The sequence below is a fragment of the Podarcis bocagei genome, assembly GCF_964188305.1.
Source record: "Podarcis bocagei genome assembly, chromosome: 8".
Classification (NCBI taxonomy): Eukaryota; Metazoa; Chordata; class Lepidosauria; order Squamata; family Lacertidae; genus Podarcis; species Podarcis bocagei.
In genome coordinates this window covers 63,719,482-63,853,066 of record NC_138133.1, presented here as the reverse complement: position 1 = coordinate 63,853,066, position 133,585 = coordinate 63,719,482, and the positions used below count along the sequence as shown (strand labels likewise).

At 43.1% G+C, this 133,585-nt stretch overlaps 5 protein-coding genes across 7 annotated transcripts; 2 read left to right on the top strand and 3 right to left on the bottom strand.

Annotated features, from left to right (window-relative positions):
* Positions 1-34,183: 34,183 nt before the first annotated feature.
* On the bottom strand, positions 34,184-50,007 carry CA13 (carbonic anhydrase 13). The gene is made up of 7 exons (XM_081205172.1): positions 49,854-50,007; positions 44,576-44,773; positions 43,018-43,136; positions 40,280-40,375; positions 38,986-39,048; positions 37,252-37,407; positions 34,184-35,929 (listed from the first exon to the last, which is right to left on the bottom strand). Exons 1-7 carry the CDS (start codon positions 49,882-49,884, stop codon positions 35,816-35,818), a joined length of 777 nt encoding a protein of 258 aa, XP_081061298.1. The 5' UTR covers positions 49,885-50,007; the 3' UTR covers positions 34,184-35,815.
* A 5,552-nt stretch (positions 50,008-55,559) lies between these two features.
* RBIS (ribosomal biogenesis factor) lies at positions 55,560-63,971 on the top strand. Its single transcript, XM_081204139.1, has 5 exons — positions 55,560-55,710; positions 58,524-58,640; positions 59,810-59,926; positions 60,254-60,331; positions 62,029-63,971. The coding sequence occupies exons 2-4, from the start codon at positions 58,527-58,529 to the stop codon at positions 60,320-60,322; spliced, it is 300 nt and encodes a 99-aa protein (XP_081060265.1). The 5' UTR covers positions 55,560-55,710; positions 58,524-58,526; the 3' UTR covers positions 60,323-60,331; positions 62,029-63,971.
* Positions 60,381-75,388, bottom strand: E2F5 (E2F transcription factor 5). The gene is made up of 9 exons (XM_081204138.1): positions 74,855-75,388; positions 69,666-69,775; positions 69,033-69,194; positions 68,178-68,221; positions 67,295-67,359; positions 65,636-65,897; positions 65,135-65,323; positions 64,303-64,347; positions 60,381-61,112 (listed from the first exon to the last, which is right to left on the bottom strand). The coding sequence occupies exons 1-9, from the start codon at positions 75,044-75,046 to the stop codon at positions 61,003-61,005; spliced, it is 1,179 nt and encodes a 392-aa protein (XP_081060264.1). The 5' UTR covers positions 75,047-75,388; the 3' UTR covers positions 60,381-61,002.
* Positions 75,389-78,582: 3,194 nt separating this feature from the next.
* Positions 78,583-100,866, bottom strand: LRRCC1 (leucine rich repeat and coiled-coil centrosomal protein 1). 3 transcript variants are annotated; one of them, XM_081205711.1, is made up of 19 exons: positions 100,721-100,866; positions 99,358-99,563; positions 98,189-98,254; positions 97,506-97,673; positions 94,047-94,216; positions 93,721-93,921; positions 92,545-92,738; positions 91,652-91,847; positions 90,649-90,797; positions 88,295-88,499; positions 86,891-87,030; positions 86,006-86,207; positions 83,706-83,891; positions 83,355-83,529; positions 82,601-82,764; positions 82,106-82,314; positions 81,772-81,909; positions 80,382-80,517; positions 78,583-78,897 (listed from the first exon to the last, which is right to left on the bottom strand). In XM_081205711.1, the coding sequence occupies exons 1-19, from the start codon at positions 100,777-100,779 to the stop codon at positions 78,775-78,777; spliced, it is 3,087 nt and encodes a 1,028-aa protein (XP_081061837.1). In that variant the 5' UTR covers positions 100,780-100,866; the 3' UTR covers positions 78,583-78,774. The 3 variants fall into 3 exon arrangements, with proteins under 3 accessions (XP_081061837.1, XP_081061838.1, XP_081061839.1); XM_081205712.1 differs by having other exon boundaries at positions 86,891-86,952; XM_081205713.1 differs by having other exon boundaries at positions 99,358-99,558; positions 100,721-100,807.
* A 6,982-nt stretch (positions 100,867-107,848) lies between these two features.
* SLC7A13 (solute carrier family 7 member 13) lies at positions 107,849-117,120 on the top strand. Its single transcript, XM_081204837.1, has 5 exons — positions 107,849-107,972; positions 108,341-109,639; positions 112,814-112,945; positions 114,162-114,526; positions 115,551-117,120. The coding sequence occupies exons 2-5, from the start codon at positions 108,916-108,918 to the stop codon at positions 115,782-115,784; spliced, it is 1,455 nt and encodes a 484-aa protein (XP_081060963.1). The 5' UTR covers positions 107,849-107,972; positions 108,341-108,915; the 3' UTR covers positions 115,785-117,120.
* Positions 117,121-133,585: the final 16,465 nt, after the last annotated feature.

Sequence of the window (133,585 nt, the reverse complement as noted above, 5' to 3'; positions counted from 1 at the left end):
CAGCATGGCTCAGATGTGCATTAACCAACTGTAATTTTGGATCTCCTTTGCTAGGAGAGCAGGGCATTCATGTAAATTCATGTTTCAGTTCAAATGAGGTCATTAATGTTATTGGTATTTTTATGATTTAAGTGCTGACTTGAGTTGAGGACCCAGTTTTGTGTTTGAACATCCGGTTCCTTTGAAATGCTGTAGACATGTTTTCAATGGGGAAATGGTTTTTATGTTTAAAATATGAATAAATGAAATCTGGAGTAGTCTCACAAACTTCTGGGAAGTAGAAATAGTTAAAGAATTGCAACTAATAATAAACACTTTAGGTGTATAGTATGGGTCACGGTGATACTGACTTCCGGTGTGCAGTTTATTTTCCCATTCCTATCACACTGACCAAACCAGTTATATTATATAATTATCAAATACATGTCATTCATGTCTTCATTTTGATTACAATTACCAAACCATAAATTACCAAACCAGAATCCCTGGTGCTCAAAAGGCAAGAGGACTGCATGAAGAAGCTCACATCACCTTTGCACAAATTTCTGTTTATGAACAATGGCAACAGAAGAAGAGGAGAGGAGAATGTTGTTGGCAAGGAGATCAAAGCTTGGATCCTGCACTGTCTCTGCCCACACATATAATGGACACAGTGCCTATAGCCAAGCACTGTAATTAGAGATCTGCTTCTCACATTACTAATGATGGTTCCAAAAAGAGTTGTGTGCTCAGCAAAGAAATGGCTAGAAAGGTAATCTAAGGTTGGTCAGTTAGAATAAGAAGGTTTATTGAAATCTAGAAGTCTAATGATAATGCTAATTAAAAATTAAAAAACCAGCAGCACTTAACAGACACCAAACTTCAATACAATCATCCCTTCCTAACCTCCTTGCTCAAATTCCAGCTCTCCACAGACCTAAAAAATCAGTGCAAGGGCTCCTAGGATTGCACTTGCAAAGGCTTGTGGAATTGCTAAGCACTATTTTTGCACCTTTTTACCCTTTCTGGGCTCTTTCAGGGCTGTTTTTACCATTTTTAAAGTCACGTCTGGGTTCTGCATGATGCACACAGTCGCATGTCAGTCAGTCGCATGTAAATTGGGAGTTGCCTGTACTAGTTTTGTCATTAACTCAAAGGGGTATTATTATATGGTGCTGTCATTCATTTCCCCATTCCAATAACTGATAAACAAAGCCATTTTTTCTATAAATGTGTCTTGCTGACAACTGTTTGTTGGGATTGTTTGGTAAGCCAATATAGTCAATAAAACAATTTCCCAGGTCTTTCATGGCCACTCCCTTGATGTAGGAGTGTCTTTTTTTCTTTCCATAATTGTGGAACACAAAGTTTGACTACAGCTGATAACTTGATAATGAGTTGCCCATCTGTTTCTTGAACTTTCGATTTTAAAAAGCACAGGAGTGCCGTTTGGGGATTTATTGTGTCCTAGATGTGTCTTAAGTAAGCTATTGTAGTTGTGTCTGCTGAGGAACAACCTATGTCCCATAGATGTGTACAACAGGAATAACCAATATGGTGGCCTCCAGATGCTGCTGCACTCCTTGACCATTGACCATGTTGCTGGGACTGATGGGAGTCTGCATGTTCCAGGCTGCCCAATGACCAGACCAATTATCTGAGCGAACAAGTGCATTCTAAAGCACAAACAAGCCCCCATTCCCAGCGCTGCTTTGCACTGAAGGTGGTAAAGTTGTTTTTCAGGGAAACCTCCCCACCCTCATTGATCACCTCTTTGAAGAACTGCAAACAAGCTTGCAAGAAACCCCAGATATCCCTGGAACGACATAGTTTGAGAACCCCAGAATTACAAAACTGCTGTACAACATCTAAATGCAGCTTCCGCTGCCCATCCAAAAAGGGATTTTGCACAGCTGTCACTTCAATGAAAGATGCAAGCAGAAGAGCCAGCTCTAATTATCGCTGCATAGATGTAAAATGCTTTCTGGTGGGTCTTAAATCCAGATGGGAGGCTCCCTTGGATGAATTCAAGCAAGGAAAGAGAGAAAACAGGGCCATTCTTTAACCTCACCCAACTTTGCAGCTTATGGGGCTTTTCAAGGCACAGCAAAAATTATACAGCACAAACGGTCCTCTCTCCTTGTCCCTCCCAATCAAGAAATGGTAATGTACCGGGCCAGTCCTCCAGGGCAAATTAGAGAGGCACGTATTAATCCAGGAGGAAATAAACACCCATTTTAATGTGTGCCAGACAGATAATATAGCAGCTATGTGTCACCAGGACAAAATTCATTGCACTGCTGGAAACAAAGTGAGGCTGGATCAGTTCTCCACCATGCAGAGCCCATCTAGAAGGAAAACTCTGATCATAAACCTCCTCTGCCTTGTGGGATATATTCAGGAGAAGGAAAGGCTAAGGAATAAACCCTACACAAATCTGGAGTGGAGTCCCTAAGGCAGTTGGTTGTTGCCTTGCATGCCTCCTCCCAGCATCTCCTGCAGCCAAGCTGGTGCCAAACATACTGCTCTGCTTTTCTTTGGACCACATCAGTGAGGCCGAGAGGTGAGTTTTGTCATCTGGGCAGCCCAAGGCCTCGAGGATGTGACTGCACAGGCCACACTGCAGATTTTTCTCAAGAGCAGAAAATAATTAGCAGTTTTACAAAAGAGAAACTATTTCCTGATGCTGAAAAATGAAATGGTGGTCTGTAACAGCAATACAAAAGAACCATCCTGCAAGATGTGAAATCCTTAGCAGCAGGAGGCAGTTCTGCAAAATTTGATGGGGAGTCCAACATCTGGTGGCATTTGACATGTAACATGCCTCTCGGTACATTTGAAGGCATGTCACACTGTGTTTTGATTGAGTGGTGCCAAGGTCTTGGGGGTATGTTGCAGCCAAAGCAGCCAGACTGTCATATGCCTTTCACTTTGCTCCGATACGTGCCACGATGTGGAAAGCATGATAGGTACGGATGGAAACCCTCCCCAGAGCCAGAGCTGTGTTGGAAGAGCTGCCAAAGCGAAAATAGCAAAATGTGGAGGCAAATATTGTGATCCTTTCAACAAACAGATTTGACTGCTTCCCTGCCATTTTCTTGTTTTAAATTTAGCACAACAGACACCTTTTTGCAAAGTTGCTACAACTGAGCAAACACGAAGTACAGCAACTGGATATTGTTGCAGAACACGGCAGCTTACTGGTAAAATCCCTTCTTAGTTATGATGTACAATCACATTCCTTTAGCCATGTATTTGACTGTACAACTGGATATACAATTCGGAATATTTGAATGAAAACATGCATGTATCAAGCACAGAACCTTAGAGAGGCGAAGCAAAGGCATTTTCTGCATTGATAACCTTGCAGAAGAGACCATTTTTAAAAAGAGAGACTATCGATCTGTGGTCATGTACTTAAGCAATCAGTTAATCCATGTACGGTTTATGCAACACAAATCTTTCATCTATTTAAGGCACAGCTTCCAGATTTGATACACTGAAATGAACTAATCTTCATAAGTAGGTGACTTGTCATAGGTATGCATTTGCATGACATATGCATTGAAATCCAAATCGCAATGCAAGAATGAAAATCTGAGATGAGCTATCTGCTTTTAAACACTCTGGCAAGCCTGACTCAAAATAATCCAAGAATGAAAATCTGACCTAAGCTGTTTGCTTTTATAAACTCTAGACGTGTCTACTTTGAAATTCCAGAAGATTGGCAGCTTTTTTTGTCTCATGTTGACCTTGAACACTAGATTCTGACGGGAATATCTGGCTATCTGGAACATTTGCCACCTTGCAACCAAAGCAGTCATGTGAGGTCAGATCAAGAGGAAATGAAGTCCATTGATAAGAGTTTCAATAGGGGTCCATTGAGCGATGGGGCAGAGGCATGGAAATGCCCTGTCGCTGCAGGTTACCTGGAAAGGGTTGGAGATGGGTTAGGACAGTGAGATTAGCACCAGCCGCAGCACCATTGTAGCTCTTTAGGTGCACCTGAGCAGCCACATCCTGCTGCTTTTAAAATACTTGCTTTTAACATGTAATAAATTTCCAAAGGTCAGAATTGCTGACTGCAAACAACTGCTCAGGTTGGAAGGTATCAGCTGCTGAGCCAGTGCAATGGCACAAAACACAACATTCTTGAAGCATTGCAGGTGGGTATGGAACAAATGCACCAATGTATTTCCAAGCCCTCAGTTTAACAGATTTGTGGCTTTACCTGGGAAAACTGGCAGAACAGTGCTCTTTCAGCCAAATGAGCTGCTCTTCTAAAGGGCTTATTCACACCTTTCCTCTGCTCTTTCCAGACATGGTCCATGATTTAAAGCACCTCTTTTTTTCCCCCTCTGGAGCTTTCCCAGCGAAAAACCGCTCTTTAAAGCTCAATTGGAGCAAATGCCAATTCACAGAAAACCTGAACTGATGTTTATTCCAATTCAGCTTTAAAGAGCAGGTTTTCATGCAAAAAGCTCAGGGCAAAAATTACCCTTCAATTCTTGGACATGGATTGTTAAAGCATAGACCTGTGCCTGGAAAGAGTGGGGCAAAAGGTAAATGTGGCTAAACCTTAAGTCTTTCCTCCTCCCATTTGAAAAACATTTTATTCATCTGAAGCACATAAATCTCTCCTTGGGAAAATTATCCCATTTGATAAACACATCCTCCATTAAAAGGTTACCATATTCTGTTAGGTCCTTTCCAAGAACATTCCATTTTGAAACAGCCAGTCCTTTAGCAAGTATCATTTGCTACCATTTCCTTCTATATGGGGGTACTGTTGCTGAAATAGAAATCCCAAGTGACTGCACTTGATCAGTAATCTAGTGCTCTTATTCTGCATCAATTAGTGTTTCTGAATAGTCTTTAGTGTTGGCTATTTGCAGTTTAGTAGCGCTGCAGAGAGCTTACTGGGGAGACCATGCATTAAAAAGAGACAAAAAAATAACTTAAACAAGGTTTTAAGAACAAAAACAAAAACTCCATTTACACTAAATACATCAACAGCCATGACCCAACCACCAACCCATCCCCCAGGGTAATGGGAGAGCTAGGTGCTGCTCCTTATATACTACACCCAATTGCTGACACAGCTTAATCAATACAACTCAGCAGCACCTGCTATGTTTCACAGCTGTAAAGCTGGGTCTCGTTATTTTGCTCTGGCCCTTGCTCAGGCCCCTTAAAGACATACATTACTGGTGGAACAATGATGAACCTTTACATTTAAAGAAACCATTCAGTTTAACAGATTTGTTGCTTTACCTGGGAAAACCGGCAGAACAGTGCTCTTTCAGCCAAATGAGCTGTTCTTCTAAAGGGCTTATTCACACTTACCTTTCCTCTGCTCTTTCCAGGCATGGTCCATGATTTAAAGCACCCTTTTTTGTTGCTCTGGAGCTTTCCCAGTGAAAAACCACTCTTTAAAGCTCAATTGGAGCAAATGCCAATTCACAGAAAACCTGAGCTGATGTTTACTCCAATTCAGCTTGGGAAATCTCTCCTTGGGAAAATTATCCCGTTTGATAAACACATCCTCCATTAAAAGGTTACCATATTCTGTTAGGTCCTTTCCAAGAACATTCCATTTTGAAACAGCCAGTCCTTTAGTAAGTATCATCAGCAAAAGCTCCACAGCACCACTAGATAGGTCTAGAATTGCTGCAGCATCATGCCCCTAATTCCTATACCATTCCTATAACATTCCATTTGTCAGTCTCCTGGTATACATCATCTGTCAGGGTGACCAAAGTGGTATCAGTTCTAAACCTGGAGGAGATGTCAGTCTGAAGCAGAACTAGATAACAAATAACAATGACTATTGTATTTTAATATTTTGTTGGAACCCGCCCAGACTGGCTGGGGAAACCCAGCCAGATGAGTGGGATATAAATAATAAATTGTTGTTGTTGTTATTGTTGTTGTTGATGATGATGTTGTTAGGAATTCAGCTGCAACCACCCACTTAAGAACCTTGCTCCAAAAGGGGAACTTTGTGACCTTCAGTTCAGCGTTAAATATGCATCTCCTGGACCCAGCTTGTTGCCCCTAGTTTACATGACTTTGTTAAGTCATGAGTCAAGCATACATGTGGTCAGCCAAACCTCTCCAAGGATTCTGTCCACATCCTCCGGCTGCAACAAAGGCAATCACAGACTAGACAAACTAGCAACCAGATAAACAAAAAAAGGACTAAACAGGTTCTGGACACATTTATGCGCAAATATTAACAACACCCAGCAGTAATGTGTATCGCCCTGTTAACTACAGTCACTGCAGCATGAGATAATAAATTAGTACTTTCCCATTCTAAAGCCATTCACACAATACTTCTTCACATGCACAAATTGTTATATTTATAGCACAAGCCAATTCCTCCTAGGGTTATGACAAGAATTAAGTGTGCAATGCCTGTAAATGCATTGCAAATAATTAAGACCCTTTGCCAGTACTAAGCATAATTGTTACAATACTTATTAGAAGACATGAAGCTGTTCATTATAATGTTTACTGATTTAGTAGATCCATAAGTTCCAATAGCTCTCAAAAGTCAAAACACAGTTGGAGATAGTCAGTGCATAGCATATTACATACACAGTTTAATCCAGTGCTATCTCACATTCTGCTTGGAACACACAGCCTTTTTAGTAGTTAAATGGAGCTGTTGCACAATCTTCCTAGGAAAGCTTATCAGGTTCTCCCTGATGAATGAGTACTGATTTATTGTCCATTCATAGGTAATGAGAGAGAGAGAGAGAGAGAGAGAGAGAGAGAGAGAGAGAGACCATTAGACGTGGCAGGTGTTCTTATTATAATCAACTACACACATGTCCATAGCAGCTTGTCACAATTGGATTAGTATTAAACATGCTACAAAAATCTTTTTGTATAACTTTAAGTCAAGTTATACAAGTTGTCTTAACTTAATTCTAACCGGAAATAAATTGCTTTTGTTTTGCTGCCAGCTCCAGTTTCTGTAGTAGTGAATTTAATTATCAGTGCTTTAGCATTTTCTCACTGTACACCACTAGAGGTATTTTAATAAAAAGGTGAATAATAATAACAGCAGCAGCAGCAGCAGCAGCAGGGCAGTTATTTGATGAGAATTCTCCTTTGCATCTGAATCCAGAGGCATATAGCCATTTACCACCAACTACAAAGGCAGGCAGCGATCTGCCTCTCTTTTGATTGTTGTTTCCTTAACTTCTAACTGTACAGCAGCATCTATCAACAATTATGGTCTACTTAGCTCCCTTTTGTTCCATGTGCTGTAAGGAACAAGGTGAGTCTGCTCACATAGAATCATAGAATTGTAGAGTTGGAAGGGACCCTGAAATTCAGGAATACTCAGCTGTCCCACACGGGAACTGAACCTGCAACCTTGGTGTTATCAGCACCATGCTCTAACCCACTGAGCTATCCAGGCAGAGACTCACATGGAATAGCTATTCTGGGCCTGCCATGCCCATGTTTTACCTCTTTAGATAGACTGGGCAAGAGCATGAATTTAGCAGCTACTTACAATTCATGCTGATGGTTCCTTATTGTCTTTGTGTGTTGCCCTCTGTCCTTGCCTAGCTACTCCAGTTTTATAAAGACCTGACACTTAAACAACCCTTCATTTCCCAAACAGTATGCTAGAGCTCCCTAGGTTCTTCTTCTTCTTTAATATCTGTACAACAGAAGCTATAGCACTCCTCTAAAGATCTCAAGCATGGAAGGTATTCTCTCTGAATTTACACCCCTGTACCTTTTCCTACAGCTGCATGAACTCAGTGCTTCATTTATAGAACATACGCACATTGTTGAGCAACAAAGTCAACAACTTGCATACCTTTATCTCTGGACCAACAGCATTTGTTTGGCCATAAATTCAGAGGTGGTATAGCTGTCAATTGTCACTCACACAGCTCTACTGTACTAGAAAAATATATGTTTTGAGGATCCATTTTGGTTGAAGTGGGCTATTTTAAACATAGGGATTCAATTCCACAGAGCAAAAGCTTGCAAAATTAGAGGTCCCAGTAATAACTGGCACACTTTTGGTTCCTGGAAGAATAAAAACACAATGAAGCATTGAAAAACACAGTTCAGGCCATGTCTTTTATTCATAGAATATTTTTAGTGCCAGTAAAATGGAAGTTTTTCTAGTAAAATATGAATCGATGCTCATAAGCCTCTTTCTAAGCAACACTATGAAAAACATAGCAATCACTTGAAAACATGCAAGTGGTCTTCCTCCAAGGGTCTTCTGCTGGTTACCTCACTGCGAGAAGCAAAGTTACAGTGAACCAGGCAGAGGGCCTTCTCAGTAGTGGCACCCTCCCTGTGGAACACTCTCCCTTCAGATGCCAGGGAGATAAAGAACTACTTTTAGAAGACATCTGAAGGCAGCCCTGTATTGGGAAGTTTTTAATGCTTGGTGTTTTACAATGTTTTTATATGTGCTGTAAGCCACTTAGATTGTCTGGGGAAACCCAGTCAGATGGGTGGGGTATAAATAATAAAATTATTATTAGTAAATTAACCTTCAAATATAACTTCCTTGAATTACAATCTACAACTACTGAATAGATAGTTATTTCAAATATATGCATTCTGGGGACAAGCTGGTAAAATTCCATATTGCCCTGCATTAAGCATTGTCCCATTGGAATATAAAGATAACCTAATAATAAAGATCTTGCACATTTAAAAGTTTTAACGAACAACTGTTTTTGCTAATACTGTCATTTCATGAAATAGGTGTCCATAGAGTGACTTGATTTATAAACTTTTCATATCTTTGTTAAAAAGGGTATATAATTTTTGTATGTGTACTGATGAAACGGTTTCATGGATTGCAAGAGAAATAAAGCGCCAAATGTCATCTTAATCTTGATGAGACACATTTCCGCATATATTGAACTTTTCTTCGAATGTGCTATTTTGTAAGATGCAGTTTCTACCAAGAAGTGTTTGACATGTTGCATGGAGACAAATGCATGTTTCTCACCATGCACAACCTAATGGGGAGCCATGCCCAATGTCCTTGACTAAGTGCGGAAATGTAATGTGAGCATTCAAACGTGCATAGGATTTCAGCATGAATGTGTTTAAACTTTAAGTGTGCATAATAGACATATTTCTTATGAGCATGGTGGCTACTATAATAATCAAAACTGTCACATGCCTAGGACTTACTCCATGCTTATTCACTTGATAGGCTGGTTTTAGTCTCTGCCGGGATGCCAAAGGAATGAAGCAGAGGCACAAGTGATGAAAGGATCAGCCTATTCCTTGAGCTTTCCAAGTTCAGCCAGGATGCTAATGAGGGAAGGAATTAACTATGCACAGAACCAAGGAGACAATCTCTTTCTCAGATGCATACTGTATTTTCTTCCTCTGTGCACAGCACAGGTTGCCACCTGCTATAGAAGCAGGAAAGTGTGCTGTTTTATTGGCCGTGACCCCCGCTAATTGATTTACAAACCTCGATTAGCGGTTTATTGCTGCCCGGCACGCTTCCACTCCAGCTCTTCCGTCACGGTTCAGCAGAGCTTCGCACAGCGTTGTAAACTGTCACCTGCTGGATTCAGCTCCCGGACAAACACACAGAGTCCCGTTTGTCTCTATACAGCATTTATTTCCAACATTTCTCAGGTATTTCCAGGGCTAGTTGCAGCCATCACAGCCCTGCGTCTGTTCCCCACAGCTCACATAGTGGGACTGGCAAACTTTGCCTGAAGCTCCTCCCAAGCTTCTAAAATTGACGTCAGAATGGTGAGGCATCATGGGAACAACTTAACCAGTTAAGTTCCAACTCCCACACCCCCTCTTGCATCACATTCTGACAAGACCCTCTGAGTTCAACACCTTCCCCTTTGCCTTGTGCCCCTTCCCGGCATCTTTCCCAGGCACCTGTTGAACCCCTTCAACACTCCCAGAATCACACTGTGCGACACTTTTCCACGCACCTGTGACCTGATACCCTACTGACCCATTAGGGCCAGCAGTTGTGTCTTCTCCGTCAGACGTTTCCTCCTCTGACTTGACAATCCTTTCGTGAGCTTTCTCCATTACCGGGGATGAAGCCTCACACCTGGACACTCCTTTCACAACCCTTGGAGATGCCCAAACCTGCCCTGAACCCTGACCCTGGACCTGGTCCCCATCACCGGGATCTGAACCCTGATTCTGGACCTTGTCCCCATCACCGGGATCTGAACCCTGATTCTGGACCTTGTCCCCATCACTGGGTTCAGCCACAGCCTCCCTTCTCCCTTGAGAAGACTTTGCACCCGTCACCTGGTGACGTATTTCCTTTTCCTTGAAAAACTTCTCCAGAGCAGACCCAGTACACTGTGACCCTAGGTCGCTCTTGAACCCTTGCACCCTGGTGGAGAACCTTCGTTCCACCCCCGCAACCCAATCCTGGATCAGTTGCGCCACTTCCCCCTGTGATTTGAGAGAGAAACACCAGCCAACCTGGCTGTGGTCACCTGTCAGCGACAGCACATACCTGGCCTCATCCAGACTCTCAGACCTCTTGGGTCCTGACAGATCTGTGAGAACCAGCTCAAAGGGCTCTTTGGTTACCCTCCCAAACCCGGGAAAACCAAGCACCTTTGCACCTTTGCATGCCCTGCACCCTTGGGACCTCCCACATTGTGTGATTTTACACCTTTTTGTGCACCTGTGCAACTTTTGCACATGACTGGGAACCTTAGCACACTGCACCTGTGCTTTAGCACACTGCACCTGTGCTTTACCAGCATTCCCACAACCCTCCAGAGGTGACTCCAGAACAAAGACGTTGTTCCCCCTCTGCATGTTGATCCGTTGTCTCCCCCCTCTGAAAATGGAACAGGTGTCATTTTCAAAACGAGCATTGTATCCCTGCTTCATTAGAGCTGATACATATAAAAGACAACACTTCAGTCCCGGCACAACGTAGAACTTTTGCTCCTCCTGTGAAGTAGAGAAAAACACGTTAGCCATCACACCACAGACTGATTTTTGTGTTCCGTCTGTGAACCTAACAGTCATCCCTGTCAAAACAGCCCTGCATTTCCGCAGCTTCCCAGCAGATGTCTCTGGAATCAAGTTGCAATTAGCAGCAGAGCCAATAACAACACTCTGCTCTGGCCTTGTCCCACGAGTCTCTTGCTGGCACCTGGCACGTCCACCAGCCTCAGTCTTGCGTTCCCAGGCTGATAACTCCCAGACTGGTTGCCATGGAAACCCGACTGGTTCCCATGAGAATTCAGCAGTTTGTTGACCTTGGCAACATCCTGTCTTGTCTCTCTGCTCCGGTGGGGGCAATCTGCCACGCAGACGTTGAACTCCAGTGGAAAAACACTGCTCGAGGCTCCCAGCTGGCTTGGCCCTCCTTCTTCCGGAAAAGCACCCCTTGCCAGATCCGCCCCCCCTGAACTGCCGCTTCATCCCAGCAGGTTCAGTGGAAAACTTTTCAAACTTGCCTTTGGAACTTTCCGCCCCCCCGACATGCTCACTAGCACTCCTTGAGGCTGAAGCATCAGGGACAGGGGCTCCAGCCATCTTTAGGCTTTTGAATTCCTTCTCCAGGGCTCTGGCCTCCTGCTGAAGCTTCACAGCAAACACAGCAGGACATTTCCAAGTGCCAATAGTCCCTTTGCCCCCCCTCTGGGGCCCACAGCCTTTCCCAGCTGTGCACCGGCTCTCACATAGGTGATCAGCGCCATCTTGTCTTTCTGTTCTGAAGCAGCCATCTCCCGGCCCTTGCTTTCCGCCTCCAGCCTCACAAACACCCTGGAGCGCTGAACGGCCTCTGGCTTCCTGACACCCAGAACAGTAGACTTTAGATCAGCAGCCAGGTTGCCCAACTTCTTAAAGTGAGCCTCCCACAGTCCTCCAAGACCTGGCAGCCTGCCATCCTCTTCCGTTCTCCCAAGGGGCCCCAAGCTGTACTCACAAGATCACCAGCTCATCCAGCACCCGTCCGGAGAAACGATTCCCTGCTGCTCTCAGCTCCTTGGCTGTTCACGCAACACAGGCACTCTCTGCGTCTTGCAGCTTGCCTTCCACCTCTGCTCGACACCGCAGATCAAAGCCTCTGCTCGACACCGCAGAGTTTTTACAGCTCCCGCGACAGTTTTACCAGCGGTAATTTATGGATCCATAACCTGTGCTGTTTTATTGGCCGTGACCCCCGCTAATTGATTTACAAACCTCGATTAGCGGTTTATTGCTGCCCGGCACGCTTCCACTCCAGCTCTTCCGTCACGGTTCAGCAGAGCTTCGCACAGCGTTGTAAACTGTCACCTGCTGGATTCAGCTCCCGGACAAACACACAGAGTCCCGTTTGTCTCTATACAGCATTTATTTCCAACATTTCTCAGGTATTTCCAGGGCTAGTTGCAGCCATCACAGCCCTGCGTCTGTTCCCCACAGCTCACATAGTGGGACTGGCAAACTTTGCCTGAAGCTCCTCCCAAGCTTCTAAAATTGACGTCAGAATGGTGAGGCATCATGGGAACAACTTAACCAGTTAAGTTCCAACTCCCACAGAAAGCATTCTCTTTTTAAATTATTATTATTAAAGATATGTCTCTCTCTCTCATATTTTTCCCCATGTAACATTTTAACAAATCAGTTTCATTTGTTGAGACATTAAGAAGAAAAGGAGGAAAGAGGTGGAGGGGGGGAAAGATGGGTGGGGCTGGGATCGGGTGGCAATGGTTCTATTTTACTTACTATACGTAGGGTTTGGTGTCAGCGTTGCTTGTGCAGGTTCTTTGCTGTTCACTTGTGTTCCTTTGGTGGTGAGAGAGGTTGGGGTTGGCCTAGGGTGTGGTTATTCATTTGTGGTTGGTTGTAGTGGTCTTGGTTTTCATGTGTGAGTGGGGTGTGTGGGTGTTTTGGTTCAGGTTAGCCATATTGATTTGTATGCTGTTGGTGGATTTTTGTCATTGTCTTGTTGGGCTGTGTATGTGATAAAAGGGAGCCATACCGGGGTGGAGGCGTTTTCTTCTATTTGTCCCTGTCCCTGTGCCAGTTTCAGTTTATTGGTTAATTTTTCTAGTAGGGCTGTTTAGCAGGAAAGCATTCTGACAGAATTTTAAAAATGTTATCATATTTGGTTTTCTGGTAAAAGAGTCCAATATTGCAGGGGGTTGAACTCGATGTCCCTCCTGATCCCTTCCAATTCCTCAATTCTATGATGAGGAATGTTCCCTGTCTGAAACCCTGGAAAGTTTCCACTAATCAGAGGCAATACCAGGCTAGATGGACCAATGACCAGACTTGGTACAAGGCAACTTCCTGTGTTCCCATGTAATATCACTTACTATATTAAGTTGCAACAGTTTGTTCAATTTACCCACCTTTTCTCCAAGGACTCTCAGGCTGGCATACATGGTTTTTCTCCCTTTTATCCTCACAGCATCTCTGTGAGATAGGTTAAGGTGAAAGACGGTGACTGGCTTTTAACCCAGTCAGCATTTAAGCATCATGGCTGAGCGAGAATCAGATCAGATCTTTGAGTTGTAGTCTGTCTCTCTAGCCCAGCCTTACCCAACCGAGTTCTCTCCAGATGTTTTGGACTTCAACTCCCAGCAGCCCCAGCCAGCATGGCAAATGGCCAGGGATCATGCAAGTTGTATGCCCCCATCTCAATGTCACAGTTGCACTTATGGTTCTACAGGACCTGATTAATGAGCATTCATCTTAGTTTGTTAGAGGGAAGGTTAGACACTGCAGCAAGCAAAGGCTATCCCACACTTTCCAGTGCACTTTCCCATGATGTGCTTTATTGCAAAATCAATCAATCTATCAATCAATCTTGGATTTAAGCTTCAACTGTGCAATCTGAAGTTGCCAGTATGAGATTGAATCCAACCAGAAAACAGTCTGGAATTGCTGTGAGATTTTAAATATCAAATAATTAGCTCCCCCTTGTGGCAGAAAAAGCACCGCAAGAAATTCTAACACTCTGACATACAGTAAAAGGAGGAAAGAGAAGATGTGTCTTTGAACAGCCTTGAAGGTTTTCAACTGCATGAAATTGCCGTATGGGATCATGGCAGCCTCCATCTAGCAAAGCAGTTCTCTTTTCAGCTTTAACTCCTGGCTTGTAACCCCTGGAAGGGTTGCCCAAGAGGAAATGTCGCCTTGAAGTTGTCAACTGTTGATTGGCATCTTGAAGGCCCTTGCACATCTCACTTCTTAGGGTTCTTTACCTTTAAACCCTTCAGAGAGAGAGGGCTCCTTGAAAAAGAAATCTGTGCTTTGTATGGTAGGGCCCATAGCCATCTTATACTAGTTGCAAGAACCTAGAGACTCCTACCTGGGCTGCTCCTTCTCTTGACTATGCCATGATTCCATCCAGTATGGGAATATAGGCAATTAAATTGTGTTTCTGCCATATGTAGACCATGGCTTTGTACACATTACCAGCTTAAAACACAGCTAAGTAGCTCCTTATCTCAATTTGGGTCACATAGGGTTTTGGAGAGAAAAACACATAAGGATCTACAGGATAGATTTGGATGGCAGATGGTGTCATGCCTACACTGGATGCAGAGGAAATGGGAGCGCGGACACAGTCCATGTTTCGTGTACATTTAAATGCTGCACAAGAGAAATTGGAAATGTTATGTACTAAGCTTGGATCCTAGAACAATAGGCAAGTAGGATGCCTAGAATGCAACAACTGATTGGCTTGCAGGAAAAGACCAATCAGGCTCCAGGAGGAAGTTAATCAGCCTATTAGGCTGGTAGGATCATAGAATGCAGCAACTGATTGGCCTGCAGGAAAAGACCAATCAGGCTCCAGGAGGGAAGCAGAATCAGCCAATCAGACAGGACGCATTGTGTAAATAATGTATATAAAAGCCTGAGGTTTTGGGGGGCAATTCAATCACTGTTTTACAAGCTGCAATAAAGAACATGAAATCACTACAGGACTCCGAGTATATTTCAGGAAAGTAGGTCTAAAAGGAACCAATGTGGTGCAGTGGTTAAAGCGCTGGACTAGGACCTGGGAGACAAGGCTTCAAATCCTCTTTAAGCCACGAAACTCACTGGGTGACTTGGGGCCAGTCACTGCCTCTCAGCCTAACCTACCTCACAGGTTTCTTGTGAGGCTTAAATGAGGAGGGGAGAACCATATACCTCACCTTGAACTCCTTGGAGAAATAGTGGGATACAGTAATAATAGTAATAATAATTTATTATATATACCCTGCTCATCTGGCTGGTTTCCCCAGCCACTCTAGGCAGCTTCCAACAGAATATTAAAAACACGATAAAACATCAACATTAAAAAGTTCCCTAAACAGGGTTGCATTCAGATGTTGTTTATTTCCTTGACATCTGGTGGGAGGGCGTTCCACAGGGCGGGCGCCACTACCAAGAAGACCCTCTGCCTGGTTCCCTATATCCTCACAATGAGGGAACTGCCAGAAGGCCGTTGGAGCTGGGCCTCAGCGTCTGGGCTGAATGATGGGGGCGAGGTGCTGCTTCAGGTATACTGGGCTGAGGCTGCTTGCAATGAATAGTTGCAATAAATAAAATATAATAAAATAATAATAATATTGTGGAATTTTATATATGTTGGAACTCACCCAGAGTGACTCGAGCAACCCAGCTAGATAGACAGGGTATTATTATTATTATTATTATTATTATTATTATTATTATTATTATTATTATTATTTGCTCTAAAACAGTAAATTAAAACCACAATTCACAATCATCCTTTTGTCACAGGCACTCTTATTTGAGAAGAACACTTACCATAGCTGAAAACACCAGAAGCTATTTTTGTATTCCATGAATGCCACCACCCTAGTGTGACAAATATTATCCGGTAGGGTGTCATTGCCACCTTCACACAAAGGGTAAGGAGAACGCGAACGCATTTCAGTTAGGTGTGAGCAGGCTGGGTTTGTGTGTCTGCTGCAAATGGCAGCGGTGATTTGATATTGATGGGGGTTTCGTGAACTGCAGACAATCCAAGCAGCTATTTCTGTTTGTTGACAAACGGTGATTCCTGGATTACTGTTGCCAAGTTGCTAATTAATAGATTTTATGTGACGAAGAGGAAAAAACAAACACACTGACAACAGGCATGCTCCGATATTACCTCACTGCCACAATGGTGCATTCCTTTTGCCAAGATATATGGACTCAGAAATATTTATATTTGAGGCAGTGAATAGATACTTAAAAAATCGACAAGGAACTCTGCCCACATCTTGTTTCATGAAGAAACACATGTGCACATTTACATTTTTACATATCCACAAAACACCCATGAGGGCTGGGCTGTATATCTCTGTATAAACTCAATGGATACCTTGATTTTGATGTGGCCTAGATCAAGGGGAGAAGAGGGCAAACGGGAGCAAGTGTACCAGGTGGCAGGTTAGGGGGCAGTAAACAGCATCCTGCCCTGCCCCTGATGGCAATGTGGAAGTGCCATGGGAGACAGAGGAGAATGGCTGGAGTGATGCAGCACATCCCCAGTGACTACTGCTCCTCGCCCGAGCTGCTTCCCTCCATCCATCTATGCCCCTTGAGGTCCCATCAAGGAGTGACCCTCCTCCCAGACAGGCTGGATTTAGGTTTGATGAGGTCCTAAGCTCATAGCTGTCAACTTTTCCCTTTTCTTGCGAGGAATCCTATTCAGAATAAGGGAATTTCCCTTTTTTAAAAAGGAAAACGTTGACAGGTATGCCTAAGCTACAGAAGGTAATGGGGCCCTTTATATGTCCAGCTGTCCTTTGTCAACAACAAATTGTCGCTGTTTTTTGTGTTGAATATATGTTGTATGGTAATTTATGGACCTAATAAGTATCTAAAGCCATTTGCACTTGTTGCCATGCAACCCGCCCATGCAGAATGTAGGCACCCAAAATATATAAATGAGCAAACCAGTGATATTTTAGGGAGCAGGCTAGCAGGCACGGCCCATTACTTACATCCTAGGAGCCTCCACAACACAAAACATTTTTGCTGTATGTAGGTTTGATTTTATTTTTTATATTTTGGAAATGTACATCCAGTTTTTTCCCCTTTATTTTTTTTTTTGGGGGGGGCAATAGAGTGGGGCCCTAAGCTATAGCCATATTTCCCAACATCAGGGTCTTTTCCAGGGAGTCTTCTCTTCTCATGAGGTGCCCAAAGTATTGGAGCCTCAGCTTCACGATCTGTCCTTCCAGTGAGCGCTCAGGGCTAATTTCCTTAAGAATGGATGCGTTTGATCTTCTTGCAGTCCATGGGGCTCTCAAGAGTCTCCTCCAGCACCATAATTCAAAAGCATCAATTATTCGGTGATCAGCCTTCTTTATGGTCCAGCTCTCACTTCCATGCATTACTTCTGGGAAAACCATAGCTTTAACTATACGGACCTTTGTCGGCAAGGTGATGTCTCTGCTTTTTCAGATGCTGTAATAAGAGGGGGCACAAATGGGGGTGGATAGACCTGGGAGGAAAGAGGTGGGAGCGTTTGTGCCAGGGAGAGCAGTTATGTGCCCAGGAGTTTGGGTTGGGGTCAGGATCAGACTTTAAACAACTCACAGACTGCGGTCAAACAAACCCTACATAGTCATGCTTCTTACCATAAATCCTGCTGTGGTTACTTTAAGAACCAGCGCCTCAGCTTGATCTTTTCCTTCTCCCTCCTGAGAACTTTTTCTCCTTGCCATATCTTGGGAAGTGCTGTGTATTTATCTTTGTAAGCTGACTTGGGGCAGTTTCTGGCTGAATAACATGATAAAAAGGCTGCAAGTAAATGAACAATATAATTGTGAATGCATCCTAAATCATAGCTCCCGTTATTTAGGTGTGCAATTAAAATGCTGCCGTTTTGCAAAAGAAACATGTGTGCTATAAAATTTGAGAAGGTACTCTAGGGGAAAAAAAGTTTCAGCTCTTCAGCTGTAATGACTTCATATGTGTTTCAGGAACTTGAAAGAAAATACTGTAAATATTCCTGTTTCAGCTATATTACTCGAACAGGGCAGCAGGGGGCAGCACTTACTCCTGAAATTGCTCCAAGCAGCACCCACTGCTTGAAGTTTAAAGTCTGGTGCTGAACTTTTTCGAACTGCTGAGGAAAGCTCTGTCTTGCCATGGCTGCTGCGGGTATCGCTTGCATCCAATGCATGGCTGTCGTTCTGTGTCAAGACGCTGCATTTATGAAAAGGGTGGTTAAAAATGGCTCTTAGTAACCAAAAGAAACCTGATCATATTTAGCATAAATATATACACCACAGATTACTGCAAAATGCTTCATGTCCTTCATCACCTTGTTATAATTTTTTCAACAACCACCCTCAGGTAGATCAGTATTATTAACCACATGGTGCATATGAGGGGACAGGGACTGAGAGGGAACAGCTTGCTTAAACCTCCCTAGTAAGTAAGCAGAGGAGAGATTCAAAACAGGTTATTTCCTATACATATCTCATTCTTTCCATAGACACTGGGTGGTTACTCCAGAAAAGCTTCCCTTTGTAGGGCTGTTAGGCATTTGACACCTGAGATACATGTTGTTGTTTAGTTGTTTAGTCATGTCCGACTATGTATCTGGCTTCATATCTAAAAACACACACACACACACAGCCAGATTTACGTATAAGCTAAACAACCTATAGCTTAGGGCCCTACACAAAAAAGCAACAATTTGTTGTTGACAAAGGACAGCTGGACATATAAAGGGCCCCATTACCTTTAGTAGCTTAGGGCCTCATCAAACCTAAATCCGGCCCTGCACACAAACACACACACTCATATACCGGTATCTCCTATTTTCTGGCTGTAAATTAGAGGCTTCTGCTGACTAAGCAGCATATAAATCTCGTCAAATAAAAATAATAAATAAAATTGTTTTACATTATTTCATTATTATATTTTTACATTCCACCACCCACCTTGGGACCTGGGAAAACAAAATAATAATAGACTTGCTAAACTCTCATCCTGCCATTCCTCTTCCTAGGCCCCTCATCATGAGGCGATACTACCAAGCAAATTAGAACATCTCACTTGAATAGGACTTTTGGGAACCAAATTTTATTTGAAATGCATTTGCTTGCGAGCTACTCAGCAGGTAAAACACCTCAGATACTTGCACCAGCAGTGTCGTACCTGGAGCACTATCCTGATACGACCCTTTGACACAGATTGAACTGGAGCAGCAGTTGAAATAAAGGTAAAGGTAAAGGATCCCTGGACAGTTAAGTCCAGTCAAAGGTGATTATGAGGTTGCGGTGCTCATCTCGCTTTCAGGTCGAGGGAGCCAGCGTTTGTCCACAGACAGCTTTCCGGGTCATGTGGCCAGCATGACTAAACTGCTTCTGTCACAACAGAACACCATGACAGAAACCAGAGGGCACGGAAACGCCGTTTACCTTCTTGCCGCAGTGGTACCTATTTATCTACTTACACTGGCGTGCTTTCGAATTGCTAGGTTGGCAGGAGCTGGGACAGAGCAACAGGAGCTCACCTCATCATGGGAATTCAAACCACTGACCTTCCAATCAGCAAGCTCAAAACACTCAGTGGTTTAGACCACAGCGCCACCCACGTTCTGTAGCAGTTGAAATAAGCCACCCTTATTTAATGGGCACTTCAGCTCCACTGTGGTAACCCCTGGATAAGAATATATGGGTTTACAGTAAGGTGTGATAGCCAGAGCTTTTTCAACAGTAGGCATAATGATCAGGCAAACAGCAGTCTGGTTCGCATGTGACTATACCTTCTAGATTACCTTATTACTTTACGCTTGAAGTTGACACTATGCCAGGGACTGGCAGCACTCTGAAGAGTGTGTGGCAGAGGCGGGGGACCAGGGAGTGACCCAAGAGAGGGGACCAGTGATTTTGGGGGTATGATGCCAGCTGCAAGGCAGGAGCCAGAGAAGAAGGGAGTGTCAGGGTAGACCCAAGCAGAGGAACGATCTCACAGAGGGGCAGTTCAGGCAAGGGATAGGTCAGTAAATTCCCCACCTTCCCTTACCCCACTGTCTCCCAGAACCAGGAGGGACTTGAAAAGGGAAGGGCAATGGCGACTTCAATCCAGGAGACATCTCAGGCTGCAGGGGCGCAATATATCACAGAAGGGTATATAAGCCAGAAGAGGGGGCTCACCCCCCATTTGCTGCAACTGCTCCATAGGCTCCAGACTTGTGGACACTTCTTAGAGGCTAGAAGCAGGTGTATCTGGAGCACCGTGGAAGCTGCTTTTAAGTGTTTCTCCTGCAAAAAAGAGTTACCGTATATACTTGAGTACAAACCGTCCCAAATATAAGCCGAGGCACCTAATTTTACCACAAAAAACTGGGGAAACTTATTGACTTGAGTATATGCTGGTTCACCACATCACAAACCTCCCCCCCAGCCCCTCCCGTCCCCCTGCCTACCTAGGGTGCTGCTGAGAGGCAGAGGCTGGTGGCGGCAGTGGAGGAGGAAGAACAAGCAGCCCAAAAGGGCTGCTTTCAGGCTGCTCCTTCCTCTTCCTCCTCCTCCTCCTCCACCACTGACAGCCGCCGACAGGGACCCTCAGTCGAGTATAAGCCAAGGGGGGCTTTTTCAGCATAAAAAATGTGCTGAGAAAGTCGAATTATACTCCAGTATATATGGTAACTATCAGACGTGTGTCTTCCTTACCTGGGATGGGCACACTAGAGCTCTTCGGGCATTAGTATTAAGTGTTAAGGTAGCACAGGGGTGGGGACAGGTGTGCTTGCTTGCTTCCTCCCACCCCCATCCCTGCTCCAGTCACCCTTCAACTTGTGGAGAGTGACTGTCTGAAGAATGGCTCCCCATGCATTGAGGCTTCAAAAACATGTAGGGAACCTCCACTGATACAGGAGGTTCACTGCTTCAGACAGCTGCCCTCTATAACTTGGAGGGTGACCAAAACAGCTAGTGCCGTCATCCCCACTGCCCCCAATACACAGTAACATGTAACAAATGGTTTAAAGTGAAATCTAGATGGTTTAAAGTGAAATCTATTGTACTTGAGGTCAAGGTCAGAGTCTTTCCGGACCTGGTGACTTCCAGGTTTTTTGGACCGCAACTCCCAACAGCCCCAGCTAAAACAGCCGTGCTAGAAAATTGCAACCTGTGCTGTTAATAAAGACAGTGCAACTCGTACAGCATGTTGGCCACAAATATTCACACATTTGTTCAAAAATAATTTTACACCATTTATCAAATATGTGAGAAAGAGACAATTACTTACAAAGTGCCATGAAAACTTAAAAAGGTAAACGGACCCCTGACCATTAGGTCGAGTCGTGACCGACTCTGGGGTTGCGGCGCTCATCTCGCTTTATTGGCCGAGGGAGCCGGCATACAGCTTCCCGGTCATGTGGCCAGCATGACTAAGCCGCTTCTGGTGAACTAGAGCAGCACACGGAAATGCCGTTTACCTTCCCACCGGAACGGTACCTATTTATCTACTTGCACTTTGACATGATTTCGAACTGCTAGGTTGGCAGGAGCAGGGACCGAGCAACAGGAGCTCACCCCATCACGGGGATTCGAACCACCAACCTTCTGATCGGCAAGTCCTAGGCTCTGTGGTTTCACCCACAGTGCCACCCACATCCCTCTCCCCCATCCCTAGCTGTGAACAACTCTTGCCTGAGACCCTGGAAAGCCACTTGCAGTCAGAGGTCCCTCTGGGCTAAAATGATGAAAAGCTCGACTGAAGTGGTTTGAGGCAGCTTCCCCACATAGCTCACATTCACACAGGTGTTGCTGCTGGTGCAGAAAATCCCCCCACGTCCTGCATTGGATTGTTCTGGCTCTAATCCCGAGATTCCTCTGTTTACTGTTCACCAGTCTCTTCTTGGGGAGAAAAATGAGTAAATGCTACTTGTCCTCATCTGTCTGAAGCAGGATGCAAACAAAAATATCTCTGCATAGAAGGGATGCCTCAATGGAGAACATGAAGCAGTTGCTTTGCATCTGAGCAGATGGGCCAGCTGTCCTGTCAGTCATAACCAGTTCATGGCATTAAGGGGCTTCTAGGATTACTTAGAAGGCTGGCAGTCAAAACTGTGAAAGGTCATTTCTCCTAAAGCTGGTTACAGCCACCAAGATCTTTTTTCTGAGTTGGTGCTATGCTCTCTCTCACACACACACCCCGAATGCATATTTTTCATAGCCAGAAAATTGCCATCAATTATCTGATATTGTAAAAGATACTGTAACATGCTTCTCCAGATTACATCCCCTTTGCATCTGTCTATTAGGATAAGATTTATATTTCTCTTGGCTCTTATTCCCAAACATTTGTTTCTACTTGTTTATTAAAGAATTACAAGTGATCTCATTCAAATCTTTCTGCTCTTAATGATGTGATTTCTTAATATTTCATTGGCCTGCTTCCGATTAGAGCAAAGATCTTCCTTCAGGGACCAGGTTATCAAAACAGGTAGAACAAATAGTTTCAGGGTTTTTAAAAAATGAAAGAATCCTGGCTAGTCCATTAACCAGAGCCTACTGGGCTATCACAATTTAGGGTTATAGCTCTAAAAAAAATTTATGCCCGAGGTAGAAAACCTAAATGTTTCCTCCTCTCACTATGGGCCAATCAAGACATTAAATGTGCAGGATTTTTTTTTTTTTAATGCAAATATCTATAAATATCTATAGATGGTGGGAGATCTGATAATTATCCCCTGAAGCTGGTTATTTGCATTGGGAGCAAATCCCCTATTGATGCCAGAGGATGAATTTTTCACTGGAACCAATTAGGGAAGGAAAGGGTTAAATTGCCCCTCAGTTCCTGATGTAATCTTAGTCATTATCAGCTCCTCCTCACTGATGCAACTGTTTAACTGTGTGTGTGTGTGTTAATGCAAATATGCATTTAACAACACATCTTTGGTCTGGTTTAAAACTAATGGTCCAAATCCCATTCATTTCTATGGAATTGCATAGAAATCATACTTTAAAGGGTCAAGCCCACAACATAATGGCACCCAGATCTTATCCCCTGAGCCTATTGCAATATCTAGTCTTAGCTCCATCTTAGTCATGTCACCTGCCTTCTGCTTAAAACCGTGGTTTTGAGAACGTCGCAGAGAGTTTCAGGGCCACTGGATTGTGGTGGAACGTGACTGAAGTAAATGTTCCGCATAACATTAGGAGACCAATATACATGCTTTGCTGTATGCTGTGCAAACCTGATGACAAATTCGGTGGTGGCAATGAGGCGAGTGATATGTCCATGGCTGCCTCTATAGCTGCTGTCGTCATCCAAGGACATCTGCACAAGACTGATACCAGCACAAAGTGTACCCACCAAGAACAGCAGCATGCAGTCAATAACAAGATAGTATGTCTCCGTTTGTGTTTTTCCTCCCAATTCAAGATGGTGGAGAGATCTTAAAAGTGACACTTTTTTTTTTTTAACATGAAGGCTGCATGACTAAAGTTCTAGTAGGGGCTGCTTGCAGTCTATACCTTTAAAACCCATTGGGGGCTCTTTTTGTGTGTTTTGTATTATTCATACCAATATGAACAATTTTCAGTTAAGAATAAACCCTGCTGCGACCAACTAGATGCTTTTAGAAAATCCACAAGCAGGACTTCTAAGCTCAATGGCACTTTCTCCACTTGGGAGGTATGCAGAGACCTCTTCCCTCTGGTAGTAGAAGGAGAACAACCAGCCAGCAAAATTGTTATCTTCCACAAAATCTATCCCACAGGCCAGTCTTAGCCTTAAAGCACTATTCCACTTTAAACCACCATGGGTTTCTCGCCCAAAGAATTCTGGGATCTGTAGTTTGTCAAGGGTGCCGTTAGGAGACCTTAATTTCCCTCACAGAGCTACAATTTCCAGAGTTCCTTGTAAAAAGGGATCGGTTGTCAAACCACTCCAGAAATTGTGGCTATGTGAGGGGAATAGGGGTCCCGTAACAACTCTCAGCAACCTTAACCAACTGCAGATCCCAGTATTCTTTGGGGGAAAGCCATAACTGCTTAAAGTGGTATCATAATACCGTACTTTAAATGTATGGTGTGAATGTAGAAAGCAGATGTGATGCACTAATTACGATAGTAGAATAATAATTCTTCTAAACGTATAGCCATTCTCAGTCCTTTAAAATAAAATTAGTGGGCAACACATCACATTCGTAAAGTTCAGACTAAAAGCATAACCTGGGAAGAGATATACCAACGGCCTCGGTCCAGTATATCTGAAGGAGCGTCTCCACCCCCATCGTTCAACCCGGACACTGAGGTCCAGCACCGAGGGCCTTCTGGCAGTTTCCTCACTGCGAGAAGCCAAGTTACAGGGAACCAGGCAGAGGGCCTTCTCGGTAGTGACGCCTTCCCTGTGGAATGCCCTCCCACCAGATGTCAAAGAGACATCTGAAGGCAGCCCTGTTTAGGGAAGCTTTTAATGTTTGATGTATTATAGTATTTTAATATTTTTTTGGAAGCCGCCCAGAGTGGCTGGGGAAGCCTAGCCAGATGGGCGGGGTATAAATAAATAAATTATTATTATTATTATTATTATTATTATTATTATTATTATTATTATTAGCTATCTATCCATAGATCTGACCCTCAAAGAATACTGGGACCTATATGGGACATCCATCTGTCTTGAGAGAAAATGGAGTGTGCCTCTGGAGGTGAAGTCAAACCTCTGGAGAATTGCAACACCTGCTGTGGCTGCAGAGAAAGGTAATTCGTAACTGTTGCTTCCCATGTTGTTTTTGCTGTGTTGGCAGCACAGAAGTGACCTCTCTGAGGCACAAGCCTGGGCGGTGTGTATGGAGGTCTTGGGCTGTCTAGACAACAAGACCCCCCTCTCAGCCTGGCTGATGTGGTCCAAAAGAAAGCAGAGCAATACATTTGGCACCAGCTTGGCTGCAGGACTTGCCAGAAGGAGGTGTACTGGGCACCATCCAACCATCTGGGGGACTCCGCTCCAAATTTGGGCAGGGGTTATTCCTTAACCTTTCTTCTCCCGAAGATGTCCCATGAGGCAGCAGGTATGGATTTTTCCTTAGGGTTTACTCCTGAAGTCTTTCTCACAAATGAAGACAGCAGAGGTTTAGGATTAGAGATTTCCTTCTCCTAGATGGGCCACCTTCCCAGGCTGACGAGCCCCATCTGCTAAGGGTGTAGGTAATAGTAGCGCTGTGGCCAATGCCATCCTGGGCATAGGAGAATAACGGTGGATGTTTCATTTAAAGAGATTCGTGTATGTTCAGTTTTTTGGAATACTGTTCATCCCAGCTTATATATTTCCTAGAAGTTTAGCTGTTGGGTGTGATTTCATTTTGTGCTTCCTTACAGATTTGTAAGAGCTCCAAATATACATTTGCACTGAGGTACAGTGGAAAGCGACTCAGCTATTAACCACATACCGTAATCTAATGAAATACAGAGCTGCCTAAATTCCAATGACGAGTGCAGCTTGTTGATAATTCATGTATCTAATCTTTAGGACAAAAAACCTGCCCTTCAAGATGCACATAAAATGGAATCTCTGACATATTTTCAGCTAGCTTTCCTGCCCACCACCAAAGGAAATACCATAAAAGACCAACATGCACAACTTCAAAATGCAGCATTTAAAAGTCTTGAAATCACTAACTTTCCATGAATTTAGATTTTAAGGGATATATTTTTATACTACTCATCAGGCAAAATCAAGTTATATACCAGCACACTGTCAAGTTACTTCAGTGTCGACCACAGTGACTCATAATGCCGGTCATAATCTGCCAGGGCTCTAGAAAATAAAACATGTCTTGCTAGGAAATATAAAAGGGAAAGGCATCAACTCCTCTCTGCATAAGTTCCAATACTGTATAAAACTTTTGAACAAACTTCTTTTCTGAATGCCAGTTCTTTTGTGGGCAAAACAGCACCATCTGCTCACAAAAAGGCAGTTTCAGCAGATTCCAGGAAGCCCCAAGCTTTGTAAAAGTACAAAAAATCTTTAGGAAAAACCTTGTTATAAGAGACGCCCCCCTCAAAAACAAACAGACCAATGGCCCAGTAAGGGCCAAACATAATCAGTGGACGTGGAATGCTTACTAATCTTTGGGAAAATGGAAAGGGAAAAGAGAGGGGGGAAGGAATAGCAAATCTTGGAGAAGGGCAAGGCTGCCTGCAAGCTGAAATCTTGACCAGGAACATGGCACACAGTAATATTTTCCTGCAGGTCTCAGTTGTAAAAGCTGCAATGTTGGAATTCTGATTATGTTCTTAAGGGATGGGGAATCAATGGATATGTGGCACAATATACTTAAAGTGATCTTATGTATTAGTGAGCAACTGGTTACAATATTGCTTGCATGCTTTTGCTTTGATCTCTGCAGGCAAGAGACCTACTTTGTAAATGAACACTAATGATCTACAGAGAGATCAATCTGCATAGCTGTCAACTTTTCCCTTTTCTTGCAAGGAATCCTATTCGGAATAAGGGAATTTCCCTTTAAAAAAGGGAAACATTGACAGCTATGTCAATCTGTAAGCTCTTAGCCTGTATAGATATATGTCAGGAAACTGTGAGGTTGTAATATGCAAATAATAACACAAATGAACGCAAGCCAAAACCCAAACTATCCCACACTTCTTGCAATTCCTTGGGGCACTTTACGTTGTCACAGTCTGCAAAGCTTTGAAATGAGTACCGAATTGTGTTGCGATGACTTTGAAGTGAACTACTACAAAAAAAGGAAGCCTCTCGGGGTAAGGTGGATTGCAAAGTGTCTCCCGTCAAACATATTAAAAGGAATAGGCCCACTGAACCTGCATACTTCCCTAAATGTCAGCGCAATATAGTATGACAGAAGCCATCAGGGGCTATCCATTACAACAATAGAGCTGCCAAAAGCGGCAGGACCCCCCACCCTGCTTTCAGCTTAACATTTCAGAGGTCACACAACCACACCTGCTGCAAAAGAGCTGATCTCATGGGACTTTGGGGGATACTTTGGGCTTCAGGGGGAGCCAGAGGTCCTTGGTGCCATTCTGAAGCATGGGGGGGTGAGTGGGAAGCTCCTAAGGGTCATTGAGTGCAAATGAATGGCTCTCGCATTGCAAGCATGTCCAGACAATGCAAAACTTTGAAAGAACACAGGACGCTAATGGCATTTGGAGTTCGGCAACAGCCACACTTTCCATGCCCGTAATCTGAAACGAGCATCCCAGTGTCATAGCTAAACTATCTGCACCTGACCTCCTTTTTAGACTTATTAGATTTATTTCCTATTATGTCTGCGCAAAGCCCTGCATTTACAGGCATTAATGTTTGAATAAACTCATCTAATCAGAAGGCTGCACAGCAATTCTATCCAAGCATTTCACAACTGGGCAGATCATCCAATTACTTCCCTATATAAATAAGCCCATGTAACAGACCTGGGTTCCTGGACCTTTCAGAGCTCAGGGCAGCTGCTCATGGTTACCTTCAAGAGTAGGCTGTCCTCCCTTCTCTGCCGTACCATAAGACCAGCGAAGCCCTGATCAGCATGGCACGGTGGTGGTAGGGGAGAATAGGTACCCCAGATCCAACCATCTCCTCTCCAGCAGTTCCTTTATCCCCGAAGTGGGGAACCCTTTTCAAACAGAGAGTCACATTCCCATTGGGGCAACCTTATGGTGGTCAACATATGAGGTTGAAGATGTTGTCCTAGCATGCAGCTCATGTGAAAGACAAATTCCATGTAGAGATCATTAGTAAAGTTACTGAAAAGAAGACTGTGGTGGTGCACTACACCAGCGTGGTGTAGTGGTTAAGAGTGGTAGACTCATAATCTGGTGAACTCGGTTCGCTTCCCCGCTCCTCCACATGCAGCTGCTGGGTGACCTTGGGCTAGTCACACTTCTCTGAAGTCTCTCAGCGTCACCTCACAGAGTGTTTGTTGTGGGAGAGGAAGGAAAAGGAGATTGTTAGCCGCTTTGAGACTCCTTAAGGGGAGTGAAAGGCGGGATATCAAGTCCAAACTCTTCATCATCATCATCATCATCATAATGCCATTATACATAACTATGGGGGGGCCATAGTGTACAGTTCTGATTGCCTCATCACAAGAAGGATATTGTAGAGCTGAGAAAAGTTCCGGAAAGGGCAACCAAAATGAGGAGACATAATGGAAATGCATATAATTTCCAGGCATAGGACTACTACTTTTGAGTTAAGTATGTGCTCTGTCAGGTATTTTTTCTCTTGCATAAAAATCTATTCCCTTGCAAGGATAATAATAATAATAATAACAATAATAATAATAATAATAATAATAATAATAATAATAATAATAATAATAATAATTTATTATTTATACCCCGCACATCTGGCTGGGCTTCCCCAGCCACTCTGGGCGGCTTCCAAAAGAATATTAAAATACTATAATACATCAAACATTAAAAGCTTCCCAAAACAGGGCTGCCTTCAGATGTCTTCTAAAAGCCTGGTAGTTGTTGTTCTCTTTGACATCTGGTGGGAGGGCGTTCCACAGGGCGGGCGCCACTACCGAGAAGGCCCTCTGCCTGGTTCCCTGTAACTTGGCTTCTCGCAATGAGGGAACCGCCAGAAGGCCCTCGGTGCTGGACCTCAGTGTCCGGGTAGAACGATGGAGGTGGAGACGCTCCTTCAGATATACTGGACCAAGGCCGTTTAGGGCTTTAAAGGTCAGCACCAACACTTTGAATTGTGCTCGGAAACGTACTGGGAGCCAATGTAGGTCTTTCAAGACTGGTGTTATGTGGTCTCTGCGGCCGCTCCCAGTCACCAGTCTAGCTGCCGCGTTCTGGATTAGTTGTAGTTTCCGGGTCACCTTCAAAGGTAGCCCCACGTAGAGCGCATTGCAGTAATCCAAGCGGGAGATAACCAGAGCATGCACCACTCTGGCGAGGCGGTCCGCAGGCAGATAGGGTCTCAGCCTGCGTACCAGATGGAGCTGGTAAACAGCTGCCCTGGATACAGATTTGACCTGTGCCTCCATGGACAGCTGTGAGTCCAAAATGACTCCCAGGCTGCGCACCTGGTCCTTCAGGGGCACAGTTACCCCATTCAGGACCAGGGAATCCTCCACACCTGCCCGCCTCCTGTCCCCCAAAAACAGTACTTCTGTCTTGTCAGGATTCAACCTCAATCTGTTAGCCGCCATCCAACCTCCAACCGCCTCCAGGCACTCACACAGGACCTCCGCCTGCTGTTTGAAACCCAAAGTGGGGGCCTGCCCCATTGTGACCCCAGCAACCACCTTGGCTGCAAACCCTCAAAACTAGCACGTTAACTGCAATTCACAAATGCTGTTCAACTTTGACACACAGACCAGGGCGGAGGCTCCCCGCAGTATCAGGCTAAACACTGCTGCCCTGTGTGTTTACTGCATATGATGGATACTGTAGCAAAAAGAGGGGGTGGGAGAGGAGAGGGACTTGATGTTCTCGGCGGACTATCCACAGCTTGCTAAATCATGAATTTGCACGTACCCAGCTTGGCTGGTGTTGCTGAGATATCAGCAATATGTGACGTTACCTATCCAAAAGTCCCTCCGTGGCAAAGCTTCTGTTCCAACATTCTACTTGGTAACACTTAAACCGAATTACTTCTCCCTCGTTTCAACTTCACTTTGAACTATTGCATTCGTATTCAAGGAGGCCTTCCTTTTGTTAGCTTCTGAATGTAGCTGTGAATGTTGTACCAACATTTGAAAAATGTGCTGCACGTTGCTGCAAAGGGACTTGGCCAAACACAAGGAAAGGTTGAAGGTTGCATTCATCTTGTTAAGCATTTCAGCACAGTGCTTTTACTTGCTAGGGTCTGGGGCACAGGGCAGACACAGGAGAAGCCGTGTATTTTGCATGCATGCATTTTATTTATTATTGCATTTATATTCCACCATTCCTCCAAGGATCCCAAGGTGGTGTACATCGTTCTTCCTCTACCCATTTTATCCTCACAACAACCTTGCGAGGCAAGTTAGGCTGAGAGACAGTGACTAGCCCAAAGTCAGCCAGTGAACTTCACAGCTGAGTGGGGATTTGAACCCGGATCTCCCCAGTCCTGGTCTAGCACTCCAACCACTACACCACACTGGCATGCTTGCTGTACGCATGGATGAATAGATTTGTTGTCTTTCCCAATCCCTTCCCATTACTTTTGCCTGTGTGCAGAGAACTCCAGAGTCAAACCCAAAGCACAGTCCCATAGAGATTCAGGAGCGTCCAAGCTGAGGTATATAAACATGGGTAGTTGAGCAGACACAGCACCTCAGCTCTGCTTCCCTTTTGCAGCATCTGGGCTTGATGAGGCAGGTGACCCTCACCTGTCCTGAGCCTACTCCAGCTGATGAATCACACCGCTTTTCCCAGAGTTAGCAAGCCCCACCTGGCCAGCTAGAGAGCTGGGCTGTGGGCCTTTGCCTGCCTCAGCCTCTCCTGCTGCTCCCTAGGCCTCAGAGCCTGCCGTTTGCATGGAGACAGCAGCCCTTCTGGCTCTGATGATGGGTCCTGCTGCTCTGGTTCCTGTGTACTGACCCCCACCACATTGTTATCCTCCATCACCCTGTGAGTACTTCCTTCCCCATCCCCTTGCTGGGGTCCTCTGCCTCCTCCCCATCACCCTACCCATTCATGACATCTGTCACTGAAAATAATATACAAAAATGTATTGTGTTTGGGGTGATGGTTTTGCAAAAAAAAAAATGTGTATATTAGGCAAAATTGTATACTCTACACCAGAAGAAATTCAAACTCAAAGGGTGATGAATTGCCACAAGGACTTTCACTTTACAAATTGATGTGGAAATGTGGAGAACTGAACTTAAGACTAGGAAAATTAGAAACTAAGAGACGCCCAAATTGGCAGATTTGACCACCTTGGCCAGCAGATCTGCTCTGGGAACAGAAAAAGTGGAGAGTGAAACTCTGTGTGAAACATCTGTGGCTCTGCTAGGCAGGTTGTTAGGCAGTGCTTCCTTCTGAGGGGATATGATGATGCCACATTAAGACCATTACAGCTAGGGGTTGTTGCTAAAATATCTGGCAGTGAAACAATTAAGATGGTGGTGAAAGGACTCGGTTGTCTGTGGCCTTTCGGCCTGTCAACACATTTCATAGACCTGTTTGGTTCTTCCTTTTTTTTTATACTGCTGCTTCATTGTAAAAGGATGGTCTTTGAAAAAGCCTTGTACTTGAAAGGAATTTTGATACACACTCTATATTTGAACCATTGTTTTAGTCTGCTTCATTCTCAAGAGGCTGCTCTCCTAGCAATAAGCAAATAGTTTTAATGAAAGCTGAAAAGTTATAAGCTTCGGAGCAGGTTGTACCAGTCTCTGCTTTCGTCTCTCTTGTTCTGAGCCTTTGCTGCAGGTATTAGTACAGGTATCTGTCCCATCGTTGTTGTTCTTAAATGCTGACAATTGTGAATTGTCAAGCCACTGCTGTATGCCTTTTGGCTGTGCTGTTTTAACAAAATAGAAAAATGTTGCTACCAACTCAGCTACACCATCTACTGCATTTCTGAGTCCATTGCCATCCAAAGCTAAATCTTGTTTATTTTTACCTGTTCTTACCTTAAAAGCTATGGATATATAGTGAGTGAGCAGGTCTTGTACAAAGTTTTTTTTGGGGGGGGAATAAATCAACAGATTCCTCTTTTAAAAACTGACAATCCAAACTCTAATTATTCCATGTACAAACCACGTCAGGAAAGAGTCCATGACAAGGGGAACCCTCCACAAAGCTGCTGAAACAGAGAGACCCACACATCAGCCTTTTGTAATAATGTCCATATTATAACAAATAGCCTTATTCCACAGCACAATCCTATACATGTTTCCGGAGCTCAGTAGGGCTTAAAGGTAAAGGTACCCCTGCCCGTACGGGCCAGTCATGACCGACTCTAGGGTTGACCGCTCATCTCGCTCAAGAGGCCGGGAGCCGGCGCCGTCCGAAGACACTTCCGGGTCACGTGGCCAGCGTGATGAAGCTGCAACTGGCGAGCCAGCACCAGTGCCGCACATGGAAATGCCGTTTACCTTCCCGCTATAAAGCGGTACCTATTTATCTACTTGCACTTAGGGGTGCTTTCGAACTGCAAGGTGGGCAGGAGCTGGGACCGAACGACGGGAGCTCACCCCACCACGGGGATTCAAACAGCCGACCTTACGATCAGCAAGTCCTAGGCACTGAGGTTTTACCCACAGCGCCACCCACGTCCCTGTCAGTAGGGCTTAGTCCTAGGAAAATGTGAACAGGATTGCAGTGTGGCAATTAAGAGAATTGAAGTTGATCTGAGTTACATTTTGGATATGGGTGGCGCTGTGATCTAAACCACAGAGCCTAGTGCTTGCCGATCAGAAGGTAAGCAGTTTGAATCCCCACTCAGTCCCTGCTCCTACCAACCTAGCAGTTCGAAAGCATGTCAAAGTGCAAGTAAATAGGTACCGCTCTGGCGGGAAGGTAAACGGCGTTTCCATGTGCTGCTCTGGTTCGCCAGAAGCAGCTTAGTCATGCTGGCCACATGACCCGGAAGCTGTACGCCGGCTCCCTCGGCCAGTAAAGCGAGATGAGCGCCGCAACCCCAGAGTCGTCCGCGACTGGACCTAACGGTCAGAGGTCCCTTTACCTTTACTATCTTGTACTATACTTGTACGTCCCATGAATTCTCCAGCCTTTACATGAAAAAAGGGTTGTGATTACCTCTTCAAAGGAGTCAAGCATTTTACTTGATTTTAATTGTCCATGTATATTTCATTGCTGTTTGAATGGCTTAGCTCACTAATCATCTGAAAGCTAACTTAACGGCTTCAAGTAATGATAACCCATATAGTTATAGATCTACATGTTGAATATTACTTTGCTTGTAGTGACACCTACTGATTGGAAGGAGCTGTTTACATGCTTCAAAATCTGTTGACTTTTGTCCAATTAATTAGCGAAGTCTTTGTTGAGCCCTGTTGTATGGAAAATTAGTGCATTTGTGCTATTTTTTGTATAGTTATTTTATATAGCTATTTTTTATATAGCTGGATTAACCCATCATTTCTGCTGAACACAGAAAAAGCCACCTTCCTCATACAAGGTTCAGGGATCTGATGCTGGCTCCTTTTGACCCCAAATGTAGTCTTTGTGGTTTATATTTAAGAGGTGACTTATTCTTTTCCTGGAGTGTGCTTGTGGATGTGTAAAGGAAGAAAGAAATCAGTTTGAGATAGACAGAGAAAGTGGCAGTGAGATTTGAGCTCTGGAAGGTTAAAACAGATTGGGGTGTTTGCTGCCTCTCTGGGGATCTGGTGAGGGGCTGTGAATCTGCTGCCTGCAAGCGTGCTATGCTGTTTACCTCCACCTATTGTACGTTCAACCTATATATTTATAAATAAACCAAAATGCTGTAAGGGTCCAGTGGCCTCTCCTTCAATAGAAACCAAACCCAGTTAAGCACTGCCCCAGGATGTCTCACTACTTGGGAAAATGGAGGGATAAAAGCAGTAGGGTGTAGCCACAGATTTCTTGAACTGCACAAACACAGTATTGTTGAGCAGCAATATGCCTCAGCAGCTAAGACAACAGATGTAATTTTATATTTTGAGCTGCCCTGAGATCTACGGATGAAGGGCAGTATACAAATTTACTGATGATTATGATAACCCAACATTAAACATTTGCACCAGTGTATCTGTCGGTAACAACAGATCAATATTGCTAAAATGATCCTACTTCATGATTTGTAAATGTATTGGTTAAACTGGGCCAATCTGGTTTGTTGGCAGTGAGAACACAATCTCATGCATGCCTATGCAGAAGAAATCCCCACTGAGTTCAATCTGGCTTGATCCTAAGTCAGTTTGCACAGGGCTGTGACCTGAGTCTTAGCATCCAGCTTATTTTGAGTTACCACAGTGAAGTGTACAATGCCATGTGTACCCTCACTTGGAAGCAAGCCCCACTGAAATCAAGAGAGCTGACTTGCCATCCATAGGAGTATACTGTAAAAACTTGAGTCAACAAATTATTTCTGGTGTAGCAGAATCCCGTTGCCATCAAGTGGAACTTACATCCAGGGAAATGTGCCCTAGGACCTTAGTGTAAGTTTTCGGCAGCTGGACTCAATCCCAACTTGTTTCCATTTACTGTGCAATTTAAAAAAAATGATTCTAACAGGCAACTAAACCTAGAGCAACATGTTGATCTATTCATGTGTGCAGAGTAAAAAGAAACAAAAAAATCATGTAAACATTTGGCTCACTTGCTTTTATTTATTCCATAAATATAAAGTTGCAGAATAAACTCAATTTATTGCTAATAAATTATTAGAACACCCCACCACCACCATTTCTTCTAATATGAAAACATGCAATCAGCCAATTTAGCTTCACTGTTGTCCTGTCACAACGCAAACAACTTTAGAATCTTCCATGCAGCCATTCAGACAACATGAAAATATTAGGTACAACTCTGGACTGAATATATGTATATATGTAAATATACCATAGGCAAAGCATCATTAACATCCTGACATACAGACATGAACGTGCAATTGCACACACACACACACACACACACACACACACACACACACACGTCCTATGAACTCATGTCTTTACTAGTAAAGGTAAATTGGAAAAACGTCCCAGGTGACATTGCTATGTTAGCATTGCCTCACCTCTTCCCCTGATACGTGGCTGTGTTTCATGGAGTAGGGAAATGCTGATATGACTGTCACGTCACACTTTACCCCCAATAATTAGCGACCACGAAGATGTGGGGCAGTAGCAACCACACTTTTCCTTGTAGTATCTAATTAGGCCTCAGCTCCACATTTCGGCCACCAGAGGCTTCTGCTCCTTAAAGGAGCTTTCCTCAAAAAACCTCAATTCCTTTTTTAAGGCTTAAGGCATTGAAGCAAATGATGCAAGGCTATAAGAATTCTAAGGAATTGGCAGTTTCTGAGGTAAGTGAAGATTCCTAAGTCACTATCTAAGCCACAGCTAAGTCACACTTATTCTCTAGATATGGCCTCTGGCAAAGAAGTCAGGAAATAACGTGGCCCATTTTTTTTCCTTCCAGTTTGTAGGGGGCAGGAAAAGGGGGCCTGTGGAGAATGTTTGGAGGGATGGCAGGAATCTCAGGTTCTCTATGATCAGATCCCAGCACATCTATACTATGTATTTGAGTGGGTTTGAACCTCTGTGGTTTAACCACTGAGGTATCTGCTAAAGGACACCCAGAGTTTTCATGTGAGAATGTTAGTGGTAAACGCAGGGCAAGTTGAAACGGATCCAAATGGATCATCTGGTCTAACCCTCTGCCTTAGATAGGCCACCCCACAACCAACATTCCCAACAGATATCTGTCCAACCTAGATAAGAGAGCATCACCATACCTAGCAAAACACAAGACTGGCTCAACTGCTACAGCTCTGAAAAACTCTTATTTTGCTATAACTAACTGTATCTTAACCAACCACAATACCCAATCTTATTTACTACAACATAAATCCTATTCTTTTTATTGAGTCGCGAGTGCCTGCCTATCATAGTTATATAGCAACAAAACAGTATCTATCAATTATAATACCTTAGCGTATTTATGGATTGCATGCTAAAAATTAGGGGAACAATCCAGGAAATCTGAAGCATTTTAAGGTCTGCCTATTTCACTTGAGAAACGTAAGCATGGGCTTATACCTCTCCCTCAAAATACCTAGGACTTAAAAATGCTTTCTATTTACTGAAATCAGGACCTAATTAGAAGGTATCCTTTAAAAAAAATATCATTAAAACTTAACATAACCTATTAAAATGGGTTCCGCTTGCTAAATAGTATCAGCCATTGCTATGAATTATCCTTGCTTTTTCTCCCCTTCAGTTTCTTCTCACTTCCCGGCCCCTTAAAGGCTGTGGCGGTCTGAAGTTTCTCAGCATGCAGAAGGCAGCTTCTCCCTCACCAGTGCAGAGGAGGTTGCGGAATTTGGCTAGCTGTGGACGAAAATGGCACAAGATTCAGCAAGGAAGTGATTCAGATGCCCAAACTCAGCCCAAAGTTCAATTACATGCATCATTTAGGTTCCCCCAATCCAAAGCATTGTCCCAATCCAAAACCTTCTGCGTGAGTCAATGATTGGGAGATTACAGAGGCCCTTTGCACTTCATGTTGTTTATTACCTTCAGTAGGAAAATAGCTTTGTGTGCCCTCCAGCTGTTTTGGGATTACAACTCCCATCATCCCTAGCTAACAGGACCAGTGGTCAGGGATGATGGGAACTGTAGTCCCAAAATAGCTGGAGGGTCAAGTTTGGCCATCACTGCCTTAAATGAACTGAATAGAGAACCTACTGTAGGTGTGGCAATTCTGCCAAGAAGTTCAGACCTCATTACAGCAAGGGGACTCAGCTACATTAGTCAAGAAACAGTGTTTTGAATGTGTTATAAACATGCACCACCAGATGGCGTGTGTGAGAGAGAAAATTCTAAGCAATTTTCATAGTCTTTTATTTCTTTTGCTATAACAATTTAATTTCTGACTTATTTATAGCTTTTTTTTTCCTGTGTGCAGATCCACCCAGGAAGGCTCCACACACATGCTCCTACTGCAACACTGTATAAATGTTGAAAAGGTATATGCTGCCTAAATCCATTCACAGACACAAACTTGCGGACTTCCCACAGACATCTGGTTGGCCACTGTGGGAACAGAATTCTGAGCTAAATGGGCCTTTGGCAGGACTCTCTGTTCTGGGCACATTATGCTGCCTTGGATCCTCTGAAGAAAAGTGGGTTATAAGAAATAATAAATTCATTAAATCACTCTGAACTTGTACAAATCTCGTATACATTTTAACTAATCCTCAAAATTTCTGCCAGCCATGTGGAAAATATGAGTTGGGGTGGGATTTATTTGTAATAACTATGCTTAGGCCTGCAGCCTTGAACTTTCTGGACTTTTAAAGCTGGTGGCAGGTATATTCACCTAAGATCAAGATACAGTCGTACCTTGGAAGTCGAACAGAATCCGTTCCGGAAGTCCGTTCCAAAACCAAAGTGTGGCTTCTGATTGGTTGCAGGAAGCTCCCGCAGCCAATCTGAAGCCCCGTAGGATGTTCAGCTTCCAAAAATAGTTCGCAAACAGGAACAGTCATTTCTGGGTTTGCGGTGTGCGGGAGCCAAAATGTTCAAGAACTAAGCCATTCAAAAATCAAGGTAAACCTGTATAGCTGATTGTAAATATTCTTGTGGGTGCCATAGGCCTGGTTTTAAACTTGGAAGATGTTATTCTACAAGGCAGAGGTATTAAACCGCACCTGCTCTGAGCAAACGCTTATAGGCTCCCTGAGAATGATCCAGATGACACTTTCAAGAAGAGGAGGAGAAGTGAGGGAGCCAAGGTAAGTCCAGTAGTCCAGTGAATGGGGCAGCAGGCAGGAAGGATCAAAGTTGGTGAACCTGTGCTGTTTACCCTGAGGAGAGAAAGAAATGAGCAAAAACCGTCATGCGCCATTTCCTATCTTGCTTATTGCTTTTTGAAGACGGAGCTGCACTAGTCTGCTGCAGCACAAATAACTTGGTGTCTTGCGGCACCGTAAAGAAGAACAATTTCTGGGGAAAGGGGGGGACCTTTAGGCAATGCTTTCTAAAGGGAAGAACTATTTGTCAGCAGAACAGACTGCCTTGGGAGGTGATGGGCTCACTTTTGCTGGAGGCATTTGCAGAGAAGCTGGAGGGCCACCTGTCAGGCATTGAGCAGAGGGTTCAACTATGGACTCATTTAGTAAAAGGTAAAGGTAAAGGGACCCCTGACCATTAGGTCCAGTCATGACTGACTCTGGGGTTGCAGCGCTCATCTCGCTTTATTGGCCGACGGAGCCAGCGTACAGCTTCTGGGTCATGTGGCCAGCATGACTACACCGCTTCTGGCGAACCAAAGCAGCACACGGAAACGCCGTTTACCTTCCCGCCGGAGCAGTACCTATTTATCTACTTGCACTTTGACGTGCTTTCGAACTGCTAGGTTGGCAGGAGCAGGGACCGAGCAACGGGAGCTCACCCCGTTGCAGGGATTCGAACTGCCGACCTTCTGATCAGCAAGTCCTAGGCTCTGTGGTTTAACCCACAGCGCCACCTGCGTCCCATGGACTCATCTACACAGCTGCAAATAAAACGTTTTAAGTGTGTTTTAAGTGAAATATACAATGTGATACTAGATGGCGATGGTGAGCCTTATGGAAAATTCAATGTCTTTTTAAAAACGCTTTAAGAAAAAGCATTTTCAGAACGTTTTTTAAATGTGTGTAGATTCCACCTTAAGCGAGAGTTCCTTTCAACTTTAAAGTTCTATAATTCTATGAGATGAGTCAAGAGATTCAAGTTAAGCGTTCGTAATAACGTAACATGCAGAATATGCTTGAACAGCTAAACATAGCAGGTATTCTGCATGTGTGTCCTGTTCATTCAGCAGGGGAAGCAGCGTGGGTCTGCCTCTGGTTTCAAAGAACAAGGAATTGGATATAGCCAGCAGAGGCTCCATGAGCACCCGAGTGTTCCTATAGCTTTGTTGAATGTTGACATATGTTTTAATCTGATGGTTGGCTTCATTTTATTATTTTATGTTTCAAATAGCTGTTTTTAACTGGTAATTTTATTGTCGTCATTGTTGTCCCCCCGAAAAAAAATAAACTTCTTTGAGGTTTTATTACAATCAAGCAGTACATAAATATTGCGAAATAAATAAATAAATACATTGAAGAACGTTGTGGGCTGTGGAAAACACCGAGAGCAGTATTCAGCTGTCTTGCTCCATCAACATAAGGACTTCCTGTTGCACAATGGGACTTCCCCCTTCTCCCCGCTCTGTGCATACCCTGCAACACTCCTCTAGGGGGCTCAGGGAACCCCCCCAAAAACAGTTTTAGGGGATCATGCAGGGGAAGGAGAAGTGGGGTTTGGAAGTCCAGTCGCATAAGTGGAAATCCTTCTGCCTTCAGGGATAGTTCCTTAGTGCTGCATTGGATATAAACCCAAATTTAGAATTAACTTACCTTAATTTTGATGGCATCCAAATGGTCTGTGATTTTCTTCAGCTGCGAATTGCATTCACCCACCTGTAAATACAAAGATCAACTTATTTGCCTTTCTTAGGGAAGCTGACAGATTTGTAATTTTTCATTTTGTTGATTCTTTTAAATTTATTAACTGCTTTCTCATCAAAATGCTCAAAGCAGTGTAAAAGGTTTAAAAACTATATTAAAAAACGCCTTTTTAAAAAAGTCCAGAAACATGAACAATTAAAAATGGAAACATTTCCAAAATATTAGTTAGTCCTTCTTGGAACATGTGTCAGGTTTGTTTTTTTAATCATTGAATCATACTAAAAGTTGAAGTTCTGTGAAAAAAACAACTTTAAATAGCAGTTGCTGGTGGGTCAGGGTCAGGACTGCAGGGAGAAGCATTAATTCCTTCTTCCTGTGCCACACACGTAACATGCCCCCTCCCCCAACCAATGATGCTCTTAGTTGTGAGAAGCAAACTTCTATTGATGCAAAAAGGAACTTCACTCCATGCCAAACATCAGCTTCAAGGGAGGGGATTATTTGTTGGGGCTGAGCTGCAAGAAGAGTTATCCCTCTTCTCTACAATTCCAAACCTGGTGTCGTCGTTCCCCAATTATGTTTATTTCTGTATTTTTGAAACAAGTGGTGCATTTGGCACTGCATGTAGTCTGGCTCATAGCTTCCCTTTACATTTAACTTTAATGTTTCCGAGCACAATTCAAAGTGTTGATGCTGACCTTTAAAGTAAGGTTACCAGATTTTTTTCGGTGAATACGGGGACCCTTTTCAACTTCAGTCGGAATGGATGGATTTTGTCAGGGGGCTGATTTGTAAATCCGGGGACTGTCCCCAGGAAATGGGGACGTCTGGTAACCTTACTTTAAAGCCCTAAACAGCCTCAGTCTAGTATACCTGAAGTAGCATCTCCACACCCATCATTCTACCCAAACACTGAGGTCCAGCACCGAGGGCCTTCTGGCGGTTCCCTCACTGTGAGAAGCAAAGTCACAGGGAATCAGGCAGAGGGCCTTCTCTGTAGTGGCGCCCGTCCTGTGGAACGCCCTCCCATTAGATGTCAAAAAAATAAACAACTATCTGACTTTTAGAAGACATCTGAAGGCAGCCCTGTTTAGGGAAGTTTTTAATGTCTGATGTTTTATCATGTTTTTAATATTCTGTTGGGAGCCGCCCAGAGTGGCTGGGGAAACCCAGCCAGATGGGCAGGGCATAAATAATAAATTATTATTATATACATTTAATCCCCCTGCTCAAAACCTCTCACCTGTAAGAAAACAGCCATGACTGCTAATCCATCTGCCTGGCCAGCAGCCTCCACAAAACTGGCATATTTGTCTGCGTTCCAATGGACCACGTGGAGCTAGAAAGCAAGACATGTACTACCATCAATCATCACTTTACTGAAGCCTGACAACTTTCCATAATATCTCATGAGGAATATTTGGGACTAGTTTAAAACTTTTTTGTTTTTACAAGCCATCTTGAGGTATGAAGTCCTTTGGAAGCTCCATGCTTCTTGGTCCAAAGCTCTGAAGATCCGTTCTAGCCAGTCCTAGTCTTGGCCATTAAAAAAAAGGAATGAAACAGTCTCTGGCCTGTTCACATGCCAGCCCTGCCCACTAGGCCATGTCCCCCACCCTCATTTTCCCCTCGACAGGTATCCTCAGATATACACGCTGGATTCGAGGGTTTGCACAAGGTCCTTGGCTGCTACGGAAGTGCAAATGAGTAAAATATATGAATTCTGACTGCTCGATTCATTAAATCATTCCGTATTCTGGAACGTAAAGGTGTCTCAAAACACTCGCACTTTTAGGTTCACTTTTAAAAAGCTGGACGGCACAACTTTTTTAAAAAAAACTATGCATGTTACAAAGAGGAAACAAATGCTTTCGGTCGGAATGGCTTTTATTGTAATGGAAAACAACAAACGAGAAAGGACACAAGTAAAATCTGAAACACTGTGGGGGAGGCCCATTCCCAATGGCTTGTGACTTCTCTTTTAAAGGATGTATGTATCTTGTCTTACCACCGCTTCTGCACCACAGCTTGTTGGAGAAATCTTTTAAGGCCTGTTTCTTGTGTGAATCACCACCATCATCAACATCATTGGCACTCCTGTACGGCAGCCCGCTGGAGAAAACTGGATCCAGTGGACAGGCCATCCCAGCTAAGTGGGACCTTGAATCCATTATCCTGTTGAGTTCATCTGCCAAGGGAAGTTGTGTCGTCTTCTTTGACTGAAGAGCAGCTCTTTCTTCTTGCATGTGCCAGTTTGGCAGAGGTGCATTCTTGCATTAAAGAGCCTTTTTCTTCTTCTTCGTGGAACTAAGCACTGCAAACTGCCACCTAGCCACTGAACCTTCGGAAGACTCTCCACCTGTATAGTTCTGCCTGGTTCTGTCTCAATTCTAGGGTCCTTTCTCCAAAACCAGAAGGGTTTCTCTATTGGTTCTTGAAGATGTTTATAACCAGCAGTGGGAAACCTTTTTAGACTGACTAAAGATTCCTAGATATTGCCTCTTTCCATTTGGTTTCTCAGATGGAACTTATTTTTTTGTTTTCCAGCTATGTGTTTGTTTTGGAACATATTGTTTTCTAAGCACCTCTTATTAATTCTTTATATTCCAAATCACCTGGTTCCTGTGGAAAACATAAGTCTTTAAACACTGCAAATGTCATTTCCCACCCCCCCAAATTTATTTCCCCCACTGATTTTAGCCACTCAACATATTTCCCCACTTTTCTCTATTTCACTAAGGACATTGCTTCTCTCTGTCTTCAGCACTTGAATTATAGTACTTCCATTTCAGGTTACCATTCCATTAAAAATAAATAAATAACTGGTCTCTTAAAAGTTTGCATCTTAATGTTAGTTAAACAGAAGCCCATTTACACTTTTTTAAGGTGGGGGAATCAATATTCCAAAGTGTTAAGTTACGAATAGTGGCTTTTGCATGACAAATTCCATTTCAAACACTGAAACAACTAAATGCCAGAGGAAGCAAAAATATTGAACACCCTGGTGCAGGGAAACCTTGATGTATCAAAAGTTTCAATGTGCACCTGAAGCTCCTTCACTTGGAAGTAATTCCTTGTTTATTTCAATGAAGGCAGCAGATACAAGTGTATATTCTTTTGAATAGAGCGGCCAACGCATCTAAATTACAGTGCGTGCATCAGAGTACATGATACCTTGATACTTAGTGTTTTCTGCACACAAGTGCTATCACCACAATGGATTCAATCATGCCCATGTTGCTTTAGGGCATTTCCTGTTTATTGGAATGCTACTATTTCCTCAGCTTGTTTACAAGAATCCGACTAATGTTTTAGAACAAAATGAACTCCCACAGAAGCAATGGCAAAATGTAAACATTTGTGCTTTTCTGTTCTGTGGCCTTCAGCAATAAACATACAAGACGGCCAACTCTCTGAGGACTGCCACACTTTATACAGCGGGTACATCCTCCTTGTTTAGCACATGTACATGCAATGGATACTGCAACACTTGAAAGGGAAATGAGCATCCAGGCATACTGCAGACAATGCTAGGAAGCCAAAGCATAGTACAGCTCCTCCATGGGGGTCCGTGTGTGCTTACTGAGATGTGTCTTCCTTCAAATATTGGTGTCCACCAATATGTGGCAAACAGTGAAATTATATATGCTGTGTAACGAGTGAATCAGCCCCCATTAGTCAGCATAATTTATAGAAACTTTTCTGCGCAGTATACAAATGAAAGGCAGATTGGTAATACAGCTGGATGCCTTTTCCAGAAATGATAAGAGGCAGATTCTAGGGGAGTTGGGGGGGGGGGGGGAGAGAGAGAGAGAGAGCAGTCCTGGTGAAGCATAATGAGATTTACAACTGTAAACGAATGGTCTTTCCATTGCAGAAATCACTTTGACATGTTAAAAACAGGCCTGCTTATCAAAGAACGGCTGTAAAGATGCAGTCATTAAATCACAACTATTCATATAGTTCAGTGGAGTCCTTTACCTCTGCCGCAAATTTTGTCCCATCCACTGCATGCTCAGAGCCAATGTCATCACTGGGCCCCCAATGGAAGTGAACTTGCCGCAGCCTATAGTTTCCAATGAGTGGACCCCCACTCAGCACTATAAATATAAAAATGAAGGGTAGCATTGTTAGAATACTGGGAACCCAAGAGAAACGTGACATTTCCTTGTCACTGCCAAAGGGGCCAAAACAGGCAGGATGTGAAAGAAGTGCGACTGGATATCCCAATTTTAAAGTAGTTGCAGGGAAACTCTGATTTTGAGTCAGAGCACTGGAGAAGGGCTTTAACCCCCACCCCACCCCAATTCTCTGGATCTAAATCTCCATCTCCACAATAGAAAATGCAGGCAACATACAAAGGTTGGGAGCAATTTAGATCTGAAACATGTTGCTGGGAGAACTGGTTAGCTTGCCCTCTTCCAGCACTACTCCTCCGACCAAAACTGGGGACATAGCACAAGGCTACAGTTTCCCTGTAAATTCCCTGTTTCTCCTGGAAATTGCTCGACTACATGGATCTTTGGGTCGAATTCAGCAAGGCAGTTCTTAGAATTTCTGCACAGGTGTGTGTACATATTTTCTCCTCTAATACTAGCAGCAGAACTGTCTGTATAAATAAGTTTGCCCATCTGCTATGAAAATGTTTTTTTAATACTAAGATCTTCCACATCTGAACATAATAACATCTGAAATTAGCAGGTAATCACTTGACTTGCTGTTTCAATCCCCCTGCCCCTTAATCTTCTGATTTTGGGGGAATGAGCTTAGGGCCGGGACATAACTTGCTCGCTGACTACAGGCAAAAGCAGAAACGAGAAATCTGAACTGCTCACATGAAATCAGACCTACGATCAGAAACAAAGGCTGCAACTATGCTGCAGACTAAATGAAAGCTGTGTTTGGAAGAGGAATACTGCCAATTTAAACAGGGTTCGTGCGGGGGGGGGGGGGACGACTGTTCAGCTCACTTGCTGTGTATAAGACTGGAATATCTTCAGACAGGATGAGGCTAGGGCGTTTGAACTCTGGTAAGTTCAGATAGATGCAATTGTGTATGTTATGAGTATCCTAAGATAATCTTAAACGATAGGCCTAGCTCGCAAGTCACTTTAAACCATAGTTAAAATAAACTATGGTTTCAGGTGAAATGAGCAGTGTGCTGGTATATGAGGCTGCTTCACTAGTCTTTTGCTCCTCCTAAAGTCCTGTCCTTGATAAGTTGAAACAAATCAGTTATGTGTTATGTGATGTTGGTTTACCTCTGGTGGTTTACCAGACTTGCAAACCAGGCCTATCAATTGCAACATTTCCTCAAACAAGCAATGAGTGCTTGTTTTATGTCATGCCAAGCCAGTCTCTGGTTAGTTTCATCCCCAGAGCACAGAAGGCAGGAGCGAAATGTGGCCTTTTGCCCATTCACAGCAAATCATAGTTTAAAGTGCCATGCAAACCAGACCACGTAATGTTATTTCACCTCAGGAAATACTGAGAACCGCCCTAAAACGAAAGCAGAATGAAATCTACCACAAAAACAAACCTGATTTATTTTCAGTGTCATCGAATTCCACACTGGTTGAGTGTCCATTGTTGAGTATAACTTTAGCGGAGGAAGGGTCATAGTTGGGGTAGAGAGGACGCAGAGTGGGGTCATATTTGGTCGTCTCAGTTTGGATATCAATGGGAGATTGACGGTCTCCAGTCGCGAGAGGGAAAAGTTCCTTCCAGCGAGAAGGCCCTAGAATGTCTTGCAGGAGAAAAAGGTGTTCGTTAAAATGCATTCCAGGCAGCCAGAGAAACAAAGGAAATGTCGTGAGAAAGTAATCACAAGAACCTACCTGGATTTTCTTATTTTTTTCTTAAAAAATATTATTCAGATAATTAAAAAATGGATGGGTCTAAAGGGATGGAAAGTACACCGCCCAGTTGTCTTTGGTGAGCTATAAGGCAGCTCTCTCTACATAAATAGGTCTTAAGTCTAATATGAATTAAATACCCAAGGATGCGGGTTAGAACCCTCGGGTGGGTCATTTTCTGCCTACTTCCAGGCATTCTGGTCATTAGGAATGTAGCAGGCACCTGAAATTGACACACATGCAATAGATTCAGAGAACATTTCCCCACGAGCTGATTAATGTGCAATTGACACATCTAAAATGCTTCATTCTGGTTCCATTCCTATATGGGACAGCTGCATATTCCTCCATCGCAGGGGGATTGAACTAGATTGTCCTCACGGTCCCTTCCAACTCTACAATTCTGTGGTACCTTCTGAAGTGGTACAATCAATTCAGCTACTATCTCAGATCTCTGCCATTGTTACATAGCCACAGTGGACCAGGCCCCCAGCCGTTTGGTGGCGTTAACTCACATAATACATGCATATTTTAAATGACAGGGCTGAAAACCAATTTCCTAGGCTAGAGTTCAGTTTATTAGGAGGTGCCATCCTTTGAAAAACAGTTCAATTTATTAGAAGGTGCCAGCCTTTGAAAGAAAAAAAAGAAAAACAAGTTCTTAGAATATTGACACTTAAATTAATTTTATGCTATTTAATCTGTCACAGCGATCTTCCAAGAATCTTGGAAACTGGTGAAGGGGTTAAACCGCTCTATATTAAACAACCCTCCCCAGTTCATAAAACTGCAGTTCTCCCAATTCCTTGGGAGAAGGGAAATAATGGGTCAACCACAGATACACTATCAGATATTAGTACATTTTTAGGTGCTTTGGTGACCAGCCCTGGAGATTTGTCCAATTTTGCACGTTAATGCATAATGTAACATTCTAAAGAACAACAACAACAACATGCCAGCAGGGATGGTAGGAGAATCAGTTCTAGTTATCAGCTTCCTTTTATTCAAGGATTCTTCACAAGGGGAGGAATAGCTCCAGTGTAGCCTCATATCCTTAATACTGTCAGGAATGCTTTTTGTGAAACTTAGGGTATACACCTCCTCTGCTATCCTACCGGTGGCTTCCAGTTCCTTAGAATGTTTGTGAAGATTGTAAGCAGCCTTCTGGAGATCTGCCAGTCAGTTTCCAAGTGTGCAAATAAAAACGCCAATATTGATTCATCACAGATTTCCAGGGATCTTTGCTTTAATCCTAGCTGTAGGTCTCTAGCACCAAAGCGTTCCTCCTCTCCCAATACTGTTGGGGGGAGCACAAAAGTTAACAAAAAAATTGTTTTCACTTCATTTTAGCAGTATGAATTATAGTACTGAGTATTTCCATAGCACATTTCAGTCGTCCAGTGTCATTTATCTACATTAGCTCAGAAATCCTTACAACAGCTCTGTAAGGTAGGCAAGTATTTTTAGCCCAAGATTGGAGGCAGAGGGTTGAGGCTGGCTTACTTACTGAAGGCAACCTACTGAGTCTGACAAGATAACATCTTGACCCACTCTGGGCCTCTAATTCTTGGAAAACACCATCACACCTAATGTTATCTGGGATGCACAGTTTGTTCGACGTCAGACATGTTTCTGTCTCACCAAGATTATCTGTCCCGCAGGCTTTCAAACTGTGTTTCTTACCATACGTGGTAAGTCAAATTATAGCCTCAAAATGGGTCGGCTACACAATTACTTGAAAGATTTTTCAGCTTATAGAATTACTTTAGCATACAGCCCCAAAAGCACCATTTGCAAAGTAGCGTTTCCTACCACTGTAAATTTTCAACTGTGCAACTTGTAAGTTAATTAAGCCTGCACAAGGACTTGTAATTTGGCTTTTGTTCACGGCAAACAAGGAAGTATTAATTTCATGCCATCTGATTTAGAGTTCAATCCTGTGCATGCTTTGTTTAGAAGTTGAGTCCTACTGTGTGCATATAGCAGGAGTTCTTAAGCAGTGTGTGGATTACACTACCCAGGTCATTTGGTGACGCTGTGGTCTAAACCACTGAGCCTCTTGGGCTTGCCAAATCCCCGTGACGGGGTGAGCTCCCGTTGCTCTGTCCCAGCTCCTGCCAACCTAGCAGTTTGAAAGCACACCAGTGCAAGTAGATAAATAAGTACCGCTGCGGCAGGAAAGTAAACAGCGTTTCCATGCGCTCTGCTTTCTGTCAGGTGTTCCGTTGTGCCAGAAGCGGTTTAGTCATGCTGGCCACATGACCGGGAAAGCTGTCTGTGAACAAATGCTGGCTCCCTCGGCCCGAAAGTGAGAAGAGTGCCACAACCCCATAGTCGCCTTAACCGTCCAGGGGTCCTTTACCTTTGTAATTTAAAGAAAGTTTGAAAGCTCCTCATCTCTGTTACCGTGCAACCCTTCTCTGTAGTAATGAACATTTTATCACCTGTTAACCACAGATGTGGAGTATAATATATATATTTTTTAAAAAACTATTGAAAACTATTCTAGTTGTAAGGAAATGATCTGGTATTTCCAGTTTCAACACACAGCACAGCTTGTAGTAGTACTACATCAGCCAAGGTTCCCCAGATCTCCAGTGCGCTCACACAGATTCTTGAAACCGGGGGTTCCAATGTGCAACTAGAACATTCCACACATTTTGTATGCAAAGCCCCCAATGAAAGAGAAAACACATGGGGCATCCATTCAACATTTTGTATTCACACTAAAGCCCTGCATGTCACTAACACTGCTCATGATTTTTGCCAGTCATCTATTTAGTTTGCAAAGGAGGTACCTTGCTAAAGTATCATATATTATTAAGAAGACATACAATAAATCATTTGGTGCGCCACCATATGCAGCAGAACACAAAGCTGTGCCGTTGTATCTTCAATATGTGTCTTGCTAAACAGACCTCATCCATCCTTCTGTTGCATCAAGATTAGGCAACTGCAACCCAATACAGCATAGAGAGCTTTTAACAGTACAAACTTATACATCCAGTACAATCAGAAGCAAATCCCATTGCGTTCAGTAGGATTTACTACCAAGTAGGTGAGTACAGGATTGCAGAAGGTACATATGGACTAAGAAGTGCTGGTTCTAAAGTGGCATTATTAGTTAGATTATGTTTATTCCGTAAGGTAGAACAAGTATCAAAAGTCAGAGATCTCCCCCAGCTCATTAACTGAGCTCACCAGAAATTTAGGGAATGCAAAGATGTATTCAGCTTGGAAGGATTAAGGGATACATCACAAAACAAGGTTGTTTTGGTGCAGAAGGAAATATGTAAGCTGCACCCTAATTGTAAAGGTTGATTATTGGCTCACACCTTTCTCTAGCACGAGATGCTGTATTTTATATTGTATTTTATATGCTATATTTTATACATGATCCCTGATCCCAAAGAACCATGAGTTCAGTAGAATTCTCCAACTCCTGGTGTTCTACACTTTCCCGTCTCTAAATCCAGAGATTCCCTATAATATACTTTGAAAATCTGAATAGAGAGCTGCATTGACTGCATAGGGAACCTCTGGATTTTAGATTCTGGGAGGAGAAAGTGTGGGACATCAGTAGCTGTAGGGGAAAGCCATATGAAAGAGGGAGAATTAAAGGAGGCATGAGGGGTTTAGAAAAGCCCATAGACTGCATTTGCAAGCAGAAATGGGGAATGCACACAGAGACACCATGAAATTGAAAAGAGCTGAGTTCTGCAACTGCTCTGTTTTATTTTTCATTGTTGCTTTAATCCTTGTTCCCCATTCCTCACTTTGATCTTTAGCCATTTAATATATATATTTTTAAGTGTGCAGTATTAATTAAGTTAAAATTTAAGTTTAGAACTCCTTCACTCTAAGGCATCACAGCAAATCACTTTGGTGGTTCAACACCTCTGAATGTTTCATACAGGTTTGTGTTTAAGTTAAGTCCTACTGAATTCAACAGGGCTTATGCCCAAGTAATGGGGTTAGGACTGCTGCCTAAATCGCTCTAAAACATGAAGGTAAAATTCATACTGGCTAGAATGCATGTTTGGTTTCCCCCCTGCTTTCTGACATGAACAACATTCACACATAACACAAAGAATCGAGTTGAAATACATGTGCTTTTGAGTGCCACAGAGAAAAGGTCTCATGTGTAGACTGCCCTAGCACAGATTTCAGAAGTTTTACAGAGTTATAGTCCTTTATAGAAGCGGAATAAATGGAAAGTAATGTTAGTTCAGAAAATATTATTAATGCAATACCACAAAAAGGGAAAAAAGAAACCAATTCATGTTAAACCACCACTGCCTTGCATCTGATTTAGCAATATATATATATATATATATATATATATATATATGCCTTCCATGCCCCCCCCCAAAAAAACTACAAATCAGCTGCTGTTTTAAGTTTTGCAAGCCTTGTTATCAATTAAGAAGTTCCCCGTAATCTCCCAGAAGCAGCAATGCTTAAAAAATCCCTAGTTTAAACCCCATTTCAAAGTGTTAATTTGTTTGGCAAATTGTGATTAACAGCACCTACTAGAGATCCATCCCTCTCCCACCTCCACTTGCCTACAACCGCCTAACTTGCAAACAAATCCCACTACTAAAGCAACACGCCCCGGATCTAGATGCACGTGCGGTGGAACTGGCCGCACCGCACTTAAAAAGTTGTCCATGCCTTCTAACTCACTTATTGCACCGACTTTGCATGTCGCCAAGGCCCAAATTAAAAACAAACATCTGCCAGTGTTTCTCAACCTGTGGGTCCCCAGATGTTGTTGGACTACAACTCCCATCATTCCTAGCCAGCATGACCAGTGGTCAGGGATGATGGGAGTTGTAGTCCAACAACATCTGGGGGCCCAGAGGTTGAGAACCCCCCCTCACCTCAGCCCTCCCCCCGGGTCCCTACAGCCCCCTCCCGTCCTGCCCCAGAGAGCCAGCAGCAGCAGCTCTCCCCCCTCACCGTTGTGCTCATCGTATCCCCAGTGCATCATGGCTAGTCCCCTAACGGGATGCTCTGGCTGGTGCCGCGGCAGCAGGGGCGAAGAGAGGCGGACGCTCCACGAGGCAGGGACCAAGCGCGCCCAGGGCGGCCCCGCGGCGCCTTCTTATGCTCCGCGCGCCCTGCAGCGCCGCGCTTGGCCGCCAGGGGACCCAAGCGAGGGCGTCGCGGCGCCACCCGCGGGAGCCCTGTCACTTGAGAAGACGCGCAAGGCGCAAGTTCTGTCGCCTTGCCTGGCCCTCTCTGCTTTCATAGAGATGTATTAGAAAGCATTTCGAGGCCGATCCTCGGCAGCTTTACTCCGAGGTTAGCCCCACACAAGCCTGCTGGATCAGGACCAGCATCCTGTTCTTACGGTGACCGACTAGACGCGTGTAGGAACTAGGAAGCCTGCAAACTGGACGTGTGCACGGCCAGCAGTCGGCCCACCTGCGATTCCCAGGAACTGCTGCAGTGGCAGTAGAACCTAGCTAGCCGTGCTAGCTAGTAGCCCAACGAGTTACTTCCCTGTAAGATGCGCAATGGATTAGGAACGTCGGGAAGGATTCCTGCAGGTTTAGCTCCCAAATACATCTAGGCCAGCTTTGGCTCCCCGCCCCCGCCCCCCCCCCCAGCGGGGTAGCCCTGCAGTGCGATCTGCTCGGAAATACGCCCCACTGAGTTCTATGGGACTTGCTTCTGTGTAGACACTGCAATCCTCCTAAACAGGAATATTATGAGTAAGAAGGGACTAGAGAGGGTGCTGTTAGTAAAACATCAGATCAGTCCAAGCCACAGCTAACTCATTAGTTGCACGACTGAGATGTATACAAGCCACACGGTAGCCTTCTCGGTAGTTGCGCCAGCTTGTGGAACACCTTCCTGTCAGATGTCAAAGCGATAAATAATTATAAGACATTCCGTAGACATCTAAAGGCAGCCCTGAATTGGGACGCTTTTAATGTGTGATGTTCTGTTCTGTTGTTGTTGTTGTGCTTATTTATATTTCGTTGGAAGCTGCCAGAGTTGCTGGGGCAACCTAGTCAGACGGGCGGAGTATTATTATTATTATTATTATTATTATTATTATTATTATTATTATTATTATTATTATTAATTATTACTACTACTACTAATACTAATGTTATTATTACATAGGAAAGTGGCAGAGCCATTAGGAGCTTATCAGCAATTCAACAATGAAAGTATTAGTGCTCCTTTAGTTTTAAAAATATCCTAGGGTAGGGATTGAAGGGAAGCGTGTATTATTTTCATGTTTGCTTTATTGTATAGTTGGCATTACTAAAAACGCAAATAAATACATTTTAAAAACTGTAGCTTTTAAAAATGACATCTGTTTGGACTAATCACTTGAAACTTTCCATACATGATCTGCCTGATGAGCTCCTCTATAAATGTGCCAGATTTCAAACCAATCCAGTTAAGATTGCCACAGCTTTAGCAAGTTAGCTGCGCTAAAAATTGACTATCATTCTTATACATATATTTCTTTCCAGTTCTGTTGAATATGTTTCAGGGAACATTATCACTTCATGTACGCTGGAAGTGAGGCATAGCAGGTGGTGGCATGAAGTCATTCTCAACTGAAAATAGGGCAATTAGTCAGCCCCTAAGCATAAACAAAGGTGTCCCACAATGTCATCATCCGAAGGATAATGTATTGGGTGTTGCATCAACATGGGCAAGAATTCCAGGTCATGCCTGGTAAAGTTCCAGGTCATGCCTGGTAATCAAACACATTTTACGCAATTTGGGCAGAACTAAAACCAGGTTAGTGTGCAGTAGCTCCACTTCCATTAAAAATAAATAAATCTGACTTGCTCTTCCCTCTTACATTCCTTTCCTTACCTGTGGCAACCCCAGAGTCAGCCCAAGACCTTTGGATGTCCTTCTACCATAGAAGAAATCAACTGACCAGAGAAATGAATCTTATTTCAATACTCATTCTGGTCAGTGACCAAAATAAATCAATTCATTTGTTCATGCTTCAATACCAGGGACAGCACAGCATCCTTGACCACACCTGAAAGAAGCAAGCTAGCTTAGGGGCTGAAGCACTCATAACTCTATTGCCATCAACACTGCACCACCAGCACCTGTCCCTCAGTTTCTGCCACCCAAGGCAGCCACCAACTTCTACCTAATGGTAGGGCTGGCACTAAACAACCCAAAAACCTTCTCCCTGTGTCATCTTTCTCGACTCCTAGCTAATACTAGGGTTGTATCAAGGAAGGAACCTAGACCTCATTTATTCAGAGGTGGCTTTTTGTGTGTGGGAGATGTCACTGTGCTTAGCTGGGAGTACAGGCTGTTTATGGAGTTGAATACTTATACTGCAGTAGGAGGTTGCTGATAAAATGCAGTTTGTCCCATTTGCCTTCATTGCTATTGAGCTATTGTGTGAAATACAACTATTATGAGCATGTATTAGAAATCAATGTTAACACTGATATAATCGGACAACACTGCAGGCATATTATATTTTGTTTCCACTGCAATCGTGTATGTAAAGGCACTATTTTACACACGGATGTAAAATATGTACGTGATTTGGCTACAGTTGCTCTTTTTCTGCTATTTCTTAGGTAGCTGTTGTATTTTAATTTTTCTGAACTGAGCAAGCTTATGTGCATATTTAGTATAGTTTTCTCCCAACCTGCTGTCCTTCAGGGATTTTGGACCAGACTGACTGGGGAGGGCACCAGGTTGGGGGAAGCTGATTTCATACATGTGCTGTGGTCTAAACCACTGAGCCTTGGGCTTGCCAATCAGAAGGTTGGCGGTTCGAATCCCCGCAATGGGGTGAGCTCCTGTTGCTCGGTCCCTGCTCCTGCCAACCTAGTAGTTCAAAAGCATGTCAAAGTGCAAGCAGATAAATAGGCACCACTCCAGCGGGAAGGTAAACAGTGTTTCTGTGCACTGCTCTGGTTTCCCCAGAAGTGGCTTAGTTATGCTGGCCACATGACCCGGAAAAACAGTCTGCGGATAAACGTTGGCTCCCTTGGCCAGTAAAGCGAGATGAGCGCCGCAACCCCAGAGTTGTTCGCGACTGGACTTAACTGTCAGGGGTCCTTTACCTTTTATTGTACATGTAAGGTGATAGTCCTTACTATGTGAAATGTGCTCATTACATGCATGCCATGGCAGGTTTTCCGGATCTGGATGGAAAACATTCAGTAGAAATCACAGGAAGATCATCCAGTCCTAACCTGCTATTTGAAAGGCAAGCCCATCTATCTAGAATATCTTCCTCGCCTGTCAACCCTCTTTACAGTTAGGACGACAAAGGGACAGAGAGAAAGCAGCTGCACTACACAGCGGAATAGCTCTTGTACAGCCACTGGCATGCATTGTGTAGGCAAGAAATGAACACGAATGGCAAATTGTTCAGTGCCGCCTCTTGGTTTATCTGCTCCCAAGGCAGCAAGAGAGAGATGCTTGTTGAGAATGAGCACAAAAGGGATATGTGAGAACAAGGAGATAGTGCAAAGAACACTGGCCAGGGAGATAAGAGATTGCCCTTTCCCCAGCCCATATAATGAAAAACCTGTTGCAACTACTGCTGCACTGGTAAACTGGTGTTGAGCAAAAAGCCTTCAGAAAACCACTGAATTGCTAATGTAAGAGTGTGTGGTACCTCTGAAATAGAACACACTGATCTTCAACTATTTCAAAACTATGTGAGTTTTCCCCTCTAAGGTTTTGCCTCCATAATTATGTGCTGTCGTAAAGTGGGTCAGAATAGCACGGTGGCTAAGAAACAGAATTGTGATTCAGTTCAAACCTCACCTCTTGCCAAAAACTCATGAGCCTCTCAGCCTCAGCTTTCTCTTACCCACAGTATGTGGGTAATAATCTTTTTTGTCCTACCTTTCAGAATTGTTGTAGGAATAAAGCAACGCAAGGGCTATAAGAATGCTATGTCTTATCACAAAATGTGCTGTACTGGCAAGTCCGTTCTGTCATAACTTTAAAACCAGTATGCACTTGAAGGTAGTGCAATTCTCTGTGCACTCAGGCACTTCCTTGTTTCAGTAGTTTTGCTGTTGGAACAAATTCTTAGCTTCGATGATTGGCAAAAGAATGAAATACCTCTCGATAACCAAACTTCTGGATGAATGCATCCAGAATTCTGTTCTGAGCTATAAGAGAACTGCATAATACCCCAATCTGAAAGGGAATAGAATGGAAAAGTACGTAATTGCGGTCAACGTGTCACACAAAAAGAAGACAGAATTCTGGGCTGACCCATGTGCTGTTCAGCAGAGGTCCAGGCAAGCTGAACACACGCCATTTCTCCTCTTTTCTGTCTATGACTTCTTTAGCATTGTCTACAGCAGTTCTGGGCAAAGTGATTGCTTCTTAAAGGTGCATCCATGTGGCATTTAGAACAGCACATGAGTGTGCAGGCATGTATGTATACATCCAGTGCACACGTCATATCTCCTTATCTGAAATCCTGGACAGCCACTGCTAGTCAGTGTAGACGATTCTAAGATAGATGGACCAATGGTCTGTTCAGTATACGGCAGGTTCCTATGTTCCTTATCCTTATTCTACAGCAGGTGTGGAATAGACCTTAAACAAACTGTGTGAGCTAAAGGGAACCTCTATTTGTGCCCCTAAACACCAGTTTTTAGGGAACTGCAGTGAGGATAGAGTAGACTATAGTGGTACCTCGGGTTACAGATGCTTCAGGTTACAGACGCTTCAGGTTACAGACTCCGTTAACCCAGAACTAGTACCTCGGGTTAAGAACTTAGCTTCAGGATGAGAACAGAAATTGTGCTCTGGCAGTGTGGTAGCAGCGGGAAGCCCCATTAGCTAAAGTGGTACTTCAGATTAAGAACAGTTTCAGGTTAAGAACAGACCTCCAGAACGAATTAAGTTCTTAACCCGAGGTACCACTATATTGCCTTCATGCTTTACTTGTAGGCTTGTGATTGGCCACTGGCTGAAACAGGATGCCGGACTTGTGCACACAATACAGCTTTTAAGCCCATTCGAAGCACACTTCACTCCTCAAAGAATTCTGGCCACTGTAGTCTGTAACTCTGTGAGGTGTAAACTACAGAGTCCAGAATTCTTTGGGTGAGGTGGAAATGTGCTTCAAATGCGGTTTAATGTGATCCAGCAACTTTCATCGCGTTTTTAAATATATTAAATTTAAGAGCGCATTGCCACCTTCAGTTTGGTGCTGATATTGCAATTTGGGCTATGTTATCCAAAGTGCTTAGGCAGGTTTTCCCCAACAATGCCATTTTAAAACTGAGATTCCCAAAAATATGTGATCGTCTGCAAAATATACAGCTTTCTACCCTTATTTTCCAAGCATAATTGCCTCTACTTCCAGTTGAGTGTTGCTGCTTATGCAGTGAAAGCCACAAGAGAGAGGTGTCAGCTAGCTTGAGGGAGCCCTGAGGCTTGCGAAAATACTCAAAATACCCAGTGAATCTCCTTTTAGGAACTGCCAAAACAACCCAATGAAGACTGAATATGCTGAACGGGTAAGGAATGCTGACTGTGTGCATATGTAATGTAAAATCAGGTAGAAACAGAAGTTAGTGGCTAAGATCTAATCAAACCGCAGCGCGCACACACAACCCTGCAAGTTTCCTCCAGGCGGGCACAGGCAAAGATTGCGCCACCCAGGGGAGCTCTCCGCAGGCACACAACTTCTAGCCCGGGCATGTAGCTGGGGAACTCCCCGTCGCTTTCGGATGACGTCAGGCGCCGGCGCCGCACGTGGTGTAGTAGGCAAGGGAAGAGCCTGGAAGCCGGACGAGTTTGCAAGGCGTTGGCTGTGCGTGCAAAGAAGGTAAAGCCGTGGGAAGGGGGGGGGGCAGGGAGGGAGGCGTGGGCTCGGACTTCAGGGTGTACCCGCGTTTTACTCTCGTGTAAGCGAGATATATAAGCGGCGCAGAGTGCAACTGCGGAACTTCGCAGGAGGCAGTGACGGCCACCAAGTTTTGTTGGGCAAATATGTGAAGGGCTGTTAATGGCTCCTTACCCACGATGGCTGTGCTCTCCCTTCAAGGTCGGAAGCAGCAATGCCCCTAAATGCCAATGGCTGGGAACCGGAGGAGGGGAGAGGGGCTCTTGCGCTCACCGGGTCCTGCTCAGGGCCGGATTTAGGTTTGATGTGGCGCTGAGGGTTAAACCACGGAGCCTAGGACTTGCCGATCAGAAGGTCGGCGGTTTGAATCCCCGCAAGGGGGTGAGTTCCCGTTGCTCGGTCCCTGCTCCTGCCAACCTAGCAGTTCGACAGCACGTCAAAGTGCAAGTAGATAAATAGGTACCGCTCCAGCGGGAAGGTAAACGGCGTTTCCATGCGCTGCTCTGATTCGCCAGAAGTGGCTTGGTCATGCTGGCCACATGACCCGGAAGCTGTACGCCGGCTCCCTCGGCCAATAAAGCGAGATGAGCGCTGCAACCCCAGAGTCGGCCACAACTGGACCTAATGGTCAGGGGTCCCTTTACCTTTAAGCTTCTGAAGGTAATGGGGCCCTTTATATGTCCAGCTGTCCTTTGCCAACAACAAATTGTCGCTGTCTTTTGTGTTGAATATATGCTATGTGGTAATTTATGGACCACCTAATAGGTATCTAAAGCCATTTGCACACAACAGAATATGTATTTTATCAAAGTAATTGTTGAACTGAAATACAATTAAGAGGAAGTACATTAATAGTGAATTGGGGGGGCAAGAGAGGGGGCCCTAAGCAATAGCTTGTTTAGTTTATACGTTAATCCGGCACTGGTCCTGCTTGAGGTTTTCCTGAGGACCTCTGCGTGGCCTATAGGAGAATAATAATAATAATAATAATAATAATAATAATAATAATAATTTATTATTTGTACCCCGCCCATCTGGCTGGGTTTCCCCAGCCACTCTGGGCGGCTTCCATAGAAACCAAAAAACACTAAAATATCATACATTAAAAACTTCCCTGAACAGGGCTGCCTTCAGATGTCTTCTGAATGTCAGGTAGTTGTTTATCATTTTGACATCTGATGGGAGGGCGTTCCACAGGGAGGGTGCCACTACCGAAAAGGCCCTCTGCCTGGTTCCCTGTAGCTTTGCTTCTCACAATGAGGGAACCGCCAGAAGGCCCTCGGCGCTGGACCTCAGCGTCTGGGCAGAACGATGGGGGTGGAGACGCTCCTTCAGGTATACTGGGCCGAAGCCGTTTAGGGCTTTAAAGGTCAACTCCAGCACTTTGAATTGTGCTCGGAAACGTACTGGGAGCCAATGTAGGTCTTTCAAGTTATGTGGTCTCGGCAGCCACCCCCAATCACCAGTCTAGCTGCCGCATTCTGGATTAGCTGTAGTTTCCGAGTCACCTTCAAAGGTAGCCCCACGTAGAGCGCATTGCAGTAGTTCAAGCGGGAGATAACTAGAGCATGCACCACTCTGGCGAGACAGTCCGCGGGCAGGTAGGGTCTCAGCATGCGTACCAGGTGGAGTTGGTAGACAGCTGCCCTGGATACAGAATTGACCTGCGCCTCCATGGACAGCTGTGAGTCCAAAATGACTCCCAGGCTACGCACCTGGTCCTTCAGGGGCACGGTTACCCCATTCAGGACCAGGGAATCCCCCACACCTGCCCGCCTCCTGTCCCCCAGAAACAGTACTTCTGTCTTGTCAGGATTCAACTTCAATCCATTAGCCGCCATCCATCCTCCAACCGCCTCCAGGCACTCACACAGGACCTTCACCGCCTTCACTGGTTCTGATTTGAAAGAGAGGTAGAGCTGGGTATCATCCGCATACTGATGGACACCCAGAGAACAGTCTGCTGGACTGGATGGGCCTTTGGCCCAACCCATCAGACTCTCCTTGTCAATGTAATGTTGTAGTGTATCCTCAGGGCCTAAGAGGAATGCTTCTGTTTATAGCTGCAACCAGCCCAGAACTCTTATTGGGGAGATTTTCTTCTTCTCCCGTATGCAGCCCTACTTCCCTTAGTGTGTTGTAGTTTCTCAGATGTTGGACTACCTTTCCCAAGATCTCTGACCATTGGGCATGCTGGCTGGGGCTGATGGGAATTGTAGGTTAGGGACTCAGGGTTGGAAAAGGCTGTGCTAGAGGACTGCCAACGCAACTGGACATTTTATGGCTGTGCGTGAGAAAGGGCCCACAGTTCTGGAGAGGATATAACTCCTTTTTCTTCTAGTGCCCCTTTATCGAAAGGATGGGTGCGACCCTGGTTCTCCAGATGTTGTTAGGCTACAGTTCAGATGATGGTCGCAAGATCTGGGTTGGTTCATATGGGGAGAGGTGGTCTGTTGCTCTGCTATGAAGCTGTACTGGCTGATTCAGATTACTGGTTGCACCCTGGTGGCCCTTTAAACTTGTTGCTTACAATCTTAATACACTTGACTTAAGTGTGCACTTGAATTCTGGGCTGAATTGTGGCTATTATGTGTCGTTTCTTAGCACTTGAATAGCCAGGAATCTGGGTTTATAGCTTCATTTTATGCAAGTCTCAGTTGCTTTAATGGGACTTCTTCCCACATTAGTGTGTAAAACTGCAGCCTTATTTGCATGAAAGATTCAAGGAGCTTTTAAGTATTATTGCTTACTACAGCCAAAACACATTATTTAAACTCTTGAAATCAATATTTTAGGCAATGGGCAAGAACAAGGGAAAAAGTCAGAAGCCGATGAATGTATTCCATGTGGCCAACAAGAAAATTGCGAAGGTTAAAAGGAAAGCAAAGCCAGTGACAACAAATCTAAAAAAGGTTAGTTTTAGAAGACTCCTTCTTGCTATTGTTTTAGATTCTTCATTAGGAACATCTTAACAACCTGTGCTGTGCATGATAAATGGAAACAACCCTAGTTTATGGCATATGCCATTCTTTCTCAACCGTGGGTCCTCAGGTGTTGAACTACAACTCCCATCATCCCCTTCTCGCTAGGGATGATGGGAGTTGTAGTCCAACAACACCGGGAGACCCAAAGTTGAGAAAGGATGGCATATGCAATTGCAGAGTGATGGAAGGTACAGGACATTCTACTAGCCCCATTCTTGACTTCAAATCCAAGGTGAATGAATGCAGGGGATGGGGAGGGGATTGTGCCTGCTGACCCAACATCTCCCTAACTTCAACTGAGGTGAGTGAGGCCAGAAAATATGACCCAGTTTTCCCTCCATATGCATGTAAAGGCAACAACAATACTCATAGAATTGTAGGGCTGGAAGGGCAATCTTGTCTAGCCCCCTGCAACACAGGAATCTTTTACCCAACATGGGGCCCAAACCCACAACCCTGAGATTAAGAGTCTCATGGTGTACCGACTATGACTTTCTCTTGGCTGAATAAAGACACAGGTCACTTCTAGATTACCCATTTAATGAGCATTCACCCTGATTTATTTGCTGAGAGATTAGATGACATTGGCTGTTTAATGATTTGTTTGTGGAGAGATTAGATAACGCAAAGTAATTCCCCATTTTCCAGTCACTCCTCATCACTTGAGATGTCTGATCTTTTGGGAACATGGGTTTGTTTTAACCAGAGCTCCAAATCAGCTTTAATTGTACAGCCTGAATCGGCTGGAATGGGATTGAATTGCCCCAAGAACAGCAACAGTCTGGAAATGCCTGTAGTAATTTTCTCATGTTTAAAATCTATAAGCCTGATTCTTGGAAGTGAGTGATGCAAATCTATTTCTGTATATTTTTGAAGGACTTCACCCTGCCTCAGCCTAATGAACAAGCTGAGTCGTTATGTAAGAATGGTTCCCTTGGTGAACTTTTGAAATCTTAGTATAGTTTAGTGTCATGTATATCCTCCAAAGTTATTTTAAAACACAACACATTGAGCTTCTATAGCTTACTGCACAGAAAATGCTTTTAGGTTGATCTTGAAATACAAAAGCCTAAAATTTGTTTTCTTTCCCCCAAAAGATTAATATTGTGAATGATGAAAAGGTTAACATGGTGAATAAGGTATTTACAGAAGTACAGAAAGAAGTTAAGCAATTGTCCAAAGCCATTTCATCAGACTCTCCAAAGAGCTTTCAGGTAATTCCTTTGCCTTATACAAAAATAAAGTAAAGCCTCTTTTCACAATGTACTGGAGTTATAAGAGGAATGTAAACCCATTGTGTTACTTGGAACTTTGTGATATTAATTTATTGCATTTGATTTTGGCATGGAAATCTGTTCCTATATGTTTGGCTCTAGATATCCCTTTTTACTCTTTCATTTGGCATTGTTATTATATTTTGTTGTGTTACTATGCTGCAATTTAGGCTTCAGTTTTCAATGAGTTGGTGGTTATAAGCGTTTTCTTAAATTATACATGAACACTGGACCCAAATCACTGAGCATGTGTGTTTCCCTCATCAGATTCCAAAAGCTATGGAAGGTGAACCAGCCAATGTGGATACTGCTACTGACTTGCTGTCCCAATTGTAGCACCAAATAGTACGTATTACATCAATATTGCACCCCCTGATAAATCGGCAAAAAGCAACTCTTTGTATAGTTTTATTTTAAAAATCTTGTTAATGTACAAGCATTGGCACTCTTTTAATACAAACTACAAATAGTGCTTTCCTAAATCTAGGAATGTGGAATGTCAGAAGTAAAAAACAGGGAACAAAATAAAGTGCTAATTAAAAAGGCACTCCACAAAAGTGTTCACTGAAACAATGTAGCATAAACTAGTTAATGCCCTTCATTCTACAATTGGCAGTGGAAGTTTTAAGACATAAAAGGTCAGAATTTTGGAATGATTGTAGAGGATTTCCAGGTGTATAAAACGCAGCAGTCTGGAGTTGTACAGGAAGCAGAGTTGGGCTTATGAAACTTTGGTTCCTAAAGAACAAATTAAAAGGAACTGGGGCTTTCAAGTAACTGTATTAAGCTACTGTAACATCTCTAGGAACACCATTCCCTGCACTGCAGCAAAAGGAAGCTTCTGTTTTACTGAGTTTATAAGTTGGTCAAAATAATGAAGTACAAGGAAGAATGTACACCCAGCATTGGTGAACTACAGAAGTTTTACATTCATTATTTTAAATACTTGTGTTATGAAATTAAGTCTACAATATTATATCGTTAGAGGTAGATGAGGCAATCTGGCTGCATCAAATCTAGTAGTTCAGTATCTGCACATCAAAGAGGTCACAGACTCCTTCGTTATCATCCAGGTTGAAGTTGTAGTCATCTCCAGGAGTAGGAGACAGCCGTAAGAGGGGGAAGACTGCAGAGGGGAAAAGAAATATCAATTTAAGCACAGCTTGTGCCACACAGCTACAGTACCAGTCCTTGGCAAATTAACACATAACTATCCTGATTCCTAGTTCTGAATTAGCATTATTATTCTCCCGGCCTCCAAAACCATTATCATTGCTGCCACATTCATCCAACATCCTGGAAGGCTGCTTAGGCATAAGACTCTGCTGAGAATGAGGTTGGCAAAGATCCTGCTCCAGTACTGATCTCCACATACGACAAATAGAAATTCATGCTAGTTTTGACTACTGGGTAGAAAGGCAAAGAACTGGTAGAAGGGATACCCATTTTGTTACTTAAAGCATACAGTGCAAAATGTGAAAGTGTCTTTATGTTAATTTTTTATGTATTTCTTAAAGTCTGTTTAGCGACTCAAATCTTGATGGGTCAGCGCAGCAAAAGTGAATACTGTGCAATGGAATTTATTACCCTCTGGCGAAGTCCACTTAGCATGGGAATGTAGAACAACTGTGTACATTATCTTGTGGAATTTTATGAACAAGTGAAATCAAGTAAAGAATGACACAGAGGTAGCTCCTTGTCCACAAGCAGCCTGTATAAGGAACTCAGGCTTGCCACACACCTGGACTGCAAGATAAGCTTTGGACCACCACGCAATATACTGCCACGAGACCCTTTTTTACAGGATGCCCCACAAATCATTTCAACACCAAAGCACCATTTTTACATGATGCACTATGGCAGCTTAATTACATTCAAGTCAAATTATAGGAATAAGGAACTAGCAGTGTTGTGCTATGAAATGAGCTTTAAACACACATAATGCAAAAATGTAGATTGGATGATGTTATGTGTTCATTTGCATTACATTTACTGTACTGAAAATGTAGAAGTGTTAAATTGTATTTTCCCCACCCCCTCAGGTGTGAAGCGGAAGGGACAGCTCACAACCAGCTTATACAATTTGGAAAAAGCAGCCGGAACGCCTCTGATGGAATCAAAAAGACATGAGATGTGATGGTCTTCAGGCAACAGCAGAGATGTTGCACGAGTTATTTAAGATGAAGACTCCCATCCATTTGGTGCACGTATAGAAGGGGGCCAAGTCAATTTTCTGAACAGGTGGGCTAAAATTGTGGGCCTCTGAAACAGCAAATGCACTGAAGTGAAACAACCATTTTTAAATAAGCATATCAACCACAATTACAAAATTAAAATTTCTTTGTTAGCTTGTTAATGGAACGCAACAAGGTTACAAAAAACAGCAGTTGTTGAATTTGCTTGCTTCATTCAGAAAAAAGTTATGACTCCTTCAATCAAGATTCCGTGGAAGCAGGGTGGCATAATAGCAGGGCTATGAAGAATAGTTGGACGGCTGAGAACATTTATTTTTTATTTACAGCTGAAGTGCAAAACCATTTCACCGAAATGCTAAAGGTCAGAAACATCTTGGTTTGAGAAAACGTAATCAAAAATGAAGCTTAATTATTATAGGGGATAGTGGGACAACCTAAAGCTGATCTGGTGGTGGAAAGCCCCACATCCTCCTAATTCATGGGCAAATTCAAAAGGGGAAAACACTATATATGGCAGTTGGGAAAGCTTTGTACCAGGCATGCTGCTGGTACAGACTCCTTGTACACAATTTGGCAGAGCAAACATTTATTTTGCAATGCAGTTCATGCACCACTGGCAATTATTAGTGTTGGAACATGACGCTTTTTGGATGTGCAAAAAGAAAACTCAGGCAGAGTCTGCTCAAGCATTTCATAAGAGGCATTCTCCTGGTGAGTTTAGTTTGAGATTCATGTTCAACAATCTTCCGGTATTGGTACAGGGGCATCATGGGTCGAATCTTGACTAAGATTGTTAAATTTTAGCCTCACTAATTCCAATAGGCCCCAAATTCAACCAGTGTGCTAGTCAGGATTCAATCCCATGTGTGAAGTGCGAAACAAAATGAAACTTTGGAAAGGAGGAAACTACTAGCAAGAGGAGGAGTAAAACTGGAGGAGTGAAAGTCTATTTCAAATGTACATGTTTATAGATTGCTCATGCAACAATTTATGATGATCCAACTTCACCCTTGCAGAACAGATGACACTCTTAGAGTGTTGGAAACCAGACTTATTGGGTGATGGTTAGAAAGTCATAATTTATCTCAGGCTAAAGTGAGAAACTCAAGCATACCATCCTTTGAAGGCTGGTGGGTAAGCTGCTGAATAATTCTGCAAACAGCATGTTGCAGTAATTCACAAGTAACAATTTGCAAGTGGGAAAGGCTGTCAGCTATAGGTTCCCGCGCCATTATTATGAAAACACACTCAATTAGGTTAGTACAATGGGTGATCTGCTCATTCAGAGTCTGTAATAAAAGGATGCTGTTTCAGTTAACCCTGATGAATCCTGGGAGTCTGGAATTGGTATTTAAATCTGGAGGCAATGGGTGGTTGCCTGGTGTTTTCAGTGAGCTAAGCTCCCAGCTGTTTGCTGCTCTGATTTACTCAATGTAAATCTTAGTGCTTCCGAGTAGTGCCATTCAACTTGCTATATTACTCATCTAGAATGTGTTGTATGAACAACACAATCTAAAGCTACACACTTATGCAAACTTTTCAGAAAGTAAACCCCATTGACATCAGCAGGACATACTTCTGAGTAAACACACAGAGGATTGTGTTGATGGTTCTACATATTGAAGAAAGTGGGAACTACAGTATAAAATATACTTCGGACCCTAAAGAGGGCTGTGGTTAAAATTGTGGGCAGAAAGCATTTTAAAAGCAAACTGCAGTCTTCTACCCTTTCCTTATTTTGTTAGGAGTTCTGCACAGGCAAATGGAAATAAAAATGATAATTTATGTGACTTTGTTCACATATTTCTTGCATTCCTAACAAGTGTCCCAGCAGCGTCACCCCAGCATTGTTTATAATGAAAGATTGGGGGAGGGCATACGTACTAAAGTTAGGGAAACTCACTGCTTTGTTAACTGCAAGCAGCAGAATGCCACGGAATGCCCACCTGCTCTAAACTCAACAGGGTAAAAAAATCATGAAATCTAACTGCTTTAAGTACATGTCCACCTAAAACTCTAGCAAAGGGATGTTGAGCTGGCATTTGCAGGGAACTGTTAACTAGTGAAGCAGAGACATCACACTTTGTAAAGAAGGATGAGACAATGAGAACATAAACTTACCATCAGATGACATCAATTCATCAATGATATCGCTGTTAATTATCCCTATGAACACAAAAAGCAAATTCATGGCTATCCACATAGACCATAAGATCAAATTGGCTAAAAACAGGAGGGAGTTATGAGGCTTTCATATTTCCAGTTGGCATGTGCAGTTAGTCAAGTAAACGTGTTAGCTAGCTACAGGTATTTAAGGCTCCTGAAATTTTCCATGTGCTTTTAATATTACATGTAGTCTACTCTCTTTGGATCTCTAGTGAAATGGAAATATAGAGTGGCTTAACACCCAGCAGGATTCTCAAGTGGATTCAGAAAATTACAAAACAAAGTGCCAGGTCAGTTATGAATAGTATTTTGTAAACTACCATGCACCACCCCTGTTTAGCCTGCCCTGAAGGAGTAGCTAGGAGCGAATCAAGTACTCCTTTATAGTATTTTCATAATAAAACATGCTTGGTTTTTATGTGCAGTTCTGTTCAAAATGCTTTACATTAGCAGTAATCCTTGCCGTCATCCTTTTAATCAGCCTTCCCCAACCTGGTGCCCTCCATATATTCTGGGTTACAACTCTTATCATCCCTAACCATTTCCACCAAAACCATTTGCCCATGAACATCTGCTACAGCACCTCACAAAACAACTACAAAAGCAAAGATGCTCTCTTCGACATTTAGCCAATGTTAAGACCGTAAAAAAATTAAGACCCCACAGCTCAACATTGTCATCAAATAGCACTGGGCTGCTTTCTTTTCCTGTTTTACGCTTCAGGACACCAGCAACTGTCCTCCCCCCCCCCCTTCAAAGTTATAATCAAACGAAGTATGTAATTTACCTCCAGGCTCATCCATCTTTGCGATGTCAAACGCATTCGGCTTCAGAATACTATTTACGTCCAGCGGAAGGAAGGACTGGCAGGTATTTGAGCTAGGTGTAGTTTCTGCTATAAGGCTGTTATACAGCTCAGAATCTGGAATGCCAGCATAAAGAGTTTCAGGAGTCTGGCTCTCCTGCAAATTGATGTCTACAGGGTGGGGAAGTTCACAGTAGAAATCGACAATATTAGTTCAACGCAAATTTCTGGAACACAACATTTCTGATACAGGCACAAATTATTTGTTACCACAAGCTCACATTTTAATATTGGCATGCACTTGATTTTAGCGATGCTAATAGCAAAAATATGCCTAACTAATTCTTAATACATGGGTTTTGCTGCTAGATTTTAGAACAGTCACATGTAAGCATTGTCTTCCACCCACAAATCCTTAGCTCAACCTGCCCCCCCCCTTATATTTTTAATTTGCTGCTAATTGAGAAAAGGGGAAATCCCTACCTGCTGACATATCTGTGACTGGTGGTATCCGTGAAAGGGATTGACCCTGATGAGGAGGATCTCTAGACTCCAACTTTTGAGGATCTACATTCACTTTAGGGGAAATCAATGGAGCTGGCAACTGAGATGGAGGTTGCATGAGGTCATCTGGAGGAGGTACCGGAAAAACCACTGGCTTTGAGGAACTGGACTCTTTGTTTATAAGCAGCACATGGATAGGCCCCGAATGACTCTTCAGATTGATCTGATATTTGTTTTGTCTCTTTATAAAGGAAGCAAAGTTAACAGGTAAGGTCACCATTCTTTATGGCAGTAGGCTTAGCAATAAAGCCAAACTGGACTGAAGTGAAAAAAAATAATGCAGGTGAAAGCTGTGTACTGAACAGGTGAGAATGTGCTAGTTGAGAAGTTGAATTCATAAAGAACGATGATACAAGTACACAAGTATACCCCCTCACCTCTAATCTACACCATAACCCAACATATCTTCACATGGTCAAGCTGTTTGGAAGCTAATTGCACACTGAACACGCATCCTGTCTCAGAACTGCATCAAAATTTCAGTAAATGTTTCTGCTGCCTGTAGTGATAATGCTTTATACTAGTGAAGCAAAACCTCTGGCCCCCCGAGCCTAACCAGGCCCGCCAGAGCTTCCCATTTGGCACATGAAGTCATTTGAGCCAAGCTGCAACCACCTATCCTTCTCCTGGTGTCGTATGACATCAGGTGAGGGACAGGCAAAGTGATGGCTTCAAATAGTGCCAAATTCAAACCATTCAGAAGGTAATGTTCTGGGTTCATTGGAACTTTAGATGATAAAGGTAAAGGGACCCCTGACCATTAGGTCCAGTTGTGACCGACTCTGGGGTTGCAGCGCTCATCTCGTTTTACTGGCTGAGGGAGCCAGCGTACAGCTTCCGGGTCATGTGGCCAGCAGGACTAAGACGCTTCTGGCGAACCAGAGCAGCGCACGGAAACACCGTTTACCTTCCCGCTGGAGCGGTTCCTATTTAGCTACTTGCACTTTGACGTGCTTTTGAATTGCTAGGTTGGCAGGAGCAGGGACCGAGCAACGGGTGCTCACCCCATCGCGGGGATTTGAACTGCCGACCTTCTGATCGGCAAGTCCTAGGCTCTGTGGTTTAACCCACAGCACCACCTGCGTCCCTGGGTTCTGGGTTCATTGGAAATTTAGATGGTACCACTCACTAATTCTCTCTTGGATCAGGATGTGAACAATCATTTGGAATAGCAGTCAATTTCCTCCTTCCAACTGTGACAAAAAGCTATTTGTATGACTTGCTAGCAGCAAAGGAAACTTGAAACTGAAAATGTGGAGCAAGTATTTCCTCCTGGAAATTCTAAAAAAAAAACACCCAAACCTCTATTGTGTTTCACTCAGGCTCAGCATAAATAACTATCAGTAATAGTTGAAGTGATGAATGCTGCACGTTTCAAAGAAACATAAAAAGTTAACAGAACACAAACTAGGTATGCTTTTCTATGTTATTAATTTAGCAAATTTATTCTGTAAGCACAAGCCCCAGTTAGAACATATACACTACTTGGGTCCAAAACCTTTTTTTTAAGAAAAAAAATATTATTATTATTATTATTATTTGCTAACCACACAGATTAAAAGAGTTGTTTATACATACCACATGAGGTACAGGAACTTCTAACTGTGTGCCAGAAGGAGCCTGAATTGCTAGTAGTGTATCCCCTGATTGTGGAGTAATTGTCAAGTGTTAGCTGAATGCATGCACACACATTCCCTTCCAGGGAGGTTTTGTTTTGCTTTGTACTGCCTGAAGGACATGGCCAATGGGTCATGAAAACATGTCAGAACAAATATACAAAATAAAATTCGGCATACTTGCAAAGGGTTACATGATTAAATAAGATAGGCTATATTTCAGTGTGGGAAAAAACAGTACAGGATGGCTACACGGTGTAAAGAGAAATCATGTTTTTAATGGAAGAAAGTCTTAAGTGATCCTAAACTGGCCATTTCACTTCCCCATATTCTACCAGCTTTATTTTTCCACTCCTATTGCACACAAAAATCTGGTGCTGTCTTTGCTTTAGCACATTTACTCTGAAATCAAGGGCCGCTGTATTCACACAGGGCTTTCCTGTGTTTTAGGTTTGTAGCTGAAGTCCAGGTCTACATAAAGCAGGGGCAGAGAATATGCAGCTCTCCAGATGTTGTGAGGCTGCAACTCTCATAAACCACAGCCAGCATGGGCAGTAATTAGGGATGATGCTACTGGCCTATAAACTCACATCTGGAGAGCCACAGGTTCCTCACCCCTAGCAGAAAGTGAAAGAATTGGCCTGCTAAGGAGTTTTGAGGATTTCTTTTGGAATAAAGGTATATCCTGTCTCTGAAAATCAGTTCTGAAAAACAGAAAGCTAACTCAAACACTATTTTAAACGAATGCTATCTGATGAACTTTTAGCACTAACTGATAAGGTGAACACAACTGGGTTTTCTCCTGACACCATTTAACAAACATGTCAAACTTCTCAGCAACTTACCATTGAAGCAGTCACATATGTCTTCATGAGTGATGTATGAAAAAGTGGTCTGTGTCAAGGAAAGTTTCAAAATAACATGATACTGCTGAGCTTTTTCAAGTACGTTTTAGGAAATTTACCAGGCTAGTTAGGTAGTTCTGTTTCAATATTTTGCCTGTCATACCCTGGACTAGTAACTGAAATTGCAGAGTTAAAAACACATTCATTTTAATCATTAAACAAAATTTATATACCATTTGATTGTAAGAAAGCTGTTTAGCAAAAAACAGCCTCTGCCTATTTTATATCTCGGGTATTAAAAAGTCCCATTAGCCTGAATCCAAAGGTGCTGTTGCATGAATGGAAAAAAAATCTGTTCAGACAAGTCACCCAATTCACTGCTGCCCAAAAAAGGACTCTGAGGATGAGGGATGATCTGCACCAAGATGCAATATGGTACAGAGGGCTGCAGCAGTGGGGGAGTAAATGAAAAAGGAAGCACTGCCTTGTATGAGAATGCTTTCCATTCTTGAAACAGCACCTGTGAACACGAGACTTCTGTGTAAACACTGAATGGGATCCAACTGGTAGCTAATGATAAGCTACCAATATAATTTTGTCCTTAGTTGGCCATGTATGCCATTTTGCCTCCTGATGGGCATTTCACATCCCTTATTATTCCACTAAGGGTCTATGTTCCCACAACTCATTTTGAATAGCCAGACACAAAATTAGTATCAACTGTTGTCAAACCCCTCAAAACTCCCATTTGAGAAAATGCCCACCACTTATTCCATCTCCATTTTCTGTGTTTCACTGAGGCACAGCAGCAATAATTCCATTTGCAAGAATTACACAGCATGTTTCAAAGGATATCATTTATTTGTGGAATCATCTTTGACATTTTTTATGCTTTGCTGTAACCACAGTTTCTGCTGATCCAGCTCCTTTTCTTTTAGCTCCAATTCTTCAATTTCTGCTTCAAGGTATCTCAGTCTGTCTACGACTTCCTTCGTATTGCAACCAGCACCTACACCTCTTAAGAGAGAGCAAAAAAATTCAATGCTACTGTAAATGAGTAACAAAAAGGCAAAAGTAGAAAAGATATCATAGCAGCAAAAATTTTAATTCCATAAACAGTGTAATATCAAGTAAGTTTCAATTGCCCTTTGATTCTGTATGATGTGAATAGGGGGACTTTCAAAGGTTGCGCACAAGAGAGACAATCCATCTCTTTTTTGGGTTTTCATGTGTGGTTTTCTGCTGAACTGTGGAGCCTCTGTTGCCCGACCACCAACAAAAGGGTTTGCATTTGTGGCAGGCGAAATATACTTCCAGGTCCTGACAAACAACTGCCTGGAGACTAGTGTCTGCAGAGAATACAAAAGCTGGTATTGCTGACATATATTGTTTTCGTTACATAAATACCTAACAATGATAACATTCATCTGTGAAGGAAAACAGCATTCTGTATTTCTATGTAAGAAAATTAAAAATCAGTTCTCTTACTTCCACTGGATGCTGTTTTTTGACTTTTTTTCTATGAGATCTATCCCTTCCAAAACATTGGTGATGTCGTAGATCCGCCTTTTTTGTCTTACAGCAAGTGTGTCGGCAGCCTGGTAAGATAAAGAATAATTTATGCAGATGAAGGGCAAAAGGGGAGGCTCATTAGACAGCTTCAGTGAAGCTGTACAAGCCTCCTAGAGAATATTAATCACAAGCCTAAAAGGGTAAATCTTCAACCTGCCACAGTCACAGATGCACAATTAGATGTGTTAGACCACCCTCTCTGACTCTTGGACAGGGACAGTAACCTTCAAGCAAACTGCCGAAAAGAATGACCTCCTTAAAACATGTCCACAGAATTCCACACATGGGAATGAGTTCTTTCAGAATTAGCCATGCATGAGAACAAGGGAAATGGAAAGTGGGGCTGAAAAGACAACATGCTTTTCTTGAGCAGGATGTAAAGGAATAATCTGTCATTTCATTTCTAAATATGGGAACAAGATTTGTGGAAGGGAGTAGGATGACAATTCATTGTATCAAAGGAAGATAGGCTTCTTAATGTCATTTATGGAAGAGCAGTGTTATTATGGGGTTTGCTATCATTCCAAAATATAATGGCAATGGTTAAGATTGAACCTCAGTAACGAACACCACCAAACAAATGAAACCATGGACCTTTTGAGTAAAAGAAGTAATGAGATAAAAAGGGGGGAAATCAGGAATGCTCAAGAGGTATGCTCTAGAACACTTTACGTTGTTGAACTGTTGCTGAAAGCAATAGCATAAAGAGTAAAATTTAACATGCAAGTAACAGCCAACGTGATTAGCAGCCTAAGCTCTGAGCCTCAAATTTTTGCATTGGCATGGGTCCAAGACTCTTACCAATGTAAATTCTTTAAGGATCAAGCTGCCTGAAATTTTCACCCCCTGCTCATATTTCACCAGAGACAAATTTCACTTTAATATTTTTTTGTGAAAGACTCTTCCTTTGCTTCACCCCCTAATCCAGTTGTTCATTAACCCATATACACTTTTTGGCAACAATGAAAAACACATTTTTCAACTGTAGCTTTTTCATCCATATCTACCGGCGAAGAAGCTGTTACTTTGATCCAACCTACAACCATCAATTAAGGTGAAGGTAAAGGACTCCTGGACAGTTAAGTCCAGTCAAAGGCAACTATGGGGTGCGGCACTCATCTCGCTTTTCAGGCCGAGGGAGCCAGCGTTTGTCCACAGACAGCTTTTCGGGTCATGTGGCCAGCATGACTAAACTGCTTCTAGCACAACGGGACACTGTGATGAGTACCAGAGCGCACGGAAACGTCGTTTACCTTCCGGCCACAGCAGCACCTATTTATCGACTTGCACTGATGTGCTTTCGAACTGCTAGGTTGGCAGAAGCTGGGACAGAGCAATAGGAGCTCACCACTGTCAAACGAATTCAAACCGCCGACCTTCTGATCGGCAAGCCCAAGAGGCTCAGTGGTTTAGACCACAGTGCTACCTGCGTCCCCTAACCACCAATTAAGGGCTGTTAACAACAGCCTTCCTCTCCAAATTCATGCTTATATTTGATCATTCAACACTAAAGACACAATCCTAACCACAAAATTAACATTCCGCTTTCCATCAGTCCAGCTCCGCTGGAGGGATGTGTGCAGAGAAACCAGACTTTTGCATAGTCGGATTGAAACCTACTGTACAAAGCTAAGAGTTACATTTATTGCTCTTCCCACTTTTGCCACTGGTCCATCCACTTCTGATACAAGCCTTTTTGCAATGTCCCCCATAAGGAACTTCAGCTCTTGGGTTGAAAAACATTCCTCATTCCTGCTTTAATTGGAGGGAAGATGGAATCTTAATGTGGCAATGTGTACCTAAGACCTAGTTTGTACACTCAAATATCATTTATTTCCCCAAGGTGGAGTGGATGCACAAGACTCCCTCATCTTACACACATGTAAACCCCTACATAATATATCCCTTCCCCTATCCCCTTTTTTAAAGGGGAAGGCATGTACATTCTATTGGCTCCGATGAAGTTAGCTAAATTTAAATCCCACTGAAATCTTCAGTACATCTAACTTAAGACTAGATCCATCCCTTTAGGTAAATATGAGGAGCACTCGTGTTACATGCCCTTTATGCTGAGTAATTGATGGAAGAAGGTGAACACACATGCTATTCTGCCACGAAAAAAGAGACTTCATTTGGGCAAGTGTATGAATCTGCCCTTTGTTGGAGTATAATTATAGTTACGTTTACTTTACCCAGCTGAATATAAATGTCAGCTGAATATCTATTGAAAATACCCTTCATTATGTAGTGCAAGAGCAAAGAACCAGTCTACTTCACTAGCAAAATTATTCTGGTAGGTTGATCCTAGGCAAGTTTACCTGAACACAAGCTTAAAAGCTGGAGCTTATTTCTGGGCAAGCCTGCATAAGTTTACATATTGCTGTTTCTGTATGTGTAGAGGGGTGGGGTTATTGTTGAACCTGACGTCTGTTTTTAATTACCGTATTTTTCGCTCTATAACATGCACCCGACCATAACACGCACGTAGTTTTTAGAGGAGGAAAATCCGTAGGCATGCCACCCGTAGGCATTTCCTCCATAACACGCACAGACATTTCCCCTTACTTTCTAGGAGGAAAAAAGTGAGTGTTATGGTACAAAAAATACGGTAAGTGGATTACAGATCTTTTGTTACAGGGGACAAATAAAATAAGGAGTAGAAAGTTTACCAGAACTCTGGAGCAACTACACAATTTATTGCAACTCACCTTGGAGGAGGTTGCTAATAGTTTAATAGTAGTTTTAAATGTTTTACAATCTTTGCCTTGTATATTTGCTCAACAGTTCTGGGAAAGAGACCATTGTTATTCTCACAGAAATGGGTGGCAGTTTGCCATGGGCCATCAATAGAATGGAGAACTAAATAGGAATTTGAACCAGTGTCCAATTCCAGGCCTGGTGCCAGCTGATCACAATTCCCCTATTAGCAGTTCAATTAAAACCCCCTCAAAATCTCTCAAAAAAGCACTTCATTTTTTGCCACAATTATTGTTATTATTAATGATTAAATTTGTATACTGCAGGTCTCAGGGCGGTTCACAGGATAAAATCACAATATAAAAACACAAAATACATAATCATCTCATCAGGATGAGAGAGAAAAGATGTGGCAGATCTCAGTCTCAGCCAGGCTATGGCGTATATCCCCAACCCTGGCTCAGCTGAAGATATGCTGGGGTAACTTGCACAACGTGGCTTGGCCAATGCAAGTCCCCCAGAACCGGCTTCCTGGTGGTGGGATCGGCCAGAGGATACTTAAACTGCATCCTAACTCTGTTCAGCTCAGTCACGTGACTTGGCAACCTGGCGGAACTTACACTGGCAAAATGGGTGGTGTGAGTCAAAATCTATTTTGTTTTCCCTCTGGCAGGCTTGGGCCAGCTCAGGTGGCAGTAGCTGGGCTCTCGAACAGGGTTGGATCTGGCACAACTTTATGTTGGCCTAACTTAAGCCAGTGTAAATTACAGTGGCTTCCCATAGTTAGGACTATCCGCTTCACATAAGATTCTGCAAGTTCCCCACTTAGATTATAGAAGAAAGCAGGATTCAAGCCACACTTCTTCAAGGGATTCACTCTATAGCGCTTCTGGTTTTGATTGTTCCTCAATATGTAATACAGTGGTACCTCGGGTTAAGTACTTAATTCGTTCCAGAGGTCCGTTCTTAACCTGAAACTGTTCTTAACCTGAAGCACCACTTTAGCTAATGGGGCCTCCTGCTGCTGCGCCACCGGAGCACGATTTCTGTTCTTATCCTGAAGCAAAGTTCTTAACCCAAGGTACTATTTCTGGATTAGCAGAGTCTGTAACCTGAAGCGTATGTAACCCAAGGTACCACTGTACCAATGAACTCTACGGCTGAGCTACACCTCCGTTTCTCCTACTCACCCTAAAAAACAAGCTCAATGAATCCAACTCCTTCTAAAAAGCCCCACCAGTCATACGTCTCTCCAATCCAGATATCTTATAAGAGTTCAGAAGTTACACACTTTTCTACTTAAAACCTTCCCCAGGATATATAAAGGGGAGAGGGTGTTATATACAGAGATAATAATAATAATAATAATAATAATAATAATAATAATAATAATAATAATAATAATAAATTTATTATTTATACCCCACCCATCTGGCTGGGTTTACCCAGCCACTCTGGGGCAGCTTCCAACAAAATATTAAAATAAAATATTATATTAAACATTAAAAGCGTCTCTCCACATGTTTCAAGAATGCAGGAAGGGTCATGTCCCCAACACTTCCACCAGCTTGTCTCAACATAAGTAGGCTTCTGTGCACAATGGGATAAAGAGCACATATTGGGCAAATACAAGTTTTTAAGGGACAAGCTGTAGGATGAGCAAGTGCAGCTGTTTTCAGGACTGGACTTAGACTAGAGTTCAAATCCCAACTCAGTCACAAAAAAAACTTATTGTGCACCTTTGTCTGTGGAGGTAAGAGAGGGTGGGAGAAAAGAGCAGGGGTTACTCCTACAGCCCGCAGCTCCTTTAGAGAAGTCAGGTAGACTCTTAATCTAAGGGTGGTGGAATCGAGACCCACGTTGGCACAAAGCTTCCTGCACTGCAAGGGGTTGGACTAGATGACCCTCGTGGTCTCTTCCAACTTTATAATTCTAGGCTGGGGCAACCGAGAAGCTGGCAGCTAGGAGGAAACAGAGCATCAATTTGAAGCAACCGAGCCCTAAAACCACTAAACCCACCCAGGGGCAAAAGCAAAACCACATACGCCAAAGCCTGAAGAAAAGGGGTGGGTTATTAAAAAGGTGCCTACTCCCAACATGGAACTTTTCCCCTCACCAGATCCCAGTCCAGAGATCCTCCCGCTGGATCCCTCAGAATATCAAGGTCCATCGCACCGCACGTTGTGTGTGTCTCTCACACAGTGCCGTAGCGTGGGTTGTCAGCACCCGGGGCAAGGCAAGTAATTTGCGCCCCCTAACCCTAACCCCCAGATGTTGCGCCCGGTGCGGCCGCCCCCCCTGCACCCCCCACGCTACGCCACTGCTCTCACACGCACATGCACGCTCCTCCCTCCGCGCCCGGATCCCACCCGCAGCGCCTGGACCCAAGCCCCCCACCTCCCCCTCACCGCTTTCAGGTCCAGCACGCCGTCCTTGGCCTCCTGCAGGAGGGACACGAACTTGGTGGTGAGCAGCCCCAGGCTCTTCTCATGCCGGCTGCTGTTGCTGCTGGCGCCCCCGGTGCCCGCACCGCCTTCCAGGCTCCCCACGCCGCCGCCATGGCTACTGGAAACCGACTCGGGCAGCGCCACCGCGGCCATGCTGCATCCCCCCCACCCACCTCCTCCGGCGGCCCCACGTGGCCCTCTCCCCACCGGGCTTGCCCTTCCTCCGGCCGCGAGGGAGCCCGGCTGGTCCCCGCGCGGAGCAGCTGCCCCGCAGAGACACAAGAGCGAGCCCTCGTCCTTTTCTCGCCCACCGCCGGCTGGCCTGCAGGGAGAGGAAGTGACGCCGCCCGCGCAGTTGCCGGGAGACAAAGTTTTGTGTAGGGAAGAGCCAGAGGAAAGGGGGCAGCTGCTCCTTTCCCGAGAAGGTGGAGCCTGAGGGGAGAGAGTTGCGGGGTGGTTGCGCCCCTCTCTCGCCCCCGGGGGGAAACGAAGCAGCAAACGGGGCGGGGAGGGTGAAAAAGGGGCCTTCGAAGTGCCCGGCAGTGGTGTTTTCACTCACTCGGGGACTTTTTCCGCGCAAAGTTGCGCTGCGCGAGGCACGGAAGCGCGCGCGCGCTTGAATTCCGCGCGGCTCCCCTCCTCCCGAGCAAACTTTTCCTGGGGCGACGCTAAGCAGCCCAGACTCCAGCAAGATGATCAGCCCTCCTGTCTTTCCGCCCGGAAAGTAAAGCAACGACGACAAGCCAGGTGACGGCTTGAGTCCCAGGCAGTGGCGTAGCTTGGGGGGGTGCAGGGGGGGGGGCGGCCGCACCGGGCGCAACATCTGGGGGTTAGGGTTAGGGGGCGCAAATCCACGGGTTAGGGGGCGCAAATTACTTGCCTTGCCCCGGGTGCTGACAACCCACGCTACGCCACTGGTCCCAGCAGTCGCTTTCCTTTGGTTCCCGTTGCGAAACTCCCTGCAAGTGGTGAGCGGCGGCGGCGGCGCTTCCGCGCTCCAAGCTTGGTGGGGTTTGAACTCCCCTTTTGCTGCTGCTTAGCCAAGCGCCCAACCAGGTTGCTGTTGTGACTGTGTGAGCAGGAAAGGTTGCCCAGGGTGGTTGACCTTTATTTAGGGAGCTTGCATCACGCTTACACATTATCTCAGTACCTTGTGGCAGTAAACTCTCTCTATTCCCATAGGTTGAAACCACCACAACCAAAATACCCCACCCCCCAAAAAAAACCCCATGCCTTGCAAACAGAAAACTTGCACACCAGGGAGAAATGCTCAGATGGAGACTTTAGGTGATGCTGATTTGTTTAATCATTTGTTTAAATGATTTTAAAAGAGAGAGGCGAACATTTAGTTCCTGCTGCAGGCTTCCCATGCCTGATCCAGCAGGGTTCTTGTTTATAAACTCTGGCTTTTTCAGTTAAAAGGATCAGGTGGTAACTAATGGAAAGCTATTACCAGCCAGAATAGAGAATACAGGGCTAAATGGACAAACAGTAGTATCTGGGGGGGACTACTTTCTCCACTTTATTAATGCAATATTAAGGTGCCAACTTATTATGAAGTTAACCATTCCTGGTCCCTGGCCCAGATTCTCCAGAATAAACTGACCCCTTTGATTGCATGCTGCCACCCCTGATTTTCAGGAATGGGGGAAACCAGAGTTAGGCAAGCAAAGAGGCTTAGTAATCAGATGTCACATTTCTCTCTTACTTTAATGGAGGTTTTCTGGTTGGATCTCTCTGCATCTAGCATAAATATGAACATTACAAGTAAACACAACAGCAACTGATCCAAAGATCTCCCGTCAAAACCCAAACACTCCTTAGTAGTACATTTACAGAAATAAATAGCATCTCCCTTATCAAACTGAACGTATATACCACTGCAACCTTTTTAATGAAAACAATACAATGGTCAAGTTGCTAGTGACTTTTGGCAAAATACTTGCAAGAATGTTTCTCAACCAATAATTCATAATGTTTAATTTGATTATAACTGCATTTCTAAAGATGTTCCAAGTCACCCAGGCTGCACAGGTCAGAGAAAAAAGTACTTTCACACTTTCTGTTAATGAGAGGCTTTCTTTGTTTGCAGAAACCATCCTGTTACGTTCACAAATGGGGCAAGTTCTCATGGGTGCTAAAACTATTTTGCTTCTTGATCTTTCAGTCTTTATGAAAACAGATGTTGGGAGGAAAGCATCCTTAATTTCCTCAGCCAACATAATTTATCTCCACATGAAACAAGCCCCAGAAAACCTAAAAGTGGGAAGCAAATACACACACACACACAAACAATTGTTGCAGTTTTGATTTCCAGGCAGACCTCCTTAAGATAATAAAATTGTCCCTTTAGGAACTGGGTAATATAACTGCAATGTCTGAGCTGAGGAACAGAATAGATTAGGTAACATGGAAGCTTAGACATTTCCCTTCACTTAAAAAAATCCTTATTGCTAGCTTCAAAGGAAACCCTATAGGAAAGGTTAATTGCTACTAAAAGACCAGGGTAGACACCAGTGTGTGCACACATCTGCCGAAGGTTGCAGTATTGGCGGCCACATGTCACAAAGTCAGATATGAACATGCCCAGATCCTGTCTTCAGTTGACTGGACAATGTGCATTGCTGACACATGGAGCTGCCTTTTACTGGGTCAGGCAACTGAGCCAATGTGGTTGTACTGGTTGTTACAGTGTCAGATTAGGGCCTGGGAGACTAGAGTTCAAATCCCGACTACCACAAAGCTGCTTGGTCCAGTCGCTCACTTTTCAGCCTAACCTGCTCATGAGGTGGTTGTGGGGATTAAAGTAAGGAGGGGGTGGAATAATGTAAGCCACCTTGAGCTCCATAGAGAAAAATATGGTATAAATGCAGTCAATAAATTTAGCTCAGTATTTCCGGCACTGGCTGGCAGCAGCTCTCTAGGTTTACAGGCAGGGGTCTCACCCAGCCCTGCTTGGAGATGCCCTTGGGGATTGAACCAGGGACCTTCCGCGTGCAAAGCAGATGCTCTGTCCCTGAGCTACAGCCCTTGCTTAAAAGCAGTGGTAAGATGCTAGTCCTCATGGCTCCAAAGAAAGGGCTGAATTAAGTAGGAACACAAGAGGCTGTCATTTATCAGTCAGAACATTGGTCCATCTAGCTCAGTATTGCGATATTCTCGGCAGTAGCTCTCTCGGATTTCAGGCAAGGGTCTCTCACAGCCCTACTTGGGAACATCTGGGATCGAACCTGGAACTTTCTGCTTGCCTGGTGCCCCTGAGAGCCCGTCGCCCGGTTGCCATGCACCCCCACGCCCGCGGTTGTGTGAGCCTTCATTGCTTATCTTGGCCTCACACTTAGCAGAAATAAAAACACCCTGAGGAGAAGGGTATCTTGTGTCCCAGAGTGCTATGTTGTGCTGTGAGACAGTGGTTTTGAAGAGCATAAGTAAATTCAGACACCTGCCACTCCAGTCAAGAGTGGAAAAAGTAGGTCAGTTGCTGGATGTGATGCTGTTGCGGCCATCCCTCCTGGCTTAGTATCCCGCAAGATACAGCAGTGGTTCCACAAGACCATATTTCTCACTTCCCCATATATAGGATTCTTCCTTTCAGCACTATGGCAGAGAGCAAAGACCACTTTTTAAAACCTCTCCAAGTTTCCGAAAGTTATTCAAGCCTTTGAATCGCCTCTTTAGTAAATCAGTAATTTAAGAAAGGTAACTATTTATTTTGAAAATATTATACATAAAGTGCAGATATAAGTCATGCCAATATGCAGCATTTTTCCCCCCAGAAGACTAACTTTGAATAAACGGCTAATGTCATAGTTGGGTCTATCAAGGCTGACTATCTTACTGAATTTTGTATGCCTCTACAGGAGTGTCACATTCCCTGTACTTCAGAGCTCCTGCTGAATGTCACTCAAAGCAACTGTCAATCTTTTAATTTTCTCTTCCATGGCCTTTTTATTGCTTGCAGTCTCTTGCAAGAGTTGACGCATTTCTTCTTCAACTTGGTAAACCTGAAATAAAATTTACATCTGTTATAAATGACACCCTTGTGAACTTGTGGTCTGTTTGTGCAATGAAAGATACGTAAAATATAATAGGAACTTACAACATTATTTCTGAAAATGTTATAGAAAGGTAGGTATAAGTTTGAAATTGGCTGAAGAGGTTACATTTGTGAAAGCACCAACATACATTTCATGTAGACTACATAAAAGGTAATGCCAATCGTGCAAAAGCTATTACACTTTAAAAAGTTAAATATATACTTTAAATGTATACATTATACAATACATACCTGAAACATTAATGGGTTGCAACCAGGGAAAAGCATACATACAGCAGCTGATGGAAGCCGACTGCCTTTTCAGACACCTCCCGGCTTAGTAGGATTTCCCAACCCAGAGGTTTTCAACCTTTTTGAGTCCGCAGCTCCCTTCAACCAACTACATTCTCTCTGTGGCATCCCTGTGGGGCTCAGGAGCCCTATTAAGTCACCCCTTGCCTGCAGAGCTGGCAGCCTCTCACCCATTCTCAAACACCCTCCCCTTGTGGAGGCCTCCTCTCCTCTCCCCTCTCCTTGGGAGTCCCTGGGTCTCTGAGCTCCCCTCCATTCGCCTGCGGAGCTTATACCAGGGCTGCTGCAGTAGACAGCTGTGCAAGCCTTTGGGAGGCAGAGACACGAAAGAGCATCAGAGGAGGGAGGGAAGGAAAGAGGGACAGAGGTCAGTGTTCCCCATGGCACCCCTGAGCACCATTCAAGGCACCCCAGGGTGCCCACGGCACACTGATTGAAAACCACTGCCCCAACCCTTATTTTTTTTTGGGGGGGGATATGGGCTACTGGGGAAGAGAAGAAAGCCAGCTTCTGCCAACCCCCTTCTGTAGGCTTTTATTTAGATCCATTCCAATTTTCAGTAAAAGTTCCTCACAAAGACAGAGGACCACTACCAAGTACCTGCACCTACTAGAGAACACATTCATTCTTGAACTAATTTCACACAAACTTCCAAAAGTTTCCTAAATGGGAAAAAAGGGTCTCTAGCAGCCCTTTCATTTGATTTTTTAAGAATGAACAACCAACCACCATTACTGAGAATTATGCAGTGTGCTTTTCTAGATCTATCAGTACACTTATGACTTTCAGCAAGGCATCACTCGTCAACCTTAAGGCCACGTGAATACTATTCAGTAATAGGCAACAGCCAGCCCATAGAAGCTTTACAGGTTAAGCCCCATCATCTTGAATACAGACTGTGAGTAAATAGTAGTGGGTGACGTTGTCAAAAGCACAAATTTTATGTATTTTTTTCTGATCCAACTATATCAGAAGGTTGGATTTCCATATCCTGCATCCGCTGATCATTCTTCTGCAGTAGCTGCAGTAATCAAGGCGTTATCTACACACTGTTAGCAAACAAAAACTAGTAGATTTATTTGCTTAACATATTTTTTAAAAGTGAAGCAACATTTGGGTGCTTTTAGCATTATCTATCACCTTTTCATTTGCTGCCGCAATTTGCCGTTGTTTTTCATTTGCTAGCTGCAGCAATTCTGCTTGATGCGCTGCTTGCGTTGATTCAAGTTGTCTTCGGAAAGCATCATCCATAGAATGCAGCTTTTCCACCACTGCCCTAAACACAAAATGAACTCTTAAACCTATAAATCTATATCACTATTGGGATATGCATGTTGTGTAGACAACTATTCTCTTACAGTCAGAAAAAATATTCTTTACTAAGTACATCCCAGTAACTCGTTCACATATTGTAAGCAGCATTTTCTGACTGGATTTTTTTCTACTGTAATCTCAATTTTCTAGATATTTTGTTACAGAAACCACATTAGCAGAATAAAAAAATTCCTTCCAGTAGCACCTTAAAGACCAACTAAGTTAGTTCTTGGTATGAGCTTTCATGTGCATGCACACTTCTTCAGATACGAAGAAGTATCTGAAGAAGTGGTATCTGAAGAGGTGTGCATGCACACGAAAGCTCATACCAAGAACTAACTTAGTTGGTCTTTAAGGTGCTACTGGAAGGAATTTTTTTATTTTGACTATGGCAGACCAACACGGCTACCTATCTGTAACTGGAACCACATTAGCAGAGACAGTGTATGTATACACTAGAAATTTGGAGAAATATGTGAAGGGGGGAAAGCATGGATCTGTTGCAAGTTTAAACCATAAACCTCTGGGATGCCATCCATGCTTCCCATGAACAGAATTCCTCACTCAGGAAGCTCTGCTGAAAGGAAGAGGGTTTGGGGGGGGGGGCAAGAAGGCAAATTTCCTCACCACCCGCATTATTTTAATTCCTCTGGTGCAGCTGTTAGAAGGCAAAAGGGCCTATAGAGTAAGCAGTAATCATAAAAAAATGGCTTCCACCACATACTTCCAACCAAAACCTCTGTTGGATTGGAATTCCTCCAGTGAATGGAAAGAACCCTTTTTATTTTTCCCCACAGATAAAACAGAAATGTACTAGGTTTCCACAGGAGAACCCTCTTTTTACAAATACCAACCAATATTTATGTCACCTCCTAGAGTTCATAAAATTGGGCTAAAGAATTGCTTTCAAATTTTGTCAGGCTACAGATGGTCCTTTATGAATTTTCAATTTAATTAGGGATAAAAACAAACAGTATTGTAATGACAGTTGTGAGCACCTTTCACCAATGGAAGTTCCAATATATGTCCATACTGCAAACGAGAAGCTTCCCCCAAAGCCACAACCTCCATTCAGGAAAGAAAATTTCTTTCTCTAATTTATCTGAAAGACACCCTGTTCTGCAAGATCTTTCATGAAGAATACATACACCAAAAATATGACTGTCTTGAATGAATTCACAGTAATACAATCAGAAAGACAAATATAGCAACTTACTTTTGTGCCTGAATACTTTTATCTCTCTCCTCAATCAGCTGCTTCTCTTTCATATCAAAATTTTCTTTCATTTGTTTGACTTGTGCTTCCAATTTGCTCAACAATCCTCCTTTATCTTGCCACTTTTTATTCATTGCACTGAAATGTAATGGACATTTTCACAGAAGCTTCAGACACTTACTCGTACCTCAATGAAAACCATATCCCTACTTTTCAAGTTTTTGTAATGGGAAAATAAAAGTTACAGCTTCCCATCCTGCCTCAATATGGCCTACTGACACTTTAGCATTACTAATATTAATTTAGCAGCATTTAAGACATTACTAGTTAGTACCTATAAGCTTTCTTGATATCTTCAAGCTCTGTTTCTTTTTCCTGCAACTGCTGTTTGAGTTCCTCTTTCCTCTCATTTTGCCTTTCCAATTTTTCCATGAGATCATCCAACTGAGTCTCTCTTCCCTCTAGCTGCACCTGAAGTCTCTTCTGCATTTCAGTACTTTCTTCGCGGTGCTTTCTTATCTGCTCATCTCGGTCCTGTGAGGCCTTGAAAACAATTTTATCAATATATTTGCCCTGGACCACAGCTAAAACTTCAAGGTTCAAAATGGATCAACAGGAAAAACTCTGCTTACTCAGTCTCCTATAGTTAAAAGCAGAGGACGCTTGCCAGAAAAGAATGGCCATTATACCTCTATCACTTGATAACATTTGAAGACAACCCATGCACAATTGTTGTGCCATTTCTTTGCTTTCCTCTCATCATTACAAGAACCTTTACTGTATTCAATATCTGTTTTCAGGCAAGTTTGTTAAAAAAACCAACTCTTACTTCTTTCAACTTTCTAATCGTTTCTGTTTGATCCTCCACTATTTTAGACTTAATCTTCAATGCGTCGTTGTTGCGCTCGTTTTGTTTTCTCAGAGTCTCATTCTCACTAGTTAGTGCTTCTATTTTGGCTTCCAGTTTTCCCCGATCTTGAGCAAGAGATGCTCCTGGGGAGGGAGACACAAAACAAAGTCTACCTTTTCAGTGCTGCAGATAATGAAGTTAATTTGTCATGTTAACAGATTGCAAAGCAATCAAAACCACCCCACTCTTCTTCGTGTCTGAAAATTAACATTGGGCATCCAGGCTTTCTTAAATGCCTCTTTGTTTAGGCTACTGTAGTAACTGTTTGAAAACTGTTAACCTGCTTAGCTTAAGAATGAAAAAGCACACCCAAGTCTCATTAACAGAACAACCTGTTCTTAGTAAATAGTATTTTGGAAATTAATTTCTGGAAAATCATGATACTGCTGGAAGGACACCTAGACACTTTCAGCAGCTCTTATGTGTGTGATACAGGAGCATGCCAGATTGGGGATGAATGCCTCTACTGTGTAAAGCACTACCAAAACATAAAGCTGTGATGCATTAGGAAATAGATGCAAGCAATGCAGCTACGGAGCTTTTTGCCAGTACAGCCCATTGCAACACCATTAGAATGTAGACACTTTGCATTCTTACAGAGGCTTAACATGCAGGTTTAAGTTTCACTTTGTTCTTTATCAGCATCCTACCAAAGCAGAAGACAGGTATTTACCCTGTTGCGCCAACTCTTGTCCCCATATTTTCCTCTCCGCTTTTAATCCGTCAATTACAGATTCCTGGGCTGTTATCTGTGAAATAAGTTTTGATTTCTCCTGTTTAAGAAGCTCAAGTTGAATAGTCGCCTGCTTATCTTCCTCCACCATATTTTCAAGAGTTCGGATTTGACTCTGACAAAAAGAAAAAGGACACATGCCATTGTGAAAGAAGGCTTTCACTGTATTTGAAGCTGCAGTGCCATTCAATGTTTCATGCTGTTGATTGACAACAGTCTTCTGTGTATTAACACAAAATGCAGTGTATAGAAGACAACATACAAAAGTTAGATAAGCCTATTAATGCATACTCTCAAGTTGTGTGTCGTTTCTTGCTTCGATCTGACTAATTCTGCAATCTTCGTTTTTTGTTCTTTAACCAGGGATGTCAGCTCTTGGATTAGGGTGGCCGATTGCTTTTCTTTTTGCAGAGACTGAGCAAGAAGATGCTTATGTTCTGCCAGCTCAGCAGCAACATTGTCAAAGCCTTCTTTAACCTATTTCAGCAAGGGGAAACAAATTGCAAATTATTAGAAAGGTTATTGCTACGTGTGAGTTATTTCTTACTCAATAAAAACTGCAATGTAACTTTCGAATGGACAAGAGGTTAATTTGAAAACACATGACATTAAACACCGAATATTACCTTGCATTTTAGGAATAGAGAGGCTCAGTATATATTCCAAATTAAGAACTAAAAATGGATGCTGAATATCACCAGTTAGCAAAAAAAGAGAAAAGACTAAAAACTATATATAAAAGCTATAGTAAGTTCCTCAATTTAAAATAGAACTGAAATTAATGATAGCATGTAATATCTTAAAACTTAACTTTTAAGCACCTTTTCTTTGAGGATGCGGAAACTTTCAGGAAAAACATCACCAGTCATAATACATTTCTGAGCTGGAGGTGATCCTTTAAGCAGCATATGTTTGCTGAAGGATACTTTCAAGAGTTACTTGAATGAACTGAAGGAAGACAGTGACTAAGCATTTCAAACCAGGGTTCCTTCTATAGCTAAGTCAGCTCTTCTGCAGGCACAGAAAAAGTGTTTGGAGTTGTTTAGGGGCGAGATGTAATGTAACACAAGTGGGCATCTACAAATGCCACAGGGCTTCTTCCTCTTCTCTTCCTGCCTGCAGTCTCCAAAATCTGCTCCAGAGAATTGGAGGATACTGTGCAGCAGATTTTGGGGGCGTACAGGAGGTCTGGAGAGGCTTGCCTTGTTGTACAGTGGAACCTTGGTTTTCAAGCGTCTCGGAAGCTTAACATTTCGGAACCTGAACGCAGAAAACCCAGGAGTAATCGCTTCCGTTTTTGACCGCACCATGGAAGTAGAACTGCTTCCGAGGCGTGTTTTTCATTTTCCCCCACTGACTTTGCAGCCAGCCCGTTGATCCTCGGTTTCTGAACGTTCCGGAAGTCAAACAGTCTTCCGGAACAGATTTCCTTCAAAAACCGAGGTTCCACTGTACAAGCAGATTTCTGTTGCATAAGTGATCAGCTGTTGCACTAGAATCGGAAAAATCGGTATTTCTAAGAGTAAAATGAGTGTGGGGAGAATGAAGACTAGTTTTATAAGTTTTTTAAACTTTATGAAATTACTTCCTATAACACATTAGTTAGTTGCTAAAATATAATTATTGCGGTACGTGTGCAATGTATTTTTGCTTGACACAATTTAGCTTGGAAGTATCTGAAAATTTAAAAAATATATACAATACACTGATTTAAGCCAATAACAACACAAAGCCTTCAATTTTATGCACACTTACCTGAGAGTAAATCTCACTGGGACTTACTTTTGAGTAGATGTGTCTAGGCTTGCACTGTCAAGTTTCTTAATTTTGTAACTTGACAAGTGCAATCTTATCCACGTCTACACAGAAGCGAGCAGCATTGAGTTCAATGGGATTTGCTCCAAAATCAGTGCGTATTGCAGCCTGAGTGTATCCTCAAAGTTTGCATAAAAGCACTAATCAATTTTATAGCAGCTAATTAACAGATGTTTGTTTAGTAAAAACTGAATTTATTTAGTTATTAAATTTGTATACTGCCCTTCATCCGTAGATCTCAGGACAGTTCGCAACATAAAATTACAATATAAAAACCCCCAAAATATATGGATCTTATTGATTGTATTTATTTATTAAATTTATTTTTTATATATATAAAATATTCATTAAGGTTTTCAAAATATTACAAAATAGAAAAAATAAAAAAGAAGAAAATACAAAAGAGGAAAAAAAATGGTTAAAAACAACTCAATCTTTCCATTACTTATTTTTCATTAGCTTGTTTCCCGGACCTCCTCATGCCTCCCTTTTTTGTATTCCAGTTTGGTTTGTTGGTTCAGCAAATTTATTTATTAAATTTATATGCTGATATATCTTCCTCCCAAAGAAACCCAGGACAGCAAACACATGTGTGATAAAATAACGCAATAAAAATACAAACACAGATAAAATAAAATGGAGTTCCAGAGCACAGACTCTTTACAAATGTGGAATGAACTTATTGTTGCAAATGTACTGCTATGAAAAAAGGACAATCATTTCTGTTTTAGCAGAATTCCTAATATAGATCTCCTCATACACTTTCTATTTCTTACCTCAGTAAATCTTCTGGCCTCTATCGTTAATGCAAAACGAAACTCATCCTCTAGATCCTTATACTTTTGGTGCAGCAGAGTATTCTTCCCCTGCAGTTCTTTAATATGATGTTCGTGCCTCTGCTGCTCTCTAGTCACTTCTTTTGACAAAGCTTCTTGGAATTCTGAGCCGGTCAATGTAACTCTAGTTTCAAGTTCTTTTCTGGAATAACAAGACCTATGAGTAAGAAGCTACACAGTAAAATAAATGAGGAGTGCATGTCTGCAGATGGGAGCTCTTCCATACAGTGGTACCTCGGGTTACATACGCTTCAGGTTACATACGCTTCAGGTTACAGACTCCACTAACCCAGAAATAGTGCTTTAGGTTAAGAACTTTGCTTCAAGATGAGAACAGAAATCATGCGGCGTCAGCAAGAGGCCCCATTAGCTAAAGTGGTGCTTCAGGTTAAGAACAGTTTCAGGTTAAGAACGGACCTCCGGAACGAATTAAGTTCTTAACCCGAGGTACCACTGTACTTCTTAGTTCTTAGACACAACGTATGCGGAGATGAGGCTCAAACGGTTCTTCAGATCACAGATGTTAATTCAGATACAAGACTGCCTGGATAGCTCTTCACTTACAACCATTTCTTACCACAAGGACTTTCTCCCTTTAAAAAGGCATCTTTGTCAGTTTATAATCTTTCTAAAAACAGCAAATGGTAGTTTCGGTTTGCTGGGAAAACCTAATGAATTCTTCTTTATGAAGTACAGAATTAACTGTCTCTGCACACTCTCTCTTTTAATAAAATATTCTACTGTCTGACACAAAGCTGACCTTTTTTTTTTTTAATGCACAACTAATGTATACCCGTGCTTTCTGGATTGTCTTGAGACACATACCTGTGTTCCTGCTCTCTCAGCATAAGAAGTTCATGGACTTGTTCCACCTTCTCTTTTTGTTGCTGCAAAGAAATTCGAAGCAATTGCACTTCTCTCTCTGAAGCTGAAACTTTTAATTCTGCAGCTTGAATTTGCTTCCTCTGTGCAATGTATCAAAGGAAGATAAGGAACACACTATCATGGTTGCTGAGAGTTGGTACTACAAGCAAAACATCTTGGCGGAGCTGCCAGCTTCACCATGAGACATCATAGAAATCTTTCTGGCTAGCATGTACTCCTACCCCCTAAAAAACCCATGAAGCAATTGGGCTTGAAAACAGCCTTATGTCAGTAGAAATGCAAGAGAGTTTCAAGTCAAATTGCCATGCGGTTTTGTGTGTGTGTGTGTGTGTGTGTGTGTGTGTGTGTGAGAGAGAGAGAGAGAGAGAGAGAGAGAGAGAGAGAGAGAGAGAGAGAGAGATTGGCAGGCAGGCAGGCAGAGGCAGCAGAGATTGAAGATGGAGAATTAAGCATCAATATTTCTATCCTCAGCTGCAAACTCCATGAAGATCTGGCTTTGGCTTTGTCCTCCTTTCCTATATCTGCTTTTTGATGTAGCACAACTAGCAAGTGGCACTGGGAGTTGGGCAGAAGGTACCATGGCTCTCAGGCTGAAAGAGCTTCCCCTCCCATGGAATACACTTTTACATTACTCCCCATGCCCCCCAATCACATCTTTCATTGTTTGGCTCACACTCATATCCATAGTACCATTCAATAGCTTTATTCAACATAAAGTTGAACATATATAGCCACACATCCCTGCAATTATACAGGAAGCTTTTGAAGGTCTTTCAAATTTCAGTGATGCCCTGTGCAAGGTCAAGGATAGCCCCCCCCCCATCGCCTTCCGTTCTGCTTAATACACTATGTATGTCATAGTTGTAACATCCTGTGGTGCCCCCTAGGCTCAGTGCCCGCTGTAGCGGAACTGGTTGTGCTGCCCTATAGCCAACTCTAGCTTTTGTACGAATGGAGCTGCACAAGGTTTACTATGTGGCAGTAATTTTTCCAGCTGTAGAGATTACAGGAGCTGGATATGGTGATGCTCTCCCAATGCAAATGCAGGGTTATTTAGTTCTTTGCTCGATGTCATGTTACATCAGCAATGGGAGAATGAAAATACTGACACTCCAGTACTAGAACACACCAGATAAAACAGAATCTTAACATGCCAATGGTCTTAACCAAAATATGCTCTAGAAAATTTTGAGTTCCAAATCTATGTAGGAGACAGAATTTTGGCAGGTGCAACTCATCATGCAGAGGTGTTGAGAGATAAGATAAAATAGACCAGTCCTCCCTTACACCTGATTAACTGAACTGTAAGTACTTATTTTCTTCAGTGAGAAACAAAGGTTGTACCTCTGAAGCTTGCCGCTGTGCTCTTTGAGTCTCCACTTTGGACAGCGTTTCTTCTAAAGTCTGAAGTGCCTTTTGTTGATCCTCCACTTTATGTCGTGATTGATCTAGTTCCCTGTGAAGTCGTTCAACTTCATCTTTCAGATGCTGAATGTCCACCTGAAGTTTGGTTTTCGCATTTCTTTCTCTCAAAACCAGCTCTTTTAGCCTGAAAAACATCCCGTTCATTCAAAATCATCCCGTTCATTCAAAATCACTACTTTTTCAAAGTAAGAAGTGGCGCTGTTTAGGAATGTATGAAGAGATGCCACCATAGTATTGTATAGCTTTCGATACTCGGTGTATCACTTAAGGTCAAATCACAGTTGGCATTTCCAAAGCATATAGGCAAGCCATGCTTTAAACCTGCTCATCTGCTCCCCGACTCCCAGTACTCAGCTTCTGACATTCACTCCCATCTCCATGGAACAGCAACCTCCAGAAGCAAAGGGCCAGACATAACTATGGCTTGTCCATTCAGATATCATGCCAGAACAGTTCAGCTTCCTTAACCATGATTTGGCATGATGTCTAAGTTGAGCTGTAGTTAGACAATGGATTTATTTTTTACATATTAAAATTATTATATACCACCTTTCATTTTAAAAACAAAGGCAGATTATAGGAAAATAAAAAAGCCATTTTAAAAAGCCGTATCAGCAAACATCAGTTGCTATTAAAATAGCCAGAAATGCTAGGATCCAGTCAGGAAAAGCTTGGGTGAAAAGGTATGTTTTTAGTCACTGGCAGAAGCACCCAATAGTCGGTGCCTAAGTGATCTCCGGTCAAATTACTGTTTCCTACAATATTTGCTCCCAACCTAAGCAATGAGTTGTATTAATAGTTGATAGAACTAAGTGAGGAGGGGAAAGCTTTTCCAGAAGGGCAATGAGAAAGCACTCAAAGTTCAAGAGGCAGAACTGTAAATATTTAACTCAGGAGTTAAATCATCTGCCTAAAACTACTGGCATATACTTTGGCATCCAGCTTTGTCCAGTTTCAGCATTTCTGCATCAAGCTTGTAGAAGACCTTTTGTTGCTGTATTCCAAGTGAGATTCTATCTGGCACAGTAGTACCCATGCTAAATTGCAGGGTTTCAGGGAGGAGCATTTTTCAGTCTTACCTGGAGAAGCCAAGGATTGAGCATGGAACATTTCACATGCAAAGCATATTCCTCTACCACTGAGCTATGGCCTCCTTGTCAAATCCTCATAGCAAGGTCCAGGTATGTCCATTAGGGTTGTGAATATTCCAACATCCCCACAAGCACAGAACACACAAAACTTGACAATAGATGCTGAATTCAGCAGCTTGGCTTTCACTTTCCTTTACAGAAAAACAAGCAACTTTTCTGTTCTTATAGGCCGAAAAGGATGTGGAATTATCCAAGTGACAAACATTCACAAGAAGGTGAGTGGGAACTGCAAAGGTAGCTTAATAGCAAACACAGCCCAATATATATTTTAAGTGGACATGGTCATCATCAGGAAATAACGGCCTGATTCACACATTACACTAAGCCATGGTTTGTTTGACAAACCACAAGTTTGCTACAAGAATGAAGTTGTCCCACAGATGTTCACACAAACCACTTCAGAGGATTCTAGAAACCATGGCTTGTTTCTACAAAGTTTGTTCTGCAGCTGCTATGGCCTTTGTAGTTTGGTGATCAAACAAACCTTAGCTAAGGAAGGGTTCGTATGTAATGTCAAGTCACAGTTAAAACAAACCAAGGTGCAGAAGCCAACAGCAACAAGCTACGCCTTCACATATTGTTGGCAGTAACAAACTATAGTTAAGCCACAGGGAAAGGCTCAGATGATTTTTTTTAAAGCCCATTGGTAAATAAACCAAGAATTAGCATTTTGTGCAAACCAGACCAATATCTGAAATGCAATGTTGTAAAAGTAATATTCTTTTTTTTTGAAGGATAAACTATGCACAGAAGTTTTGCAGATAATCCTCAGAGTTATTTGCATATATTCAAATGCCAGAAGTGCTAAGAAGGATTTTTCAAACACACTTCAAAATTATTTGAAGGTGAAGTCAATTATAATATTGCTAATATTATCACCCTGATGACGAGGTTGATCAGTTTTCTGAAAAGCTGCACCTCCATCCACCTTTGACACAATGTGTTCTCCCCTTGAAGGGCAGTAGCACAGAACAGGATTGTGGAAGATTTATAGCCTAAAACACACTGAAAGTTATTGATTTGCAAATAAACCTATAGACACCTACAGAAACTTGCAAGTGGGGAAAAAAACTGGTAATAAATTAATTTTCAGAAGGTCATTTGAACATGCTGGATCCTTACCGGTCTGTAGTATACACAGCCATACTTTGAATACCCTTTTCTTCTTTTGCTTGGTCCTGCAGCTCTTTGATATTTTCTCTCAGTTTCTTTTCAGCTTGTTCAGCCTTCCACCTTTTCTCTCTCTCCTGATCCAGCTCTTGAATCAGTGCCTGAACAAGACAGAGATCCCATATACTCCAAAGGAGAAACTACAAATGCAGAAGAATTGCTTCTACTAAGAAGAAAGGTGGATGCATTTTGGGGCAGGAAGGGTGTTGGCGCAGAAGGGAGATGATAGACACCCACTTTATTCTCCCGAAAGATAATGTGCTATGTGGCCATGACTCTGACACTGCAAGCCGCTACACTATAGGAAGGGTTTAAAAACTAGGCTACTAGGCAGTTAAGGCAAAGGGATTGCTTTCGCTTAACAACTAACAAATCCCAACTTTAAAAACCAATGTTGGGCATATCAAGAAATGATCTACTGCAGCTCCAAATAAGTAGAAGAATGAAGGTCAGCAAAGGTAAAGTCTAGTAATGCTGGAAAAGAAACAATGGGTTTCATAAAAGCATGAGAATGTCCATGTGACAATGGTAGTCAGGTGCATACTGCAAAAGAAGAGCCAGTTTTGAGGTTCAAAACAGCAAGTAGAATGCTGAAGGAGGTGCTGATTCAAGGAGAAAACATGAGAAAGCAGATGTGAGAGACGTACTGCACTTCAAAGTTTAGTCGCTCTCTGTACCATAAGCTGCTTCTGAAAATATCTCTACAGATGTATTTCTGTGATCCTATAGTGATATCTATAAGCCGATTCAGCTGCAAGAGATCCTGTGCTCAGTGGACCAACAGCTAGAACACTCATGTTGCCTTACAAGTTTAGGGGTTCTCTCCACTTCGATTTAGAAAGTTACTCCTACTTCTGTTGATCAATATTTATATTAGTGCCAGTTTTTATGGCTAGTGTGAAAACCATGTTAGCCTTAAGTACCTTGACGTAATAAAAGAGTAAAATATACCTACCCTGTAAGTCGACTCTTCTTGAGTACTGGAATCTAAACGTTTTAGTTTTTTCATTTGGTTTTTCTGCACACCCAAATTCTTGGGCGATCTCCCCACTAAATCTGAGTTCGGAACTTCTGAAGTTGGACTTGAATTTTCTTCCTCTTTAACTTGAGATCCTCGAGTTTTTGACTTTACACAAGTCTGCTCTCCTGCCCTAAAACGATACATAAATTAAACTCACATATCAATACCTGGACAAAAAAACTTCCAGATGTTACCAAATGCATTTAGAATGCCTTCTAAATACTTAAAGGAGAATTTTCTGTGCTTTTACTTGATCATAAAGGAGCACACAAAACCATTTCTGTTGTATTTTTAACACCCAAACTGCTCTCCGATTGAACTATTATTATTATTTATTAAATTTGTATATTGCCCTATACCTGCAGGTCTCAGGGCGGTTCACAGGATAAAACCATGATATAAAAACACAGAATACATAAAATAAAGATAAAAACAGCCCCCCCCCAAACCCCCCACATTTTAAAAGGCCACTGAATGTCAGTCAACCAAAGGCCTGATTAAAGAGGAATGTTTTTGCCTGGCGCCTAAAGATATATAATGAAGGCACCAGGCAAAACTCCCCGGGGAAAGCATTCCACAAATGGGGAGCTATTGCAGAAATGGTCCATTCTTGTGTTGCCGCACTCTGGACTTCTTGTGGAGGAGGCACAACGGGCCTCTGAAGATGATCTCAGGGTACCAACTAGAAGTACCTAAAAGTCCACTGAAAACATTATTTTAGACATGCCTATTCAGAAATCCACCAAGTTCAATGAGGCTTACTCCCAAGTAAATGGGTAAAAGACTGCATGTGAATATGGAAGCACACATCAACAAACTGAAGATACCTGTCTGAAATTTTGCCTCTCTGAGAATGGTACTTTGTAGACGAAGTGGCTTTTCGATAACTGGGGATCTTGCTCCTTTTAGCTACCTTTCTGTTCTCTTTCCCACTTTCACCACCACTCTCTGAAGTGAGATCTGTGTCCCTTTTTGCTTTGAGAACATTAAGAGCAACGCCAGCCTTTGAAGTATTAGTCACCTAAAAATAAAAGGATTTAGAGCTCATTTTTTATCTTACTTGATCTTTAGACCTATTACTTTTAGACTGTCTTGGGTAGCTGATTAAACTGAATGCCACTTACAGCAGGATAATCTGTGAAAATGTATTAACTCCAAAAGTAAGAAGTGTCCATTATTACTTCAAGCAGCAATTAAGCGAGGTTCTTCTTCCCTTTAAGTTCCCAAAATACCCAGCCTAAGCTCCTCAACTACAAGCTTCAGCACTTTCCACTCAGACCATAAGAACAATTTTGCTCTCAAGCGCATGACTCATACTGCACTCTGAAGCTTATTCGCACTGCAGTTCTGGGACTACAGAAGCTCAAGTGGCTTGTTGATCATACTCTGTCTGAAGTCATGGACTACAGACCTTTCAATTCAGACCTTTGGTATTAAAGCAAGAAGAATGAGCGAGAAGCAACCAAATGGAAAAAAATGGGTGGGGAAGTCAATTGTTTCAGACAAGTCAGCTGGTAGCTTTGCTGCAGTCATCCCAAGCCTCTATAAATAGGTGCACAAGATATAAACTATATCTATGTCACATAGAGCAACTGTTTCAAATGTAACTCTACGGCTGGATCTACACTGATCTGTAAAAATGTTATTAAATATAGCATTATATAACTCTCAATGCAGTTTCCCATTGTTGAAGGCTCACTGCTCCACAGCGCCCTCTGTGTCTCACTTTAATAATGCATTTTAACGTTATAAACAACCAGTGTAGATCCATCTTACATTTGGGGAAGATCTGTAGCTCAGTGGTAGAACACCTGCCTTTCAGAACGACCCAAGTTTCATTCCCGGCACCTCCAGGTGAGGCTGGGAGAGATGCAAAGTCAATGTAGACAATACTGAACTAGATGGGACTATTGTCTGACCAGGTACAAGGCTGCTTCGTATGTTCCAATGCTCATCAGCAAACAGATATCTGTCAAGCCAGAGGGGGAAATGTAAACCGTTACCTTTTCCAGCAGCTGTGATATCTGATCCTCTAGTTTTTTTATTCTCATGTCACTGTCCAGTTTAATTCTTTCTGGCTCGGAAGAGGATATGGCCTCAGGGGAAGAGCTAGTGGCGGGCCAGGTTGGCGTACAGGCACGCTGGCGAAACTGAGCTAACACCTCATCAATACGGGGTGTCATCACTGGCAAATTGATACAAGTCTGTTTAAAAGAAACAAAGCATAAGTGATGAGGAGTGGGGGGCGGGACGTACCCTGCTTTGACATTTTCAAAGACAAAAAGGCCCCCCTCCACTGCCCTCCACACACATGCAGGAGTCACAGCACCTCATCTTCATCTGCAGGAGAACTGGATGAAGCCAAGCAGTCCAAAAGGCCTTCTAAGCACTTCAGATCTGTTGAATTTGCTTCTGCCAAGTTTACTGGTTCACCAAATATATTCCTTCCATCTAGGATGGTTAGCTGGGGTAAAGCCTGAAGGAGGATCTCTCTGTAGCCTAAGAAGAACAGAGAAGCTAATAATAATAATAATAATAATAATAATAATAATAATAATTTTTATTTATACCCCGCCCTCCCCAGCCAAAGCCGGGCTCAGAGCGGCTTACAAGCAATAATAAAAACAAGTTAAATGATTACAACTTAAAAACAACATTAAAAAAACATTAAAATATTGAAACATTAAAATATTAAAATGTAGCCTCATCGCAGAGGGAGAAGGAAAAGAAAAAAGAGAGGGAGGGAATCAAATTGGCTCCAATCCAAAGGCCAGGCGGAACAACTCTGTCTTACAGGCCCTGCGGAAAGAAATCAAATCCTGCAGGGCCCTGGTCTCATGAGGCAGAGTGTTCCACCAGGCCGGAGCCAGAGTTGAAAAGGCCCTGACTCTGGTTGAAGCCAATCTAACTTCCTTAGGGCCCGGGACCATAAGGGTGTTGCTATTTATGGACCTTGAGGTTCTCCGTGGGGCATACCGGGAGAGGCGGTCCCATAAGCACGAGGGTCCTAGGCCGTAAAGGGCTTTAAAGGTCAAAAGCAGCACCTTAAATCTGATCCTGTACTCCACCGGGAGCCAGTGCAGCTTGAAAAGCACTGGGTGAATATGCTCCCATGGCAGAGACCCCGTGAGGAGCCTCGCTGCAGTATTCTGCACTCGCTGGAGTTTCTGGGACAGCTTCAAGGGCAGCCCCGCGTAGAGCGAATTACAGTAGTCAAGCCTGGAGATGACCGTCGCATGGATCACTGTGGCCAGGTCGGGGCGGGAAAGGTAAGGGACCAACTGCTTGATGCGGCGAAGGTGGAAAAATGTCGCCTTGGCTGTTGCTGTAACTTGCGCCTCCATGGAAAGGGAGGCGTCAAGGATTACACCCAAACTCTTAACGGAAGGCAATGGCACTAATTGGGCCCCCGCAAGAGAAGGGAGTTGGTCCCTCATCCCCATGCCATCCCAACCCAGCCATAGGACCTCTGTCTTCAAAGGATTTAGTTTCAATCGGCTCCCACAAAACCATCCAGCCACAGCTTCCAAGCATCTGGTCAGTGTGTTCGGGGCTGAGTCGGTGTGGCCATCCATCAGCAGATAGAGCTGAGTGTCATCCGCATATTGGTGACAGCCCAGCCCAAAGCTCCGGATAATCTGGGCAAGGGGGCGCATAAAGATGTTAAAAAGCATTGGGGAGAGGATTGCGCCCTGCGGCACTCCACACACCAAGGAGTGGCGCGACAACATTTCCCTCCCTAGTGCCACCCTCTGTCCCCGACCAGAGATAAAAGAGCACAGCCAGTTACGGGCTATGCCCTGTATCGCCACGTCTGCGAGGTGGTGGTCCAGAAGATCATGATCAACCATGTCAAAGGCTGCTGACAAATCTAAAAGGATCAACAGTCCTGACCCGCCTCGATCCAGCTGTCTACGGAGATCGTCTGTTAGGGCAACCAGAGCCGTCTCGGTCCCAAAACCAGGACGGAAACCGGACTGAAATGGATCTAAAGCCGATGTTTCCTCCAGAAACCTACCAAGCTGTTCAGCAACCGCTCTCTCAATTACCTTACCCAGATATGGAAGATTTGAAACTGGGCGGTAATTGGATAGGTCTAAGGGATCTAATGAAGTTTTCTTTAAGAGTGGACATACCACTGCTTCCTTCAGTTCCCCTGGGAATGTCCCCGTGTCAAGGGACAAATTGATAATTTCAACCAGGGGGGTCCGCGCAACATCTGGACACTCCCTAATCAGCCAAGACGGGCACGGATCAAGGAGGCAGGTGGTGGGCCTACTAACTTTGGAGGAATCTATCCACATCAGCAGGGAGTATTCAATCGAAATGGTCCAACACTGGACCTGAAGTCAGTTGAGGGGCCTCCAGTTCAGTCACTGTATCTAAATTGGCAGGGAGGTAACGGCGGAGCAACAGGACTTTCTCCGCAAAAAAGCTTGCGAATGCCTCACAGCTGTGGGTCAAATTTGTGCTTAAATTTGGTTGTCCTCCTAAGGACGTTATTGATCTAATTATTCTAAAAAGTTGTGCCGGGCGAGAGCTAGCGGATGCAATGGAAGCCACAAAGTAAGACTTCTTAGCAGCTTTCATAGCCATCTCATAGGCTTTCATAAGCGTCCTATAAGATGTTCTTGAGGCTCCGTCACGAGCTCCGTCACGAGCTCCATGCTTTAGTCTAAACATCACCAACAGTGAGGCAAATTCATTTCAGTATAGCATATCTGACTATCCCAATACCAGATGGATGGGGAACCAGTTTCCCTAGCAGATGCTTTGGGCTACAACTCCCCATCATCCCAAACAATTGGCTGTGCTGGCTGAGGCTGATGGGAGTTGGAATCAAGTACAGTGGTACCTCGGGTTACATACGCTTCAGGTTACATACGCTTCAGGTTACAGACTCCGCTAACCCAGAAATAGTACCTCAGGTTAAGAACTTTGCTTCAGGATGAGAACAGAATTCGTCTTCCGTGGCACAGCAGCAGCAGGAGACCCCATTAGCTAAAGAGGTGCTTCAGGTTAAGAACAGTTTCAGATTAAGAACGGACCTCCGGAACAAATTAAGTACATAACCCGAGATACCACTGTATCTGGAGGGTCACAGGTTCCCTATCCTTGTATTATCTGAAACACCATTCACTGAAGAACTAAATTATAGGCTCCAATCCATTCCCGAGATGTTCTTCTGGCAGCCGAAAGCCTCAACCGCTCGCAGAAGGGCTATTTCTGAATGGAGCAAAAGAGCACCGCATGAGAAGATTTCAAAGCAGTTCTGCTGTTTGCGCAAGCTCTTTCTCAAGACTTTTTCATTGTTCACTGAACTTTATATGGTACAGTCTGCGTCTTTCTTCTCAGCATGTTTTTTTATATTGCAATGCACCCTTATGAATATTTTGCTTATTAAAATACTTATAACCCGCCCTATAATGGATCTCAGGGCGGAATACAAAAACAGCAAATTGCAAACCTGCTATAGCCATTAATTTTAAAATCAAGCAAACATCAATACTAAGCTGCAGTCAAAGGTTTCCCCGGTGCTGAACTAAGATCAACGCTAGCGTCAGCCTGGCATCTGAGGGGGAGACATTCTATAACTGGGGTGCCACAGCCATGCTGCAAGAAGTCTTCTGCAACCTTAGCACAATAATTCATGGACCAGCACTTGTGCTTTTCTCTTTCTGCCAACAGTTATCTGAATCCAAGTCATGATCTGGTGATCAGCTGGAAATGCCGATCTTCAAAATGCAAATAGAGTGAGTCATAAATGTTTCCTGTGCGCTACTCTTACCTATTTTTGCACACACTGGGTTACTTTTTCCACTCTTCTCCAAAGAAAGATTTGACAGGTACTGTAATCCCACCAAGCACTGGAGTAAATGGTTAATATTACTTATACAATTGCCGTGTAGCTCAAGAGAACTAATTTTAAAATTGGCTCCACGAAGGTACAAAAGTCCTGTAAAAACAGACACAGTATGTCAAAAAACATTTTCAACAAGAAGGTGTGTAAAGACAAGGAAATCCCTTCTGGATCAAGCCAAGGGCTCATCTAGACCAGGATCATGGTCTCACAATGGCCAAATATGATTCTCAGCAACTGGAATTTGGAAGCATAGTGGAGGTAAAACACAGGCATCATGGCTAGTAGCCACTGATGGTCTCAGCCTCCTTGAATTTGTCTAATCCTCTGTTGATGCCACCCAAGTTGGTAGCCATCACTGTTTCCTGAGGGAATGAGTTCTGTAGCTGAAACGATGTGTTATGTGGAAAAAGTAATTCCTTTTAGAATAAACCACTTTTCTTCCTTTCCTTTTGTAAAATACCCCATGAACACTTTATTGGCAATTGTTAGATGTATGCAGCGGCAATAACAATTCTCGCAAAGCCATCATGGGAGTTAAGTCACATCAAACATAGTAAGACTTACTTCCAAGTAGATATGCAGAGGGATGAGCTGCAAAAATCTCTTACCTGTAAGGTCATGTATGCGGTTGTAAGACAAATTCAATCTAGTTAAGTTAAACAGCTTTTCCAGTCCTGGGAAAGAAAAAGGTAAACAAAAAAATCACTGACCACAGAGATCAGATGAAGAATATATGCCATTAAGATAATGTAGAAAAAAGATAAAGTCGCAACAGTTACAGGGGTCCACAGTTTAGGGTTGGTCGGCAGCCAAGCCAGAATTTATGGTTACTGTCTCTTGTTCCTGACCTCACATTATGTCCCTAGTGTCCTGGGCTCCTTCGGGAGGAAGAGTGGGATATAAACTTAATAAACAAATTATGTCTCCAGTTCTGAGGTCCAACACAATTGTAAGACGACACTCCCACTACTTTCTATCTCAGCTTGGAACTGGGGAAGGAAACAGAGGATTGTTTGAGGACTGGGCTAGCAAAGCACTTGGAGCATCTTGACAGAGTTGCCAAGAACCACCATAGGAAGCCCCAACTTTCCAATCCAGCTTGGAGGTGGGGAGGAGAGGGGTCTTCCTCTTATAAGTAATTATAAAACAAAATAGCATGAGTTTTTATAAGAACATTTAACTAAGTCCCGGTTCTGGGAGAAAGGCATAAATGAATAAAATAAATAATAATAAGTTCACAAGCCAGTGGGTTGTGTTTGAGTGAGAAACAAACAAGTTACAAACCAGGTGTAGGGTACCGGATGTTGCTGAACTACAACTCCCAACATCCCCAGTCATTGGCTATGCTTGTTAGGGCTGATGAGAGCTGCAGTCCAGCAACACTGGGAGGGCCAGAGGTTCCCCACCCCTGCCATAAACTAGAGTTTGCAATTGAACAAACAGTAAACCAGCACACACTGTTGAACTGCTCCTACTGCATTCCTCCTGAGCACAAGTAGGAGCAACAAACCACAAGCCTTGGCTTATTGTAACATGTGAACCAGGATTTGGAGTTTATTTCCTCTCTAAGCAAACCAAGATCTGAAGCCAAGCACTGGTTCACACACTGTAGTAAGCCAAGGCTTGTGATTTGTTACTCCTGCTTACACTAGGGGAGGAGTACAGCAGGAGCGATCTGGAAGCTTGCACTAGCACTGATTTTCCGTGTCATCCAAACACAGTCATTACATGTGACATGCACACTAGGAACAGAAAACCAGTCAAGCCAAGGACTAACCTTCAACCTTTGTTATCAAGTTGCAAGCTAAGTTTAAGGTACGCAGGTTGGTCAGGGAACTCAGCCCTTCAATCCGATGTATGCGATTGGATGAGAGATCCAGATGCTGCAAGTTCAACATATGACCAAGACTTTCAATTCTGGAGATCTGGTTACTGTGCAAGTTGAGCGTGTGAAGTTCTGAGCTTAAAGGTATCTCCGCTAAACTACAAATGAAAAAGCAAATGGTATTAGGATGTAATAATTTTTTTTGGGGGGGGAGGCAATAGAGAATCCTACCGTAATTAATAAAAATAAGCAGTAAGTAGCCTATCTCAAATGGTCTGCAAGGCAGGTAAGCATGGTCATTTCCAGTGCTCAGGCCTGGCTCTCTACTCTGGCTACTTGTGCTCAGTTAGGCTGCACTCGCTTGGGGATGAAAGCCAATGTGATGTATGACCAGCTTTCTGCTTGGACTGGGGAGAGATGCAAGTTCAGATCCCCACACAGTTGTGAAAAGTCAATGGAGGATCCTAGGCCAATTCTTCTTTCTCACTGCTACCCCACAGGGTGGTTGCTGTGAGAATTAAATGGTGGAACTGCCCATGCATTTTCACCCCGCTCTTCCCATAAGGTTCATCTCATCACAACTTCCAATCTTCACAAGCCTGTGAATTAGAGCTATGCGCTGTGGGTTAAACCACAGAGCCTAGGACTTGCCAATCAGATGGTCGGTGGTTCGAATCCCCGCGACGGGGTGAGCTCCCGTTCCTCGGTCCCTGCTCCTGCCAACCTAGCAGTTCAAAAGCACGTCAAAGTGCAAGTAGATAAATAGGTACCACTCCAGTGGGAAGGTAAACAGTGTTTCCGTGCGCTGCTCTGGTTCACCAGAAGCGGCTTAGTCATGCTGGCCACATGACCCGGAAGCTGTACGCCAGCTCCCTCGGGCAATAAAGCAAGATGAGCGCCGCAACCCCAGAGTCATCAGCGACTAGACCTAATGGTCAGGGGTCCCTTTACCTATGCAATTACCATGGCAACCTGTCCATTCACTTAAGCTTCATGTTTAAATGGGAATCTTAAACCCAGGCCTTGCTGGATCGTTGTTCCGATGGGACATTCAATATACTTCCAACTAAGCATAGGAACGCTCAGCGGAGCGATTTGTGGCCATTAATGTTAAAAAAACCCAGCCGTGGGAAATGTCCCCCCGGAGCCTTCCTTCCCTGGATGCCCCAAGCTTCTTTCGCTTGATGGTTCATCCTGCCCTGCTGCGACCCGAACCAACGGATTCCAATTTCCTGCATTACGGGGGGTTGGACTAGATGACCCCTGGGGACCCCTCCCAACTCTAGGATTCCGTGACTCCGCTGCAGCCGCTCACCTCTTGACGCCTTTGTCCATGAGGCTGAGCTCCCCCGAGGCCGCTCCGGGCTCCGCCATCCCGCTCCCGTCGGCGCCGCCTCTTCCCTCGGAGCTGCCCCTCTCCCTCAGCCGCCGCGGCGTTTGCCGCCCTCCGCTTCAAATCCCTCCCACCCCGTCGCTGGGACAACCGCGCCCGCGCAAGGCATGACGGGAAGCTCGAAGCTCCTCCCGGCGGCTCTTCCCTGCGAGCGAGGAGAAAGCGAACCATAGCGCTATGCCAAAAAGAATAGATACGCACGTCGCCTGAGCACTTCCGGGACGGAAGTAGGATGCGCCGCAGGACTCTGCGCGTTTCTCCTACTACAGGAAGGGAAAGTGAGGGGTAGTGCTTGGGGCTTTGCGCCACGATTCAGAAGGGCCGGGGCTCTTCTCCCCAACTCAGTTTCTTAGGGTTTACATATCTCTCAGGTTGTTTGGCAAGGGGGGGAAAGGTGTAAGTCTATGGATAGGATAAAAGGTGATTAAAAACAAGACAGTTCGTCCTCCACTTTCTGAGTTTTTTAAAGGTGGAAAACGAGATTTGTAAATATATATAGATATCAATGTAAACACATGTTGTCACTGCAACACAGCCCATGCAACCAAGAACGGCTTCTCTAAAGTGAACCCGGAAACTCCAATCAGCTTGGTGCGTCACTCTTCATTTTTATTGCGTTTGTGAAACATGCCGGGAGCGGGCACCTTGGAGATAGAAAGAGAAGAGTGGTTCTCTATTTTTGAGACGGGCGGCTGCGCAGCATAGGCTGACGTTCAAATGGAATCCGGAAGTTCTGGCCATGTGCACATCGTAATTTCCCCCATATCTGTTTGGCTCAGGGGAAACTTCTACAGTATCTTTGGGGAAAAGGAGTGGGGCTGCAGGCAGCCCACAGCGCTAGAAAAAGTAGATCTCTCCCACTCCCTTCCCTTTAGAGAACAGTTTAATTTGAGGTCTCTGTTTTCCGCATCCCTACGGAGACGAATAAAGGGGCTTGGGAACGCGTGTTCCAGATTGAACCAGATTTACGTTACAAGCAACCTGAGCCCTGCATCTATCATAACAGAACCGTGTTCAGAAAAGGGCAACCAAAATGTTCGGGGGGGGGGCGACTCCCCTACTTTAGAAAAGCAGCAGCTTTGGGGACTTTTTAGGAGGTTGCGGACTCTTCTTCCTTGGAGGTTTTTAAGCCGAGCTTGGACGAGCATCTGTCATCGGTGTTTTGTCTGAGACCCTCGGGGTCTATATCCAACGGAGCTGAGTGTTGGGAAATTCAAGGCAGATATAGCAATGTACCTCTCTATGCAGCACATTGTTTATCTGTGGAACTCGCTTCCACAGGAGGCAGCAGTGGCTACCAACCTGAGTGGCTTTGAAAGAGGCTTGGACAAATCATGGATGAGGAGGCTATGCATGGCTACTTGCCATCATGGCAACGCTCTGCCAGGCAGGGCAAGACTGCTGCTTCAGGTGGCAGAACACCCCCCCCCATGGCATACCCACAGGCATCTCACCGGCCCTGCCAGAGCGGAGAAGCGTCACTGCCGTTAGCACTGATTTGGGTAAAGATCCCATCCATTTTGCGCCCTAAATTATGTGAGATCTTGCCCTCTCCGCATGCGGTTTTCGATAAATAAACTCCAGCTCGCTCTCCTGTTTTCCTGTAGGAAGCTCTGTGCAACTGGGGACTCAGCTACACTGACAAAGAAAAAGTGCTTCATATGTGTTGTGACACCAGGTGGTGCTGCGGAGTTCTGTTTTTGCCAACCCGATTTCTCATACAAAGTTTGCAACACGTTTAACTGAAACGCTTCTTTGATGTGTCAAGATCAAAGTGCAGCCCCACTCCAAAATAAACATGGCAACACCCTTTACATAATGTGAGAATAGGGCTTGAGTGGGACATTTGTGCAAGGTCCTCCACTCCTCTTTTCCCCCACAACTGTGAGGTAGGTTCAGTTGAGAAATGGCAATTGGACTCAGGTCACCCAATAAGCTTTATAGCTGTGTGGGGATTGCTGATTAGAATCTGATCTCCCCAGGTTCTGCATCTGTTCGGAAGCTATTTCAGTTGTTTTAAAATGTTTTTATTGTTTTTATATATGGAATTGTTTTATATGCTTTGCATGTAAATGTTTTTACACTTTTCTTGTTTTGTTACTGTAACGTCTTTATATAGTTGTATATATTATTGTTGTAAAATGCTTTGGGACCTTATAGTGAAATAAGAAATAAAATACATTTTTTAAAAAAAAGTTTTAAAAGAACCCTGAGTGACATAGCTGGCACCCCTTAGGGAAAATATGTACTCTTTCTCATAAGGCACATGTACAGATATTTGCCATCCTCCAGAAAATGAAGAATTTCTTCCCATCATTAATCTGAAGGGCACACATGTCTCCAAATTGCGTTGCCATCTGTGATGATACTAAATGAGCTGAAATGCGTATGTGCCTAATTTCCAGTGTCTTAATCATGTTTGTCACCCAGGAGGGGGCAATCTGGATTTATCTCTGTCCTCCTTTCCCCAACACTGCACATTAGAATCAATGGAGGGCAGCGGAACATGCAATACATTCATTAATGGAAATGACCAAATAAATCCATGATAGAAAACTTGGCTTGGGGATTTGGGTTGCTTACAGGTGACCTGTATATTGAGCATTCATCCTGATTCTGTTTGTACACAACTTGCAGGGCATTTATATGATGTCAGCTGTTTATTGAGCATCCATTCTGATTTGTTTTCGGGGATGTAGTACAATGTCATATCCGGAGCATTTACTATCTTGCACTTTGCTTACCACCACAAGTGTGGTGTTGATTTTATTTTGGGGAGGAAAGCAGGTTTATTGTGCAAGAGTGCCAAAATCACTTTAATGGCACAACCCAAATTTGCCCAGGAATTGACTTCACTTCCAGTTACAAAATAGTGGCAATCTGGAAGCAGCCGTGGTCATATATATTGGGCTCTGGAGGCGAAAACTTAAGATTCTAAGATGGATTTGTGAAATTTTAAAAGTAGTAGTCTTCTTCCTTTTCTTTCTGAAGCCTCCTTGCTTGAAAACACTGGCTTGTCTGGATTTTCTGCAAGTTCAGGAACCATTCAGTCAGAGCTATCTTGGACTCTTTCAGATGATCTGACACATAGGACTTGGGATCATCTACACAAGTACTGAACAATCACCCACGCCCAAAAGTGCAGAAAGTGCAGTCCCACAAGTAATCCTTTATCTTGTGATAGTTTTGTCTGCTTCTTCTATACTAAACCACTTCTGTGTTCAATAACACAGGAGGACATCAATGGAAGTGATTTCCTGGACTGCACAGCTTCATACTATCTCAAAAAGGGCTTCATCCACAGTTTAGAATGGAATCTTGGAATCGCGGCTTAGTCAAATAGGCTAGGTTATGACTTTAACACAGTTTGTCATAGCTACTCCTTAGTGTAACCTTTGGTCATCCAGATGTTGCTGAACCACAACTCCCATCCGTTGGCTACCACTATCACACAGGGCTTCACAAAGTGGCACAAGAAATGCCCAAACACTACAGTGCCAGTGGGAGAAAAAGTCCACTCACTGGCATAAACTAAGGGCTACATCTCCATCCATTGGAAAAGAGCCTCGGATGCAAGGGGCAGAAGGGAAACGAACCAGCTGGGTGAGGACGGTCTAGCTCTGGGGTCAGGCTAGGAAAGCAGAGGAGCACTGGGGCGGGAGGCAGATGGATGGGGCGGATGGAGGTGGAGCTCTGCCACCGCCTTCTACAAGGTCCATTAATAGTTTTGTATGGCTGCCTTTCCCACCATGAACCTGCCTGAACTCTGAGATCTGAGGCCCTTCTGTGATTGCCAACTTCAAGAGTACAGTGATACCTTGGTTTACAACCATAATCCGTTCCAGAGGTACCGGTTGTAAACCAAAACAGGTTGTAACCCAAGGTGTGCTTTCGCCAATGAGGCCTCCAAAAATAAATACTGTAAATGGTTGTAATAAAAAAGGGGGTTGTAATCCAAGAAAAGGGACACACACTTCAGTTTGACGTGGTTGTAATCCAAAACTGTTGTAATCGAAAATGGTTGCAAACCAAGGTACCACTGTAAGTCCAGAGCGTGGCAACAACAGGAATGCTGTCTCCAGGGAGGCCTGCCTGACACCAGTCTTGTAATTGTTTCAGTGCCAAAGACATTTCTGTGTGATATACTGTTAGGTAAAGGGTAAAGGTAAAGGGACCCCTGACCATTAGGTCCAGTCATGGCCGACTCTGGGGTTGCGGCGCTCATCTTGTTTTACTGGCCGAGGGAGCCAGCGTACAGCTTCCGGGTCATGTGGCCAGCATGACTAAGCAGCTTCTGGCGAACCAGAGCAGCACACAGAAACGCCTTTTACCTTTCCGCCGGAGCGGTACCTATTTATCTACTTGCACTTTGACGTGCTTTCAAACTGCTAGGTCGGCAGGAGCAGGCACCAAACAACGGGAGCTCACCCCGTCGCGGGGATTCGAACCGTCGACCTTCGGATTGGCAAGCCCTAGGCTCTGTGGTTTAACCCACAGCACCACCCGCATCCCTTGATATACTGTTAAGTCTGTTTTAATAATGTGCATGGGATTATTTATGGTTGTAAATTGCTTTAGGACGCAAGAAAACTATACCCTTTTAAATGTGTTTGTGGGGGAAGGGGAGTTTTTTTTTGGTGGGGGGGTTGGTTCTTGTTTATATTATATGTTTTGTGTTTTTATCTTGTATTTATATGTTGCGAACTGCCCTGAGATCTATGGTTGAGGGGCGATATACAAATTTAATTAATAATAATAGATATAACAAACCTACACTTTTATAAAGCTTGTAAACTGCCCTGTGATCTCCAGATTAAAGGTGGTATATAAATTTAATTAATCATCAAAATCCCTAGCCATTGGGCATGCTTGCCGCAGCTGATGGAAGTTGTAATTCAGCCAAATTTGGAGAGCCAAAAGTTTCCTCTTCTTGCCTTAGACTAAGCTGGCTACTGGTAGACTGGGAGAAATAGACGTTGCTATCAGTTTATGACAGCAATCCTATACATGTTTAATCAGATGCCCATTCAATAGCACCTACTCTCAGTTAAGTACATACTACCAGTTAAGAAGAATTGCATCCCTGGGGGTACATCTCACATATCTCAGTGCAATACTATTTCCTGAACACACACACACACACACACACACACACACACACACACACACACACACGGGATTGTGCTGTAAATGCAATAAAAAAGGAAAATCAGTATCTGAATCATCAAGGAGCACAATGCAGTGCCAGATGGCATTTTTAGGGGTTTTTGTTTAAATAAATGGCACATATGAAGTCCTTGATGTGCTGCTGATATCCAGTGAGACCATTTGCTAAATCAATAAGGAGTCAGTAAAGCTTTATGACCATATGCCTCTTGTAATGAATAATCAGGGGAGAGTAATGACAAAGCACATCAATTTGATTAATCAGATATTTATTGCATGCTGGCAGGTTTTGGATGAAATATGCATGGAAGAATTAATATTTCTGTTTATACTTTATTTCTTGATATCCAGTATCCCCTGCTGAGTTTATGTTTGATCTGAGTTAATGAACCCAAATATCTTTGTTTCGCTCTTTTTTTGTAGGAAGTTTTATGGTTGCTTTTAAGCTTGCATAAAAAGCAGCATCAGCTGTACTTCCCTTCTTCTATACAACTATTAAAGGTGAAGGATCCTTGTCTGTTTTGACATCTGGTCATCCAGGTCCACACTTATGAAGTTTCTCTTAATGCTTTGCCCAAATCTACTTCCCATTTTCACCCATTAATTGCATTCCTGCGGTCAGGAGCGAGCAACACATTTATCATGTCCTTGGTTATCTTTTCTATAAGGTTTACCAAAAAAAGGCAGAGGATCCTAGTGTCACAGCAGTAAAACATATTTACAAAGCTAAGCAGGGTCCAGTATGGTTTCACATTGGATAGGGGACCGTGTGTTGAGATTTCTGCATTGCAGGGAGTTTGACTAGATGACTCTCGGATCCCTTCCAACTCTATGATTCTAAACATTTCCAAGAGGAAGGAAATCTGAATGTGCAATCAGAGTTTAGCTGTGTAATCAGATTCCAGCTCCCCTGTTTACCCACAGGCCTGTCTGCTTATAGACAAATCCTTTTGTTATCTCAGATACTTGGATCAAATGTCTATAATTGCCTTTGATCCGACTTGAGACTCTGGATCAAAAAATGTAATCAGTATAAAACTGGGATAGACTTTGCTACCAGGGAATTGCCAATAGTTTCTTTTAGCGGTGCCTCTGTTTCTACAGACATAATTGAGCACATGTGGCAGACTTGGCCTCGTCTAACACAAATACGCCATTTTGCTTGTAGAAGCCTTGTTTAAGGGAAAGTGGAAATGTACTCTTGTCTTACCGTTTTCAGTTTAAGCTAGGATATTGTACTATTGAAATTACACTCTAAATTTCTTTAATTTTTCTTCTGGTCTACACCATAAGTTTCGAGCACTCTTACACAACTTTAGCAGTCATGGCTTCTGTTGGTATCGAAAGGTAAAAGGTAAAGGTAAAGGGACCCCTGACCATTAGGTCCAGTCATGGCCGACTCTGGGGTTGCGGCGCTCATCTCGCTTTATTGGCCGAGGGAGCCGGCGTGCATCTTCCGGGTCATGTGGCCGGCATGATTAAGCCGTTTCTGGTGAACCAGAGCAGTGCACGGAAATGTTGTTTACCTTCCTGCTGGAGCGGTACCTATTTATCTACTTGCAGTTTGACGTGCTTTCGAACTGCTAGGTTGGCAGGAGCAGGCACCAAGCAACGGGAGCTCACCGCTCACCCCATCGCGGGGATTCGAACCACCGACCTTCTGATTGGCAAGTCCTAAGCTCTGTGGTTTAACCCACAGCGCCACCCGCATCCCTGGTTGTCGAAAGGTATTTACTCTCACTGCTCTCCTATATTCTCACTGCTCTCCTATATACTGGACACAGTCACAGGGAACATCAAGTGTTACAGCACTCTGTAAATACCCAGGTCCATGGCAGGGAAACAACTCAAGAGCTCTCCTGCAAACAGTAAGTGTAGGCTTTATATGACTTGTTCAAGTAAAGCTGTTCCTTTCTTGGCAGCCCCACCTCAGCCTATTTCGTAGGACAAATATAAAGAAAGGAAAACCCTCCTTGTAGATCTCTTCCAGGACCTTTGCACATTCCAGGTAAGCAAGCTTTGAAGTAAGGGGGTCCACTGAATGAGGTCTGCTTCCCTATCTGTGCTCACCCCCTTAAGGGACTCAGGATGGACTTGTTCCTTCACATTAGGACTGCAGCTTACTACGCAGTCAGGTTCCTCCGTCCAGAGTTTTTGCTCCATCTGTCTTTGCCTTGACAGCCTCCCCAACCTTGCATTTTAGTGTGAATTTCTCCTAATGCACACGTTTGCATGCAATTTTGCCCATTATCCACATAAAGCAACTTTCGCTAATACAATGCAGTTTTGCTAATTATCCACATTTTTGAAAAGCAATTTTCACAAAAAAACTAATGCATCTTTGCTTGTTTTTTTGGTATCCCTCTGTCTCGACAGACAATGGAGTCCACCTCTGGAGGTGAAGTCAAACCACTGCGTTAGCAGCACCAAAGTGACCCTCCTTGGGGCGCAAGCCTGGGTACTGTGTATGGAGGTCCTGGGCTGCCCAGATGACAACCCCAGTTGCTGATGTGGTCCAAAGCAGAGCAAAATATTTGGCACTGGCGTCCACTAATATATGCATTGTTATGCACAGATTAACTAGCATATACTTTTTTTGTAAACTTTACTTGGCTGAAGAACTGCATTGCAAAATTCAGAGAAGTGTGAATTCCCAAGGACGGCTGTTTTTCAGTTCTCTTTTTGTTCCAGAAAATGTGCCTTAATTTGAGAACACACTGGTGATGGGGAATGCTATTTTCTATGACCCAGCCTGCTTCCTCGAAACAGCGTGGTTAATCATCAGCACTTTTCCTGTTAAACATAGGAGGATACAGGTTTGTAATGACCTTGCAAACCATTCCAAGTAACGTTTCACTACAGTCAGAGGAGGAGATTAGGATCTTTGGGTTGCTAACGATTCTTTTTTTTGGTGTGTGTGTGGAAATAACAGCAAAAGAAAACAAAGTGCCATGGGGAACGACGGGTGTGATCAGGTAAATGAAGAAAATAGAAGCCAAAATGGCGAGATGCAACTCAAAAGAACCATAGGATATTTTGAAGGTGCCAGCTTTATCGTGGGCACCATTGTAGGGGCAGGGATCTTTGTCTCCCCCACTGGAGTGCTGAAATATTCTTTGCTCAATGTTGGCGTTGCATTGATCATCTGGACAGCTTGTGGCATCATATCGTTGATGGGCGCTCTCTGCTATGCAGAGCTGGGAACAGCGTTACCGCTTTCAGGAGGAGAATACAGCCACATCAAGAGAGCCCTGGGCTCTCCCTTGGCCTTCATCTTTCTGTGGACGGCCGTGTTCAACAAACCAGCCTCAAATGCCGCTCGGGCCTTGCTGTTTGCTGAGTATGCTACCAAGCCTTTCTACGGCGAGTGCCCAGTTCCCGACGTGCTGAAGAAATGTCTGGCTTTGGCGGTCCTCTGGTGCCTCGGGATCCTCAACGGTCGAAGTGTCAAGATGGCTGCTTGGGTGCAGACCGTTTTCACCGTCCTGAAGATGATGGCGCTCTCTGTAATCGCGGTTGGCGGGATTGTCCTGCTGATCAGGGGGAGGAAAGAGAACGTAGCAAGGTTTGAGAATGCCTTCGGCTCAGAGATCCCAGATGCTGCGCAGGTTGCGGAAGCGTTTTACCAGGGGCTCTATGCATATGGCGGCTGGTGGTCTCTCAACTATTTGTCAGGTATATCTCTCATTTTTGCTTTCAGTTGGCAGTTGTGATGTCTTGACTATGGAACTGAGGCTCCACACAGGTGTCAGTGACTTTTCTTGATGATGAATAGAGTCCTGTACAGCTTCCTGGCTGGTTTCTTCATACAGGCCTGAAGCAATAATTTTCTAGGCCAAGGAAAGAGAAGGAGGGAAGACACTGCAGGGTGGATTATTGTAAAGCAGTGAACAACTAATTCACAAGTACTAAGCACAGTGAAGCAGCTGGTTTAATCACACAGAATTAAACCACCTCACCACCTCACATTTCTGAACCACAGGATTACCAGTTTTTTTTTAAAAAAAAATATATATGTTTGCGCTACTGTCATTCAATCAGGGAACACATAGATAAGTGTTAGGCCCAATTCTGGATCAGATTCAGCCATGTGAAAGTTTCCCTGCAGATGTTGAATGCTATCATCCTTGATCTTTGGCTATGCTCTCTGGTGCTGATGGGAGTCCAACATCATCTTGGGTGGTCAAAGGTTTCCCATCCCTGATGTAAACCATGGTATTGCGATGTGAGCCAGGGAAGTTGTGAGGTATAAGATCCTAAATGCACACTAAAGGTACGCATTGGATTCAGACAAATCCTGAATTATGATTCTAAGTCAGCTGCTGTGGATGGATTCAGAACTTCTCTGAGCTAAAGCAGGATCTCTCAGAAGCACCCTGAACTGCTGGGGACCTTTAAAGCTATTTGGGGTGATTAAGAGATCCAAATGTTTTTTTAAAAAGCTATACAGACCATGTGCAGGGGTGCGAACTTGAATAAAATACGTGATCATGTGTCTGGAAAAAACTGAAACGTGATGAAAATACAGGGTGGTCCTGCAGACTGACAGGACTAGATTCTAATCTAGGAGTTGCCAATCCTTTGGGGCACATGGGCTTTTTGAAAGAGTGCAGTGGGACCCATGGTCTCTAGCTTCTTCACCCCTCCCCCTTACAGACAGAAGAGAAAGCATATGCATATGCATATGCATATGCACATGCACACACACAAACACACACACACACACTTTGGGGTTTTTAAAATATAGTCTAGACTCTAGGTGAAAGTCAGACATATCCTCTTAAATTTGCATGATTTTACATGGGACTCCACCACGGCCAGAAGCACCATCAATTTAAAGCTGATGGATTTTCATGATTTTTTAATAGGGTGGTAACCAAACCACCAGAAAATTTATACCTGTGGATATAAATGTGACCCACAGTTTTGAGGGGATCCCTCATAAAAATTATGAGGATGCATAAGAATCCATACCCCAAAAGCATGTTTTTTGTGCAATGACTGTGCTGGGGAGCACCAGAGCTGATTTTTATGGTCCAGGTGTGATCTGTGAGGAGTAGGGAAATCTGTAGCAAAAACATGCAATATGAAGAAGAAGAAGAAGAAGAAGAAGAAGAAGAAGAAGAAGAAGAAGAAGAAGAAGAAGGGGAGGAGGAGGAGGAGTTTGGATTTGATATCCCGCTTTATCACTCTCCTTCAGGAGTCTCAAAGCGGCTAACATTCTCCTTTCCCTTCCTCCCCCATAACAAACACTCTGTGAGGTGAGTGGGGCTGAGAGACTTCAGAGAAGTGTGACTGGCCCAAGGTCACCCAGCAGCTGCATCTGGAGGAGCGGAGACGCGAACCTGGTTCCCCAGATTATGAGTCTATTGCTCTTAACCACTACACCACACTGGCTCTCCAGTATCCAGAGGATACCTTTTATTGGATTTGACTTTTATCTCTTCCCTCTCTTTTTTATCTCTCCCCTCTCTTTTTCTGATCCTCTGTTCTCACTCCCCACCCCAACACCCTCCTCCTCCTGCTCCCTGCTGCATCTTGTTTCTCCCCCTCCTGCCTCCTCCAGTCACTCTGTGCCTCCCCCATCTCTCAGTCAACTCTGTGCATTTCCCTGTTGCTGGGCTAGGTCACTGTTAGCCAAGCTACAGAACTATGCTTAAGCAGCCATCTCATACCTGGCGCAAGGAATGTATATTTGTGCCAAGAACAGAAACATAAGATAAGGAAAGCGGTTGGCACATAAGTAACTACCTACTTGGAGCATTCCAAGGTGGTGGTGAAATCTTCCCTTTGGTTTGCACCTGGTTACAGCTGCTGTGAGTGTTGAACAAACCTAAGCAGTGTACATAATGTACGTATTGTCCTGAGTCTTTATATTTGCTCTGTTTCCTCAAGACTGAACTAGGACCACACAGTTACTTCCTGACAGGCATCAATTTGACCATTGTTACTGGTTCTCAGAGCAGCAACCGGTGATGTAATCATTGCAAATTGATTCAGTAAAACACAATGGCTGGGATCTGAAATTCCACAAAGTTGCAATGAACACTCTTAAAATAATTCTCTTCTGTTTCAATAAAAGCTTTACATATGGAACATCCCAAACACTGTGGTTTAGAGAAGGCCACTGTTGCATGAGACGTCTCCATTCACCCCATATCTGTTGGCTTGGAGTTCCTCTAGAAAAATGGTCTTATGCGTGCTTTCTGATTTTACTCTGTTTTAGTTTTATAGTATGGGGAATGTTTTTGCAATGATCAACACGGTACTTGGAGGAACATAAGTTAGTAAAGAAAATATGGCAGAAGAAGCATAAATGGAAGTGAAATTCTTTGTTTTGCAAAACAACAGGATATGGGGGGCGGGGGGAGAGAATAGCAATAATCATGCCAGCTAAAAACATGGTATAAGAATAAATGTAAAGCAGATTTTCACAAGATTCAGCGCCAATTTTCAAATTCAGCATGTGGAAATTCACAAAAAGAGCATAGTCGTGAGTCTAGTAAAAGAAGTTACGATGTATGCTTTCTCCCTTTACAAACAAATGTTTTGGAATGATTTCTAGGCAGAGGGCCTTCTCAGTGGTGGCACCCACCCTGTGGAACGCCCTCCCACCAGATGTCAAGGAAATGAACAATTATCTGACTTTTAGAAGACATCTGAAGGCAGCCCTGTTAGGGAAGTTTTTCATGTTTGAAGTTTTATTCTGTTGGAAGCTGCCCAGAGTGGCTGGGGAATAAATAATAAGTTCTTCTTCTTCTTCTTCTTCTTCTTCTTCTTCTTCTTCTTCTTCTTCTTCTTCTTCTTCTTCTTCTTCTTCTTCTTCTTCTTCTAAATTTTCTATTTCAGAGGAAGTTAAAAATCCCAGCAGGAACATTCCATTGACTGTGATGACAACACTTCCTTCAATAACTGTGTTTTACTTGCTTGTGAACATTTCATACTTGACAGTTCTCACACCAAAGGAGGTTGTCTCCTCAGGTAGGCTGATTGGTTTGCATTTTTTATTCAAGAACTGATCGTAGATATAATACATATTCAGTAGATAATAGAGATGGATGACCTGACAATTGTGTTTTCTCCATTTCTCATTTTTCCAGTCTTATGCTCAGTTTACTACTCTGCACCAATATGTGATTTTTTAAAGTCAGCATGTTAATGTGCATTTCTCCTTATTCTTGTATGCATTTCCCCCCAAATATAAACATATTTTTTATAAACGATTTCCCATATTGTTAATGTTATGTTCACATTTATACATTTCTGTGCACACTTTCCTCTACAATATGCATGTTTTGATTGGAGAAGTTCAGGAAAGTGAGAATTTCGAAGGATAGCTGTGTTTCAGTTTGTCTTTTGCTCCAGGAAGTACAAATCAGGCAGGTTCATATTAAAAAGGGAACCAAACCAAAACGAGGCAGGCCAGGCTCTCAAGCAAACCAAAGCAGAGATTTTGCTAATAAAGTCAGAGTTTAAAAAGCATGCAATTATGAACTATGTTAAAGGTGGCAGAAAATCAGAGTTATGTTTGTGTGTTTAACTGAAGCCCTATTTGGTGATTTTTGGAAGTGCATTTTAAATTGTCAGTTGTTTAGCCTATTCCAATCAGGCATAAGGGATGAAGAATGAAACCAAATAAGCGACCGTTCAAGACTAGTTATTCAACAATGTGAAGGTAGCATGCTAGCCTTTTACTAATTTAAAACTATACCTAATATAAAATAATTCCCCTTTGCTTTGGGATGAGACTCAAATCCCATTGAAATTTATGGATGAATTTCTCTTCCAAGTGATGATGCGTGGTTTGTTGTAAAGAAGACGACAACATAAATTCAATGTGACCAGCATTATTACTGATTGCTGTAGGTGTACAATCTTGTTTCTGGGAATACAGATGACATCACTGCAACCCACTTCAGCAACAAGGGGTGTGTGTGTATGTGTGTGTGTGTCTGTGTGTATATGTGTGTTTGCAATACAGTATATACATAATTTGGCTAATGCCCCACCTCTTATGGCAACAGAAAGTACAGTACACAATCTGAAATACTGCTGTGATAGCCTGATGCAGTACCTCCAACTGCTAGCACTTTAAATGGTCTGGCGGCCACTGAAACATGAGACTAAACTTGATGATCCAGGAGAGCTGTCAAAATGTAACCAGGAGTCTGCTAATGATGTCGATGTTTCCTTGCAGTTGCTGTAGCAGTCACTTGGGCCGACAGGGTGATCCCTTCAGTTGCCTGGATAATTCCTGCATCTGTGGCCATCTCCATATTTGGCGCCCTCAACAGCAGCGTATTTACACTCGGACGATTGACCTATGCTGGAAGCCAATCCGGACATTTGCCCACCATAGTATCCATGCTCAATGTCCACCACTGGACGCCAGCGCCAGCCATGATTTTCTCAACTGTCGTTGCGTCCATTTTTATTATCCCATCAGACCTAATTGCTTTAACTAATTATTTCGGCTTCTCCGTTTGGCTGATGATTGGATTAACTTGCACTAGCCTGATTGTCCTCCGCTACCGAGAGCCTAATCTACACAGGCCATACAAGGTAAAAAGAAATGTAAATACCTAATTAATTGCCGTATAAATATCACGCGAGTCTTGCAAGCTTTATGCTATGGACACTGTAAGCTCAACCCCACTGATACTAGATGGGACATATGTGCATTAGAAATTGCCTTATGCTTAGACAGATGATTGGTTCATCTAGTCTATATTGTATACAGTGACCAGCAGCAAACCTTTTGGAGGGTCAGGCAGAGGTTTTCTTCATAAACCTTTATATAAACCTATATATATTAGGAGGTGAGCCTACTGAGTGAAGAGCATGCAATTATAGGACAGAATTCTTTTTTAACCTTGCCAAAAGACCACATCTTGGTATGGTCCAGAATCACATTTTGCCATTTTGGATAGAATTGTTTTTAAAAGGTAGATCTACACTGCCATCTTAGCCATGTCTATTCAGAAATAAGTCCTGCTGAATTCAATGGGGCTTGAATTCAGAGAAGGTGGAGGTTAGAATTGCAGCTTTCATTGCACATGGGTGTGTATTAGGGGGAAAAGAAAATGTGTCCAAAATATAGGGGTGGACTCTAAGCAGTGATGCTGTGCACATATTGAAAATGGCAGGGGGACCTGTACTGAAAGGGAGACAGGCATTTTACTCAGCTACGGTTGCAGAATCAAAGGCAAATTCTGAAAGTGCAACACCAAACGAATGAGCCATAATGCAAGGATAGGTCGAGACAGGACCACCTTGCATCGAGACAAGCCAAGCTTCACTTGTGAAAAATGTCTGAACAGTTATTCATACCATCCCCAGTGACTGTAGGAAGATCACTCAGTACTCAGGAAATCTGGAGGAAATCTCTTGCATAATGCAGCTCTGGAGAGATTCTGCCTGGGGCTCTTTCAGTTCTTACCACCTGTCCCCCAAACTAGTTGGTTGGCAGCACAAACATCATCTCTGCTCAGAATATGTAGCGTATTTTATTTTTCTGCAGGTTTTTCCCCTATGCTTGTTCATATATCTGACATTTGCTTTCCCAAACTCCTTTTCTGTTTTGCAGGTTTTCTTACCTGTCGCTTTCGGGATGGTGGCGATTTCACTGTTCTTAGTTTTAGCTCCTATAGTCTGGTCTCCAAAGGTGCAGTACATTTATGCTTCCATTTTTATGCTTGGGGGTCTCCTCTTATATGTGCCTTTTGTCCATTTTAAAATTCATTTTGCGTTTATTGACAAAATCACTTGCTACCTGCAGCTGTTGCTGGAGGTGTCACCTCCTCATTATAAATCTGAGTAAGGGCAAAGGTTCATACTTGGCTACCTTTTTTTTGGTGAAGAACGTGGCTTGGATCTAGAATAGCACAAATGGAATATTGCTTCCTACAGCCTTCTCTCCAAGGGGTTGGGGGAGACAGTTGGTTTTAATGCAGACCCACCTAATTTGCATTTCTTGAAACAATACACAAACTGAAATGCAACGCACTGTTGAAATTTGCACTTCTGATTTTGCAATGCTGTTCTCCAACCCAAAGAAATGTGTACAAAAAATTGTGTAGTAGGGGAAATTATGCAGTAAAATTCGTATATCATACCTTCCAACAGCTTGTGTCCCAAAGTTGGGATACATGTCTTCTCACCTGTGCTCCTGGGTGAGTCAAATGTCCCGCATGAGATCATGGAGCCCAAAATACATGATTTCTTTTGGGAGAGATCTTGCCGCGGAATCTCATGAGATCAAGGCACCCAAGTGGCTGCTGTGCTCTCATACAAGAAAATTGGATGCCATATTTTTTTCCTAGAACACTTTCAGGCTATGATATATTCATGAGACTAACACAAAAAATGCATTGTATTAGAGTAATTTGGATACAGAAATATGTATATTAGGCATAGCTGTCAACATTTCCCTTTTCTTGTGAGGAATCCTATTCGGAATAAGGGAGTTTCCCTTAAAAAAAGGGAAAAGTTGACAGCTATGATATTAGGAAAAATGCATATTAAATGCAGATGAATTTTTGTGAGATCTTAAAAAAACACCCCAAATTGATTTGTAAATATGGTGAACTGAACATAAGATTTGAAAAATGAGAAACAGAGAGAAACTAAAATGGACAAATTTGTCAGTCTGTATTTCTCACTGCATCTCCCTGGACCACCACCTCAAAGCACAAGTGGGAGAAAGGTTACACAATCCCCATTGTGTGAGCATTTTTCTGCATCCCACCCAATGTTTCTTAAGGTTACATGTTAGTAGAGCTGTTACCTGGTTAAAGGACTCTGAATTTGAAAGCAGCCCATTGCCCCTTTTTTGTTGCTTGCATTTTAAACTTTATTTCAAAAGAAAAGAAAACCCAATTTGCTGGCTGAAGATTACTGTTCCTAGTAACCCAAACTTGGGTTAAACTGTGTTTAAGCATTGTGTTTTAATGCTAATGGGACATTAGGTGAAGGGCAGGAATTAATAATAATATCATTGGATGGAATAATGTTTAAGCGTAACTGATTTCAGATTTTTTTATTGTAATTGTTTTTGGAAGGTTTTAGAATGTTTTTGCTTTTGTTTTCTAATGGTATATCTGTTTGCTGTTCTGGGCTCCTGGATGAGATATAAATTGAATAAATAATAATGGGAAAAACTCTTGGGATGTCTTTTTTTAAGAGCACATTCCAGTATGTTTTGTTTTTCAAACAATTAAACTAAAAACTAAACATAGTAATTGTTTGTCAAGTCGAATAGAGAGAAGCCACAACTTCTTTAAAAGGGCAGTGCCCTAACTATTATCTATTTTAAGGTTGTTATTTATTAGGTCTTCTTCTTTGGCGATCACTCATAGCTGTGTAAGATTGTCTTCCATGAACATGGTTTTAACAGTGAGTCCGTAAGTGACTGTGGAGGCCAGTTCTGGATCCACATGTCCTTCCACAGTGGGGACATTGGTTCCGGGCGGGAGTTGATCATGGTGAGGGTTTGCCAAGCGTGCCTTCATTTTAGCACATTTCTCCCTTTCATCCTGAGTTTGAGTGTCTTCAAAGCCCATGGCATCTTTGGTAAAGGCTGTTCTCCATTGAAGCACTCACAGGCCAGCGTTTCCCAATCGTCAGTGTTTATACTACATATTAGGTATGCCCCTGAGGATGTGACTAGCCCAGGAATTATTATTTTTCCAGAATTAAATTCACTGTCTTTTGCCCAGACATCAACTCCTGATTTCCCCCACAAGCTTTCTTCATTTCAGCAACCTAATTAGGGTGTTGGGGGAAGACCCACATTTTTTATTATTACAGTCGTACCTCGGGAGTCAAATGGAATCCGTTCCAGAAGTCCGTTCGACTTCCAAAACTTTCAGCTTCCAAAGCATGGCTTCTGATTGGCTTCAGGAAGTTCCTGCAGCCAATTGGAAGCTGCAGAAGCCCCATCAGATGTTCAGGTTCCAAAAGAACGTTTGAAAACTGGAACACTCACTTGCATTTTTCGATTATTCAGGAGACGAAACGTTCGACTCCAAAGTCGTTCGGGAGCCGAGGTATGACTGTACAGTGGTACCTCGGGTTACATACACTTCAGGTTACATACGCTTCAGGTTACAGACTCCGCTAACCCAGAAATAGTACCTCAGGTTAAGAACTTTGCTTCAGGATGAGAACAGAAATTGTGCTCCGGCGGCGCGGTGGCAGCAGGAGACCCCATTAGCTAAAGTGGTGCTTCAGGTTAAGAACAGTTTCAGGTTAAGAACGGACCTCTGGAACGAATTAAGTACTTAACCCAAGGTACCACTCTATTACTATTGTTAAACAACTGGAAGCCAGGAATCTTTGCCTATATAAATCACAGAAATCTACCAATACGGCCCAGTCTCCAATCTCTCTACCCTTGCTCTATACATTAAGTTGAAAATCTTAATTATTTTGGTCAACTGCCATTTTGCATTCATGGGCGAGTTGATAACTGCCCTGAGGCTACAAAATGAAGAAGACTCAACATCAGATTCCATAGATAAATTTCATTTCTTCATATTACCCCTTGTTACCCTTGAATCTTTGACCCCACCCCCGGCATGGGTCACTTGCATGATCCATAAGAAACTATCCAATAACAGGGACATAGAATTTCAGAGGTTCCGTGGATGAGATATAGCTGTTTTGCAATCAAAACCTTGTACACATATCCTGTTTGGATACTTCACCTCTGTTTTTGCGTCACAACAAATTATCCAATAATTTATTTTAATGCTTTGGTTATAGAAAACAGATGGGTGTCTTGAGTTCATATGTTTGAACCAGTCTGGGAGTTACGGAAATCTGAACACAAATCATGAGTGTTCATGGACCTGTATATTGTGGCTCTTGCAGATGTTTTGTGTCTGCACTTAAGTGATTCACTTGAGATTACAGATAGGTAGCCGTGTTGGTCTGCCATAGTCAAAATAAAAAAAATCCTTCCTGTAGCACCTTAAAGACCAACTAAGTTAGTTCTTGGTATAAGCTTTCGTGTGCGTGCACACGAAAGCTTATACCAAGAACTAACTTAGTTGGTCTTTAAGGTGCTACAGGAAGGATTTTTTTTATTTTCACTTGAGATTGGGAGTGTCAATAGCTAACCCAAAGTTCCATTTCACAAAACAGGTAGCAGCCTTAGGCTGCGGTGCTATACACAGGGTGCATGAACCTAGATGTGCTTTGCAGAAATGCAGCGATGCTACAACAGCGGTACGGGCAGTTATCCCTGAGCAAATAATTGGGTTTGGGATGCCAGGCTTATTGGTAGTTAGGGAGCACCTATCAATACGTCCAGCAGATGGCACCACACAAACAATATCTGACCTGAAGTAGTAGGTAGATTATGCAGAACGCAAGAGAAACAGCAGCGATTCATTATTATTATTTTTGCAAAGTAAAAATGTAGATAAATCATTTTCTAGGTCAGGAACTTAAAATCTATTCTGTCCGTGCCCTGCTTTTGAAACTTTTATGAGCAACTCAGGACCACTTGACTTTAAAAGGATATTATTATCCCAAAGAATGTAACCATTGAATAATAACTGAGATATAGATGGAATATGTATACACACACACAGTGGTACCTCTGGTTAAGAACTTAATTCGTTCCGGAGGTCCGTTCTTAACCTGAAACTGTTCTTAACCTGAGGTACCACTTTAGCTAATGGGGCCTCCTGCTGCCACCTTGCTGGATTTCTGTTCTCATCCTGAGGTAAATTTCTTAACCTGAGGTACTACTTCCGGGTTAGCAGAGTCTGTAACCTGAAGCGTTTGTAACCCAAAGTGTTTGTAACCAGAGGTACTACTGTATATACTGTATTCAGAGAGAGAGAAGTCAATCCCCAAGAATCTATCAGAAGTACACAGTGTCACTGCGAGCCCAGTGAGATGTTACTGCCTGCGAGGTCTGAAGGTACAAGGCCACCACTTGGCTGAAGCTAAGCAGGTCTGGGTTGGGTTAGTGCCTGGGTGGGGGACCACCTGAGAGCCATATGCATTCCACGCTGCCTTCGGCTCCATAACAATACATCACATCCCTGTAGGTCAAGGCCAACATAGATGGTCCACTTGGGGCAAGCTGCAGTGACAGGAGGATGTTATGTTATGTTAGAGAGCCCTTAGATTTTCTACTGGGTCCCCTAGGAGACAGAAAGTGCCTGGAAAGCCACTGTGTCTTGGTTGCTTGGCTACTTCTGCATCTGAACTGAAGGTAGCCAGAGCGCACAGCTCCTTCATTCTGCAGCAGGTAAATACAGGGAACCATGTGTGGCATTGTGACGTTAACATATGAGAGTGCTGGAGGTGAAATAGTTAAACAAGTTACCCAATCAGAACCCAGGGGGTGGAGTCAGAGGGACTATAAAACCAGCTCTGAGAGGGGCAAAGGAGTAGTTCGTTGGGAGTTGGGTGGTTGGTTGGTTGGAGTGGGAGTGAATTGGGATAGAGTCTGTGGGGAAGTTGAGTTAGTGTAGCGAAATAAGTTGAGTCAGGAACAGTTAGGAGCTAGGAAGACAAGTAAATATCTGAGAGGTGGTTTAGTGAGTGAGAGCAGGTAGCGGAAGTTATAGGTCTGGATAGGCACCCCATGATTGTAATTGACCGATACCGTTTATGAAACCACACGCTTGTTAAACTGCAATAAATAAACAGAATTTTATGTTCCAATTTAAACCTGACTGGACTCAGTATTGTACCAGGTAGGGCCTGGGTGGTGGCAGCGAGAAATAAAGTGGTGGCACAGGGATCAATAGACAGTGAAACGTCCGGGAACCCTGTGTGATCGCCACAGGCACCATGCTTGCATCGCCCTGTAGGGGCTGCAAAAACCATCCTACTCTTGGGGTCTCCTCTCCTCTGAGACAGTTGTGACACTGTACACTGGCACCAACTCAGTGGGCACTTTCAATTGGTTTTTAACCATCATGAGCCGCGGTTACATTTTTGGGGGTAGTGGGGAAACTCAAAAAAGAACTGCATGCACAAGCCTCATTAAATTCCTAAAAAATACAGGAAGACGAAAGGGAAACATCAAAATTAATGGGACACTGCATGGCAGACAAATTACAATACCCCTGGGAGCATTCAAATGGGTACTTGATGATGGGTAATAAATAACCACAGCAGTACTGTAAATAGCAATATCCATTATATAAGCGATCATTGCAACACTGTCAGAATGATCGAAAACAATAATGTTATTTTAGCAAACTGCCTGATCAGGCTGAGATCGTGTAAGTTTAATGAAATACAAACTGCAACAGACTAGAAGATGAACTGGTTCAGAACAGCAAACTCATCCCAACTCATAAATCCATATCAGATCAGTAGTAAAGCAGATCTTAATAAATCCTAGAGTTACTCACTGGACGCAAGATTTGCTGGACTCAATATTTGCCAATTTAGGCATGTGAAAACTTCACCTGAATCACCCACCCACCTTGTGATTAGGCTACAAACACAGCTTATGCGTGCCTCTGATAAATACTTTCCCACCTCTAATCCCTCATCCACACAATACCGTTTGTTACAGCACAGTTTTAATCTGAACTAGCACTTTTAAAAGAATCCATAGAAAGTGACCTCCGTTCATACCAAGGACATCACGCTTCATTGTATTTTTTCCAGTCTTCCAATTAAAATACCAATTAAAATATTTGGCCAGGATAACCTTAGATCAATAACAGACGCCTAAGAGTCGGAAATTCTGATTCAATGTAAGGCTGCAGCACAGCAGTAATAGACCTTTCTCCACCAAGAACTCAAATGTTGAATAAATGTAGTCCCATTAAAATAAGCATTTCTTTTGAGCATTTGAAAATGTAGCTAATTCCTCTATGGGGAAGCTGGGGATAAACTTGAGTTGTTTAATTTGTGACCTCTTGAGCCTTGTTGCTGATCAGGTTATTTAGAGGTTAATCACACAACTGTTGGTACCACACAACTGTTCTTCAGCAATATATAACTGAGAATAGTGCAAGCAGAACAAGAACATCTGCATTTATATTTGATTATTTCAGAATGTATTCTCCCTTCTACTAGTTATAGCAGAACTACATATGGTATCGGAACCTATTCCCCTTAAAAGCAGGTATCCTACAATCAACCACTTATTTTTCCTGATTTCAACAAGCTTTGTCTAACAGGAACAGGGACAAGAAGCATGTGACTTTCCAGATAGTGTAGGACTCCAACTCCCACAAGCCCCAGCCAGCTTGCCCAGTGGTCAATGTTGATGGGAGCTGTAGTGCAACAACATCTGGTGGACTATGGGTTCTCCATCCCTGTATTAGAGATATAAGCCCTAGAAGCTTCTCTTATTGCAAGCAGAAAAAGTAGACAATGATTCTCAGGATTTCCAGAGTGATGAGCGAGTTGTGTGCTTGGTCAGTGCAACCACAGAATCACACAGCCCTGAATATAACAGACCAACGGCATGTGCCAAGATGCCTCCATAAACTCAGCTGGAAGAATAAATGCTATTACGATGAAATTTTGGAACTAAACCCAAAGCTTAAAATGAATTCACACGATGTATTTCTGTGTTAATTATAATCCCGTATCCCCAGACGACTATTAGACATTTAATGCCTCCTTGTTATTCTCATTCCGTTTGAGAAATGCTTGAAAATGTTCCAGCTGTAAAGTGGGTGGATAAAACAGCTGCTTCAGTTAATACTTTAAGCCTTTTATGCAAAGACCTATTTCACTATATGGATATTTTAGACATCATAATCTCTCACGTGGAGGTTATACAGCATGTCCTGCAACTCAGACTGTATTTGCACAGAGATGGTTTCACATTCCTGTTGCTACAGCTGTAAGAATAATTTGTAATGAGCAGCCATTTGTGGGGGCCTCACCTGTGTCAGGACCGTCTGTGGGTCATTCTTTGAATCTGTTCATTGCAGGTCTGGAGATAGTTCTGTCAATACAAGGGACGTTATTGGTGGATGATGCCATGTGTGCATATAGAAAATGTCTGAGTTGCTGGCAATTTTCTGGTCTGCCTCCTGAAAAATGCAGATCTCTCATATCCTGCTTCTGATTCCAGGATTGCATCAGCAGCAGCAGCAGCAACAACATCCTATCTCCTGAATTTCATTTTGAATAAATACCAAGGCAGTTAACAAATAAAAGCCAACAGCAAAATAACATGTATGAAATCGATTATCTAGCTACTCATAATTAAAATACATAAAATACACATTTCAGCATCCACTGAGGATATCTGCTCCAAAGACTTGTTTGCTGACTAACATGTTCAAGGGAAATTAGGCTTTCCCTTTCAGAAATGTGTACCCTTCCTTCTGTTTTCAGAGTATATAAAGACAGATCCAGAAACTGTGGCTTGAAGTTGATGATAATACCCCATGCACACGTATAAACAAAATCTGAATATGCGCATTGATTTATTTTCAGGCTTCTCAAAGATTACTTAGGATTTGTAAGGGATTATGAATAATAGTTGCCAATCCTCTTTTTCTTCTTTTACTAAATACTGCAAACCCCTTGCTGAAAGTGCTGCTTGAAGATACCCTGGGGAAAGAATGGAAGAACCCTAAAGAAAATAATAATAGGTATGGGATAAATATAAAAATTTATTCGAGACAAAAACACCACTTTGGCTTTCACCATTGGAAGCCATAGTGGTGAAGAAGAAGAATATGATGGAAAGTTGGGCAACCTATAGAAATTTACTAAGAGAGAAGGTGGAGAATTTAAATTAAAAGAGTTTAAGGATTTGTTAACAACATGGATACAATATCATTTGAATGAAGTATTTTGAAAAGATATGATTATTGTTCCCCAAGCCCCTGTTTCATAACTAGAGACATACCTGTTAGACTGTAATGTTAAGGTGATGTCTAAAATGTGTAAGATGTAACTGGAATGGGAGACAAAGGACGAACAAGTGAAATCTTCAATGGGCAATAGATATTGGTCATAACATAGAAATGAAAGCATGGGAATGACTGTGGAATACAGATATAAAATTTACAGCATGTTATGGGTTACGAGAAAATTATATGAAAATATTATATAGTTGGTATCTAACACCTAGTAGACTGGCGATAATGTTTAAATCAAAATCGAATAAGTGTTGGAAATGTAAAGAAAAAGAAGGTACATGTTTTTCACATGTGGTGGTGTCAGGAACTGGGCAGAGGAGAAATGGTGGAGACTGCCTCCCCATCCTGACCCTTCCAGGGAGGAGGAAGAGGAAGACAGTACAGATTTACAGCAGGGGTTTGAGGCAGGTAGCAGCTCAGAGTCAGACGAGGGGGAAAGCTGGGAAATCATGGGAGAGCCAGAACAACACCCAGCTGACATGTTGTCATTGAAAGCATTCCAGACCCTCCATCTCCCAGAACCCGGCGAGCCTTAAAAGTAGGAGAGCAAAGAGCTCAAAGACAGAGGGCATGTAGCAGCACCTGTAGAAGTGACGAATGAGGAAGTGGGAGAGACGGGGTGGGGGTGGGGTGGAGATTCTCTCAGGACAATGCCATTATCTAGGAGACTGGGTTTTATAGTCTTGATTTGTAAAGATTGAAATAATAAAGGATGGTAAGAAACTTTTCCTTGTCTTTATACTTTCCTGGACAACCAGCAGGGAGCTGCTGAAAGCCTCCTGACAGGTGGTCTTGTAATAAGGTTAAAGCTTACTCGGAAATGATATATAATGAATTGAAAAAGCTGTTTAAGATAACATTTGTAAAAAACCAAAAACCCGGAAGCTTTTCTATTGGGAATTATAGGATCAGAACTACCTAAACAGTATATAAATTCATTTATGTATGCAACTACAGCTGCAAGAATGTTATTTGCTCAAAAATGGAAAGAAGAAGATGTCCTGAGAGAAGAATGGCTACAGAAACTAATGGATTATGCAGAAATGGCAAAACCTTTCAGAAGAATAAGAAAGCAAGACAACACTTTTAATAAAGGAATGGAAATAGTTTATTGAATATTTCCAAACAAACTGTAAACAGATTGAGACATTGGCAGTATTGTAATAACTTGCAGCTTCAAAAAACATATATGAGAACAGATGAATAAAATAATGAGCCAAGATAATTTGAAATATGCAGGGAATGATGAAAATAAATTTAAGGAACCGCAGAAAAAGGAGGAAGTTAGGTTTCAAATGTTAGAATTATTGTTGAACTATTGTTGAAATGTATATAAATGAAGACTATAAATAACATAGTAAAAAAATAAATAAAATAATAATAGAGTTTTCTACCAGTAATGCATGAATTGATCTCTTTCTGCCTTAGCTATACAAGGAGCTATAGGAAAGATCAGGCACAGAATGATTAAAGAGAGATGGGGAATCTGTGGCCCTCCAGCTCTGACCCTCCTATAACTCCCATCATTCCTGGCTGTTGGCCATTTCAATTGTGATACCAGATCTGCTTGTGTGTCACAGGAACATGTGTAATTTACACATCTGTTCACAGAAAATGGGGCAATTAATGATAATCCTCTTGGAATCCTTACTGGAGACAATTGCGTGCTATAGCCAGGATTGCACCAGCTATAAATAGCATGCTTACTTGGAGGAAAATAGAAACTTTTAAAAAAACAAAAAAAACTTTTTTGAAAAAAAGAATAAAATAATTTAAGAGTAAACATTATATATTGTGTGATTTGGGAATGTGACCTTTCACCCCAGTGCTCTAAGAAATTATTTTCCTTCTTTGTGAGCCACGGAATGTCCAAATGTAATGTATGAACATAAACTCCATCTGTCCTTACAATTCAGTTTCACCCATGACAAAGCACACGTATCAATAACTCTGAATGTTCTGCTGCAAAATGGCACTCTGCAGAATTAGTAGACCATTACTTGTAAGGCAGTGGTCATATTTACCGAAAGGAAGAGGAAGGAGAAGCAATAATAATTTATGCTCCTTTGCCGTAAAGATCTCCACTAGGTCTTTACAATTTAAGAAACCGATTTTGGGATGGAAATTGCATTGGCATATGTGTAAGATGCCGTTTCCTTGACACACCATTTACCGTAATAATTTACATTCCATGCTATTGATCATGCACATTAAGTGGTTTTTAAATGCTTGCTTTCAAAGGGAACTGAATCATGTTCATGCATTTGACAGTGTATCATTCATAAATGTGTTCCCGTAATTTTTTTTTTATTTTGTGAAAAACGAATACTGAACTGATAGGCATATGAACTGTAGTCAGTAATAAGGTGCAACGGTAGATTTATTGCAAAAGTAATAAGCCCAGCATGTTCCAGGAAACAAGAGTTCAGAGCCAAACCTGAAGGACTGTCCTGTGGAGGCCCTCAGGCATCCAAGACAAAGTCCATCAACATGGGCAGTTCAACAAGCACAGTACCTTAGCTCTGCTTCCCTTTTGTACTTTGCCTGATGGTTGCAGCACCTGGGCTTGATGAGGCAGGTGACCCTCACCTGTCCTAAGCCTACTCCGGCTGAGGACTCATAGACCTTCTCCCAGAGCTAATGAGCCTCACCTGGCCAGCTAGAGAGCTGTGCTGTGGGCCCTTGCCTGTCTCAGCCTCCAAGAGCACTCTACTACTCTATGCCTCAGAACCTGCTGTGCTCATGGAGGTAATAATAATAATAATAATAATAATAATAATAATAATAATAATAATAATAATTTATTATTTGTACCCCGCCCATCTGGCTGGGTCTCCCCAGCCACTCTGGGCAGCTTCCAACAAAGATTAAAAATACATTAAAATGTCACACATTAAAAACTTCCCCGAACAGGGCTGCCTTCAGATGTCTTCTAAATGTCAGGTAGTTGTTTATCTCTTTGACATCTGATGGGAGGGTGTTCCAAAGGGCGGGTGCCACTACCGAGAAGGCCCTCTGCCTGGTTCCCTGTAACTTTGCTTCTTGCAGTGAGGGAACCGCCAGAAGGCCCTCGGCGCTGGACCTTAGCGTCCGGGCAGAATGATGGGGGTGGAGACACTCCTTCAGGTATACTGGGCCCCTCTGGTTCCTGTGCACTGACCCCCCCATCCCCTCACCATCCTCTGTCACCCTGTGGGTACTTCAGATAACTTTTACTATCAGGTAGTATATAAAGGCAATGAATGAATGAATGAATGAATGAATGAATGAATGAATGAATGAATGAATGTAGTACAGATCCAGTCCCCCACAAATTCTTGTTGCACCATTCAGCTGCAAGCAGGGATCTCCCCCCCTCCTGGCTCAGACAGAAAGAAAGGTGAACATTTATAGGCAGCATATTAACAGTAGGCAGTGCTGTTTTTCTAGATGTGCCTCCCTCATTTTCTGAGGATGGCAATGGTGCCCGCTTAAGAGGTGTGGAAACTGATTTCTGGCTAGTTCTGGCTGAAAAACAAAGCCCTGGCTGTAGCCCCTTCTGCCCTGCCTCTGTGCTGGAATCAGGAGGTTGGTCACAGACAGCAAAGCAAACTCTCAGAGAGGGAGAGCAGAGTTACACAGTCAAGCAAGACAGTTGCAGATCATCACAGCATGGCTTGATAGCTCCAAATATATATTTCCTCCCAAAGCAAATACCAGTATCTGAGAAAGGATTTTCCTCATGGCCAAGGGAAGGGGAGGAAAGTTGTTTTTCCATGGAGTTGTAATAGTTCTGTCCCTGTCCACCATGGAAGTCTCTAGTACCACTGCAAAGTCTTTCTGAAAGCATCTAGGCCATGCAACTCTAACAGAGTCACCTTGAACCAGTACTGATCTTCAGATTGTTCCACAAATGTTTTTTAAGCAACATTTTGAGTCTGCTCATCTCTTCCTCAACTTCCTCGAGTCAGTTCATTCTTCTGATCTAAATTCTTTTTTAAAAAAATAATATACATATAATAATAATTCGTTTTTATTAAGGATTATATTGTGTTATAAAACAAACAAGCAAGGAAAAGTACATATAGCATCTCCATTTTTTATTCATAATCTTTTTCACAGTTCGTTTATGTTCTGTATGAGACACTATTGTCATAGACATCGTGCAGTTGGAGGGAAAGAGAGGGAAGAGAAGGAGGGAGGGAGGGAGGGAGGGAGAGGAGAAGGTAACGTTCTTTTGTTTTATTTTGTAGCATTTGTGTAGGGAATTGTGCTCCTCTTGAATAACTGACTTCCTCTGAGGCTTCAGAGAAAACAAGCACCCCATATTTTGTTCTGCTCTTTGTCCAAAATCAAAATGAAGTAGAACCTGAAAGTTCCCAGCATGCTCCATCATCTCATAGGCTCACGGAGTTGCTGGGGATCTTGTAGGCGAGATTGCAGCCCATCCCCTACTTTGATGCAGGAGATCCAGAGTTAGACCATCTCTGACAGATGAATGTCCAGTTTCTGACTGAAGACCTTCAGTGAAGGAAGCTCACAACCCCCATCGGTAATTGGTTCCAATGTCAAATTGCTGTTGCTGCCAAAAAAAAAATCAGCAAATGTTCAGGAGAAACCTACCCTCCTGCAACTGAAGATGAGGCACGGAGAACAAGTCTTTGGCCTCTTGCACATGATAGTTTTTTAGTTATAGTGTGATAGCTATCTTGCACCACATTCTCTTCTCTTCTCTTCTCCTGGCTAAACAAACCTGGTTCCTTTCACCCTTCTTCATAGGATTTGCTTTCCATATGCCGGAGCATCTTTTGTTATTGTCTTCCAAACTGCTCTAATAGTCTATAGACTTCTTAAAGTGAGGTGCTGAGAAACTTAACTTCAGTCTTGCCTTTGCCTAAATACCACAACAGTCATGCAAATTACAACTTGAGAGATAGGATTATTTAAACCGAAGGTTGGTCGGTTTGTGACAAAACTCATTTCATATTGGAATGGGAGGGGGGGGAGGAAACGAAGAATTGATGCTGACGGCAAAATTGCTACTTGATGTTACTGCCACAAAGGCCATGAGGCTGTAATAAGAGCTACCTGCATTCAGTCACCAGACATCAGATCAATCATTCACGGCAATTTGCAGATGAAGGCTTTGGGGGAAGTTTTCTTTTTCAATCCTGATGTATGGTTTGCTTGGCTCAAGGAAAGCAAATACCACAAACAGATCATTCAAAGGATGAATAATTTTTTATATTATAGAGAAGGCTACACAGAGCTTTTCTAGATGAGACTGCACATTTATGAAACCAAAGTTTTAAATGAAAAGCTGCCACCTTTAGGAGAAGATGAAAGCAGCCCGCTAGTAACTTCAGAGTTGCAATATTTGAGCTTCATGCAACGTGAGTCCTTGTGGGCCTAAAGACTTTTGAAAGCAGCCAGGTGGTAAAATGGATGCTTACCCATTTCTCTGGGTGGGCAGCTGTTGCAGAGCCTTGCAACATCCCTGGGCAGCCAGAATGCACATGGCTAGGTGACCATTGGGGAATTCCCCTGGCCACCTGGGTAGCAGGACTGGAGTCCTTCATTTCAAATTGGCCAATGAGAGTCCTCCTCTGGAGGGTGTGCCTTGTTGGCTGAAAGGGCATTGGCTGCCCACCTGCCAAGGCAGCCAGTGAGGCATAAAAGCTGATTGTGCCTTTCACCCTCAGCACAGTTGGCCATGTTCCATTACCCTCCTATTTCACACAATTGTTTAAATATCATAAGGCTGCAATCCTGCAACAAATAGGAAAGTTTTCAGCAGGTGTCTAAAATGCTATAGCAAGAGAGGAGTCTGCCTAAGGTCAACAGGCAGGGAGTTCCAAAGCACAGATGGTGCCATGCTCAAAGACTGAGAGCCAGTGTGGTGTAGTGGTTAAGAGCGGCAGTCTTGCAATCTGGGGAACCGGGTTCGCTTCCCCACTCCTCCACATGCAGCTGCTGGGTGACCTTGGGCCAGTCACACTTCCGTGAAGTCTCTCAGCCCCACTTACCTCACAGAGTGTTTGTTGTAGGGGAGGAAGAGAAAGGAGATTGTTAGCCGCTTTGAGACTCCTTAGGGTAGTGATAAAGCGGGATATCAAATCCAAACTCCTCCTCCTCCTCCTCCTCCTCCTCTTCTTCTTTTTCTTCTTCTTCTTCTTCTTGCAAATGCAGAAGGAACATTACCGGCACTTGTCAAAGTGCAAGTTCCACAGAGGAAAGCAGTCAACATCCAACGTAGGGTTGCTCTGGGGCATCACTGGAAATTTAAATGATGACTTGTGGCCATCTACTCACCATCTGGTCGAGGGCTGGTGAGCTTTGCTGGGGACTCCAGCCACTGCCGGATGGTGCTAGGTGCTGAAAATGGGCTTGGAGAAGAGAACTTTTTTAAAATTTAGAAGAGTAATTCTGTCCTTGGTAGCCTAATCCCAGAAGACCATTTAGTGCATGCATATGGTACTTTTATCCAAGCAAAGCATTCAGCATCTCAGTTAATAGTTTCTTCCTATTCTCTCCACTAAAAGCAGTAATCTTTATAGTGCTGCTGCAAAACATTGGCTAGAACTATAAATAAGAAAAAAGAGGGGTAAAAAAAATGCATATTGAAGAAAGATCAAAGCATTCATAAAGGGTATTCAGTACACAAAGGAAAAGGCTTGCAGGCACCCAGAGTCGATACTAAGATGATAATCAAGAGAGCTTGAGGTAGAAAATGATTCTTATTAAATAGTGGTTCAGATTAGCCTCCTCGCTTCAAGCAAATTGCCTTCCCGCAGAATTTCTATGGGATTTTAAGAAATAACTTCACAGGCTATCTTGAAAAACTGACCTTCAGAGTTCATCTCCACACACATCTGCAAAGAGCCTCTTTCTATGTATATATTTTCTCATGTTGTTGTAAATGCTACAGACGCTTTCTCTGTAAACCATCAGGAATATACATGGAGCTGTTTTATTAGGTTGTACACTGAAATGCATATACTCATGTGAAGACAGTAGGTCACAAGATCAGACAGTAGGTTACAAAAGCAGATTTTTTTTATATATCTGAAGCTTGTTGTGTGTGCCCTTTGGTTAGTCAGTGTCTCTCAGTCTACCCTACACCATTGCTTTGTTGTGAGGATCAATGGGAAGAGGAAAGCAGAAATAACCAAGCCCAGTGGGCATTTTAAGAGAAATGTGCTAATTCTCCTTCATTATAATAAATGGCTTAAATGATGATCAGCAGTATTTTCTGGCTCCGTAAAGTGCCTGTTTCAGGACACACTCGTATCTCAAAGCCAAAAGTTTCTGAAAGGAGTGTCAGGTTTGCATGTAAGAAGGGCAGGTTTGAGTGCAAAGATGCACACTTTGTAACACCCCTGTCCAGGGGAAGTTCCCCTTCCAGGCAAAGTGGGGTGCAGCTCAGGCACCCCTTTCTATCTTCTAGACAAATCGAGAGCATTATTGGAGTGCAAGTGCACATTCTAGCCAAGAAAACAAAGCGCTTGAGGTGTGATGCACGGCCAGGGGGGAGAGCTTGGAGGGCCAAATATATAAGCCTGAAGTGCCACCTTTGGCTCCCCATATAGCCTGAGGCTCCCCACTCCTGGGGTGTATGGTAAATAAACTAATGTGTGTGCTCGTTTAGTTACAAAACTCTGTTGAGGTTCTTAGAATAAATAGTGCTGCAGCAACTGGGCTGTCTCGCCTCTCGCCCTTCCTGGCTCCTGAATCCTTGGTTCCCTCCTCTCCCTATTCAAGTCTTTCTCTTCTGCCTCTGCAGATTTATTGCCACTTCTCCACTGCTACCTAATCTCTAAGAACAACACAAAGTAAAAGCACAGTAGAACAATCAGACACAGCTACACACATTTACATAATTTGATGCATTCATTCTGATTGCTTAATCTTTCTGCAAAATTTGAAGGGTTTTTAAGTGCTGAAAACAAGACCCAATTCCCTTGCCTTCCTAGTCTGTATGCTTCCTTGGGAGGGAAGATTGCTATCTGAAAATAAGACTTCTCAGTTTCTCATTATTTGTATGTACATACTTACACAGGAGTAAGTCTGATCAAACTCAGTGGGACTTGGACACGCACAGGACTGCACTGTAAATTACAGGCAAAGTCTGAGTTCAAATTAGTTTAACCTGGTCAGATCCATACATCTGTTCTTTTTGCTGAATAAAAAATGCTTTGCAGCCTTGTGACCCTCTGCAATGACAGCTGGAATGAAACTCTCAGGCTCCATTTGCTCTGGATTGGTTTTCAAGCTTGCATATTTACACAGAATTTGAAAGAAATTGAGTTAATGATTACTTCAAGGTTACCTTTTGCAGGTCAGAACTCTGTCAGGTTGCTATAATCTTATTCCAGTTGTAACCTATGCAATTATGGCACTTTCTCTGTGCTAGTGAGTGCACATCCATTTGGATTTATATTGTTGCACGCAACCCCAATCTCCAAGTGGGGAGAGATTCCAGGGGTTCCAGGCATGCTTACCCAGGGCCTGTGTTTCCTTCTGGAAATGAGGCACAGTAGAGACTGTGGTGTCTTTGTGATATACGGTTTATTTACCCACATATACAACCTGAGCCTGCAGTGGAGGGGTTTCACAGCATAATCACCCCAAGAGGGTCCTGCCTTTTCTATAAACAGCCTAGGTTCCAAGCAGAGATCCAACATCGTGCTCTGCCTGCTACTTTGCTTCTTCTGGTCACATAAACCCTTCCTCTAATCTCCTAACCCACGTTGCTACTGCTTTATATGTTGAGGGAGGAAGGGAGGGACCCCATCCATTTGCCATCTCACATGGGATCCTAGTCTTCATGGCTCATACTCCAGGCTAGCACTTCATGAGGAGGTTTAGCTTAGCTTAAGGGTAAAGCTAAAGGGACCCCTGACCATTAGGTCCAGTCGTGGCCGACTCTGGGGTTGCGGTGCTCATCTCGCTTTACTGGCCGAGGGAGCCGGCGTACAGCTTCCGGGTCATGTGGCCAGCATGACTAAGCAGCTTCTGGTGAACCAGAGCAGCGCACGGAAACGCCGTTTACCTTCCCGCCAGAGTGGTACCAATTTATCTACTTGCACTTTGATGTGCTTTCAAACTGCTAGGTTGGCAGGAGCAGGGACCGAGCAACTGGAGCTCACCCCTTCGTGGGGATTCGAACCGGCGACCTTCTGATCGGCAAGTCCTAGGCTCTGTGGTTTAACCCACAGAGCCACCCGCGTCCCTTTAGCTTAGCTTAATTAGCTTTAAATACTTTCTGATTCCAGCAGATTAAAAGTGTCTAGCACAAAGCTTAATACACACCAGTCCGGTTTAACACACATGGCTTAATACAATTTAATCAAGCCCTGATTAAATTCTAACACCCACCAGACCCACAAACTCCTAACAATGTAGTCACAAACTGAATACAAGTGTCAACTGAACTGATACACTTTATTTTATACAATGTTAATGGAACATCCATGGGCCAAGCCTGTATCCTGTATAAAATGTGTATGCATCTCGACTATAAATATTGTACCGGGGGAATGAATGTAAGCTTCCAGACACTGACACATTCACTCTAGCTTTTCTTTAAATTCAGCTGAGCTTTCCTGTCAAAAGCACCGGGGGTGTTGATCACTTTCCCCCCTGGTACAATTTAGAGTTTATGTTTCATGTAGGCAATGTTCTCTCCCAGCCCTGCCTGGAGATGCCAGCGTGAACCTGGGAGATTATTCGTGCAGAGCTCTACCACTGAGCTATGGCCACCTTCCCCCTT

What these genes read in the sequence shown, in the direction of transcription:
- CA13 (XM_081205172.1), bottom strand. Translation starts at nt 49,884, where the DNA reads ATGATGCACTGGGGATACGATGAGCACAACG. An exon ending in TCATGGCTGTTTTCTTACAG is followed by an intron (nt 39,049 to 40,279) that starts GTGAGAGGTTTT and finishes TTGTATTTACAG; the next exon opens with GTGGGTGAATGCAATTCGCA. An exon ending in TAAGCGTTTGCTCAGAGCAG is followed by an intron (nt 35,930 to 37,251) that starts GTGCGGTTTAAT and finishes TTTCGTCCACAG; the next exon opens with CTAGCCAAATTCCGCAACCT.
- LRRCC1 (XM_081205711.1), bottom strand. Translation starts at nt 100,779, where the DNA reads ATGGCGGAGCCCGGAGCGGCCTCGGGGGAGCTCAGCCTCATGGACAAA. An exon ending in CCCAGTGTGTGCAAAAATAG is followed by an intron (nt 94,217 to 97,505) that starts GTAAGAGTAGCG and finishes TGTTCTTCTTAG; the next exon opens with GCTACAGAGAGATCCTCCTT. An exon ending in CGATTAGAAAGTTGAAAGAA is followed by an intron (nt 82,315 to 82,600) that starts GTAAGAGTTGGT and finishes ATTGTTTTCAAG; the next exon opens with GCCTCACAGGACCGAGATGA.
- RBIS (XM_081204139.1), top strand. Translation starts at nt 58,527, where the DNA reads ATGGGCAAGAACAAGGGAAAAAGTCAGAAGCCGATGAATGTATTCCAT. An exon ending in TGACAACAAATCTAAAAAAG is followed by an intron (nt 58,641 to 59,809) that starts GTTAGTTTTAGA and finishes TTCCCCCAAAAG; the next exon opens with ATTAATATTGTGAATGATGA. An exon ending in ACTCTCCAAAGAGCTTTCAG is followed by an intron (nt 59,927 to 60,253) that starts GTAATTCCTTTG and finishes TTCCCTCATCAG; the next exon opens with ATTCCAAAAGCTATGGAAGG.
- SLC7A13 (XM_081204837.1), top strand. Translation starts at nt 108,916, where the DNA reads ATGGGGAACGACGGGTGTGATCAGGTAAATGAAGAAAATAGAAGCCAA. An exon ending in GTCTCTCAACTATTTGTCAG is followed by an intron (nt 109,640 to 112,813) that starts GTATATCTCTCA and finishes TTTCTATTTCAG; the next exon opens with AGGAAGTTAAAAATCCCAGC. An exon ending in ATCTACACAGGCCATACAAG is followed by an intron (nt 114,527 to 115,550) that starts GTAAAAAGAAAT and finishes TCTGTTTTGCAG; the next exon opens with GTTTTCTTACCTGTCGCTTT.
- E2F5 (XM_081204138.1), bottom strand. Translation starts at nt 75,046, where the DNA reads ATGGCCGCGGTGGCGCTGCCCGAGTCGGTTTCCAGTAGCCATGGCGGC. An exon ending in GCGTGCTGGACCTGAAAGCG is followed by an intron (nt 69,776 to 74,854) that starts GTGAGGGGGAGG and finishes TTATCTTACCAG; the next exon opens with GCTGCCGACACACTTGCTGT. An exon ending in AGTCACAGATATGTCAGCAG is followed by an intron (nt 65,324 to 65,635) that starts GTAGGGATTTCC and finishes CCCACCCTGTAG; the next exon opens with ACATCAATTTGCAGGAGAGC.